The 144,179-nt window shown below is 36.3% G+C and overlaps 6 protein-coding genes, 2 long non-coding RNA genes and 1 pseudogene across 12 annotated transcripts; 5 read left to right on the top strand and 4 right to left on the bottom strand.

The window, feature by feature from the left end:
- The first annotated feature begins 49,492 nt into the window (after window positions 1-49,492).
- Window positions 49,493-96,482, top strand: LOC126369497 (uncharacterized). 2 transcript variants are annotated; one of them, XM_050013937.1, is made up of 7 exons: window positions 49,493-49,762; window positions 77,620-77,780; window positions 79,452-79,643; window positions 80,084-80,750; window positions 81,528-81,721; window positions 82,316-82,399; window positions 89,570-96,482. In XM_050013937.1, the coding sequence occupies exons 2-7, from the start codon at window positions 77,640-77,642 to the stop codon at window positions 90,737-90,739; spliced, it is 2,448 nt and encodes an 815-aa protein (XP_049869894.1). In that variant the 5' UTR covers window positions 49,493-49,762; window positions 77,620-77,639; the 3' UTR covers window positions 90,740-96,482. The 2 variants fall into 2 exon arrangements, with proteins under 2 accessions (XP_049869894.1, XP_049869895.1); XM_050013938.1 differs by having other exon boundaries at window positions 49,493-49,863.
- Window positions 96,483-96,562: 80 nt separating this feature from the next.
- Window positions 96,563-99,352, bottom strand: LOC126369538 (ribulose-phosphate 3-epimerase). Its single transcript, XM_050014023.1, has 4 exons — window positions 98,935-99,352; window positions 98,574-98,681; window positions 98,052-98,273; window positions 96,563-97,576 (listed from the first exon to the last, which is right to left on the bottom strand). Exons 1-4 carry the CDS (start codon window positions 99,169-99,171, stop codon window positions 97,466-97,468), a joined length of 678 nt encoding a protein of 225 aa, XP_049869980.1. The 5' UTR covers window positions 99,172-99,352; the 3' UTR covers window positions 96,563-97,465.
- A 624-nt stretch (window positions 99,353-99,976) lies between these two features.
- LOC126369487 (uncharacterized) lies at window positions 99,977-108,565 on the top strand. Of its 3 annotated transcripts, none has more exons than XR_007566720.1 (2): window positions 99,977-100,371; window positions 107,273-108,565. XR_007566720.1 is itself a non-coding variant. In XM_050013920.1 (2 exons), exon 1 carries the CDS (start codon window positions 100,990-100,992, stop codon window positions 106,462-106,464), a length of 5,475 nt encoding a protein of 1,824 aa, XP_049869877.1. In that variant the 5' UTR covers window positions 100,855-100,989; the 3' UTR covers window positions 106,465-107,057; window positions 107,273-108,565. The 3 variants fall into 3 exon arrangements, 1 of the variants encoding a protein (XP_049869877.1); XR_007566721.1 differs by lacking the exon at window positions 99,977-100,371 and adding an exon at window positions 100,393-100,821; XM_050013920.1 differs by lacking the exon at window positions 99,977-100,371 and adding an exon at window positions 100,855-107,057.
- A 3,887-nt stretch (window positions 108,566-112,452) lies between these two features.
- LOC126369558 (uncharacterized) lies at window positions 112,453-116,338 on the top strand. Its single transcript, XR_007566730.1, has 3 exons — window positions 112,453-113,534; window positions 113,628-113,758; window positions 116,149-116,338. It is a non-coding gene; the product is annotated as an uncharacterized LOC126369558 (long non-coding RNA).
- On the bottom strand, window positions 116,275-120,970 carry LOC126369556 (uridine 5'-monophosphate synthase-like; annotated as a pseudogene).
- Window positions 120,971-122,465: 1,495 nt separating this feature from the next.
- On the bottom strand, window positions 122,466-123,980 carry LOC126369562 (uncharacterized). Its single transcript, XR_007566735.1, has 3 exons — window positions 123,598-123,980; window positions 122,967-123,097; window positions 122,466-122,839 (listed from the first exon to the last, which is right to left on the bottom strand). It is a non-coding gene; the product is annotated as an uncharacterized LOC126369562 (long non-coding RNA).
- A 4,025-nt stretch (window positions 123,981-128,005) lies between these two features.
- Window positions 128,006-135,612, top strand: LOC126369502 (uncharacterized). Of its 2 annotated transcripts, XM_050013944.1 has the most exons (9): window positions 128,006-128,329; window positions 129,269-129,424; window positions 129,735-129,831; window positions 131,321-131,453; window positions 132,736-132,829; window positions 133,665-133,824; window positions 134,142-134,666; window positions 134,748-135,032; window positions 135,249-135,612. In XM_050013944.1, exons 1-9 carry the CDS (start codon window positions 128,201-128,203, stop codon window positions 135,599-135,601), a joined length of 1,932 nt encoding a protein of 643 aa, XP_049869901.1. In that variant the 5' UTR covers window positions 128,006-128,200; the 3' UTR covers window positions 135,602-135,612. The 2 variants fall into 2 exon arrangements, with proteins under 2 accessions (XP_049869901.1, XP_049869902.1); XM_050013945.1 differs by lacking the exon at window positions 134,748-135,032.
- An 82-nt stretch (window positions 135,613-135,694) lies between these two features.
- Window positions 135,695-142,413, bottom strand: LOC126369789 (uncharacterized). The gene is made up of 8 exons (XM_050014352.1): window positions 142,309-142,413; window positions 141,527-141,685; window positions 139,622-139,856; window positions 138,671-138,800; window positions 138,508-138,592; window positions 138,195-138,366; window positions 137,853-138,029; window positions 135,695-137,670 (listed from the first exon to the last, which is right to left on the bottom strand). Exons 1-8 carry the CDS (start codon window positions 142,411-142,413, stop codon window positions 135,695-135,697), a joined length of 3,039 nt encoding a protein of 1,012 aa, XP_049870309.1.
- A 120-nt stretch (window positions 142,414-142,533) lies between these two features.
- On the top strand, window positions 142,534-143,956 carry LOC126369786 (uncharacterized). The gene is made up of 2 exons (XM_050014351.1): window positions 142,534-142,552; window positions 142,749-143,956. Exons 1-2 carry the CDS (start codon window positions 142,534-142,536, stop codon window positions 143,954-143,956), a joined length of 1,227 nt encoding a protein of 408 aa, XP_049870308.1.
- The last annotated feature ends 223 nt before the right edge of the window (window positions 143,957-144,179 follow it).

Here is a 144,179-nt window from a genome sequence, read left to right as displayed (position 1 = left end):
ACCAGGTCGCCCGAAAGTAAGATGATCCGTGCTTTGGAAGGCAGGTTACTCTGTTGGTCCCGATTACTACATTTGACGGCTCAGTAATAACCCTGACGCCAGGGTTGTTGAGGTTGATAATCGACCTCACAGTTCACACGGTAGAAGAAGACACGGCTTTCACATTCACTATGACAGTCATTCTACTAACCATTAATTTTAGGCTACAACGTTACTTTTAATTAATGAAAAGATCCTAAGTATTTAACTTCTTTATCTTCATCTTAATTTACGATAAGCGATACAAAGTGATGTGCAGAAGCGGTATAAAAATCTATTAAAATAAAACAAATGCATCTCAAGCGCAGAAAGCGGGAGTGTTGATCACAGTGCGCGCACGCAGACCCGCCTAGCGGGCGGCGGCGGCGCGGGAGCAATTAAAAGATTTACGAGCTACCGCCTTACGCCGTGCCTCAACATGTTTCTCGCGCTTGAGATACCAGAAAAAATGGACAATCGATGTAGCAGTGTGGGCACAGTAAAAAGAAAACAGTAGGTAGGTGTTAATATTCCCCATAAAAGCAAGGTTCAGTACACAATAGGGATTATGGTGTATCTTTCTACCATGGTTTAACTGGTAATCAATTATAGAGTGGGGAAACTTAGGCTTCTAAATTGATTCGAACCAGAAAGAAAGAAGAAAAGAATATATTTATTATACGTAAAGGATGCCACACACAATAATACTATAAAAACAGCAGACTTAAAACTTGCACAAAATGACCTTAAATTTTAAACTTAAAAAAAAGCAATGATGTTCGTCGTACCAACCCAAAGAAGAGCAGGATGGTGGACTTTGTTTCTTCCTCCTTACTTTTCTGTTCGATGAGGAGGCTTGCAAAGAGTCGAATAGGCTGATTATATATTTTGTGAAAATAACACACTGTTCTCTTTTTACTATGGAGTGGGTGTGTTTGTGGTACTTTGTAATCTACTCTTGCCTATTGTATCGTATCGTGTAACATTGATTTCCTTCAATAAATAAGCTCAAAACTAAATTGATACGTTTTAACATAATGCACAAGTAGATACATAGATAGAGTATCTAAAATACGATTGTCCAGTGTTTCTATCTATTCAGAAAGGGATAAAACTTATGTTTGCTTAACGGCTCGGTTGTTATCTAGTATCGTGTGGCTTGTAAGGTCGCCGACCGCCTTCACCAAAGTTATTGAGCCGCAAGAGATCTCTGACATAACCGAGCTTTTTTTGGTTTCATTGTTATATTGTCAGGTGCGAATGGTACTTATTCTTGTACCCAGTTTAAGCGCCAGTCTCAAAAATTACAAGATCAACACTTATTACTGTTCTTTTCTTGCTTTAAGGTAAACTGTTTAGATTTTTAAAATGTATTTATAAATTTTATTAAATAATAATTTCCTTGATAAATTGTATATTTTTTGTATTAAGATTTGACTAAATAAAATAATTATGTGGCAGACTGTGAGTAATCATTTTTTTTTTTTGTTTTTGTTTTCCCCGAAGGGTAAGGCAAAGGGAACTATGCCCATACAGCCATGTCTGACGTATTTTTTTTAGTAGAAGTTCTTCAGAACTTGAGTTCGTATTGTATTTGTAAAGAAAAATATTGTTATGAAACCTTATACTCAAAAAGATTGCGGTAAAAGTAAGTACCCACCGACTTATATAACATTCACGACTTACTCTTACTTTTTGCTATTACTTCTAAAAAAAATTTAGACTTATAAAAAAACTGCGACAGTTCAGTTGCTACAAGGTTGTAGGTCTGTACAATCAAACTGTAGAGGGAAATCCTTAATATTCTTTTTCGCCCTGGGTTATTCTAGTTTTTATCTTTTTGACCTTTGATGGCTCAATAATAACTCTGGTAGGCTGCCGAACTTGTTTTTAATCTACAAAACCCACTTCACAACCCACGCGATAGAAGATCCCAGTTCTGCCTCTAATGACATTCTCATCGTGGCTGGATAATTCACTACTTGCCGAAACTACCAGCACGTATACCGAATTATTACGCAAAAGATGACAGGCAGTTCTGTATCGTGTTAACGTACAATCCACCTTCAGCAGACTTCAGGACCCCAACACCGATCCCGCCAGAATAGTCGATATTTTCCCTTATTCAGAGCCTATCGCTATCAGCTCGTTAGAGTCGATATTATCCTCTCAGACGACGCCCTGAACCGAGGTTCTCTGCTGTCTTATTTTTTTTCCTTCAGCGCTCTTGTCTGGCCAGGTAGACATCTGAGACAAACCCACAATAAGCCACGTCAAAAATAAAACTTAGAATTTCTTGTGCCTGTCTATAATAGACAAATTCCCACGCACACATACTAACTGAAGTGTCAGACATGCTAAGTATTACGAAGACAAGGTTGAATAATTCTAGGTATTTGTTTAACGCTTACGTTTCATTCGATTCCATTAAAAAACAAGCGGCCTTATTTTTATATTACAAGGCGGCATACCTGTAACTTCTCTCATTATTTCAACTAATACTCTGAACTGATCATTTCATATATTGTTTACGTACTTATATAATTACAATTATTATAATTAAGTATTATAAGCAGTAAATATTAGGCAGTGTGTGTAGACCACAGAATAGATAGGCCACAGAATAGAAAAAATAGGTGTCCCCTCGTCTGCAATCCCCTCTGGTCAAGTCTACCGCGTCAAATCTACATACAATTCAGTTACACCGAAAACACCAGAATTCCCAAAGACCACAGGATTTATGTATATGAGTGAGAGTACGTAAATGTCGAAGTATGTTGTTTACATTATTAGGTGTCGCAACACGTTGTGCGCGGGCGCAGGTGCGCAGTCACCCGAGCCCCGAACGCTGCGAGAATGCGCGCGCTCAGCGCGGCAATATCGCGAATCCAGTGTGAACACACCGTAACTTGTGACTCACGTGTGAACCGGATTTTCATACATGACACAGAAAATTAAGTTAATTAGTAATTGGTGTGGTCTTGTACAACGGCTTGTTTCTGAAACGGTGAGCGCCAGTTCGAACCCCGGTACCAGACTGGCACCAATGAGTAATTGATTTACGTGCAGTTTTCACCGACACAGTTGGTTCGACCATTATAAATGGCGATACGGTTCACCACACTAAGATAATATGAACTACCCACACCTCATACTCTTATGTGGGTACTTAGTTCATCTTACCTCTGACTACCCCAATATATAGGGTGTTACTAGTGACATCGTAACGAATACTGAGGGGGATGATTCAGACCATGATTCTGAGAGTCAAGTCGAATATTCCGTTGCAAGATTCATGTTTTTTTTTTAGTTTTTTATAATTATTTTCAATTCTATACTTTTGCGAAGTTTTCGTTACGATGTCACTAACATTATTAGACGTCTATCTAATGTATATATATACGTTTACAGGATTGTGTCCACTCAAATATGATATTTTATGGATTTGTCCAAAACAAAGACTCCTTTATAATAATTTACGCAGTCGGGAATAAAACCTATGATCTTTTTCATAGGCAACCGTATTCAAACAACTGGATCAATTACGCTTTTGGTTGGTATGAATTACTTAAGTACCTATTAAAAATGATTTGTACTTTCCCCACTTTTTCAGATTATTATTATATTATATGACTGAAGTAGATAACAGGGATGTCTACTAAAATCTCATCTAAGCATAATCTGCCTTATAACTCGGCAGACAGAATTCAGATATCGTGTATACCTACTATAATTTTATTAGTTTACGGCAATACATATCATAAATTAGAAAAAAAATATCAAGAGATACTTAATAAAATTATATTCTGTCTCTGTTTAGCTTTTATACTGCAGTCAGCGGTGTATTTAATTAATTATTTATTACTTATCGTGTTATTAGTAGTGTCCGACCGATCTTTCGTAAAATACGGGTGTCGATTTCGGTTGAAATCCGGCCGAATCTAAGGTAGAAACCGAAACTCAGTTCAAAGCGTAAATCACGTATTTGCAATTAGGAAGTAATAATATGTAGTGCTTAAGGATTACTTCAAATATTAAAAATTCAAATATTAATTCAAAATTCTTCAAATATTAGATTAAATAAAATTGTTTCTTATGTGACTTGTTAATAATAATTCGGCATGTAAGGGAAAAAAGTTACGCTAATTCTAAAACCATTTCGAGAATTCGGCTTAATCAGCCTTATTTCTCTGTACTTATTTAGGTTTCAAGTCAGTGGGATGGTGTTTCATTTTAGCAAATAATTTGACCTTCAAGTCACCTGTGAATATAGCCTGTTTACTCAAATTGAAAAAAAATAATACAATCTGTTTATTACTAGGGTAAGATATCCGAGTGTGCGGTGAACAAACTTAATGATACAACTCCAATAATAATGACCATCACAAATCCCCATCATGTTTGTTAGAGGCATAAACTATCCAAACTTAATTACAGATATTGTTTAATTAAAAAACTACAATATTATTATTTTATATCTGTCTTATTTTGGGCCTGTGAACTCTTAGGGACCGCCCACAGTTCGGGCATATTATCTTAAAAAAACGTCAATATTAACTAAGCAAAGGCAAGGTCATTAAGCCTACTGTAGAGGTCTTTTAAAAATAAAAAATAATCAAATTAGTCTTTTTAATAGCATAATCATTCATTTATTATTTTTATGCACGAAAACATGACCCTAAATGGAAGATTCGGTTTTGATTTCGGCCTAAACTAAGAGCGTGGCCGAAATTCGGTTTCGGTTTCGGTCCTTAAACTTAGTTTCGGTCAGACACTAGTATTAGCACTATGAAATCCTTGATACTGACCTTCAGAAGTGCAATAAAATTTTAATGCATAAATTATCTCCGGATAGAATAAGTTTATAAGACAAGGACTATCACGCGACACGTGTAAAAATATAAAGATAAACACGGAGATAAGAGGTAAAGAGCAGCGCGCGCGCCGGTAGCGAGACCCGTTCGTCCTAGCCACGTATGCAGTACCATTGTATGCAGATTCCCTTTCATAAAGGCGTTAACTTTACCACCTTTAAGCCAAGTATAAATTTTTCCCTACTTTACATGGACATTGGACACCCGTAATGATGCCGGTTATGATATTATATCCCAAGATAAGAATACTTTAACGAGATATTGTTTCGCCGGCGATCCTACATAACATACGGAACCTGTTTGGTAATGTATAATTACACCTTACACGCTGGACGGCGTGCGAAATATTGTTTAATATTTTTCATAGAAATTATTTCAATTTATCTCCAGGAGGTGTAAATATTTTTGGTCCCAAAATAAAAATGAGTGAATCGAGTATTGCGTGCTAGGCAGGTGGTCGAGGTCGTAACTGCAGTGGACAATCGATTGACCGTACCAATGCGGCATTATGCGACGTCGCTCAGCCAACGCATTGCTCATTCACGCCGCGGCGGTACCTCATCCATCGACAGGCCATCATAAATTTCATGTGACTGATTTCATATGTACAAGACGATGAATACGACCAGTGATGTGTCGTTATCGGGAATATTCCCTTTTTGGGAACGTAAAAGGGTGCTTTCAAGGCCAGAGTGAACAGGCACCTTCTGGGCGAGCGAGCTCCATTTTAGGCATCATCAATGCCTTCGGGCAAGTCTGGGGCCAAAAGCAAACCCATCATAGGTAAAAAAGGGGCGCAAAAGTTACGTAAAAAGAGCTTTGTTACCTAGCCTTTACGCACATAGGATCAGACTACAAGAAAGAACAATTAGAAGAAGAAAACCAGCCAGTGTCCTTATTATTAAAGAGTTTTTACAAAAGTAACATTTCCGCTTTGAAAACGGCACCTCACTGGATACGATGTGACTCGTCATGTACGATTGATTGCTAACTACATAATTACTTTTGCACAGTGAGTATTGATTCACGCGAGACCATTGTAACAATCGTGTACGCCAGCTGTGTAAGATCTAGATAGATCTAGTTTTAGTCACCAACCTAAGCAAAAATATTCAGTCGTGATTGACGAAGAAAATATGTACTTGCACGCTTGTAATCTTTACTAGACCTGTCGTTACAAGACAAAACTTTTTTAAATACTCTATTTTTATGGGTTATTTAATGTCATGTCAGCCTCATCGTTTCTGTATAAGTAGATGCGTTATGAATTAAACTGTAGCCCGCAATACTTGATTAGGTACAATTAGGGACCTTCCCCATGGCGCAATTCGATATCGCAAGCATAGTTATGCGATTTTACGGTAAGGTTGCCACTGTAACAAAAAGCTGGCGAATTTCGACCATTTTTTGAGGACGTCATAACTCATTACCTGTTTTAAACAAATTTCATTAAGTATAAAATATCTTATTATCTGCAACTGTGGAAGTCATTGTGCTTGCATCTCAAACGGGGAACGTCGGTTCAAACCCAGATACCGGACTAGCACCAATGAGTAATTAAATTATCCTAAGTGTAGTTTTCACTAACACATTGTAGACTGCGATACGCCTCTTCGCTTATCGCGTAGGTAAACAGAAAGCTCGGTGGAGGTGTGGATGGTTAGTTCATCTTGCGATGGATGTACCTCTGATTACCCCATTTAGGATAAAGTTGTGAGCTCATGTTATGTTGTGTTGTCTGCTCTATGCTCAAATCGTCACTTATTTTGATATAGCAAGAATTTCAACGTGCCGTGGGGACACTGGCTTAGCAACACTGATTAAGAATCGAATGGCATTGTTTATTAATATTGAAGTTTCGATACGGCCTGTCACCAGACCCTGAGCACAAGCTTCCATGAAGCCCACACCGCTTTCCAATACAGGAAGGTTTTATTTTTCATTCAGACATTTGTCGACGACGACTCAGGTTTCCCGGGTGTCAGTGACTACTAATTAGCTACATTGAGCTTTAGCGGATTCATTCATTACATATCTGTGTATTAGTATCGTATATTTTGTTCAATGAATGTAATATAATCGTATACCCAAGTGTTGTAATACTTGTAATTAATAGTTCTAATGGGGGAACAAAGTAACAAGCGCCTTTATCCCGAAGTTTTGAATCCTCGGTAGCGCCAAACGTAACTAAAATGTGGTGCTATAAAATAAAACATGCGTACGGTCACGAGTACTTATATCTATACACTTTAAAACCATGTCACATTAACTTTTTTGACAAATTAAACCGTAAGTCTCATTAAATGTCAAATATGATAGTGCGACAGGGTTCTAAAGTGGGTACATGATATTGTTCATGACTGTACGAAGATAAGTAAACATTACGAGAGAAGTTAATTTTGACGTATTTTTAATTTCTTAACATAATATAAAAACATATATATACGTCCCACTGCTGCACAGTCCCACACCTTCTCTCGATCAACTGAAGGGGATATGGAGGTCACCCACCACGCTGCTCCACTGCGGGTTGTTGGAGTTGTTTGGGCTAGTATCCGGAACCAACGGCTTAGCTTGCGCTCCTAAGCATAAAATTTTACTTTTTGTATCAGGTGTCTCTCTCTTTATTGAAGAGCTGCGCTCTTCATATTTCTTCTTTCTTCTTTTTCGTATCAGGTGTATCAGGATAAAATTTTACTTTTTATTCAAGCCTGCCATGCCATAGACGACCCGTGCTTCGGAAGGCACGTTAAGCCGTTGGTCCTGGTTACTACTTACTGATGTAGTCTTTATATGAGTCATGTCAGGGGCTTTTGGCGGCCCAATAGTAGACTTCTTCTTCTATCGTCAGGGCCGATAGAAGAAGAAGAAGCCTGCAATTACATAGGCAAACAAAGGGCAGTCTCACAAAGTGATTTCGGCAATGTCCCCATTGGAAGCGAACTTGGACCTCAAGAGCCCAACGCTTTAACCAATTAGACCACAGCTGCTGTAAGACGTCAAAGTTACTTATAAAGTTCAATTTTCCTTACTGGCTTCCGTTTAAAATGAGTCTCAGAGCTGATAATTTTCGCGTAATTCAGTGTTAAGTTCTTTCTGAGATATTAGCCTTGTTCTATCTCTTCCTTTCTTTCTTCCTTGATCTATTTTGAAATAGACTAGTAAGTAGCTTAAGTATATGGGATATGTTCCTTGCTGCGTTTGATATAGAAAGTAATGTCTGTGCCCAGTTGTAGGACATTAAAGGCCTACGTTATCTACGTATTTAAATTTTAGTGCAGGTTTACTAAGATAGGCACTGGGAGATTATTTAATGGGTCGTGAACTCCTGATTACTGCTCGTAAACTTCTATTATAAAATATTGGATTTAAATGAACTTTATATTTACGATATTATAACACCGAGTTGGAACGCAAAACGTCGTGTTACCGCACCTGTGTAAGTGAATGTCATCCTAGGTAAATCCATACACTCTATACTTCAATACTAATATCACAAAAACCGGCCAAAGAATGGCCTCCGTGGTCCAGTGGTTGAGCGTTGGGCTCACGATCCGGAGGTTCCAGGTTCGAATCCCGGTCGGGACATATCAAAAATCACTTTGTGATCCCTAATTTGGTTAGGACATTACAGGCTGATCACCTGATTGTCCGAAAGTAAGACAATCCGTGTTTCGGAAGGCACGTTAAGCCGTTGGTCCCGGTTACTACTTACTGATGTAAGTACGTAATCATTATATGAGTCATGTCAGGGGCCTTAGGCGGTTTAATAGTAACCCTGACACCAGACCTGACGGTAGAAAAAGTATATTACAAACATTGTGAAAGTAACTGTGTCTGTCCTTTAACTCTGTGTGACCTTTTCCTAAACCGCTGAACTGATTTATATTAAATTTGGTGTGGAGATAATTTGAGAATCAAGGAAGAACAAAGGATAGTTTTTATACCGGAAATCATAACTTAAGGATGTAAAATGGGGGTAAAAAACAAAGCTAGTCTACAGTACTTTACGTAGAAAAAACGTCTGTTGTTGATTGTCGCTACTCAACACACGAGTTGTAATTATAATTATAACAAGATAAGAGTAATAAAAATGGCAATTCACCTTTCTACTGCGAGACACGGTATGGAGGTATTTATTGCGCATCTTTCTAATATGATAGTATTATAAACATACACCGTGTACTCACGAACATGACTTGAGTGAATAGTTCCACAAGTCGTCAGAAAACAATTTGTTGCTATTCGTGTTACTTCTTTCTTGAGATAGATTTGGCACATTAAGTAATTATTAAAGGTTACGAGTTTACCTAAATACGTTTTTCAGCTTGAAGTAAAATGAACACAGAATATGGAGAGCGGGATTGTGTTTTTTCAATTTCAAAGATATCTTTATTCAGTAGGTAACATGGTTACAGTTTCAATGGTCATATTTTATTTACATAACCATTTCATCCGACTAATACTACTTAAGCTTCTCACACGCTGTATAGCCGAGGAAAAAATCTGCTAGAAAAACCTCGGCACAAGACCCAAGACGGTAGTGAAAAAACATAAAACATAAAAAAATTAGTTATCCCGTTTTTAACAGGATCCGCTTACCTAAAATGCAGCATGAGGAAGAATGCTACACCGACAAAAGCGTGGCTCTTAAATTTGTGATGATGAAGCTATACTATAATCGACTGCATTATGTACACCCCAAGGGGTGACCGATAGTCATTTACAAATAGAAATAAATGTTCGCATTCATTGCACTTTCAAAGAATGTAACTTATATGTTATATCGTTTTAATGCGTAACTGAACGGAAATGCTTTTATTATCATAATCTTTCACGTAAACATTACACATTAACAGCTCTAATTCTTTTAATTGCCCGTTATAAAAGTTAAGGGTAAGACGCATAATTGCAAATAGCGTTTAAAAAATACGACCTTTAGTCCACACACGTCCTTTATAATTGCGCCAGTGCGAATGTAGTATAGTCGGCAAATTGGAAAATTTAATTAGCATTAACGTTCTGAGGGTTTAAGGTTCTATATTAGTAATTATAACGCAATTAATTAAATACTCATTAGTTGGTAATAGACGCGTGACGACACATTTGTAGTCTGGAGTGTCGTTGTTGTACTTAATTGCCATCAACAAACATTAACTATTGAACAAAAAACACCAGGGCATAAATCGGCAGCCATATTGTTAAACAGCGATCCAGGGCTAACAGGCGCAACATGATAAAAAATTGTCACGGTCATTTTATCTATTCTGACGATATAATTATGACGTTTTGTCGATTGGTGCTAATATATGAATCCAATAAGTCATGTCGTTCTGTCGAAATACGAACAAAATCACGTAGCACGCATGTTAGGGAAAAAACAAACTTATCGATTTCGACAAAGTTTATTTAATCAATCAATAATTTTATAACCTTTTGGCGTAAATGAAAGAGGTTTCAATATTAAATAAGAATTTGAATTAAATATTCGAAGAAATTTTGAAAAAGTGGGGTAATGTGTATGTCTGTAGACATCGACATTCCTATAGGCACTATTACAGAATGTACGTTACTTTACACTACTGAGCTTTCAAGCTTACCTACGGATGCGTGATTAAGAATTACGGATTTACGTGAGATTTATAATATAAAATATTATATATATATAATATATACATATGCATATATATAATATTTGTATATTTCTTTAGTGTATTTTTTGCAAATATTACAAAATATTCAAACAAAAATCTCTACAAATATCCAACACACATTAACATAGCAAACCAAAGTACACAACGGAAACACGAATCAAGTGTTTTATGCACAGGTTGTAAGCAGTTGTAGGAAATAAACAAGTCTGGGCTAATTACGAAATTGTCATCGGGGACATACGTACTACAGTAAATTACGCTCCAATTTAGATGTAAAATGTCGCGACAGACGGACGAGCGATGTTTTTACAAACATTATTAGTTGCCATTGTGAACAAGACTTAGTTCCGTCTAATTGGTGCGTCGTGCTCTCTGCTGCAATAGAAAATCTATTATTTTGCCGAGTCCTCTATTACTAAGCTGTTACGGATAGTGAAGCATTTAATGGGTTATCTTTTATTTATTACAAATTGTAAAGCGGACGAACAGTGGTAAAATAAAATATAAGTATATAACGAATATAAATGCACCTGTACTTATACATATATAATGTGAAACACAAAATCAAATATATTTGTTAAAGATATAATAATAATAAAAAAAGTTTATTTAGGCAAAAGGATCCTCCGTGCTTCGGAAGGCACGTTAAGCCGTTGGTCCCGGCTGCATTAGCAGTCGTTAATTAATAACCATCAATCCGCACTGGGCCCGCGTGATGGTTTAAGGCCCGATCTCCCTATACATCCATAGGGAAGGCCCGTGCCCCAGCAGTGGGGACGTTAACGGGCTGGTGATGATGATGATTAAATAATAAAACAGGTAAAACATTTGGTATGCTTTGCGAAGAGATATGCAACTGTCATTATTAAATATACGAAACTAGCTTGTTGCATTCAGGTTTTGCCTTTCAGGAAAAGGTTTTATGTAATAGTGAAGAGAAATGACCAAGTACAAAAATATAGTAAAGTAAAAAGTAAAAGACACACACACTTACTTACTTACTTACTTTTATATGCGCAAATGTCAAATTGCAATATTTGCTTTTTTAGATGAATTGTCTCGATGTGGCCTTTTTAACCCCCTGTTTACTTGTTCATAATTAGAATGAGAATGGCGTAAGTAGATTAATTTGACTATAAGACAATCGATGTCGACTGGCAAGAAAGGGACTAGAATTTTAACTAAAATAAATTAACTTTAATCATATTCAAGAAAATTTTAATATACTTATTTAACCTGCCTAACGTTAAATATCCTTACCTACATTTTTATAAAATTAATATTATAGCTGTACCCTCAATGTGTTACTTTAATAAGGTATTTATATATGGACTGTCTGTTTTATAGCGTTTTTGATATTAACCTACTCTACTTATTTCCAATTTTCAAGATTTCCTAACATTACGCAATAAAGTTTGCCGTTTTGATTGTTAATCCCAGTGGCCCTTATTCCACGCAAAGCCAAATACTGTGCGATATTGGCAAAGGTTTTGTTGTTCGGAGTGCGCGGGAGTGCGCCTGCGCCGCGTGGTCGTGACGCGGTGTGACCTCAGAGTTATCTTCGCGCTCTCACGACTACGCAGCCACGACACCGAGTGTCTACTCTCCGTACTATCATAGCCAAATGAGACCAGCTGGTACACTCCAAAGACAGACAGACACAAGGATATACATATACACGCGTGCCGAGTAGCCCGAGCCTGTATCAGAAGCATAAGTCGCTGGAACACAATTTGATGTCATTCCTTATTTTGAAGTCCCAACGGACATGATTAATTGTAGAGTGACAGGTTGCCTGTCTGTGTTGGAATGGAGGTTACATAATCCCTTAGAAAGTTTTAACGACATGACCGGGACGATGAGAAGCTAGTTCACTATTTGTTAGTTTACTACCAGCAAAGAAAAACCAAAGAATGCGTCTAGCAGATATTATGTAAGTACACTATAATACAAACGCCTAGTTAACGCTTGACTATATTATTATATATAATGTCGAACACAATGTAAAAATTGTTAACGATTACATAAATAAATAAATAAATGACTACATAGGACATGCTCATAATATTTCAACCTTTTTATCGTGTGGACCAACTGTATTCCTTTAACTATGTCTTTACCCTATACAATACTAGTATCGGTGCGCGTGCAGCTTTCTTCAATGCGTATTATATATAGATTATTTTAGTACGAATTGTCCCATTGAAAGCAATCAACTTAGTTAATTTACGTTGGGATAGTTAGCGAAGGGGTATAATATAGTAGTAGTCATTATCTAGGAGGTCTTTATTGCTTGAAGCCGGTCAAGCAACAAATGCACTCCTGTAGCCTTATAATGGTGGGCAGAGTATGGATATTATGATGATATGTATGCTGATGTGTTTTCATGCCCTCACTGAAGTAGAAAGTTCATAATTTTAGACAGTCAGACTAAGGGATGTCTAGATATATTAAAAGGGGCTAATCAGAAACATGAACTATGTCAGGGGCCTTTGGCAGCTCAATAATAACCTTGACACCAGGGCTGCTGGGGTTAGTACTCCACCTCACAACCCACACGATAGAAGATCAGAAACATGAGAAAAAGTCGGTTAAGTGTAGGGGCCGGTCATCCTTTTTAAGCTCCAAAAGATGGGTATTACAATGGATCATTAATTCACGAAGAAGACGCATGGTGCATCATGATAGAGATGTGTAGGTGTTTGTTGGCATGACGGTCTTGTTTATATTGTTCTTGTTACTCGTAGTTGTTTGGTTATGAATTAATTAGTTGTGCGAGGTGCTCGCTGCTGATTGGACGCGATAATAAAAGTTTGGCAATTTAAACCGGTAGTCAGTTAGCTCATACGTCAGAGAAGGCCCTTTGCGAAGGTTCAGACATGTTGTCGTTAGCTTTTTTATCTTCCCAGTGACTTTAGCTCTCTTCATTGTCAGCCAAGTACAGATCAAATCCATTGATTTTTAGTACAATCAAAGAGCAAAAGCGAATTATTTGTAAACAGCGGGAATTTATGAACCATTAGTTGTCATAATTATAAAATTTATGTTTTTGTTGGTGTTTTTGGTCTATTACATAAACGACATGTAACCTAAGTTGTAACCTTGTTGTCTTAAGTGCAACCAGTTAATATGTTACTTTGCAAGAAACTAATTGGACTTTTGCACCTTATCGTACATTCATTTGTTTTGTTTTGGTGTTACGTCTGACATGTCAGTCAATAATTAATGACGATACATTCAAAGAAATCTCTCAGACGTACAGTCATGAGCAATATCGTGTACCTTAGAACCCTGTCGCACTATCATATTTGACATTTAATGAGGCTTATGGTATAATTTATCAGAAAAGTTAATGTGACATGGTTGCAAAGTGTATACATATTAGTACTTGTGACCGTACATATTTCAATTCTGTAACTTATGTAAAAGCTACTGAAATTTCATAATACATCCTCACGACTATATTCATCGCAAGTTGAACTGAGTAACGAGCTTTCTTTTAGACAAACATTATAGGTAGTGTAGGTGCAACAAACAGTGTAGGTAGTCGTACTTATCACCGTCTATTATCATCGAGCCAATACTGTGTTAGTGTAAATTGCATTTAAGATAAATTACAAACTCATTGCTACAAGTCCTATACCGGGGTTCGATTCGGCGCTCCTGAGATGCAAGTCGGTGACACACAAGATCCCAGTGATTGAAAAATTACATAGACCCTATTAACATTAAGTTGTTATAGAAGCTGACCAATTTAATTTCAACTCGTCCAAGATAGATAACCCGGCTATGCAAACAAATGGGAATATGACTTATTACCATAGCATAAGTGGAGTGAATTAAAAATGTTTTAATTTGAATAGCAGATGTCATCTCTGTAAGGGTCCGGACACACGCTCGCGACGTCGCTGTATCTCGCCATCTTGCCATTTGCATTCAGCCTCAAAAGCCACACTACAAACACTTTAAAGTCGCTGCGCTGAAACAGGGTATGTTTTGAAATTATCACATTCCTTCTTTCTTCAAACAGCGAATATATTTTTCTTCTAAAAGCATCTTTCAAGGAATTTTTCAATAACATATTGTTAGATAGAAAACAATCGCTCGACCTAATATCGACTGATACGTCACTATGCTAACGAACGTCACAACACTAGCTTACGTACTTTGACAGATCTAATTATTATCGCGCATTGAGACGATTATAAATTGTTCGTACAAAATGTGGTGCTATAAAGATATAGTAGTAAGTTATAGTACTTATCAACATGGACCCGGTAAGGGCACTGCAACTGTTGATTTTGTTGGATAATTCTTATCAACCAAATAAAAATTGTCATTTTTTCCAGAACCAGAATACAGAACGTACATCACTACGTCATATATTTTTATTTATGTTTTTGTATTGATGTAGCTAATCCTTATGTTGGTGCTGTACAGTCATGCGCAATATCATATACCCACTTTAGAACCCTGTCGTACTACATCTACATCTACATCATATTTGATGAGACCTTGAATGAGATTTAAGTACGGTTTAATTTGTCAAAAAGTTAATGTGACATGGTTTCAAAGTGTATACATATTACTACTCGTGACCGTACATTGTAATGTACATTCTGAACCAGAATAGGCTTTTGCATGCAAAATCAGGGACACTAGGGTTTGTCAGTATCGTGCGGGTTCCGTGCGTCGTGCACTTGGTAATGACAGGCCGCACGCGCGCGCCGCCTAATTGATAATGGGCGCGGACGTGCGGCGCGATCAACGTGCGGTGCAAGCAACGTGCACTACGGACAACGTGCGCCATGGGAACCGCGGCCTGCGCACCGGCGCACGCGCTCACAACCAGTCATATACGTATATGCCGTTCTCGGGAATGTTCCTAAAGTGGAAATGTATCTGTTGTGTTTTTTTTATAGTTAGGACACTGGTTGCTCCTTTTCTCTGATTTGTACTCTGTATTCTTATTTGTTCTTTTTTATACTTTAAGCCGATATGCCTAAAGGCTAATAAGGTTTAATGCTAATAAGTAATAAAGTTGGTTTTACGTAACATTTGCGTCTTTTTACTGCCGGGAATATTTCCAAAATGAGAACGGCACATTGCTGCACACAGCGGCTAACATACTCGCGCTAACTATGCGCCATTCTGCATCGCCAAAACGTGACGATGCAAAAGGCTTTTTTATACTAAGTTTCTAAGTTACCAGGCGAAATTCCATTCACCGGGAACTTAAGCAGCTATCGAGGCTGCTTATGTCAACGACTGTCCATCATGCTGGGCGTTCAATCAAGCAAGAGTTGTTCACTGTCTCTATTACCGATTGTTAAATGCGGGTATGTACCTAATGAGTTATTATTTACAATGTAAAAATCAAAGAGCATTCATAAGCAGCATAAATGACGCATTTGCTGTCTTATTATAGATAGATTTAAATCACTAGTCGCACGTAAATTATGATGGTTATTACACGAACAAGAATGATATTTCACGCGTATCTTTATGCCTGTCTTTCTTATTATAAAAATAATAATATAGATATTAATAACTATACTAGTCGTAAATAAAAGCTTGTTAATTATGAGCCGCTATCCGTTACTTCATGCACGTACGCTCTTCGTACATAAAACTAAATTACTTTTATTTTATGGCTTTTCTTCAACTATTTTTTTTATTAAATAATATTAGACACTTCATAAATAAACAATTAGAAATCTCAAGTAAACAGCGGATTGAACTCCAGTTGCGTAAAAAAATATTGATACGTCTGTTAATTTAAGCGTAGGAAAATTACGCTACGATTCCCTTATAAATATAAATATAGGAAAGTGAGTAGAAGGGACGAAATATTAATAAGAAAGTAAGAAAGAATAATATGGAAGGATAAATGAATGGGAATTTTGTTGGTTATGATATGAATTTAGAATGGTTAATGAATAGGACGGAAGGAAGTTTTTTGTTTAAAAATAAAAAGGGTTGTCTATGATGATTGACGTTGGAGTGCAAAGGTGCATTTGTTTTTTGTAAAAAAAGGAGTGAAGATAAATAAAATATCCCTTTTTATTGTATATCCCACATAAATTCTCAGTAGTAGTTTGATACATAAATAAATTAATTGAATTGAACGTAGGGCTATCTCTGGTACATACATTCATACACACATTCTTTTAGTTACTTATCGAGAAAATTAGATACATATAAAGTAAATGAATGAGTCAATGGGTTCAATAGGGTCGTTTCCAACTAGTCAAATCAGTTTACGCTTCACTAAACGTCAAAACACGAACGAAAAAAATGACTATGGAACTTGTATGAAAACGCAACCTGTGACGTCATAAAAAAACGTGACAAACTATTACACTTTTATTACACGTTTCTTTATGAAAATTACTGAATAAGTTCAATTGAAAAAGAAAACGTTTTTTTGTCACCTTTAGATCTGTCTTTATTTAGTAAACAGAATTTCATAATTTGTCTTTGACCTAGGAAATTACCCACTGAAACAGGAATTGTATCTTAGGAATTTTAGTGCTATTATGATATCTACCTCAACAACTTTGTAATTATGTTACATCTTTAGGTTTATACCATTCAACGTTCGAGCAATTGATATAAATGCTAAATTTCTTTGATATAGATAAATAAAACAATGCTCAGGTTTAAGTACTTATGTATAATTATTGAACTTTCCAACGACAAGAACAGTTATATTGCAAGCTCCTCTGAAATATCAACTTAATGTACAGTATTTAACTGGTACACTTGAAAAACAACACTCGTTTGAATGGAATTTAACTTAAGTACTTGCATTTTTTATGTTCTAATTAGATACCTAAATGGCTATGAGTTTTTATGATAGGTACAAGTAGAGACCACCGGCTGATGACTTTGTTTACGTACGGGGCTAATGTATTAAGTAGGCAATGTGAATGATAATAATATGAGTTTGAATCGAGACGCTTAATACAGTAGGCACCTCGCATCGTCTGAAATTTTAGGATTATGCAGAAAATAATCAATAGTACTTAGATTACAGTAGTTTTTTTTGACGTGACTTATTGATCAACTACTTGGCCGGACAAATGGCGAGCGCTAAGGGCTCTCACCCGGTACAAAATTTAAGACAACAGGCCTGAGGATGCCCAGTTGGGCGCGAACCTCGGCTCAGGGCGTCGTCTGAGAGGAAGAATATTTAAAAGAGTTAATCAACCCTAGTGGGTCGATAGCAATAAGCGCTGAATGAGGGAAATCGTCGACTACGCCGGCTTAGTAGATAAAGGCGTGAATATTTAGAGATATAAAAATATAAAAACGTTATTAGAGAATCCATGTTTGACCCGGTTGCAAGCTAAATGCAAGCATTAGTCACACGCAACGCCGCAGCCCGGTGCGTGCTGCTCCGTCCCTGTTCAGCATGCAAGCCTGCCACGACTACCATAAAAAATAAATGAAATACACAGTTTTCCACTAAACAAGTACCTAAACCCCTGTTTGAAAAATTATACGATAGACAAAATAAATACAGCGTTGCTGCACTTTGGACAACACAATGATTTATAATCTGATACGCTGCATACGTAACGCGGTAAATGTTAAACCAGCATGCTATATTTATGACTAGTACCACAATTAGGTACCTAATAAATTCGCATATAGATTCTGTGTATCCCGTCAGAAGACATATTCATAATATGTATATAAACTCACGTCAATTTCCCATTGGGGTAAGCACAGAATATGGACTCCCATTTGCTTCGATGACACACTTCTCTTGCTTCCTCCACATCATCAATCGTTTCAAACACGCACGGCGTTTATGTCAGAAGAAAACAGAGGATTTTCTCTTCTTATGAAACGAAGTTTTCAGACTTCGGAAGGTCGTTCGTCTCGGCTACTAGTCGTAAAACAACTTCACTAATCCCCCACCAGTAATTTGAGGGAAGGCCTGTGCCCAGATGTGTTGGAAGTATATGCAAAGGTTATATTTTTGTTATATTCATGAGATGACGATATAAAAATGTTACTTATAAGAGCACATACATAAACTTACACTCGTGACGTGATCGGTAAGGCCAAATCTCACTAGGACACCATGGGCGTGGTGGCGCCACCTCTGTCGCGCCACAAACAAAATGTATGCAGTTGACACCTAGAATCTTGTCGGTTACGCAACCAGCCATAATGTCCTAGGATAGAATGTTTAATGCAGCCCCTTTTGAAACAAAAGGCTATCATCGTAGGACTTAAAGTAATTTAGTGATTGACAAAAGCAATATATATACGTACGTATATATATATATATATATATATATACTTATTACCTTTGATGGATTTGCTCTTGGCCCCAGACTTGCCCTAATGCAAACAAACTATTTAATATTTGAAAATAACATTAAATACCAACCAGGTAATGTTTTATTTCTCCACTCCATCAAGCCATTGCTAATAAAACTCCATCAGACACAACACATTGTTAGATAATAAACCATCCTGATCAGGTGCTACTTACGAGTTGAGTGAAATTATTATCAATACAAAGATCCTTGGCGTCTTTTTATAACGATGAATGATGAAGACATACGACGGCTGGCCGTAGGTTCTCTTACTTTTTTATTTTATTACTTTTTATCATGTAACTGTGACACATAGGTAAATGTAGGTAGGTACAAGATTTTTTGACGTAACTATGCCGCATATGATATCAAATACATGGGCAGGTTTACTCACGGAATTTTCGTTCACAGCTGAGCACGTAATTATGTTTTATGATCTGATGACGACTTCGTTTTCTCATATGGGTGCCCCTTGAGGGACCATGTCAAAACTTTGAAGTTCTGAGTCCAGTTATGGCAGTTAGTAAAGTTCTCAATCGATTGTAAATCCATCAAATCTCATGGTACGACATGCAAAATAAAATTATCATCGACATTCCTGACCTACCTTCATCTAGTTTTTCATTGACACAACTTTGTTGTAACACTGGTAAATTATCCATTTATCTACTTTCTCTTTCTCCCTTGCATTATTCCCACATGGTGGTGTGTTCTGCTTTTCGTGTCTTTTCCATCCACTTCACCATATATCCATCATTGGATATTATCCATTTATCTACGTAGGTAGTAGAAAATTAATAAATTCAGCGCTCATTAGATTTTTAACCCCTTAGTTAATCCCATTATAAAATTATCAAACTAATTTACATTACCCTTTACAGAAAAGTGCGGCAATGAAATTATAATATATGAAATCTCGTTTTTCAACGCACAAAAAGTTAAGTGGCTATTATAGTTGGATGATTATTATTCAATACATATTGTGTTATCGGAGTTAACAACGAGGTCTAATTACTCAATTGAGTTGATGTTAATGAAAACATCCTTATCCTAGAGTACCTCCTTTGCATTCGTTTCTATCAGTTAGTTTATGCACATACTTCATGGCCGTAATGTCGGATTGGACAGAGCTTCAAGTCTTATCGATTCAGTCAAATAGTCTAGCAATCTAGGGAGACACAATTCTTCAGTCGACTTCCACGACACAACACACTTCGAGAATTGGTGGGCTTGTAGTAAAAGTAGGGCTTAGAAGTCAACTGTAGCATAAAACAACGATCATAGATTTTATTGACCGCTGTGATACAGTGCATGAAATAAAGCTTGCAAAAAACTCAACTTACAAAAAAAAACAAAAAAAAATGTAAAAAAAAGAATAACTTAGTAAAGGAAAAAAGGAAATGGTAATACCAGATTTTTATTTTCGCCGCAACTAGGCGACTGTGCGTATAGAGGTGTTTTTTTGCTTTTGCTATATATATTTTTGTATCTATAAAAGTATTCAAACTTCTTGATTTCCCTACTACAAATCACCCACGTTTTCCTTAGTTCCCACGGTGCTTGCATATAGTTAGCTAATGAAAATTTATTATAGTTTTAGATTCTAACGAAGTCAATTCTTACTACAAAAACTTTATTGACTATGCCGTAATTTACTAACTTTACAATATTGAATATGCATGTAAGTACCATTAGCCAAAGTCCGGCTTTTCACGGCTAATCGAAGGCGATAGGGATGTGTAAAGTCGGCGAAGCGTTTAGTTTTTAGATAATACTTTTAATATCACGCAAACTGAAGCTATAAAGCAATCGATGTTTTGTTATTTAGGCCTAACGGTTGAAATTACTGGTAAATTGTCATGCTTGGTTACGTTTCAATGAGGAGTGTGAATATTGTGTTACATTGAAATTAAATATAATTTACTTAGGCAGGCGCGCACTACGAGTTTTTCGCCGCGCGGCAGAAAAAAGCAGCGGCATAATGTCGCACTGTTTCTCTGTCTGATTGTTGAAATGTAGTTCTGTGCAATAAAGCAGATTTGATTTGTTGAACTTTTGGTGTAAAGGGAATAGCGTGAAATATATACTTATAATTAAGCTTGTAAACGTTACTCATTAGATTTTTTATAGTATTCTGTTGTCATTGGCATTAGTAGTCAAGTCACGCACTATGCGTGAGTTTTTATAATAACAGACGTTTGTGCATAACAAATGAGGTATTTAATAAAGACATGTTATATATAGAAGTGTCTAACGACGCTATTTGTACTAACACGTAAATAAACGGTCAAGATGGACTTTAGAATGGTCTATAACTATAAAAATATTGTATGCTTTGTCATTGTAATAATACAACACTTGTAGAAATAAAGTCCAAGTGTAAAGTTGTTTTGAGTGAAATCTGACGTCATCGATCACATAACAGTAGTCTAATATTGTGGATACCGTAAACCGACTTCGAAAAAGAACGTTATCAATTTGATCCATCTGTCCCCCTAGCATTATCCTGTTTCTCACAGGGCCCGCTTACCTAACCTGAAGATTTGACAGGTTCGGTTTGTTTACAGAAGCGACTGACTGTCTGACTTTCCAACCCGCAACGCGCATTTTCGGAGGTAGGTTAGGTTACATTCCCATATTCTCGGGAATATGGGTTTCCTCACGATGACACACAATAAAAAAAAAACACTACACAACATATACACAAAAAATACACAATAAAAACACAATAAAAATCATAATTAATAATTATTTATATTAATTATTATTTTATAATTTTTATACACAATAAAAATCTTCATTTTTATGTTTTCCTTCAACGCTGAGAACGTGATCCAAACATGAATTCAAAAAACAAATTCGACAATCATTGGTTTAGGCTGTGCTGGATTAGAACCTGCGACGTCAAAGCGAGATTCAAGCGTTCTGCCAATTGGGCTATCACAGCTGAATCAACCAATTTGATCCGTATCTATGTAATATTGTTGAAATTGCACAATATTTGTATATGGTAGTCTATGTGTGCTTCTAAACGCGTGTGACAAATGTTATAAGTGAATGTTTGTATGCATATTATTACATGAATTTCTCAGGAACAATATATATATATATATATATTTGTATTGCAATAATATTATAATTCTCCTTTTTTTGGATTGACTATCGTCCAACGTAGAGAATAGAGCAAGCTTAATCAAAATCGACTTGGAAGTTTTAAAGTTATCGCCAAAAAACATTATTATAAGAATAATAATAATAAAGTATTTGTTATGTTATGTTATGTTATGTTAATAATCTCGTTGATGTCTTTTGTATGAAGGAAGCCCTAATCACTCTTAGTGAGCAGAATGAAGTCATTACAGGGGGGTTAAAATGGCCACATCGAAGCAATTCATCAAAAAAATGTGCTATTTGACATTTGTTTGCACTGCGCACTTACTTTTATATGCGCCAATGTCAAATTGCAACATTGCTTTCTTAAATGAATTGCTTCGATGTGTCCATTTTAACCCCCCCAGTCATTTAATAGTATGTATTGCATTCATTCTTTTTTTAATGAATTATGTATCATTCATTTTCGACGTTGGTGCAAGTTTCATCGAAATCGATTTTATTGTCAAAAAACCGTGCATGCATTTTCATTGACCAATGAGGGACCTTCCAGCTTACGTTCTGTGGCGTATGACAAGGCTGAATGATGTTGTATCCAGTGCCAAAAAAATTCGACTCACGCTTGGCCATATGTCACACCGCTCGCCCCCGCACCTCACCTGTCTCTTGGGTGAAAGGCTTGCTAGGCGACAGGTGCACTTTTAACTCGCTCGGAGATTTTCATGTAATTTATTGTGATTGTGTTGTTATTCTGTCCTATCCGTGTATGTTGATGAACAATAGAAGATACCCATCATAGTTCGGACTTTTATTTATAAAAGGAGGCCCATCTCCTCCTCAGTTCTTTGAAAATCACATAGATGGCGTTGCGTTGTTGAGTTTAGGAAGTTGTATGGTTATAAACCATATCCTTTTTCGGTTATTGTATCCGTAGGACAGGCAAACGGAACCATGTCTTATTAAATTACTCAGAATTCTTTTTAAAGAACGTCTAGGGCCCTGTGCCGAGGTTTTTCTTGCAGCTTCTTTCCCCGGCTATTATAGGTTGTGAAAAGCTGCAGTAGTTTTAGGCGGATGAGATGTTCGTTATGTAAAAATTAATGATTCAAAGTATAACTATGTTACCTACTGAATAAAGATATTATTTGAATTTGAATAAAATGTCACATCCGAGTCTTTGCGTGTAGAAAAATCGATGTTCAAATATTGTAGCCAAGTCGTCAAAGAGTACAGTAGTACCGGAATTCAAATCTAGCAGCCATATCTTCGTTTAGAGAGGTAAACAGAGAAGTCCATTAAAAAAAATTATTCCAATTTGGATGTCAGCATTCTAAACTCAACAACGCCATCTTCATTTGGAAACTCCCTCATTAGATTTAGAAGTTCTGAATAAACATCCCCAAAACATTTAACAAATTTGCTCGTCGGCGTTCGGCTTATTAAAAAGGGCGATAGTTATAACCACCCTTTAATGGATTACCAACCAACCGACAGAAATATGAAACCATCTCACGTTCATTGACCAAATACGGCAACCGTCTCGCTATAGCTGTTGGCAGTAATTGAAACATTTCGAACAAAAGTATATATGCATTAAGACCGTTAATCGTCCATGCCTAGTCCAGTGGCCTTTGCTCGCATCTGCTCCTTATAAAAGAAAAAAAATATGACCATTCGATTGTCCCCTTACTGTGCAGAGAAATAACATTAATATTATTTATGATGTTGAATTCTATTGCACGTAAATAGCGGGGAACAATGGTTGTTCGCACTTTGGGTCATAGATGCTGTATATTGATTAGTTCCTTTTGAAGATTATGTCATGGGATGATTGATCGAAGTAATAATGTCTGTATAAGTGACGCTGAAATGTCTAAGTTACCTTTTCAATTCCTTGTTTCTGTTAGATCGCGCTAGATAAAGTTTGTTGCACATAGAGGCACCGTGACTATCACGGGTGGGATTTTTTGTAATGTACAATCAAGTCTATATGCACACGTATATAGAAATCTTCGTTTTCATATAAAATTTTGCTATGTGGCTCTCAACCATTGCAGTTCCGACTCTGTGTGTAAAAGTATGTAATCTTAGCTCTCCGTTCTATCCTGTTAAAAACAGAGACCCGTGTAGACGGTTTACGTAATGAATAAAAAAATATATTTTAACTACATTATGTGAAAGTTTCTTTTTTTTTAATACATGAATTAGCGTGATAATTTATTATAGTTACAATGTTAATAAAATATATAACATAGTCAAATTAAAAACCTACACTAAAATACGTCAAAATACACAAATATATTAAAAAAAATCATATCAGGCTTCGAAAAGCCCTCCGGAAAGCGAGCCCCGCCCGAACGTACCCATTATGCTACCATTATACATTACGTATAAGTACGTATGTCATCAATAAAATCGAAACACAAAATTTAAAACTTTATTTTAGGAACATTAACGTGTATTGGTACATAAGGATTAAAAATGTTAATAGCGACTCTAATGGCATTTATTTTTACACCTAATAAGTAAGTACTAGTATTCAACATTTTTCTGATAATTGTTACGATTTTTTTAAAGAGTTGTAAATAAATTCGTAAAGCCTGGATTTCCAAATATAATGATTTGAATTTTAAAAGGCATCTGGGTCTTACGACCATAATACTATGTACTTATTACGTTCTCATTAGTCGTATTTGCAGCAATGCGGCGGCATCGTTTTGTTATAAATTCATGCCTATTAGAATTTCCATACAGAAACCCAGACACCAGTTAATCAGGTGCGAACGAGTATTCAACACGAAGGTCACCACTGCATATATTTATAACACATCCCGTCAAAATAATACCCGACCTTGGAAATATTTATTTACCTTCTTACTTACAGCATTAGTTATGCAATACTTTGCACAAACTGTGCCTAGTATTCTAGCAATATTTTTGTTTGACTTATTGTAGATTTGTCGCAGATGGCATTAACTACTTGGCCGGACAAATGGCGAGCGCTGAAGGGTTTCACCCGGTACAACGTTTAAGACAACAGGCCTAAGGGTGGCCAGTTGGGCGCGAACCTCGGCACAGGGCGTCGTCTGAGAGGAAAAATATTTGAAAGAATTAATCGACCCTAGCGGGTCGATAGTGATAAGCGCTGATTGACAATTGTTAATTTTAAAATGAAGACAATGAATAAATAACCCGGGCGAATAAAATAGGCATCTCGCTGATATGCAACCCGTTTGACGTGTACTGTCAACTTTATTCTGTCGGGTTATTGGCCAATATGGCAGGGGTTTTTTAAATTCTGTTTAAAATTGCCGTGTGTTCCATAAATTTTATGCCTGCCGATTACCCGTTCTTTTCCTTTTCTGCGGATAAGAAAATGACAGGTACTTATAACTTAAAATAAAATTAGATCTGTACACACCGTACAGGAATTAGCACCATAATTGTCTAGTCATAATAAGTATCCTTAGTATTAAGGTTTTTTAATGTATAAGTACACTCCGTCTAAAACAAGCATAAGTACTATCATATTATACATCAAGTTTATTTTAGGATACATTAGGTAACTAAAAGTTGTGAATTAAAATTACATTACAAATTACATTCGTACATACTATGACTTTCTTGCACTATATCGTAGCGGACACAAACAAAACGAATTCATAATTTGATTCAAATTTTAAATTTTTAATATTATTGCAATAAATAAAATAAATGTTCACCTCTGATGCTTTTTTCTAATCTACCGTAGAATTATAATAGATTTTTAATAACTGTGCATTCTATCGTTTTAATTTGGCTAGTCGATAACAGGCTTTATTTGTTTTCAAATACAAGTTATCTCTAGCTTGAAGATGTAGACTGCATCTAATTTGCAAGTCAAATGTTACTTTTTTCTAGACTGTCTAGGAGGATGCTGAAAATACCTATATCTTATACTTATCATATCCACATATTTTGGTGCGATCAACTTTCTAGTTTAGTTCCCAGGATTATAAGTATGTAGTCGCTATATGAGCCATGTTAGGGGCCTATGGCGATACAAGAGTAACCCTGATACCAGGGTTGATGGACTCGGTCATTGATCTCACAACCCACATTAGAGAAGAAGATAAACTGCCCGTAAGGATAGTGACCAGTAAGCAGAAATTGCTGCTACGTAGGTAGTTGCACAATTTGGGGCCACTTTTGATACCAAATCTTAAGATGCCCATCATCGTGTTTATTTGATGAAACCATATGGTGACAGGTAGCTAATCAGCCTATCGCCATATATGTATATATATATCACAGCTAACTTACTACAGCGGATGCGGATAACTAGCTTATGTGCTACTGACGGAGTAGCATAAATACTGCAAGCAAATATTGACCAACACTTTGTTCTAATAGTTCATCAAGACAGTTTTTTTAGTATCAAATAGGATAAATCCATAAACAAGAAAATAGTGGAGAAATAACAGAACACTTACTTCAATTCAAATTCAAAAATATCTTTATTCGGTAGGTAACATAGTTACACTTTGAATCGTCAATTTTTACATAACGAACGTCTCAACTGCCTAAAATTACTGCAGCTTCTCACAACATGTATAGCCGGGCTTCGCAATACGGTTTTAAAGTTGATATTTATCAACAGGATGACTAAGCCGCGAGTTGGGGGGATTACGATGGAGTTCCGAGGCACTAGTACCTACTAAGTCTAAGAAGGTGGTCGATATAAATTTAATATCCGCGAAGGATTGTGCTGTTAGCCCCTGGCAGTGGCCGGTCGGGACAGTCGGTCGTGTAAACACAGCAGAGTTTAGTCGAGTCAGCTCGCTCGCGCGTCCGCCGCACTTCGAACCATCTTGTGGCCACTATAAGGAAGGGTTTTAATATTTGTTTAACGACAATTTTTGTTCACTTTTTTATTATTGATGGTAAGTAAGTAAATGGGTTTATTTTGGTTTATTTCATATGCACCGCACTCAAACCCCGACATTAAACAAAAGTTAAAAAAGAACATACAATATATTGCGTCATATAGAAAACTTTTCCACGCCTAGCTATTACAGTAGGTATTTATTTTTATTTTCTTAGAAATATGTGTACAAGTCAATAGCATAGTATTTTGGGTTAAAGTATATTTAGTAAGTAGGTACATAATTTACATAAATTAAAGAAAAACCGTTTTATTTTGTATTATTTTGAAAATGACTTACTATTTTTCTTACTATACCAGTTATATTTGACCCTCTTAGAGAATTTCCAAAGAAAGTATTTTACGTACTTATGACATGCGCATTTAGTGGCCCAATGCAAGGTATGAAGCGCGCGTGCACCGTTTTCAGTCAAAAACAACGCCACGACTGCGATAGAGTGTTGCCGCGGTTCGACCGCCGCGACTGCTCGCCAGCCTAGGGGAACCCATAGAGTCGCCATCCACGCACCCTCACCACAAACTACCATACTTTAAAACCCAGTTTCAGCACCAACAAATCACATTTCCAAACTTCTAATTAATAAGCCCCGTTTCATTGGTTGACCATTTTTTGCGCGTCTGTTAAATGTGAAAGTGGCTCCTTTCTGGTAAGTGAGTCCGGTGGATTCTCTGTGCCGGCGAGGTGGGGGCGTGGCGGGAAAAGTTGCGCATTATTTACGATCGCCACGAACCGATGCGGCGATAAGGCGCGTCGCAGAGTCCGCGTCACGATCTTCCCTATCTCCCGATGCCGATATTGAGCCTCTAATAATAGTATTAACCTAGGCTAGGGCTACGGTTCGAGAGCCAGCTTTGACTTATTAGCAATAGCAACGGTTAAGCAATCGTAAGCTTTGATTGTACTTCCTTCTGAGGAGTCTTGATTTGCGACATTTTAGGAACTTTGAGATCATTACGATTTATAAACGTTCTTATTCTTTCGAAGCAATATTTATAATAATAAAAAGTTTATTCTGGACTTATAAAAATACATCCATATTTGTTAGTAACATTACAAACTTAAATCTAGTATTAGTAACGAAGAAGTAATCGAGGCCGGTTGGACCCCTGATGGCGGCAGACTATATTTACTTGACTGCGTGCAGTCGTATTCATTTATTATGTAAAAAAATAATGTTTAAATAATTCAAACTGAAGATATTTTAATTCATAAATACAATATATAGCAGAAGCATATTAACTGAAGATATAATAGTAGTTATATGGAACCTTTTTTAAAGTTGATGTTTCAGTTTATCTAGAGGTGACAATAATGTCGTCTAGTGGTCGTCTACAACGAGCAAGCAACAGTCTTTTTTATCGAAAGTTTGTATTTAGTCATAAAATTTCGTATCTGATATGATAAAGTACGCCTTATATCAAAATAAAAGATTCTCAATTTTAATTATGTTATTGATTACAGTAAAAATATTGTTAAGAAAGTGAACAAGAATATTTACGTGCTGTTGCAGACCCTCAATAATGCTTATTGGAGTATGCTTAATAAACTTCCGGATAGTGCAGCGTAGTTATTGTATTAGTTATGGCTTTTTGATTTTATTTGATTTTGATTTGATTTTAAATAAAGCCTAGGTAGTATTTACTTATCATAAGAATATAAGTAGACATCAGTAGTATGACTTTCTTTTTCATAGAAGAGTTTTGTGTGCATAGACGTCTGCAACATTGTAATGTGTGTATTAACAGTCTGGCTAGACTAGACTAATATTTATCTAGAACTGCGATGGTTATTCTTGTGGAAATTATTCTTCCACGGTTGTGAGCTGGGTCTAGGGCAAGTTATTACTTAATTATGATACACATCGTGTTATTAATTGTAGCTTGTTATTAAAGATGCGATTGGCGAGCTTACACTGATAATGGCTGCCGGTTTCTAACGTCGCATTCTCGTCTTCACCAGTGTTCATTGAATTGTTTTTTATTTGTTCCATGCATGATCTGGCGTGAAAGGAAAACAAAGAAAAGTATAAAGTTTATTAGTTCAATTGGAATTGTAGTACCCATACAGAAGCTGTGCAGAAAGTTTAGCGTCTGATTCAATTCAATAGCATCAGATTGTTTGACAGATAGTTTTTGGTCTATCTGAGTTTGCATGTGTATTGCCACCATATAAGTACATTACACATTTAAAGTAGGTACTTATTATTACATTATATAAAATACTTTTCGAAACTCGAAATATACCAGAGGCTGTACTTAGGCACTGTTAAAGATGAATGACAGGTAAGCAAAAGTGAACCCAATTTTCAAATAATTTGATAAAACTTTGCCTGTCTCTCATTCTTCTTAAACAGTGTTTCAATTCTAAACATTGTTATGTGGTAGAACCTTAGAATAATACTACGTATATTGGTAGAGCCGCAGGTGTTAGACACAAAGAGTCAATAGGTGATTTTCGTGAGTATCGCATACTTACCAGAAATTATTTTTGTATTTACTGCAAGTACCTAATCAAAATAGTTATATTGTATAGATTCATGAAAACTATGCAATACGTTGTAGTTAGCTAAAATGATAATTAAAAATAGGTAATAGATATAATAAAAAAAGCGCCAGGTGATTGACATGGAGAGACAATAAGGTTTATGATTACTATCGCATACCAGAATGTGCTGTAATAAAATTAATAAATTTATAAGCATAGAAAAATAGAAAATATACAATCAAATAATTTATGTTTAAGCAGTGGACTATAATTAAGTATATAAAAAGTCTTCAAAGCTATAGTGAATAGGCATCTGCTAGGTAAGCGTGATCCACCCTAGACCGCATCGTCACTTACCATCAGGTGAGATTGTGGTCAAAAACGAGCCTGTATTATTAAAAAAATAAATGTTGAGAAGTAAAAATAAATAAAAAGGCGACAGACCTAAGTGAAGCGGGCTGGAAAAGTATGCAGTATACCCCCCTACTGGTTGAAGAGGGAGGCGTGAGCACGGCGACTCAGACGTAAACATATAGGACATTGCAAGAAGTATTAGGTATTTAATGCTTTAGAATTTTACCTTTTTCCGTATATTGTATGGTGGTATCCAAATCACGCTGGAATACCTAAGATTCGCATTTAGCTAGTTCAGCACTTTTAGTTGACATTTTTGTAATATCTGATGATACGGTGTGATAGGTGCTAGAGATGTTTTTTAAACGTCTAGGGACCTGTGCCGAGGTTTTTCTTGCAGTTTCTGTTCCCCGGTTATACAGGTTGTGAGAAGCTGCAGTATTTTAGGTGGCAGAGACGTTCAGTATGTAAAAGAAAATGATGATTTAAAGTGTAGCTATGTTACCTACTGCATAAAGATATTTTCGGAATTTGAGAGAATGAGTGAGAATGAGTTATTTGGAATTTGTGTTTTATGTCCGTTGTCGTACCGTCACTTGGACCACCCAAGACAACATGGTTGCGACACCAGAAGGAAGTTATTCGGGATTCGGTTGCCGGCAACAAATGCTTGCGCGACCACAGCTAGCCATAGACGCAGCCAATAGCCATAGAGGCTAATCAGCTCGCGACACCAAACACTTCAGGACCCCGATACTAACCCCGCAGGCGTGGTCGACGATTTCCCTCAATCAGCGCTTATCGCTATCGACCCACTAGGGTCGATTAATTCTTTCAAATATTTTTTCCTCTCAGATGGCGCCCTGAGCCGAGGTTCGCGCCCACCTGGGCACCCTCAGGCCTGTTGTCTTAAACGTTGTACCGGGTGAGCCTTCAGCGCTCCCCATTTGTCCGGCTAAGTAGTTAATGCCATCTACGGCAAATCTACAATAAGTCAAGTCAAAAAAAAAAAACAATTGCGCGACCAAATGAGGCATTTTATAACTGCGGACATTTTGTTGGTAGCGCAACCCTCGTGGCGCCACCATGGTGTCCAAGTGAGATAGGTACCTTGGTTTATCATGCGATGAATGTACCTCTGACCGCCCCCTAACATGCAGTTTCCAAGCAGGTTACAAGCCATAATTAATAATGAGTAATTAACTCGGTGTAATCTTGACATGAAGTAATCAGAGATGGCGGGCTCAGATATCCTTCTCACACCCTAAAACAAAATAATAATCCAATTACTAAGGGCATTTTGTATGAAAGCCGGATGAAAAAACATAAAGGTGTTGGGTATAAAAGTTTTGCCGTCTATTGCCTTCTGAAGTGTATTTACTTACTTGATATTGTTACTCCGTTTTTCTTGGTGCAATAAAGTATGTTTGTGCTTGGTAATTTCTTTGCAGAAGCTATGGAGTTATTGTATTAAATATAGTGTGTTCATAATATCCACCTTAGTATTTCATAGCAACATTGGCTGCAAGTTATTTTTGATTACTTGTGGATCTGCCCACTCCGTTGGTGATTATGTATGGATGTCAACTTTAACGCTTAGAAATACAGTCAGATTTACAAAAGACCCAGGAGTTTTAGGAGTTTCGTTTTTTTCAATAGCGGGATCTTTCGGGCTAAATAAGATAAAGCTTATTTTTGCAAGCCAAAATATTAATAAAAAATGTTAGTTCTTATCTACCGTGTAACAGTTATAAAAAACCTATGCATATGCAATTATTTCTTTTACGTTTTAATAGATATTCCTTAACTTCGTAAGGCCGAGATTTCCAGACACAATAGTTAAACAATGGGGTTTGGATTTTAAAAGAACATTCGGTCTTACGACTTTATACAACTCTACTTTCGCTTAGATTGATAAGCACTAAGTCATATCACTTTACTATGTATTTTTCGAGCTTTACTTCTCACCTTTGGGTCTAATTTTCACGATCTTTACCAAAATGATATAACACGCGTATGTTATGTTATGCTACCCTGGTTGTAGTTTAGTAGTAGGCTTTCACTAGTATACTCTAACCGGGGCAGTCATAGGCATATTCATCGCATGATGAACCAAATTATCTACGCTTCTCCGAGCTTTTTGTTAGACCAAATTAATACCCGTTATATTTACTTAGTTAGAAAGTACCTTTTTTAAAGACAAAAAATATAGGTATATAAATACCATAGCACTGAAGTATATGTACAATAAGAAACAAAAGCTGTAAGTAGATAAAGACAGTCGTAAGAGTCCATCAACAGCTAGTATAAAATAAAGGTTCATTTACACAATGCAAGTAACTGGAGCAAGTAAATAAGAACGCTTGAATGTGCTTCCTTTTTAAAAGAATGCAAATACAAGTAGTGTAATAGACTTTTACGTGTTACATTGCCAGAGCTACACCTAATTATTAAAATTATGATCTTATACGGAGTAACATGTTAGTTGCTTCTACATCCAACTTGATCAAGTAACTTGACAGGTGTAGAACCATTTCGATAGTCAGTCAGACAGTCGGTGACCTTTCAAAGGTGTACGCCAGTCCACGAGTATCTCTAACTATTATAGAGAGGAGGGATTCCCAAACCTATCTATGCGGAACCATCCACGTCGTTGGCGATAAAAAAACTGCTACCGAACATAACAAATAAAGTACTAATACATTTTTTGCTCCATTTTATGTGTTTTTCACGCTTCTAATAAAATGAACGTCGTTTCTACAGAATTGTAGTAAATTGCCATTACATTACTGCTCCAATTTGTATTTTAACATTTTATAATGTGGTTGAACATGTATAAAAGGGTTTTGTTGAGAAGAAAAGCATCAAGGAAATCATATTGGTCGTACTCGTAGGTGGTCAGATTTGAGATTTATTGCATATCCGCCAGTGATTTTGGCCCAGTAACAGTTTAGCCTAAGCTTAACGGTATTCCGTCTGGCATGGACTAATGTATTGTATTTCGTTATTTTTATCTCAAATTAAATTCATTTTTAATCTTAATGCTTTTGGGTGTTTTGAATAATTGCGTCTAGCAATAAAAAGATAATAACTCAGTACTTGCTTAGTATGTGAAAAGTAGTGTTTGCAACTGTCTTATTGGACAGTACGACTTGAATAAGTATCTTCATTGATGAACGGTTGTGGATCCAATCTGAACATTGCGAGCGTGACATCACCACGACATTTTTTGCGACTATCAAAAATAGGTGGTAACGGGGCCAATAAATTACGAGGTTTTCCTCATTTAACTAGATTTAGAATTTAGAGAACTAGATAGATGTAGACATCTATCTTTATATGACAGAAGGCTTATTTTCTATTGCTGTTATATTAGTGAAAGAGCTAACATTGTAATTAAGAAAATAGCACACGTGGGCAGCGGATGTAATGTCGTCGAGACAAGTTATCATTTCAATGACGTGGGACTTAGAAATGAAAGTAGGTTTAGCCTAGATAGTGGCGAGTCTAGGTCTAGACGTTCAGCGGCGGCGGGCGCGGCGGCTGAAATTTGTCCAGCGTCTGTTACGTAAGTGCAGCAGTGAGGCCGATTGATCAACCCTAAATTAGTGGGTGAGGGGGTGAGGTGGGGGGACGGGGACGGCAAACTAGGTTGGCCGCGGAAGCACACTAACCCCTAGAAAACTAGGGGTGCGAAACTCCACCCCCTTTTCTGGTCACGGGAGCACAGCGATTGGTCCGTTCGCTCCACCGCATGCCCCGCGCCCGATTACAATCGGTGGGGTGCGCTCATAGAAATAGTGCTATGTGCTTCTCTATGTACACTTATGTACTACATGTAAATAATGTATGGGTAGCCCCCAACTTGTGACATTGAACACGCATTTTACTATTGCTCTAGTGTCCCTAAGTATTGCTATGACACGTGTGAAAAGTTGTAAGTAAGGACACAGAAAACAACATATAAATAGTCGTGTAGTAGTGTAGTTTATTATGAATAAAGAATTGAATTGAATTGAGTCAACGATTTTTTTTCAAATATAATCAACTAATAATTCATATAAACGACCCAATGGTGTTGTCTTTCATTCAAAGATATGGAAACGTCAGTGTATGAATCCAAATAATATAAAGTATATTCGACATGCACTAAAGTCATAAATTAAGTCGTAAAGAAGGTACAGTTTATGAATAAGTTTCTAATCCGCATCCGCATATTTTTTGGACATAATTTATAATAATACCTATTTTCAATTTGAATACTTATCAGGGATAATTTTATACTAGTATTACCATAGATAAACTAATCTTGTCCAAGGTACCTAAATACCTAAAATAATCATAGGAACATGAAATGATGATTTTTGATCGTGGTGTTCTTTTTTTGTGTGGTTTCTGTCCTGTGTTGAATGTAATGTATCTGTCTGACTGTGTCTGTGGTGTCCGGGAGTAATAAATGTGGGATATAGAAATAACACAGGATATTTAAATATCTTTACTTACTCCTTATATTTTAACAAAATCCTCTATTCCGACCGACATCGCACCATCGACCCGACTGTTTCTTTTTAAAACTGCCTTACGTCCCATTCATTAACCATCCTCCATTCATACCATAAACAATCAAATTTCCATTCTTTATCCTTCCATAGTATTCTCACTTTCCTACATTAATGTCTCTTTCTTTCTTTCTTTGAAATGATTTACGTAATCCTAGATTGAGAGATCAAAGCCCCAGGTAATCAGAAGACAACTTGCAGCTAACTTTTATTATGAATTTATACTTAAGATAGTCGTAAGAAGCATCCTCGAGGAAAAGGGGACTTTTACTATACACATGTGGGGTAGTAGCACAAGCGCAGTGCATCGTAGAAGTAGTTGCAATAATTTGTTGCAGACATTATTAAACAGTGAGTTTAGTTGGCGAACTTTCAGTATCGCGATGTAGGAAACAAGTTGTTCTAGTATTTGGTTTATTAATTTATTTGTTTTGTGCGGTAAAAATACTTGGACACTAAGACAGAGAGAGTCCATCCATGCCTTAGAAGTGTGGTGGAGGAGGATAGAAAGAATAAGTTGGACATAAAGGGTTACTAATGAAGAAGTACTAGTAAGAATAAGGGAAAGGACACAACATTAAGAGTTATTGATGATAGAAGAGGCAAGATGATTAGACACTTAATAAGACGCGACTAAGTTATTAAAAACAACATAGGAGGGAAATAGAAGGAAAGAGAAGAAGGGGATAACCAAGAAGAGTTTACATGGAAGAAATTAAATAAATGGCGGACGTCGTGTCTTGTAGGGAAGTTAAAAATTGGCCTTTGATAGACAAGAATGGAGAATGTCACAACGACAAGACCGTGGCTCTTAAATTAAAGATAATAAATAAAAATAACGTCAAACACATCAAATGCGAATATCCGCAATGTTCTAACTACTGTCTTCCGTGTAAGTTTTAAAAGATGAGATAAGATAGTTTTATTCTCTCTTACTAGCTCTATTTTTGGCTGAAAACATTAGTTAGTTAACAGTAACCATGGTCATTTGGTTAGAGCGTTGAGCTCACGATCTGAAGGTCTGGGTTTGATTACCGATGGGGAGAATGTCGAGATCACTTTGTAAAACGGTCCTTTGTTTTGGGCATTGAAGGCTGATTCACCTGATTGTCCAAAAAAGTAAGATGATTTCGTGCTTCGGAGGGCACGTTAAATCCTTGGTCCCGACTGCTAGCCCTAACACCTCCGCCATAGTTAGGTTTATACAAAACGTAATTAATTAGTACATTTGGTCGGTCAAAACTAAAATACGAATCACAAAAAAAATACTTTTAACTAGCTCAACTGAGTTTTTCGCATTTTTTTTGTAAGAAAGTAGGTATGTTTCGAATAAGGAAGTCAGATCCAAAGAGAATTGCTTCCGACGTTGGTGTAGCTCCCAGCTCCAGCGAGCCAACTTGCTCTGAATGAAACTCGGAGACTTTCGTTTTCCATACGCGATCCACATGCTAGCAGCTTTGCATTTTGTTTTCAGCTTTTTCACTGTGACGTCATGCGAGTCATAACATATTGATGTAGTAGGTACTTACATAGGGTGCTTTTATGTTTTTAGTTTTTAAATATATTTTGTGTTTCGGTAGAAAATAAAGAAAACTTAATTTACATTTTTTTGTTATGTAAGTTATCGTTGAATAATGAAGAATTAAATATATATACTTATATATATTCTTCAGATTTTGGCACGCAGCTAATTCGTTACAGAAATACTTTATGATCGATTGTCGCCCTTCAAAATTAAAACTCCTTTGTTTTGTAATTTTGTATTTCACGTGTGTGTAATAAAGTATTTGTTATGCCATATTACATAGTTTTAAACATTCTTTATTCTCAAAAAAGACATACAGTCACTCACGTGAGAAGGAAACTTATAATTTAACTTAATAACTAACTTATGCAGTGTCGTACGCACCGCCATACTTAATAGGTATCGCTCACTATAAATAATGCCAGTAACCGTAGGTACATTTAAGAAGACAACTTCTTTGATGTGTCAGAGATTGAACTTGTATCAAGTGCGTTGTAGTTACGTTATAACTACCCTAATCTAACTTGAAGAAAAGCTGAAGCTTGATTTGGTAAGCAGACCTCGTGGAAACCGACATAACGCTAGAGAGATGTCACCTAATCTTGTAAGAGCCATCTTCAGGTTAACATTCACTTCTTAAAAAAACTTGTAAATAACTTTAGGTACTTTAGGCACTTATTTCGTCGTGTCTCCCCGACTCTATTATGTAAGTAAAGAAACCGGGAAGGTGTCAGTCGGACTCGCGGATAGAGGGTTCAGTGGACCTGAATTTCAAAAAGTCGAAATGATTTTGTGTTTTCACCGGCCAGGTATAGTTTCGGAATTGGCACGTATGTTTCTATTCAATATATGTTTTGGTATGTATAAACAAAGTTCTGTCATATTATATCCCGACTTGATCTATTAAAAAAAACTTTTCAGTATCTGGTGCAATAAAAGTACTTACTAAATTTCTAATAGATAGCATTAGTTCCTGAGATAATCAGCTGTGTCGACAGACGGAAGGGTTGAGTGGCACTATTTTGGTTATTTTTTGCCATGTTTTTACGGAATCCTTAAAAAGTGTATCATAACTCCTCTCTAACTCCGTTTTCCTGTACCCAAAGGTTGCCTGGAAGAAATTGCTGCATGAGCAATAAGGCCGCCTGTTGTGCTTTTCTGTATATGTTGTCCTTATCTCTGTATTTTGTGTCCATTGCGCTCAATAAAGTTTTTTATCTATCTATCATAACTGTACTCCTGATGGTTCCACAGTTCGGTAGTAGTGGTGGAACCCTTTACATAGATAAGATAGCAACGTCGTGATCGTTGGCAAGGACAAGGTGAGATCGGCGCGCGCGCAACAACGCGACGTGACTTCAGTGTGCAGGCGGACATTGATAACACATTACCTACACACACACATACACACACACACGTAAGTATAATATAGTTTAGGATTGTTTTCCTGTTGGGGTAAGCAGGTTTTAGTGTATATGTATTATAAACTTCCAAATTCTCTTGGCATCGGAGCCTTTAAGATAAAGTTTTCTTTTAAAAGTTTTTCTTTGCTTTTCGGTTTCTTTTAATTGGGAACAATATTCCTTCTGTAGTATTATCAGCCAAAACAAGATAGAAAGACGATTAGGATGCATTTGAAGGGGAGTGGTAAGACATCTGCCAGGATATGGAGTCCTTTGCTCAGCAGTGGGACACGATAGGCTAGAGAGAGAAAAAAGTACTCGTATAAAACTTCTTGTAATCTTCTGGAAGAGCAAACCTGCAAATCAACAGAAAATACCATTAGCGCTTATCGCTATCGACCCACTAGGGTCGATTAATTCTTTCAAATATTTTTCCTCTCAGACGACGCCCTGAGCCGAGGTTCGCGCCCAACTGGGCACCCTCAGGCCTGTTGTCTTAAACGTTGTACCGGGTGAGAGCCTTCAGCGCTCCCCATTTGTCCGGCCAAGTAGTTAATGCCATCTGCGGCAAATCTACAATAAGTCACGTCAAAAAAATATATATATATATATTGTTTGAATGTCTGGGATAACACTGGGTCATACGTTTTTTTTATCTGTCTCGAGCCATGCATGAAGCTAAATTTGTGTACCGAGTACTTATCAGAAAATACGTTCGGAAAGTCGCTGTCAACGCTACAATTCTTATCCATCTATAACGTTTATGTAACGTACGTAACGTTCTTTAGTGCCTGTGTCGTATCATATAACCCTTGGAGGAAACTTGGGATTGCAAATATATTAAGGGTAACTTATTTAAGTCCTCACATATGTCTGTTTTAGGTGAAAATCATGACTTTTGAGAATAAGCAAAATTTTTCCTTGTCGGCATTTGATTGCGGCAATTATCGTGGTTGAGTTTTTTAAGACATTTTCGCGAATGCAGGCATCACGTGCATCCTTATCACAGATAGACTATTTAACCCACGATAATATACACATATAATAATTTATGTGATACATAAATCACATAAATGATTGATTGATTGTGATTGTGAGGAATTGGCCTTTGATAGACTGGAATGGAAAATGCTACACCGACAAGAGCGTGGCTCTTAAATTGATGATGATGATACATACAACAGAATTGCGGGGCGGAAGGCAAGAGGGAAACCACAGGCCTATTTTTCCTAAAAAAGTAGCATGGAAAATGCTGCACCGACAAGAGCGTGGCTCTTAAATTGATGATGATGATACATACAACACAACATAACCTCACGGCTACATAGCAATTGGAGTGGTCAGAGGTACATCCATCGCAAGATGAACTAAGTACCCAAACCTTCACGTTTCACCGAGCTTTCTGTTAGACCAACGTGATAGGTAGTGAGCCGTATCACCGTCTATAATGGTCGAGCCAACTGTGTTAGTGAAAATGAAGACCTATTATACTATACCTGTGACAAACCCAGTAATGACGTCTATGCAGGCTTTGTGAACGGTTAGCAACAAAACAGTCACAATACCAAAAACTAGTCGAAGCGGTTTTGGAATTCACTTTAATGCGTCTGGCGGCCTATTTGAATACATTCGAGTTTTGCTTCATTTTTGTTTAATATTCTAAATTTAAAAGGCGTAAAAAAAGCTAGAGATATATCGTTATACAGTTAAGTAGTTTGTTTTTTTATATGAGTAATTTATTTCTGTGCAATGTTTATTTATAGAACGTTATAACACAACGACATAACATTAAGCCCTCGACTATTATTCCCAACCCATCGCCAGATGAACTAAGTACCTACGCTCCAGTCGTAAGTGTAGCATGTTGTCATTATATTAGTTTGAAAATATCTTAGGTATTTTTGTGAGAAATTGACTTTATAATATAGGCCTTACTTATTTCTTTCACAACTCACATGTCAATTTGAAAAATAAACATAATTATAAATTGTATTTACCACTCGTTAATGCGTTTACGAGTAGTCAATTTATACTCGTGCGTGTGTCTATGTAAAATAGTATAAAGAAGAATAAGATATACATTTTAAAATTCTTTAAGACTGAAATGAGTTGGTAGGTGTTTATAAATGAGAGTTCTCATTTACATGTTCTAACACCCACCGCCGCTTTGAAGGGAAAAGGCGAGGGAAAGGCTGTGAAAGCCCGACGTGCTTGTTGCAGGTTGTTTTTTACCCAAATGAGAGTTCGGCGGCGATGAGACATCGAATTGGGAGGTGAACGGCCGCTGAAGGCAAAGGCTGTCTGGCTCACGTCTACGCGGTCTGCCACACACATATACATAGATTCATATACATCATAGTCGCGCTACACAGACTTAATAATATTTACAGTTTTACACGGCCCAACGCCAAAGTTGAGGAAGTCAATTCCTAGAAACAAATTAAGGTTAGCGTAATCTTCTCTTGACTTTTTCAAGTACTACTTACTATATTCTATTCTACATTTTTTTTACTACTCCAGCCACTAAATGAAAAGCTTTATCATTGTTCATTGTAGAATAAAGTAGCGCGAAAGCATCAATTCGCTCCGCAGATTTTGTGCTCTTTTTTCGTCGGCTTCTGGGAGTTTTCCTCAATGTGTCATTGACACTGGTTTCCCTTATTAGCGACGTAGTTTACCTATGGACGGACAAATTTCAATCTACCTACAATAAAATGTTGATTATGTTTTAATCGGTTGATCGAGGAGAGGCCAGTTCCCAGCAGTACCTATGACGTATACTTATATAGGTAGACTATTTTATATAGGTAGGTAGGCTGTTTATGTTATGTTCATGTTTTATACTTAAGGCCTTGAAATTTTGTGCGAGGTCACTTGCCGATATTTCTAGAAGATTTTTTATAATGTAAGCCTGTTATTCAAATACTTCATTGTTCGTAGATTTTTTAAAAAACCTAATAATTTACAACACATAGCTTTTATAAACACGATCACGGTGATATCGTCAATACGCATATGAAATCTTACATTACTTGTACGTATCGAGAAGTTAATATGTAATACTTATTTTTCGTTAAGTACGAGCTATGCGTCTGTGCAGCCTATACAAAGTGTAGCTGAAAAAACATAATACATGTGCGCGGCATAGCTAATTTTAATGTCAGCCGAGGTCACGAGGCGACTGGCTAGTAAAAAACGATGTCTAACTCGCTTTTTAAGCGGTATTAAGTAGACGTGTGGCAAAAAATAGAATGCGTACCGGCGCGTCTCGGCCGCGGTGCACACTCGCAATCTACTCCTGTTATACCGAATTCCTCACCTACTTACACCTTGTGCGCTCACAATTATTCCCTCTCCTTCACATCTTCTTATCGTGTGGATTGTGAGGTGGAATAACAACCTCATCAACCCTGGTGTCAGAATTATTACTGAGCCGCCAAAGACCCCTGACATGGCTCGTGTAACGACTACATACTTACATCAGTGAGTAGTAACCGGGACCAACGGCTTAACGTGCCTTCCGAAGCGAATCATCTTCCTTTCGGACAATCGGGTGATCAGCCTGTAATGTCCTAGCCAAACTAGGGATCACAAAGTGATTTTTGTGATATGTCCCCACCGGGATTCGAACGCGGGGCCTCCGGATGGTGAGCCCAGCGCTCAACCACTGGACCACGGAGGCCGTTACCTTCACATTACGTCATCTACAGGTTACCTTTTCGTTCCTTCACATGTTCAATGCAGACGTTATTATACAGGCCACGATTCATTTATAACGATCCATAAAAGTGAGCCATCATCGTATAGTCTAGTGGTTGAATGTTGCACTTTGATCCTAAGTTGCACCCGTATTCCGTGTTCGAAACCCGCGTTGGACCGCATACTTTGTTTTGTTTTCAGCTAGGTATATTAGTAAGTGGGAGCTCGGTGGCGCAGCGGTAAACGCGCTCGGTCTGCGATTGTTGAAGTTATCAACTTTTGCAAAGGGCGGTCATAGGATGGGTGACCACAAAAAAAAGTTTTCATCTCGAGCTCCTCCGTGCATCGGAAGGCATGTTAAGCCGTTGGTCCCGGCTGCATTAGCAGTCGTTTATAACCATCAATCCGCACTGGGCCCGCGTGACGGTTTAAGGCCCGATCTCCCTATCCATCCATAGGGAAGGCCCGTGCCCCAGCAGTGGGGACGTTAGTGGGCTGATGATGATGATATTAGTAAATTTAAAATTTGCATTTATAAATATGTGTAGCGAGTGAAAATTCTTTCACAGAAACACTCTCGCCTTTGAGATATTGGAATCCTTCTCGAGAGAGAGAGGGAGTGATAGAATTTTCACACACATATCTTTTTTTTTCGAGTTCCTGTTGTTATATGTTGAACAGCATAATAGAGTGGTCCTTATCTCCTCTAGAGTGGAATCAAGGAAAAAGAGGGTTAGACAATACCTGTTTATATCAAGTATTCTATATAAATACTTACTTTCCACTCCAGCTGGAACCCTTTGTACGTCCATGGACTTTTCATCAAATCGCTTCTACAGTTTACGTGTGGAGATATGACAGACAGATTTGATTTGTTTTAGATTTTTTTTATTTCTTTTTGTATTGCACTAGCCCACGCTCCAATACGTAAAGTTCTTTCATCCTAAAGTTGCCTGGCAGAAATTGCTGTTTAGCAATAAGCCGCCTATTGTGCTTATAATATTAGTTTGAGCATGTCCATTACTTTTGTCTTTGTGCAATAAATAATTATTGATTGATTGACAGATTTACTTTCTCATGCATAATATTAGTATAGATTTGCCGTCTACGTTACGCCATTCAGTTGCATACTATACTTTCACGGACTAACTCCGCCGCGGATTTTTCGACGACGCCTGCGCAGGCAATAGGCTAGGCCTCGTAGCGCTAATTGGCTACGGTCACGCAAGTGTACCAACCTTGCGGCGGTAATGAGGTACTCTCCAGGCTACGTTCCCCAAAAACAATATAGATGGTGCTGGTCAGATTGATTGCGATAATTACTTATTTTCTTACTTACCGGGTCCGGCCGCCGTAAAAGCACCTCCACCGACCTGCAGTGGAGTAGCGTGGTGGAGTATGTTCCATATCCCCTCCGGTTGATTGAGGGATTTATGTTACGTATGTATGTTATTCGGTATAAAAATATAATGTAGTGACAGAGGCACGCGTGCGTGTATGAAGCGATTGATGAATGTGGAGGAAGCAAGAGAAGTGTGTCAGGATCGAAGCAAATAGAATTCTATAGTCTCTGCTTACCCCGGTGGGAAATAGGCGTGAGTTTATGAATGCATGTATGTATGACAGAGGCATAATATATTTGTTGCTTGAATTTTAGATCACATTATGTTTAGAAGTATATGTTGCTACCTATATTGCTTCTTTTTATTTTGATCAGAATAATGAAAGAAAAAGATGAGAGAAAGAAAATAAAAAAAAGAAAAAGAAAAATGTGTTGTGTTGTAAATGTGGTGAAAGATGTGTTGTACCTGGGTGTAATAAGAAGGGTCATGATTTTATTTTAAATAAATAAATAAATAAAAACAAAGACAAAAGGTACATATGTCTGTTATCTATGAATATTCATTCTAAAGATGATTAGATCAGTTCTCGTGAAGTTTATTGAGAAAAGAAATTAAATGTGTAGAATGTAGAGCTTTATTCTATCGCCCCAGTAATTGACCAAAAATAGGGACTTGGAACCTAGAACTTGATCTATGAGTGGTTACAAAAAGGTTGGTTGTTCACCAGGCCTCGAGGAAGACAGAAAAAACAGAAGGGAACTAATATCGAAAATCGTATGGTGCCGAGCTATTATGGATATTATGGACAGTCCTTAGTTGGAGAAGACTGTTCGCTTACTAGCTAGAATGCTTAAAATATATAAAAAAGTTTATAATAAACTTTATAATAAAGTTCTCAGTTATAGGTACTATTAATTTTGCCAGATAAGACTTTGGCCTTGTCTAGAGTTTGCACTAGACGAGTTTAGGCTGTTTGTAATTCTAAGGTCACCAACGATTTACCTGACGAGCGGTTTAAGTCAAGATCAACCAACTCAAATGTCGCCACAAATATCCCTTCCAAAATTATTTCTTAGGGAAACCCACAAAGGGAAAATTTAAATCATTTTTTTCTGACTAGGACGGGATTTGAACCCGTAGCTCTTGTCAAGCCTGAGCGAACGTCTTAACCAGTACACCACCGGGTCTTCCTGTCCATGCGAAATTCTTTCGATCTATATATATATCGTCATTAAGTCTTGTCGGTCTTAAGTAATATTAGTGCTCAATATCCCTTCCAAAATGCTAAACTATACTATACATACTGTCATTTGAGAGGAGTGATATCCACCTTGGAGAATTTTAGAGATTAGAGATGTAAGTCAAAGCATTAACTACGAAACAAGCATGCGCCCGCGCCACACAATATAAATACCCGCCTGGGAACTAATATTACAAATTACTGAAATTATATTCAATAAGTACTTTTAAGTTTACGTTTAGGGTTCGTCTAGTTTCTTGCAGCTACTTTTCGGTGGTTATACAGGTTGTGACTCGTGAGAAGTTACAGATATTTTAGGCGGATGAGACGTTCGAAAACAAACATTGATGAATGTGGAGGAAGCAAGAGAAGTATGTCAGGATCGAAGCAAATGGAATTCCATAGTCTCTGCTTACCCCGGTGGGAAAAAGGCGTGAGTTTATGTATGTATAGGAAGTTCGAAAAAAAAATTGTGAAAATTTACGATTCAAAGTGTAACTATGTTGATGAAATGAATATTTTTGAGTTAAAATTTTTGTTTGAAATGTTTTTTACGCAAAACATGTGTCCGCTTCCAATCCGAGCTTTCATTGTGTTCGCGGCCTCAAAGCCACGCAAACCATCGCAAGAGCACGACTTAAACCTATTAATGATCAAAATGTTCCACAAGTGACTGACATAAAAAAGGTTAAAAAAATATAATCTCTTTTATGGCGACTTACAAAAACCGCTAGGCTAGATTTCCAATGGGGCTTTCCAATGGATATTTTGTGCTAGGTCATGGTATTATTTGCTACTTAACGCTCTGATTAAGTGGTACGCCATGAAATTGGCCATCTATTCTCATTGTTTAACTACAAAGAAAGTGACGTCAAGCAGAAATAATTATAGGTAAAGAACTTCCTTCTTTTTTGAAGTCGGTTAAAATAAACCTTTTATTTTATGACTTACGCATCTTCGATTAAGTGAAACAAACTACAGGGTGATACAAAGTCGGTTGATATGGAAAGCTGTGGGAACCCCGTGGTTATTTCGCAAATATTCCCAATGAAATCATGCACACTGACTCATGATTTTCGGCTCTTGTCCAATGACGGCTCAACTGCTTGGTCTCTTATTCGACTTTACAAGTCATCCTCATATTCCGAACCGAAAAATATCAGCGTGTGAAAGGGAAGGAGCGGTAATAATTTCGAAAAAAGAACTTGTCATTTCAGCTTCTTCTATCGTGTGGGTTGTGAGGTGGATTACCAACTCCAACAACCCTGGCGTTAGGGTTACTATTGAACCGCCAAAGGCCCCTGACAAAGCTCACGTAACGACTACTAACTTACATCAGTAAGTAGTAACCGGGACCAACGGCTTAACGTGCCTTCCGAAGCACGGATCATCTTTCTTTCGGACAATCAGGTGATCAGCCTGTAATGTCCTATAACCAAACTAGGGATCACAAAGTGATTTTCGTGTTGTGTCCCCGCCGGAATTTGAACCTGGGACCTCCGGATCGTGAGCTCAACGCTCGAATCACTGGACCACGGAGGCCGTTCATCATTTCAGCAAGACTTACCTAGTTTAGATTTATTTTTTTACTTGAGGCGCTCTCCAATAATAGTTCAACTCAACCGTGAAGGTGATAGACCTTATATTGTCTACATTTTTGGTTTTTATTTGCTAATTCACCTGTTGAAATTATCTAATAAACTGTATTTTTTTCTACTTCACCCTTCTACTATAAAAAAAAATACATTATATTTTGGTACTTCTCTTTTGGTAAAGGAAATGTATGGGATAGATTCGACTGCTTATCATCCTTAAATGCCAACTAAAAGATTACTTAAAAATAGCATGACGCGTGCATCCCCTATTCATAATCCTACACATATGTGTATGGGCGATATAGTCTGGCAAGTCTGGCAACCTAGCATGGTCATTGAAACCGTGGTAGCCAAGTTGGTGGAACGCTTGCCTTTCACTTTGAGGTCGCAGCTTCGAATCCCCAGCATAAGTCTAAACCAATAATTGTCGAATAGTCAAAATGTTTAGATCATAAATGATTATCACGTGCTCAGCGGTGAAGAAAACCATCGTGAGGAAACCCACATTCCCGAGAAATGCATTTTCGAAGGTATCTGATCTAACCTGTATTGGGCTGGTTTTCTCTTCGCGGGTTGGAAGGTCAGACAGGCAGTCGCTACTGTAAAAAACCGGACCTGTCAAATCTTCAGGTTAGGTAAGCGGATCCTGTGGAAAACGGGATAATGCTAGGGAGATGATGATGAATCTAGCATGTCACCATAACGGTTCATCAAATAAATTTTACAAGTTGATCTTTGGTGAGACGCGGCTCTGTCAACTCCGTTAGGAATTGTAGGTGTAAGTTTTTGGTTCATACTTCAGCAAGACTTACCTAGTTTTAGACTTACTTTCATCATATCACTAATTTAAGTACCACGCTCTTGTCGGTGTTGCATTCTCTATGCTACTTTTTTAGGGAAAATAGGGTAGTAGCTTCCAGCTTGCCTTGCCTTGGTCGATGACAGATCTTATAACCCAATCGAAGAAAAGTTTTGGGTAAAAGAACTACATTTCTTTTATAAAACGATGGGAATGCTGACTGAGGCTCTCACGCTGCCGGCAGTTCTCGGAAGCCAGTGCTGACGAAGCAGCCACCTCGCCCGCACACTGCGACACGTCCATATAGGTCCTATGCATCTGCACAATTTATAACCACGTAAATATATTTTTAGTCTCCTGAATTTGGCATGTGAATTTTCTGCATAACAAGCTCTTTTTCATAAGGCATTCTCACATTAAGAAGTACTTACTAAAAAAATAAAGTACATAAAAATATTAAAATAAAAACATTGAGGTAAGTACATAAAAAAATAAAATTTAGGGCTTGGTTCACTACTTTCTAATGGTCTGAAAGCTACATCTAATATCCAGAGTAGTACTCTACTAGATATCAGACACTTATCTTGTAGATATTAGCCACTGATGAAGTCATCAGTATGTGGAAAAAATACCAAATGGAATATAAGTTCCAAGTTTAATTAATTAATTGTGTCGTGTATTTTAATTATTACCTAATATATTGTGTCTGGAATACTGGATTTTACCAGAAAACTTATTAGTAGTCCAAGATTCGTAAGTAAGTATTTTAAAGACATCAAAAATCTAATTAGTAATCAACCTATAAGTACATTGAAAAGGAAGTCTGTCCTATATACCTACTCGTACTTGTAAAATAAATGACATAAAAACTATATATATTTTTCTTCTATGTTGGACCGGAACGCGTTCAGTTGCTTGTCTTCTCGGGTATGTCATAAAATCTAACAGAGGGATTATATCTTTTGTGACAAGATGGTTAATTGTTTTGGGCGATAGGCTGATCCCTTATCACCATAAGGTTCATCATATCCATCTTAGGACTTCGTATAACAGTAGCTGCATGGTGTCTTTGATTTGTGGCTCTGCTTACGCGCGTGAGTTTGTATTTAAGTATGTTATTTTGCATGTCAAAACTATGCGAGGCGCAGCTGCGTGGAGTCCATAGTGTGTTATACTTTATAATGTGTTTCAAGAGGGCCCATAATTATGCCTGAATATTATTTTTATGGATCACATTTGTTAAACTGCGCTAAAGTTTTGAAGTAAAACATACCATATGTGGTGTTAAAATTTTGTCGTAAGTGATTTTAAAAGCACTTCACCTCATTTTATTACTAAGTAAGAACATAACACCGACCAACTGTTAGATATGTCGCAGTAACATTCTCAGAAATTCAAATATGCTTGTCTAATACTATTCAGTAGTTAGGCGTTCTTGCAGTAAACAACTAATTTTTGATCCACTGAGGCAAAAAAATGTGCATTAATGCTATGCTCCAGTTAAGGGTAAGATCATTTTTAATTTTATATGGTGTCACAAGAAATTAAATAGATTTTAGTAAAAATACATTAAGTCTCGCTCGTAAACCTTAATGGGCAGGACAGAGCCACAAGTAATCAAAGACAACCTGCGGCCGCTGTTGTAAAAACAGCAAAGGTAGAAAGATTTATTTTACTCGTATTATGGACCTAATCTATCAACAAGATCCATCATCAGCATCAATTTAAGAGCCACGCTCTTGTCGGTGTAGCGTTCTCCATTCTTGTCTACCAGGGCGCCAATTCTTTGACATCTTTATACGATACGACGTTTGCCTTCTCCTAAATCTCGTCTTCCCCTTCCTCTCCTTCTTTCTATCTTCTCTTCTATGATGTTCTTAATAAATTCGTCGTGTCTTATTAAGTGTCCAATCATCTTGCCTCTTCTGTCCTCAATAACTCTCAAAAACAAGAACTGATCAACAAGATTACCGAAGACCAAAAGTGGGCTCGCTCCTTATTACATGGGACTTTAGAACGTGAGTGAATATACCATAGACCTCTGTCTACCCTTTGTGGGATACAGGCGTAATATTGTTATGTTGTGATCCAAAAGTCTGACGCAAAGACACTCCATAACGGCAGGAGCGGATCTACGGCAGATTAGCCTTTGTGGTCGATAATCTTACTTTTAAACTTCTTTTATGCTAGCACCCGAACGATGTAATTCCTTTAAAGATGAATACCCTATTATACAGATTATCGCGTGCCTGACTTCCGGTGTAGAAAGGAAAATGCCTTTAGACACATTTAAGTTGATTTTTAATAATATCGAAAACAACCTTTCGCAAAATGATCTTTGATAATAAACTGCATCAAATATTATATTTTATTTTGAAAGCTATGAATACATCTTAGACTTTTTTTAAATCGCATTTGGCTGTTAAACCACTGAACCATTATCAAAATATTAGTAAGTAAGTAAGTATTCAAAAAAGACGAGTTGTCGTCAAAAAATTGTTACCTCAACATTTTTTCTTCATTTAAGTTGTACACAATCTCCTCTAAGTTTTACTAACAAGTGGTTCGAAGATAACATCAATAAATAGATAATTGGTGTTTTTGGTGTCTTAGTCACGCAATATACCTAATTCTAAAGGTTTCTATTTTGTCTGAAAATTTAATGAATTTAGCAACTTTTTTGTTTTGCTCTCATACTTTGTCCACGTCTCGTTTACGCTTTCAAAGGAGATTGCAGTTTTAATCGATTTTTTGCCAATTTGACCATGCAACATTCCAGTGGCTGATTAGCCTAAGACACTTTCACTTTGCTACTAAAAGTCTGCGCGAAACTTCATTGGCTCTTCGTTGCCAACTACTAGTATGGCTTTATAAACTTACTACTTCATATAATTACCTACAAAGAAAATGATAAGTAATATGCATTGTACTACGACAATTGCCCTTTGTTCAAAACTTGCAAAATTTTAGTAAGTTAGGTATTAAGTTTAATTTCATTTGTAAAATTAATTTAGTAAAATTGAGGAATTGTCTAAATTATTATTTTAAATTGATAATAAAAGTAGTATGAATAATAAGTAGCAATGGGGTTCCAAATAAGTAGGCATAGCTCGATATCAAGTTCTTTGAGAAAGTTGGTATACTACAACTACCTACTTTTCTATGCGATTTTAAAGACGTCGTCAAATTTTTGAAGAAAAAGCAAATCAGGGAGGAGGCGATTCAGATGACGTATTGCAGCGTGACCAAAAGATGGTAAGTTTTTAGCTATAGGCGGGCGAGTGAAAGGCTCGGAGGCGGCGGCGCTGCGCTTGACCGGCGCTGCCCGCGCCCGCTCCAGCGGCGCCGCCGTCGAGGAGGACGCAAGGGCGCCGTGCGTCTTGCCCAAATTATTCGGGGCTCGCTGCACAATCGATTTTTCCCGCCCGATGCGGAAAATTCTTCGGGGCGGTGCGGGTGTGCGGCGCGAGGAGCGGGCCGAATGTGGGGGGCAGCGGCAGGGGGGCAGGCGGTGCAGCGGGGCGGTGCAACGCGCGCCGTCCCAGCGCCGGCCGCAGACAGTAGGACGGCGACGGCACTGCGAGGCGGTGACCACGGCGCGAGGAGCGCGCTCGCCGCACCGTGACATGATCATAGCTCGGCGCCGCGCCGCAGCCCGCGACCCGCAGCCGGTGGCGGCGCGCCCGAGCGCCCGCCGTCCGGCCCACGACGCCCGCGCCGCTAGCAGCCCGCGCTAGCTTGCTCTCTACCCGCCCAGTGCTCCATACACCTGAAGCGAGCCCTTCAGCCCGTCTGAAACGACCCTCGTCGGATGGAACCCGGAGTGCGCCGATTCGCATCAAGGTTAGCCGAATATTTGAATGTGAGTGTAGTGCGCCGAGAGCCACGCCGCGCGCCCTAGCACCGTCGCCCCCAGTGTCGCGCGCACACCACACGCAGGACAGGTAAGTCCGAAACACGTGAAAGGGACTGTCAGACGGTGACTCATTTGAATTTCCGTATTACGTGTACGCTTTGGTTCATTACGTCTACTTTTCCCCTACATGATTTTACTTGTGTTTCTAGATTACGATAACAAAGAATTTGAAAAATTACCAAAACGTGGTTATGGAACCTAATTACACGTAGAGGTCCTTCTTTCGTATTTTTATGCAATTTGCATGTGTAGTACTCGTATACGTACACTTGCGTACCTAGTTGCTTCATTTTCATACAAAATGAAAATTCTTCATAATAGTAATGATTGCAGTAGAGTTGCAAGGTTGCGTTTTTGAAGAATTTTCTTATTTATGTAAGATTTATATAATATAGAAGTGTACCACTTCCTACCGATGATAAGTTGAAGTGCATTCGTGTTGGTAAAATGATTGACGAGGCGAGGGAGGGTGGCATCATCTCCGTAACCGCTGTCAAACTCCGCTCTACATATTACCATATACCTACTTACATGTAATATGACATCGCATTTAGATGCAGAATTTTGTATGGTTACAAGTGTTACAATTTGGGACTTTCCAGGCTACATTCCTCAAAACCAATATATATAGATGGCGCTGTAAAGATTTTCCTTCGTTTAACCTTCTAATTTCCTGGATAACAGACATATGCGTCTTTTATCTTTGTTTTTGGGTATAATTGGTGACCCTTGTTATTACACCCAGACACATTTACATCTTCCACCCATTATGATTCTGAGCAAAATAAACAGAAGTAGTAGTTATATGTAGTATCATAATGATATACATAATGTGATCTAAATAACAAGCAACAATTTTTATATATATAATTTCTCTGTCATTACATTATATTTTTGAATAATTATATACCTCGAGAAATGAGAAAATAGGTAATTATCACGTTAAATTTGGACAGTGCAAGCGATTGTTTTTGGGAAACGTAGCCTGGAAAATCATTATTGTTTATGCCTGTTAAGTTTGCCACTGTAGTAATTTTGTCCAATGCACCAGAGCATAATACAAATGCACTTACCCTTGCTTTCAGTAGTTTGTGCTATATTGCAATGTAACTCGTAACTTGTGTGTTTTACATCTGTATTTGTGTTTTACATAAGTATTTTTTTTATTTAAGAGCTGCATTTTATAATTATATAGGTCACCTCAGATAGATATAGAAGTTTACTTTGATGATGATACAAACGATAACGGTTTTTTTTTTACTTTATCTTTTGCATATATGTATAGTTTGGTTGAGCACGATATTTATGTGGTTTTCCCTAATAAGTAAATTACTAGTTGGATAAAACCATAAACTCCAGTAGTGGTTTCCACCAAGCGGGGCGTCGTATCGAATCATGATATGTCGTCTCCATACATAGATAAAATCTTATTATCTATTTAATTATACTTTATACCCTCCGGTTGATTGAGGGGAGGCCTGTGCCTAGCAGTGGGACACATTATAATATATGCTGTTTTGGCTGTTCTTATATAAATATTAGCGACCCGCCCCGACTTCGCTTGGGTGCAATGCTGAGGAAAAAATGAAATTATTTACGACATCACATTAAAAAAATTCTCCACTATTTAATGTATGTTATTATACATATAAATCTTCCTCTTGAATCACTCTATCTATTAAAAATCCGTTGCGTAGTTTTAAAGATTTAATCGTACATAGGGATATTGGACGGAAAAAGCGACTTTGTTTTATAATGTAGTGATAAAGAACTCTCTAATAAAAAAAAAATTAGAGAGTTCTTCATATTTAATTGTTACTCTGTCGACATAACTGCTTAAGTCTGTCAACTGATTGTAGTTTAACCAGGAAAAAAAATAGTCTTGAACTGTAAAAATAGGATTTCCATTTATTTTTAGGGATGTTTGTAATATAGTTACATATATACTGTAATCCCCATCAGGGTGGGTAAAGTCTCTATTCAAGTAATCAAAAGACAAATTTAGCAGTTAGCAAATTAATATTAATAAATAATGTATTACACTTGAATAAATACTTCCATACATATATATTAGGTACTTACATTTATTATTGACGTAATTTACGTATTATTTAAACAAAACGCATCCCGCCCAAATGTCCCCTAGTGGATTTGATGAACTGTATGATTATAGGTGATCAACCCGTTGCGTATATAATAGTCCTATATGTCAGAAAGCCCTTGTGGCCTTCCCCCTTTGTCGCTTTTTACACCACACCCGGGAAGTTAAACAGCTGACCGTGTTCTATGTTTTTTATGCGGTCCCACAGTCCAGCATAGAAACATTAATTGATTAAATTATCATGAAATAATTTGTTCAAGGTTACAAGTGTCGTATAATAATTAATAGAGTGCAGTAATTATCGACGTGCACGTCCTAAAGTATTGAGTCATTAAAATTAACAATTTAAATGCATCATTGTGAGACTTAAAATTAATAATCATGAGATACAGTGAAGTAGAAATAGTCAATAAGGTAAGAGCATCCCATTAACGATTGAGATGAAGCGCTATAAAGTTTTTTTTATTACCGCCAAATGTTATAGATTATATAAGATTTATATTATAATATCGTCACTGGAAAAGAAAAATTACCTGAGCGCCAAATTATCCTAAAATAGCAGTCCTAGTTATAATATGTACCGCTACACATGGAAAATAAAAAACATTGATATTACTCAAATTGAACAAATTGGTAAAAAGTTTTAATAAAAAAACGAAAAAGTTTTAAATAACTTTTTTTTAACGCTTATGTATTTTTTCCTTTACAGTGACGATATATTCATATATGTATATTGTTGTTAGTCCACATCATCCCATACTGGAACAAAGTGTCTCTTTCTTTTCTACACCTTGTAGTGCCCTGCTCTTGCGCTACGTGTTGCTCGTCTTGGCTGGAGCACTCTCGTGCCCCTAGATACATTATAAATCACCATAGGTTAAAATAATACTTAATATACTTAAAATAAGACAATGGTACTAATTCCTGTAAATACCATCTAATTTTATTTTAAGTTATATCTGTCATTTTCTTATCCGCCGAAAAGGAAAGGGACGGGTAATCGACAAGCATAAAATTTATGGAACACACGTCAATTTTAAGCACAAATCTAAACCAACCGTCTAAAAATTTTACATCCGTCAATAACCCGACACAGTTAAGTAGACAGCACGTCAAACGGATTGCATACCAGCGACGTACCTTTTGATTCGCCCGGGTTTTTCATTCATTTACTCATTCTTCCTAAAATTAAGAGCTGTGAATCATCCGTCCCTTTCCTTTTCGACGGATATGATAATGACGGATATAACTTAAAATAAAATTAGGCGGTGTCTGCAGGAATCGGGGCCAAAGACCGACTAAGTTGCTCAATATAGTATACACTTAGGCAAGGTGCAACTACCTTGAGGTTATTATAACAAGGTATGTAATATAATTATTATCATCATCTGTCACCGCCAAAGACAGTAATATTCAAGAATGCTGAATAGTAAAGTTTTAAATTAATTGGTATTCAAATAATTTAAAAAAATCGAGATGGGCCCTCAATAGGCACAAACATGAAGAAAAACGCTTTTTCGACGTATAATATTCAAGTGTTAAAATTAAATATGAACATTAATATACCTATTAATACAGTTGACTGTACGCCATGCTATCTTTATTAAACAATAATATTTTTACGTATTTAGAAGCTTAGGGAAAACTGATTTATAAAATGTTATTTGAATTGCTTGTTAAATGAAACAAATTATATTATATTATATAGCTACCTATAGCAAAGTAGCTAATGCAAACTAAGTTTTGAAATAAAATTCGCATGTAATTTCTACTTCTACGCGATTATGCCACAGGATAGTGAAGTCTGCCATCGTTATTTCTTGCTTTGACTACAATACAGTTATACAAAAACTCATTATTACACTTAAAATAAATATTAAAAAATAAACAATTATAATCAGTTAGGTAGTACAACAGACTACCTCTAAGGCCCTATCTCACTAGAACATCATTATTACGCGGGATATTATTCGGGATTCAGTGACTGGCAACAAATTTTACTGACTACATTGATATTTTGTCCATCTAATTGTCATTTTTTTCCTAAAATCTATCTATTTATCTATACCGCCTGAGTATCTTTACACTCCTGGGCTTAAAAAGTTAAAAGTTGTTCTTTTATGTTTTTCGACCATCGCTTAGCTACTATTCTATAACTGCCTTCTTCTTCTTCAAATGCCAAATCATCTCCAGGTCGGCCATGATTTGTCATTTCAGTCATGCTATTAGTTTATCTGTGCTGTCCACCTTCAACCAGCCTGAACTAACTGCCTTGGTCTGTCTAATATTAAGTACTCTTACTTTCCTATAATTATGTTCCTTGCACTATCCATACTATATACCTGGGTGCTACATAGTTTGCGAGCTCTGAGCCAAGTAGTATTAATCTCCCGCCACTTTCCATACGTTAATAAAATGTTACATAACACAAGTCTCAACTCGTGACCTACCTCACCAGACGCATTTTTGCGAAACTTTCCAAGTTGTCAAGAGATAAGTACGTTACCTACCGCGATAACTCATAGTTCACACTATTTTTGGAGATGCATACTGTAAGTATACAGATTAGAAATTGTAATGAAGTATTATATTTTTTGTCGTTATTTAGCATTATTATTGAAACGCGACGGTTTAATTTATTAGGTTTCACTTATATTAATGAGTAATTTTGAACTTTTTTTCCCATAGCCTTTATCGCGTCGTTTTTATTATTCGCTTACCTAATCCGAAGCTTGTCTATTGTGAGGTTTCGTTAATGATAAAGGCGACGATAAATGATGCTAAAGGATAAATAATTAGTTATAGATATTTGAATAGGTGCAGTGACTAGACAGACAGAACGCTACCTAGTCTGTATAGTGAAAAAAAAGTAAAAAAAATAGTGTAGTAGTAGTGTAGTGTACTGTGTGTGTGTGTGTGTGTGGTGTGTGTAGTGTGTCTGTGTAGTGTGTCTGTGTAGTGCGTGTGTGTAGTAGTGTAAATAGTGTGATAAAATTGTAGGAGTTCCTTTTTTACTATTTGGACACAAAGCCCTAAACACGAAATTCACGGAGGTGACGATTTTTACCCGACTACGACAAAGCATAATGGAGGGTTGCTCAACCCTCTGTCTGAAACACTTGAAAAGCTTTAAGTAGCTGTTTCATTTCTTTAGAGAAATAACAACATTGAAGTAACGACCTCACGTTTTCAGAATTCGTATAAATGTTTTATTGTTTCTTGCCCTTTTACTGTTTTCATAACTAAACACTTTTAAGCTTATAAACGAAAACAGGTATAGCGGCCACGTTGAGCCAATTTAATCTAAAAAAGCTTTATTGCTATTTGCCATTTGTTGACATTTATGGTTGACATTGGCCCCGATTCTTGCAGACACTTGCTAATTTTATTTTAAGCTATACCCGTCATTTTCTTAACCGCCGAAAAGAAAAGGGACGGATTAACGACTGTAAATTTTAAAATGAATGAGCGAATGAATAAATAATCCGGGTGAATAAAATAGGCATATTGCTGATATGCAACCGATTTGACAGCTGCTGTCAACTGAATTCTGTAACTTCATTGGCCAATACAAATAAAATGGCAGGGTTTTTTAATGGCCCCGATTTCTGCTGACACCTCCTAATTTTATTTTAAGTTATACCTCTCATCTCCTTATTCGCCGAAAAGGAAAGACACGGATGATTGACAGTCGTAAATTTCAGGAAGAATGAGTAAATTAATTATAATTTTGTCGGGTTATTAGCCACTTACCAACACAGTTGGCTTGACCATTATATAGACGGCGATACGGCTCACCACATATCACGTTGGTTTAACAGAAAGCTCGGTGAAACGTGAGCACTTAGTTCATCCTGCGATGGATGTACCTTTGACTACCCCAATTGGAAATATAGACATGAGCTTACGTGTTGAATTGAAACATTTTAATCATTTTAACCGCAATATAACCTGTTGGTAAGTGACGTGGAACACGCTTACCTACTTTAGCAAATTCCTTTCATGTTAAAAAATGTTCAGGGAGCACACATAGCGGTGGAAGTACAAAAAGCGAGACTCTACTCTGGTAATATTCGAATCTATACTATAAAATATTATCTTCCCTATATCTTCCCAACTTTGTCGCATCCCTAGCTGTATTGTTATTTGCTCTGATTTGAGATAGTGTGATCAGTGTAAGATTGCGTGTAAGGATTTTAACGAAATCCGAAACGATAAAAAGTCCGAATGGAAAGAAAACATAAACGCTCGTAATGTCTCTATGGGGGTAGACAGAGCCATGCAGCCACATATCGTATTAAAGGCCTGAGACGGATGTAACGAACGAGAAGAGTACATTGTCCATAAAGGCAGTCTGCAATGTATGTTTTTTATTATTTATTTATTATTATTAAGCCTTAAGTAGGTAACACTGGTATAAATGCAATGTCCTGCAAAATGGCATAAGCAATGTGACTGCAGGATCAGAGTCTCACTAAGACATGGTTAAATTACAAAAATTAAGAAATAGGTACCTGCTAAATTAAATCTAATAAATATTTTTTTAACTTATTTTTAAACATTTTGGCTCATTTTTAATGTTCTCAGGCAAATTTTTGAGTTTGAAGGGAAACCTCTCAATACCATTTGGTTGACTTGACTGATGACTGTTATATTATTGCTATTGTTAGGTCTACTTGAATTGATACAAGTATCTGTTGTTAGCAGACAGTTTCATACAGGCAGCTGATATGAACTGAATTTTTCAAGGTTATCAATAAAACACCTTACACGTTCATCAGATTACTCGATTATTAAGAAACATATTTTAAGAGTCGCAAATATAAAAAAAAGCGGTAAACAAGTATTTTAAAAGGTCCAATTGGGAAAATAACCGTTAGCTTATGACTGTGTTAAGACAATAACAAATTAAAGTCAATACAGATAGATAAATCTAGTTTTTTATGTCTAAGGTGTTAAGGTTACACGTTACGATAATCTCCTTTCTAAAATTATAGACCTATTTCATGTACTTCTTCTTCTATCGTGTGGGTTGTTAGGTGGATTACCAACCCCATCAACCTTGACACCAGAGTTGATGGGGTTAGGTTATGTTGATCATGTACTAATTAAGGACGATAACATCAAGAGTTGCTTCCAATTGATTTAAGTATGCAATGGGATATTATTACTAGTAATTTGTTATGTAACAGCAGGAGCATCTCACAGCAGGACCTAGATTTTCCTTTTACTTCTACATCGTTGTTATTATGATCACCCCTTTTCATCAAGTCACTTTATTTCGCCCACGAGAAGCATTGCAGTATTGTGAAGAAACAAAAATATAAATCAGTACAGGAAAGTTTAGTTTACATTTGTGATATTTTAAATAATGTCTAGTGAAAAGAAGCCAATGAGAGACTATGTTATATTTAAGTACTCGTGTAATTATTCTATTATTCTTAGCGTGGGTTACGTTGACTTTGACGCGGTGCAAAAAATGTATATACAATATATATATATATATATATATTTATATATATGAGGGGATAACCTATCAGGTCCGTTTTCTTTATATAGCTCATTAAATATTAAATATTTATTATCTACTTGTAATATTTAAATTACACGAGTGTAATATCGTGAGACAGGAAAGGTGCGAATGAAAACAAACACGCCATGGCAGCTCGCGTCCGCTAGAAATACCCTTATTTTGTACACAAATCGCTAATGTTGCATACAATAGTTTTAATAATATGTTATACGTAGTCTTTACTTAACATTACATAATATAGTTTCAAAGGACGCCACGCAGCATAAAGCACAATATCAAAGACACACAGAAAAACTAGGTGCAGATTTTGTTATACAACAAAAAGCAACAATTAAAATACATTAACTTACAAAGACGAATACGAATTTATATAAATAATTAGTCACCAATGCATATTAGGTCTCATTGTAAGAATTTAACTCGGTTCTTACAGCATAGAAGAAAGAAGTTAGAACGGCTAAGAGAGCGCGAAAACCGCGCCATACAAGTATGATCAAATAGTTCATACTTCAACTTTGCCTTCCACTCGTTCGCAAACTTTACGACACACGGAGCTCCGCGATATATTGTGCATCTTGTGCATTATAAGTAGCAGGACAAAAAAACAAATATCGATTATGATGCAAGATCACAGGAAAGCAAACATTCTTAGTATGATCATACTATCAAAAAATACTTTTGTATAGCTATTTTACGAAAAGTATATGTATATGTTAGTATATGTATGTGATAGACTGCAATTATATCATAACATATACATTGCCGGTAATGTGGCTATGGAATTTGAGAAGCAGTAGAATTATCGTAGTTATTTGTTTCCAGGAGTGGTAGTAAAAGAGAGTGGGGTTGAACCGGCGACAGCGGTTCTCATACAAAATGCGCGTAAAGGCATTTCCACCCTCTTTCTTCTATTCCGTGGTTCTTATGTTTGATCTTTGTTTTATAGTAAATAGCAATGTGACACATTAAGAACAAGTCACCATCACATACCTGACGTAACACACATCATATTATTCAAATTCAATAATATCTTTATTCAGTAGAAAACATAGTTAAACTTTGATTCGTCATTTTGTACATAACGAACGTCTCATCCGCCTAAAACTACTGCAGCTTCTCACAACCTGTATAGCCGGGGAAATGAAGCTGCAAGAAAAACCTCGGTACAGGGCCCTAGACGTTCTTCTTTTTTTAAATATTGTTATTCAATTTAGTAATTTGGCAGCCTAATAATGATAAGCAATATGGTAACTCTCTTAACTAAGCTTCTCAAGTCATCTCCTTAGCGTTATCCCGTTCTTCGCGGGGTAATTTGACCCGACTTGAAAATTTGACAGGTCTGGTTTTTTTACAGAAGTAATGGACTTGCAACCTCGCCATTAGAATTAAGCATTCTCCCAACTAAATTGCGGTTAAAAAATCGGATTCAATATATCAAACTAAATGATGGTTGTATGCGCTACCAAATTGTATTGACTGTTAATTAACGCGTATTTGACGTAAGTATTTACTACATAAAATATTACAGATACCTACTGTGTGGAGGTGGGGTAGGATTCTAGCAACCGGCGACAGTTGTTTGCGCTACGAAATGAAAAAAGCATATAAATAACTATCCCCCATGTACGTGTCCCCGATTAGGCACATAGAGACGACCCCTTCTGACTATAAGTAAAATAATCTAAATTGTAAGTAAAGTAAAGAAATCCAATCAAATATTCTTTATTGCACACAGATACACGAAACATTTTACAAGAAAGATTACGGCTCAATAAGCGTCCTTATTGCTCTACAGCAATTTCGTCAAGGCGACTTGAGACAGGAAGTAACGATATTGTATTTAAGTGAGAAAACTAGAATGAGTTGAAATGAGTTATAATAATAACTACATATACAGAGACATTAGGCATTTTTTTGTGAGCCGTCGTCGCCGCCGGGTCGTCGCGTAGTTAACAAGAAATTCATTCGCAGGCATACATCCACATATTTCGGGCATAGCAACTATATCTACTATCGAAAAAGTCAGCCGCCGACGCACGCACGCACTCATGCGCAATACACCAACACATGCACCCACCTCACAATAGTTATCTAGGTATTACGCTAGTGTACCTACCTCGCCTACACTCACACACAAAATATTCGCACGAGCATTCGCGTCCGGGCGCAGACTTTACCCTTGAGTGCATGCAGCCGCTAGATAATTCTACACGAATTTGTGCATTGATAAAAAACGTGATAACCTAATCAGAGGCTTTGGAAAATGTGATACGCATGCGCTTCAGCTGTCATTTGTGTAATGGATAACGCGGGGATAAGTGAGTACCCACGTATCCGTGCATATTCTAAATCCATTTTTTTACACTTGCTTTAATATGCAATTATTTTTATTGATCATTATGGTTATAATTTTGACAAATTATATTGAATATACATATTTTTTATAAACTATAAAAACACATTTTCCCCTTAAATAGTTAATTTTACTCATCGCCTGAAATAAAGTGCCATGTTCTACGGCACAATGGAAAAAATGAAAACAACATCTATTGTTTGTTTGGAAAAAAATATTTTTTTTCCTTTTATTATTTTAGTAGGTAAGTATAAGTATCCATTTACGAGAATAATACTCTATAATATAATAAGTAATATAACGTTTAAACCCTTACCTCGACGTTAAGCCGTAACCTCGCAAAATAAAAATAAATTTGTTACTTAATGTCGTCAAAATAAGGCTATTTTTAATATATAATCTTTTTACACGTACAAGTATAAATTAATTTGAAAAACAATGCGGTAGGTAGTAAATTACCTAATTGTACCTGAAATAGTTGGATTATTCAAGTGTCAAAAGTTCAAAGATTTTTTTAAACTTAAATTGACTTAATACTAACGCGACGGTAAAACTATACTATATGTATAGGTACCTACCTACATTTTTGTTGGGTATTTTTAAAGGTTAAGCGGTATTTATTTCCATTTATGGTTTTCTTTTTCAAATTCAATTTAATTTTTTTAGGTGAAATTTAAAATAAATTATATACCTACTTAGAAAAAAATATTTATTAATATAAATCTTTTTATTTGATAAACACCACGATTATCTTAATAAATTTGACATAATACTGGCAACGTATAGATCTTTCTATAGGATTATTCGAATATATTAAATATAACATAATATACACGTGTTAGGTAGGTATACTTCGTATGTGTGTGCAATGTATGTGTAGGTTTAAAAACGCTAGGCTTTTTTTATTGATTAAAAGTTTTTTATCACGTGCCGGTTTTTATAGCCAACATGCACTGATTATGACGTGTGATAAGGCATTAAAATGTGCCATATTATTTTGCGAAAATATCGCCCAGAAATGCATTTAGTAAATTAACGAAATTTCGTTTTAATTCGATGCGACTGCACGAATATGGATTTATTAACCAACTTTTTATAATTCAAAACAAAAAAATATATATTTATTGCTCTTTAAAGACTACAAAAGAACAATCGTAAATTGATAAAAGAAGCACAATCTGCGACCTTATTGCTAAACAGCAATTTTGTCGTTAGTGTGGAGGTCTTGAACGTAACTCACACAAGGAATATACACTGTCTACTCGAGAGTACTCGCCGCTTACTGCTAAATTCTATGGAACTGCTAAATAATGAAGATCGTAGATCATTTTTAGAGCCGTGATAGCCCAATTGAAAGAATGCATAAACTAAAAATTTTCGAATTTATTGGCGAAATCATGTTTAGATCTTAAAATAAGATAAGTTTTTTTTATTACATTTTTGAATGATTAGCATTTGCACAGCTGTGAAGAAAACTACATCCCCATAAATGTGTTTTCTGAGGCATGTGACCTAAAGGTAGTCTAGTTAGTTAGGTTTTTAGTTTAGCAAGGTTCTCGTTGGAAGGTCATCGGATATGCAGCCGCTTCTGTAAAAAGCGGGCCTGTTAAATCTTTAAGTTAGGTAGGCGGAAATTCTCACAAAACGGGATAGATAATTTTTAGTTTTTTTATTATGTTATAATGTCCTTTGGAATGTGACTGGCCATCATGCTAAAACGGTTCGCCGATCTGCGTGGGACGATTTTTATATATTGCTCAGGGTGCGCCAGACGTAACGGAAGAGAGAAATCGGTACCTATATGTTGTTAACTATTAATAGGTAATACGTAAGTATTTAAAATTTCAATTTTTTTTTCTTAATTATTTTTATTTATAAAAAGTAAAGTATTAAATCTAAAAACTAGATACTTACCTATAAGTATAGATTTTTTAAATTGATGTGTTTGCCGAGTATGATATATGCACATGCTACAAAGTATAGGTAACTACTAGACGCATTGACTTTTTGCATGTCCTATGTCAGGGACCACTAATTAGTTGCATTACAGGGTGTTAGTGACATCGTAACGAATACTAAGGGGGATGATTTGATTTAGACCATGATTCTGAGCTAATATCAAATAGAATTTTCCGTCGCAAAATTCATATATTTTTTTAAAATTATTTTCTATTCTTTACTTTTGCGATGGAGAATTCCACTTGATATTAACTCAGAATAATGAGCTGAATCATCCCTCTTAGTATTCGTTATGATGTCACTTACACCCCGTACAAATACGTACAGGTAGCCATATAAGTATGGGTGTTAGTAACTCAGACGAGACCATGATTCTGAGTTGATATCAAGTGGAATTTCCTATTAGAAAATTAATGAAAGTTTTAGTGCTTTTTTAAATATTTTCAGTTCCATACTTTTGCGACGGAAGATTTTATTTGATATCAACTCAGAATCATGGTCTGAAACATCCCTGAAAGTCACTAACACCCTGTATGATCATGGTCCTTGCGCTATTATTACCTATATTATTCGTATTCTAACAGAGAAATGAGATGGACATGAGATGTAAAGAAAGGCCAGGTCAAGAGTCTCTAAACCACATGTATAAAGATTTTGATGAAAGTGGAAGAAGCGCATGGTGTATCAGCATCGTAGTAAGTGGAATTCCGTGGTCTCTGCCTACCCTAATGGTAAATAGACTTGATCTTGTGTATGCATGTATGTGTTCTAAGAGGAAACACATAACATCATGTTGCTTACCATTCCGGGTATGTCAAACACGTATCTATAACACAAAGGTAACATAGCATGACGCCTGTATCCCGGTACTCTGTATCCATTCCTCGCCAGCTACGTTTAAGGTCGTAACGCTGACAGTCCTTTTAAAATTCAAACTCCATTGTTTTACTATTGTGTCTGGAAACCCCGGCTTTTCGAAGATAAGTCCCATGTAATAGGACTCGCACAAATTCTGGAAACTGAGTGATAACAATCTGATCCAAACATGAATTTAAATTCTGTCGTGATACGTCTATTATGGGCCGAAACTTTCAGTTTGGCTTTTTGTTTTCAATTCCTTACTTCCGTAACTATAGGTTGTCGGCTGACGACTTGTGTGGTTCTAACTAATCCAATGTGATTTACGAATATGATTTACTTACATAAACAGTCTTGCGGCTCTGTCAGCTCCGTTAGGGAATGCAGGCATAGGGGGGGTAATGGGGGTCATTTCCCCCTCCCCCCGGGCGACAGGTTGGGTCATGGGTAGCCACTGTAATTGTATCTAATTCTAGTCATAAATGCTGGATCCGCTCCTGAATGCAGGAGTTATATTTGTACGCGTCTAGAGGCAAATTCGCAAGTGCTTATAGTCAAGGGTATTAAGATAGAGCACATAATTTGTATAAGAAAAAAACATTAGGCGCGTCGACCCCACGCCATGTTTTTTTGTATCCAAACCGTTTCTGGGATTCCCAAAGTCTGAGTGGATAGTTGCCGAAAAAACGACGATGGTTAGCAGAATGCTTTTCGGAACTGTATCAGTCAGCGGTAACTAGCAATCTGGTAAGACTTTTAAATAATTCTATCTAGATCTAGCTAAATAGTAGGAAAAGTGGTCGTAGCTAGTAATAAGAATTAGTAGCATAGGCGGGAATGGCGGGAATACACATGCCAGTAGGGAGAAGCCTTCTTCTGTAGTGTGAGTTGTGAAACCAATGTCGGCTCTCAGGGTTACTATTGACCTGACCTGACTCGTGTAACGACTACATACTTACTAAGGTAAGCATGAGTAAGAATATAGTAGCGTCAGTAACTGGCACACTTGCATGCCAGTTCCTTCCACGTGCCAGCTACTTTCATGTCTATAAGTTAACTGGGATACCTTTACCTGGCATGTAACTAGATTGCATTACATTTGATTTTCGAACACACTGTTTACAAGCTTAACTTGTATTCACAGTGCGCAACGTGCCAGCAGCTGGCATGTTAGCTACAGCTCCATTTTACTGGCAAGTGTATTCCCGCCTTGTTACTGTACATACAAAATCTTAAAGTTATCGATTCTCCGATTTATGTCTAGCGTAAGCTGCCAATGTCTCTCTACTAATACCGAAATGTCAGAAGAAAACGTAAACGCTAGACATATATTTTTTTTCATGAAAAGTAACATGGCCAGTTTCGACGCTCCCACGTTGACAAACAGGAAGTTCAAATAACAGTTATGACTAATTTAAATCTTTCTACGCCAATCATAACTCAGGTATACTTACTCTTTTATAAATCTATCTAAAGTTTAAAAATAGAAAGGCAAAAAAAATCGAGTTAGGTAATTTAGACTTGCCTAATTCCGGCTAGGCAGACTGGTTTGACGCGCCAGACTAAAAAAACGAAAAAAAATCTCGGCCGAAACGTCTGCAGACTGTAGGTAGGTATAAATTAGAGTTTTTGCTAGACGTGCATTCCACGCGCTCAATACATGCGCTCGCGCCTATTATTACTTCTTCCTACTCAATTGACAGTTTCCAATAGTTTGGTTATGAAATTATTATTAATACTTAATAAAAAAAGTCTGGCATTATAAATATTTTGTCATTCGTTGTTAGGAGCCCGATGCGATTTTGAAACGCGTCCCGTTTTCGCCCATCGCTTCTCTGTAATGTAGACCTCCTTGTCGTTTTAAATCATCTTTTTGTCTTATAAGCTCTGTCTACTCGTATATATTTTCCGGCTAAGTAGTTAATGCCATCTGCGGCAAATCTACAATAAGTCACGTTAAAAATATCTAAAAATCGTATATATTTATATTTACTCGATAATAATGATAATACCAAGCACGTTTTAAATGTAGAATATTGTTAAAATAAAATTACTGATTAAATAAATATATATGTATATTTTTACAGATATTAGAATTATCGAGTGTTTCAGACGGTTAAGGTTTTTAAAATTTAATGTATGCAAGTCTCAGCTCTAAGTCGCCTATTAACTTGTCTCGGCGGTACCTATAATTTAAAAATGTAGATAGCAGAACTTTCACAGTGTAAATCCAGATTTTATGGCTGATATTTAATTCCAAATTGCTTGGAACGAGATTTCCTAGAAAAATGGCTAACGATTCTAAATTATTGTGTTACTCGAAAGTTTTAAAAGAAACTTCCACCGTTATCGGAACGTAACTTGACTGTAGACGTTGTGTGAACTCCACTAGCATGTTCCGTAGATATATCGACTGAAACCGACCTACTAGTAGTCATGTAATAGAGTGGACAAAGTATATTTTTATAGGTTTCTAAGCGATCTTGCGCTACGTGAATGAAATGTATCTTTGTTTGTGAGGGATCCAGCCATCTGCCGCATCTTGAGAGGAATTCACAAGCTACACTATTTTATACATACATAAGTTCACGACTGTATCCCCATTGGGGTAGTCACATCCATAACAAGATAAACTAAATACCGACACCTCACTGAGCTTTCTGTTAGATCAACGTGATAAGTGGTGAACCAACTGTGTTAGTGAAAACTGCACTTAAGATAAATTAATAACACATTAGTGCAAGTCCGGTACCTGGGCTCCCCGTTTGAGAAGCAAGTCGGTGAACCACAGGACAATAGTGACTGATTTTATAATAAGTACAGCAGCAGGCAGCAGGAGCAGGCAGTGCGCTGTATAATGGCAACACAGTATTCCTAATGTCGGTATTCGATAGGTGAACGTTGTGGTTGACAGGACGTCCACAGACAAAAATGAATCCAAGAGGATTGAAGATACCATACTCCACAAGAAGAATGTTGCCAACCGAGCATTCAACCACGTGAGTGATACTCGGTGTGCAACACTGTGTGGGTGCTGTAGGGCCCCGTTTCAATAAAAGAGGGGGTTGGAAAATCCACGTTGAAGCAATTCATAAAAATAAACAAAATAAGTGAATAATGTTAACAAATGTCAAATACCAATGTTGCTTTTTTAGATGATTGGCTTTAATGTGGCCTTTTTAGCCCCCCAGAACCCGTGTCGAATATTTTGACAACAAAATATTCCTAACTTGTGTTTTAAATTGGGAATTCGATAGACAGGCGAATTCGATAAACAGACAACAAGGGAATCCAAAGATCAAACAATAGTGGGGACCAATCATGTGATACCTGTGGTAATACTAAAGATATTAATTACATACATAGGACAGAGACAACGGCATTTTTTTTGTTTAATTATTTGTCTTCATTCATTTATTATTTAGTCAAATATCAGGAATAAAAATCTTAAATCAGGAACAAGAGTCTTAAGTCAGGGATAGGAGTCTTAAATCAGGAATAAGAGTCTGTAATCAGGAACAGGAGTCTTAAACGTCTTCAGTAGTTGTTATTAAATAATTATAAATTGGGAGAAAACATTCTCTTTTCTTTAAATGTTTCGTTTTAAAGTGGGAGCGCGAGATTTCTTCAGCAGTAGAGACAACGACAACAGGACGATTACAAGATAAATAGAGATCTTACGGGCTTTATTGCATTTGTACATTGTCTCTGAGTAGCTCTACGGCCATGCCGCAGTGTAAGTGGAGGTGTCTCCCGTCGTGGCGAGGTGGTGGCGATGGTGAAAACATAAACTCCTTTTTTGGAGAACACTGTTTTATTGAGTTTTATTATTAGTTTAGAAAATTACAATAATTATTATGCGTGTCTCGTCACTCTCCGGTCCGGGCAGTATTGCCATATAAAAATTTATGTGTTACCAGTTATTTCATTAGTAAGAATCTAATGCCAGTTAATAAATATTTTCATGTTTCCAACACCAGCTCAATTGTAAATAAGTCGTGAGCTTATGACATTTTCTTTTCATTTTCATTAACCGTACGTACATATTATTACGGGGAAGGTCCGTGCCCCAACAGTGGGGACGTTAATGGGCTGATGATGATGATGACATGTTATTAATAAACGCTTTTCTTTTTCTGTTCCCCGTTTCTACGGCCAAGTAGTTAATGCCGTTTGAGGTTAATCTACAATAAGTCTCGTAGAAAACGCTTTTATTGTGTAAGTATATATATTTATGTTTTTCATTTTCATACGTGCCAGTTACAAGAGCACAAACAGTCTTACCTAAGGTCCTACTTCACTGACTCAATTGTATGAATCAGAGCATACTACGAAGTAACATTGGTCGCAGTCGTAAATAACAGTATCTAGGTATCATGAGACGTTGTAAATTCACATATTACCAATATATGGTGGGATGCAAAATATTTCGCATATTAAATTGGATATTGGGTTCGGTAGCTTAATTTTTACGTACTTATTTTTTAAGGCAAGTCGTAGAAGTCGACTCCTTGGTCGATTACATCAAGTCTAATGTGATCATGGGCGGATTCTCGGGGGCAGGTTGGGTTTTAGGTGGCCACTGCAATTTTCTCTAATTCTCTATGGAGATAGGTTGTTTGCGACCTGGTGACCCCCCCGCCTTTGACATAAAAGTTGGAGCCACTCCTGGATGTGATAGACCTCAAAAGCCAAACACCGCCTGACACCAGGGTTGATGAGGCTGGTAATCCACCTCACAACCCACACGATAAGAATAAGAAAGCCAAAAATAATTAACAACAACTCAAAGAATTTAATTTACGGACTACTTTCTCCTCTACAAAATCGAAACAAATCGCAAAAACTATCATAAAAATATTCAATACAATAAAAAATAAATGTACTTTTTCATAAGTTTCCCTTTTTAATTGTTAAGGCCAATGTTCCAAATTCGTATTATATGTCTTAATATCGTGTTTTTATGAGAAGTATAATGTAACTATATTCTGTTTCTCATTTTGTTTGTAAACGTCCATTTAAAGAAAATGTTTAATTCCTAGCAAAAGAATATTCCTTTAGCGCCACAAAACTTAGTTCGACGACAGTTTTATAGCCCAGTATGACTGAGCACCTTACTCCAAAACAAATAGGTACATGTGTAATGCACGTACATAGCTTTGATGTGATCCGACATCGGTATGTCGTTATAATTGGCAATATTCGCCAGTTCTCAACACGGGACACGCCCTATATGTTCGCTAGAATTTGGATCAATCGATCTTATTGCACCAACCAATGGTGTACACATAAATCCGACGTTCGGATTGTCACGCGCTCTATGTGACATATCCCGAACTATAATGTTGGATTTATAGCGGCGGCCGCGAGCGATAGACGGTTCACGCAAAAATCTTACGTAGGCGCAACTCATGCCTCGCGCGCGCAAACGCTGGGTTTCGGTATTATACTGATATTGCATTTGTTTATGATTTTATGGTATTTGTATGGTACGTGTAACCAAAAAATGTATAGGTACTAATTTTAGGTTTTGTCTTGATAGCATTAACTTGTAAACTTCATTAAGTACCTATTATGAATTCGTTATTCTTCAATGTTATGTACAATGAGCCGGGTAACGATTACTGGTGATGGCGACTTATGATATTGCCTACCTACCCTGTTAGAGATAGTACGTGAGTCTTGTGGATATATGCAATCGTAATAAACGTTTTTTTTTTTTTAGGAAGAAATGGGTCACGGTCTGTAATCTTATCAAAGTACATTAGACGAAAATAACATTAACCATTTTGAATGTGTTTGCCGAAACCATTGCCTATCATAAGAATGTTTGTCTTTTAAACAACAATTAGGTTGACATGTAAGTAATAGTAAGAGAGAGACCACACGGGAATTGCCACTCCGATGCGTCGTCGCAATGAACCGTCTTTCAGTTTAAAGATATTTTTATTTCTTAATAACGACAGTTACAGTGTCTTTTACTTAAGAAACAAGCGGTAGGTAAATTAGATTTTTTAGTTCGCTTACACTATGAGTATGTAGGTATGCATTTGCGTTTGATAGCTAAGTACAATTTCTAGAAACATCTGTTATCACAGTAAATATCAATAAAAACAAAAACACATTAATAACTCGAACGCCGGAAAGCGGATCTCGACCAGACACAATGTAAAATCTATTGTGTCTGGTATCTCGGCATATGAGAGGTTAAACTCACTTTTCCAGAATATAACTAGCTAATTTCGCCTGAAATGACCCAAAAGACTCAATACTTTTTTAATATTAGCAGGTAGGTCTTTCGTAGTGAATACCACGACGTGTCGCTAGACATTACGTTTCGCGTGCCGCGTGACACGTCGTTGTGATTTATACATACCTATATGTAAAAAGACGACGGAGCGTTATCGCTACGAAGTCGCATCGGGTCCACAACGAATCGTGGGGCCTTACTCTTAAACTACTGACTAATCTCTATCCACTCTATATACCTAATTTGCAAAATCTTTGCTTTTACATTTAACAAACTTACAAGATAACCCGCTATCTGTCAATGTTACACGTGCAACATTATAACTATGTTTTTTATCGCGATAATTAGCAGTTATACACAAAACTGAACTGCATAATTTTAATTTAGCCACGTCTTATTACAGACACTAGGTAATATGACTGAAAAGAGTACATGTTGCCTAGGTGTCCTTGTTACCTCGTTGCAACTGACTACTTCCTACTAGATATCAAATTGATTATTTCAGTGCACTGTACACTTGCCATCGATAAGCAGGGGACTGTGTTACTAAAAATAACCATCATTGGGTACTTCATCATCATTTATTAGCGAAAATGATATGTACTTACTTAAATTAATTTATATGTAGGTATTTAATATGCAATATATACGAGACAGGTCCTAAAACCAATAAGGTTATCACTTATCACATATTTTTTTTAAAATAAGTATAAGTATATAAGTAAGTAAGTATGATCTATCAAATAATATTTATATTATTATTATACTACGTATGTGAAATAGTCGCGAAATTAAAGCAATAATGGAGAAAAGTCACTGTATGAAAATATTATAATCAAAGTAGCCATAAATTTTTCAAGCAATTATTTCAAATGAAAAAAGCTCCCATAATAACTATTGTAGTAATTTCAATTATTTTTTTAGTTTCATTACTAGTTTGTTGAGTTTAAAACCAAATAACCATTTCTGTTTTCAATTGCACTTCACATGTAGGACCAGTCAACAAGTCAGGTGTTAAATTGAGAAATTATAATTTTAGACTACAACCTTATCTATGACATTGAAACAGAGTTTGATACATTGGCTATCGTGAAATGTATTTATATATTTTTTTTACTTACGATAAGATTGCAACAGAAGAAACAGCTGATATTTGAGTTCCGTCTTAAAATGCATAAAAACTATTGCTATGTAACTTTTGCTATGGTTAAATAGATAAAGTTGTTAACGTTGTAAATTCCGGAGGAAGGCTTGATGTCCTATATTACAAGTTTACTTAGTTTAGGCATCAGCTATCCACAAGAAATAGCTTGTAGCTACTAGACAAGTAAGTTAAGTTTCTTTGTAATTTATTTTTTGTGGTTTGGATTTTTTTTACTATTATTATTATTATTATATTATAAAAAGCGTAGTACACTAATTCATTTAAGAAACATACGGTTTATCTCAGGAGATTATTTTTACTCTGTAAAAATTCTGGGTGAAGCTTTCTCGATCGGTCACTCTGGACTTAGATTAGTAAATCTATCGGTGATGCCTGGGACAGGCACAAACTTAAAATTAATTCTAGTTTGACAGCTCTAAAAATATTACTGTCCTTCACTTAAGATAAGTGCAAGTAAGTCACAAAGTTGTTATAAAACTATAAAATAAAATTACGTTTAAGTCTGTAAGTATCTATAGCACTATCCGAATTCTTCAGAGTCGCTGAAACCTAAAAGCCTGTGGAAGCACTGTTTAGTGTTTAGCACAAAACATGAGTTATTGCCTGTGCCGGATGTCCATCGGGCTTATTACGTAATTGCGGCAATCGGTAGGCAACTGTTCAAAGATATCGCGCCGTTCGCTGTACGTTTCGTACGCGTGTATGTGTTGTATGCTATAGGTACCAGTATATGCGTTATACTGTGACCTTGATCCCCACGCAGCACAGTGCGCATAGTCGCGCGTGTACGCTAAAGTGGCGGTCACATCGCGACTAAACTAGACCACAGGATAAACTTACCTGATCGACGACCTACATAAACGCTCATATGAATGAACGTATATAGAAGAATGATGATAGAAAGACGGACAGATTATGTGGTGTGCGGTGAAAGAAACCTAACCTGTATTGGGCTGGTTTTCCCTTCGCAGATTGGAAGGTCAGACAGTCAGTTGCTGTAAAAACCAGACTGTCAAATCTTCAGTAAGCGATGTGATGATATAAAGGTGGACAAATAAACAGACGCACAAATGTATGTATCTAAAATACATTAATGTCTATAATTAATCCCCTATGGGTGGGGCAGAGCTAGGAGTACTCAGAAGAAAATTTGCAGCCATACTGGTTATGAAGTCTTAGAATAGTCCTAGTACATAGAGCTACTAAAATAAATATTTCATGTGTCTACATGTATTATTTACGATACAACCAATGCAATAATCATATAGGGTACTATAATAGATACATTATCCGGTTTTTGTATTTTGTAGTGCTAGTTATCCGTCTATTACAAGAAGTACGTTCATCAAATTAGCCGTAGAGTGATCCCTAATTTGTTATTTTATCTGACTTATCCCTCTTGCCACAACCACTATTTTTCCATAAAAAGTAGCATGGAAAATGCTACACCGACAAGAGCGTGACTCTTAAATGAATGTTGATGATCTGATCAACTAGATACTTTTTTGACGTAACTTATTGTTGGTTTGCATTAACTACTTGGCCGAACAAATGGGGAGCACCTACGCCTACGCACTTACCGGGAGAGCCCGGTAATTAAGTAAGTAGGTTTTGAAGTCTGAAACTCGTTACCGATTGCCACAGTTTTTTTTTAACATGAAGTGCGTCACACATCCTCAATCTAAATAATAGTAAAATAAAGGTAAATATTAACACAAAAGAATTTAAGTTATCAGTCTTGTATTACATGGATAAAAATGAGCATTTTATGCATTCTAATCGGCAAAAATATTAAATCGGTCTTTAGGGAAATGCAAGTGAATTTAAATCTGTAACTTCTTAGTTAAACATTTTATGATATCTTTAATATACTTACCTATTACTTATTATATTTCAACTTTTAGTTACCCTAACGAATATTTGCCATTAAATACCATTAAAGTTGTGGTGGACGCGTTGAAGTCTTTTGTAAGAACATTTGATCATTCACAAGATGCTTTTATTTATAATTTGACTTTTCGTATTTGATGTTTCATCATCATCAGCCCACTAACGTCTCCACTGCTGGGGCACGGGCCTTCCCTATGGATGGATAGGGAGATCGGGCCTTAAACCATCACGCGGGCCCAGTGCGGATTGATGGTTATTAACGACTGCTAATGCCACCAAAGCCTTCCGAAGCACGGAGGAGCTTGAGATGAAAACCTTTTTTTTGTGGTCAGCATTTGATGTTTATTGAAACCTAAATGTGTTGGTAGGTCAGCGCTTAACAGTCTTTAGACCGAGAAACGTGGCGATCATTTATTTGAGCCTTGTAAACCCGGCCTCATGTCGCACTCGATTTGACTAAGTTCACCTCTACAGTTTGTTTACTTTTACTACCAACAGTGCGCCATGAAATATGCATCAGCTCTTCGGCTATATTTCACAAAAATAAGACAAAACAAAGGCAATTCGGCTGCACAGAATTTGCAATTCGACAATTGCCAATTCGTTCCAGTAGAAGGACACTCCTTGACGTTTTCATACAATGTTATATTATAATACGTAACGTTATTGCATCCGATGATATGTCCACTCCCTTACCGCAGTAGTGTGACTATTGTGCGCCGAAGGTCACATATGGTACGGTATCCAGCCACACACTCATGTTAAATATTTCATCTGAGAGCTAAGTGTTTTGAGAAAAACTGCCGGGAAATCGGATGAGAAAATTGTCTTCGTAACAAAGGAAATGGTGTCTTTCTTTGAACAAGTCATCCGATTAGAGATATTGTTGTCGTCTAACACATATTTAAAATTACTTAAAGGTTACGTATCTACTTATGTAGAGACTTAATTACGGGCCCTATACGGCGTAAAATAGTTTCCCACAACAACGGAAATTAGATGTTATTAGTAATCCTAGAAACATATTATAAGCAGAATATTCGGCATACATACGGTCAAAAAATTATAAATAGACTGTTCCGCGTCCGCGGCCTTTCTGTAGGCGGCGGTGGGGGGAGGGGAGGAGCGGGGCGTGCGTGATGCGCGGAGTGGGGGGCGGCAGACGACGATGACATCACACCGTTGCAGCGCTGCGGCTGCGGCCGCCAACTCTTGCGCAATCGCGCGCCCTTGATCTTGACTGCGTCGCGGTCGCACGCGTGTGCGCACACCACCTACATTTAAGTAGTATTAGTATACCCGCGACTATATTTATCTCCGCGCATGGAGGTGCGAAACGGTCGGTAATCAGGCAACGTGTAATATCCCGCAGTGTTTTGTGTTCGTTAGTGACTCTGACAGTTCCGCATGGGACATCATTTTACTTTGGTCTATCTTTCCAGATATTGTCTATGTTTTGTATATTCTTCCGTAGATAAAAATGTAAATCTATTTAACCGATTGGTACAAAAATAAGATGTATTTATTATTACTTCTGTAATTTAAATATAAAGAGCGGAATAGTCTTAAAATAGCCATATACCTAGGAGTCTCACGGTTTTAGCAATAGGGTAGTTTCCAACTAGTCAAATCTACTAAACGTCAAAACACATAGAATTTGTATGAAAAAGCAACCTGTGACGTCATAGAAAAACGTGACAAAATGTCGTACTTAGTTTTATTAAAATTCAATACATAAATAAGTTTAATAGAAAAAAAGAAAACGTTTTTGTCACTTTTAGAACTGCCTTTATTTAGTAATCAGAATTTTATAATTTATCTTTGACCTAGGAAACTACCTAATTATCTAATCAATGTGTGCGATTTCACTTTTTATGCTTAAATAAACGACACGATATTCAAAAAAAATGTTAAATCTTGAAAATGTCACTTTATGCAGATGTTACACGTTTCGGACGACATTTCATGTATAATTGTATATCTTATATACGCAGCAATTAGGTACTTACTGATAATTATAATCATCAACTGTTCCTTTCTGCGCATAAAATAGGCCTATGAATGATAACGAGGAATTAATCACATGCTTCTTATGACACACGCGGTATTAAATTATAAGTGCGCGAGTAAATAGGTAAGATTGTGAAAGATCGCTGTTATGTCAAATAAATATTTATTGGCGCGTCGATATATTATATTAAATAAGAATATGAAACGCCATCAAACCGACAACGATCCACCAGTCAGAGACTTCTCCTGCTGAGTGTGTGGTAGAGTTTGCTGCTCTAGGATTGGCTTGCACAGCCATGAAAGAAAGTGCATTTCTTCGAGGCAATGACGTCATAAGTCCTCTGAAACTGACGTATAAAGCCAATGAATGAATCTCATCATATCCACCTTAGGGCTTCGTATGAACAGTGGTTACAAGTTTCCCTCAATCAGCGCTTATCACTATCGACCTCCTAGGGTCGATTAATTCTTTTAAATATTTTTCCTCTCAGACGACGCGCTGAGCCGAGGTTCGCGCCCAACTGGGCACCCTCAGGCCTGTTGTCTTAAACGTTGTACCGGGTGAGAGCCTTCAGCGCTCCCCATTTTTCCTGTCAAGTAGTTAATGCCATCTAAGTAGTTAAAGTTACGTCAAAAAAAAGTGGTTACTTACAAGTTGTCTGTGATTACTTGTGGCTCTGCCCAGTCCTTTAGGGATTACGGCCGTGAGTTTATATAAGTATGTATGGAATAATGTCATCCGATAAAAGGTGACGGTTCGTCTAAGATTAACATACCTTAGTCTCATGACTGTGTAGTCGTGTGTCATGGGAGTGTTCCCAATGGGGTAGTCATAGGTACATCCATTGTAAGATGAAGGAACCAAGTCCCTACGCTTCACCGAGCTTTCTGTTAGAGCAACGTGATGAGAGGTGATGAGCCGTATCGCCGTCTATAACTAATGGTTGAGTCAACTGTGTTAGTGATAATTTAGTTAAGATAAATTAACGCACTGTTGCATGTCAAGTGCTGGGAATCGAACCGCCGCTCCCCATTTAAGAATCAAGCCAGTGGCACAGGACCACAGTGACCTGAGATTAAAAATGATCTAAGTTCGCAGGTGTTTGACGTGTATGACGTAAGTAGGACGTCAATCTCTCCACATTAGGTATTTTACATTTTTAGAGTGCCGAACTTAACGTAACGGGACCCTATTCCTTGCTAAGCTTACGCTACTGAATCCGTCCGACCGTCTATCCATCTGTCCGAACTTCAAAGGCTTGTATAAATGTATAAATCTTTTTGTATCTATTAAACCGTAATAGGCAGCTAATCGAGATTTTCAATGATTATACAAACACTGGAATACAGACATCGGTAAACCCGCAAAAGTTTGTCTCGATGCCTGCTCCTCGCACTAATAGATAGAACAAAAAGAAAAGTAAGTATTAAGAGGAGTCCCCATATATAAGATACGTGTTTTCCATATATATTTTTTAATTTGGTCTAAAGAAAAAACGGCAATACGTGAAATTTGGCTTGATTATATTATAGTGCAAAAAAGAAACATCATAAATATCAGCCAAGAGTGTGAGGCGGACAACATAATATTAAAACGAATAAAATATTTTTTAACATTTTGCTATTTTTTTTACAATTTTCAAATCATTCTGTCGATAGAGGGCTGTATCAGCTGTAAAGCGCTTAATTAACTGTGTGTTTTAATAACGACAACTGCAGCGTAATAAGTCAGTAACCAGAATCATTTATTCAACGTATTATCATGGATAAACTTGTTGAAGGGTGTTATGGCTGAGGAGAAGAAATGTCAAGAAACTGCAACAGCAACACATCTTTTAAAAACCAATGAGGGTATACATTACAAGTTATTTAATAACTAGAGGAACACAGTCAATACCAGACAATTTTATCATTTAGGTAGTCATTAATCTTATAAGCTTTTTACATAAAGTCAGCTTCACATGAGTCTTCTAAATATTTAATAATAACGCGTTGCGCTGCATTATTTGCCCCCATCGCTTGAATTCAACTTTTGTGTGCTTGTACGGAACCCGCTCGGTGCGCGACTTAATATGTACCTACTTACTTACAATCAAATAATCCTAAATTGTCAATACAATGTGACGCATAAAAATATAAAGGCTGTACCTACTGAATATCTTGACCTCTGCTAAGGTGTGTAAATTGTCTTTGCAAAAAAATCTATGAACGTGGCATATTACTTACCTACCTTTAGTACAAAATCGTAAAAGCATACCTACTGAATATGTTGTTGACTTTTTTATTTAGGCAACTGTTCGACGATGGATCGAGTCGATAATAAGAAATTTGGACAGAAAGACACTTTTTTAAACTTAGAGAAAATAAATAGTTGCGTCTAAAAAAACTTGTTAACGCGAAAATCGATTCTATTCACGCTTACAATTTTAACCTATCGGGGGATACCGCAAGTCACCACAAGAAAACTTATAGTTACAAGACTGATACTCCGTATAGTCCGACTTTTTGAAGTCGGTTAAGAGTGGTCGGTAAGTATAGGTACTTAGCAAAAACTCGATGTGCGTAAAATGACCCAACCAAAAGTATGACCAATCAACTGAGCGTTTTTTTAAGCTGTACATAATTATATTTACTTAATTGTATTTAAATCAGATTAACTACTTAAAATGAGACTGAATTGGTAATTTATTTTGAGTACGCAAGTACTCCTTGCACGGGCCACACCTCGCAAAGCGTAGCCAATAATAGGTACTTATTTACACTGAATAGCAAGGATGTCTCTTGACCAAAAATCATTTTAATCATTTATCTAACAATGCAACGCGTGCTTTAATAGAGCTATACCTAAGGCAAAAGTAGAGCGGAATAGTTCTTGATAATAACATCATCTATGATTGGTTGGAAATAGCGTAACTTTAATTAAGTTTTTAAACCCCGGTAACGTCATTTTATGCAGCTTTAACGGGATATACCTACCTACCCGTTTAAACTGAGGTCCGTTTATCCAATCCACAACAAATAATTTAACTCGGCGCCAAAAGCGACTGTCATCTGCCCTGCCAATGACAGGTTAGGTCACATGCTTCCCGAATTATCTGCCGTATGAATTTCCTCCTACATTAATGCAAAAAACAACTTTAAAAACTTCGTTGTGTAGATAATGCAAAACACGTGTTTTCCCACTGGATATAGAAATCGCATAGGTCACCAATTCCCATAACGGCCTCCGTGGACCAGTGGTTTGAGCGTTGGGCTCACGATCCGGAGATCCCAGGTTCAAATCCCGGTGGGGACATATCACAAAAATGATTTGGTGATCCCTAGTTTGGTTAGGACATTACAGGCTGATCATCTGATTGTCCGAAAGTAAGATGATCCGTGCTTCGGAAGGCACGTTAAGCTGTTGGTCCCGGTTACTACTTACTGATGTAAGTATGTAGTCGTAACATTAGCCATGTCGGGGGTCTTTGGCGGCTCAATGGTAACCCTGACACTAGGGTGGAGGAGCTTGGTAATCCACCTCACAACCTAGATGATAGAAGAAGACCATTTTCCATGTACCTTTAATACGCTTGTCTCTGTATAATTGCTTCTTTTTGATCCAATAAAGTATATATATTCTGTATTGTTTAAAACCATAAAATGTGTTTTTCTGTACTCCACAGCGGCGGGAGCTAGCTCAGACATGGGAAGTGAGCACTATTGCCTAAGGTGGAACAATCATCAGAGCAACCTGCTGGGAGTGTTCAGCCAGCTACTGCACGACGAGAGCCTGGTCGACGTCACGCTTGCTTGCTCCGAAGGTGCCTCCATAAGGGCTCATAAGGTCTGTATATTTTTATTCACCTTACATAAATAATTACCGAAAAAGCTTACAAGCGCGCCGAGGTGCGGAATTTTGTATGAAATCTCAAACACCGATTTTAAAAATACGTCCCATCTTAAACAAAAAAGAAAACCTTAAAAACGGATTACGGGCGCGAGTTTAATTAAAGTTTTACTAGTTGCGTATAAAACCGAGCAGATCCCAGAAAGGTCTAACCCCCTTGAGATCACATATTTCTTAATCGATAATTTCTTAGCTCTAGTTTCAAAAATGGAAATTGTTTGATCTCAAACAATTTGCTGCTCTATCTAAGAGGGTTTATTGGAATAAAGTAGTTCCTACTTATTTTCATGACCACGAAATCGAGCTTTGTTACTTCAGTGATACAATAACGTCCCGCGATTCGATTCAGAAAGCAGTGAACACGACAACGCGTAGTAGCTATCGTTTGGTTAGATATGCAGTATTGAAATGCAAACAAAACCTTGTCGCGGAAAAGCGTTGACGGTTATCGCCAGACTACGTGCGTAGCAACGGTAGCAACGCGATCGAAATCGCAGCGCACATATAACCGACACATGATTGAATCCGCGCGTCGAAGGTCGTTTCGTATGCAATAGCAGGCACACTGCAAAAAAAATCCAGCCAGACGTCTATTTACTTAAAGACCGACTCTAAATATATTATTTGCGTCTCTAAATATATACGTACTTACTTATTTATTATTAGCCATTACATCTTTTGTAGTCTATTGTTGCAGAATTAATATTTACGTGAATACGTATTTTACTAATATTGGATTTTATATCTAAGACCGTATCATCAGCTCTATCAAAATTCAGGTTATTATGAGGATACGTCTTTGGATTTATTTTTTTATGCACTTTTTCAGATGTTTTTCCATAATCTATTTAGTATAGGTAGATAAGTATAGTAAGTTACGAAAAGAAAATGTTTGGGTTTCCGTTGTTTTCAAAGCTGTAAAATATATAACCTACTAACACACATTATGTCGCATGAAGTAGGCAGGTAAGTATACAGGGTGCTAGTGACATCGTAACGAAAACGAGAGATGAATCATGAGCTGAATCATCTCCCTCAGTATTCGTTACGATGTCACTAACACAGGTCCCCAAAAAGTAAGGTAGAGTTTGAGTCAACCCGATTTCCGCTAAAACCTGAAACGAGAAAATTGTGCACGATCTTCTTTTGTCTTTTGTGTAAAATAGATCGATTTGAAGGATCGTCTTCACTGAGTCGTGTGACTCAATGAGGAAGAGAAAAGCTTACAATTCAAGAGACGTATGTGGGTACGTCAGAGAATAACTATAGACAGATGGAAAACGCTATAAGTACGGACAAAAGCGTGGTTATTAAGCTAATGAAGAATAATCGTATGACATGAACACACAATGATTTAAGTGTTAACATAACCTAAGCTATACCCAATTGGGGTAGTCAGAAGTACAATCGTATACCTAAGTTTCGGCTTTTTTGTTGTACCAATGTTCGATACCTAGTCAATTGTGATAGTGAAATTGCACCTATGAGAAATTAATATCTAATCAGTTCAAGTCCGGAATTGGGGATCGGGGAGCCCCCAGTTGGCTTTAGTGCGTAAATGTCGCATAACCTGCACATTAATCTAATTGTTAACTTGTGGTTTTCCAGGTTGTGCTTTCTGCGTGCTCCTCGTACTTCCGTTCGCTGTTCGTGGACCACCCGTCGCGCCACCCCATCGTCATCCTCAAGGACGTGGGCTTGGCCGAGTTGCGCACGTTGGTCGACTTCATGTACAAGGGCGAAGTCAACGTCCAGTACTGCCAACTGCCTGCTCTCCTCAAAACCGCTGAAAGTCTTCAGGTTGGTAGCTAAGTATTTTTTAAACGACTTTCAACGTTAAAAGTATTGCTAAATGGCTTTTAACCTCTCATATGCCGAGATACCAGACACAATAGGTAGATTTTACATTGTGTCTGGTCGAGATCCGCGTTCCGGCGTTCGAAAGATTAATTAAAACGTTTTCGCACAAGAACGTAGAGTCTAGTAATCATTTCTAACGTTAAACAATATTATGACAAATATTTTGGTGCGAACGACCTTTGTGTTTTGTGGTGCGTAAATAAATATCTACATAAATGTCTTTGTTGAAACTCACGAGTTCAAGTAATGTCTAATGGTAAACAGTGGCGGCGCCCTGTATGATTCGCCTCATTAGGATATGTACATAAATAAGACTCCTAAAATGTTATGCCTACTATGCCTATTTATTATAGTTACAAGCTAAATATTCTTCATTGTAGGTCAAAGGATTAGCTGAAATGACGACGTTAAGCGCAGCTGGTATCGATTCGCGAAACGTCCCGGAACCAATGGAGGAGTGCCAACCACTCGACGCGACTAAGGAGTGTCCAGAACACATGTCACACGAGAGATTAGAAGCTAGAGAATCGCGGGACAAAGATGAGAGGCAGGCGAAGGACCCACGCGACAGGGAAAACAGAGATAATCGTGACAGAGAAAGTCACAGTCACAGTCGAGAAACCCGTGAGACACGGGACTCGCATAGAGAACAAAAAGAACCCCGGGACTTAAGGTCACCCCGAGACTTTCGGGAAACTAGAGAATCGAGAGAGCATCGTGAGCTCAGAGAGCCTCGTGATCTGCGGGATCACCGGGACTCGCACTCGAGAGACATGCGGGAGACGCGCGAGCGAGACATTCGAGAAGCTCGCGGAGAGGCTCGAGAAAGTCGGGATCCGAGAGAGGTCCCAGAAGCCTCTCCCCCTAGAATGTCGCCGTTACTCTCAGTGCGGCGATTTAGAACTGAAACTAGCATGGAAACGCTAGCGCCCACGCATCCTCCTATCCCAAAAGACGAGCCGCCCGACGAGCCGATGCGGCCGTCGTCGCCTGAAGACGATGCCGTCTCAATAAGATCTAACGGGGCACAAAATGATAATAGCGTTGGTAAGACTATTTTAATCACTTTCCTATTAGCAAGTAAGTAGTGACTTTGTTTATGAAAGATTGGGAAGTTTGCCAAAATATAAATAATAGCTCACGATAGAGATAAGGAAATGAGAAGGCAGGTGTCGCCTATGCAGTGTTAGGTAGGTAAGTACTAATTAGTACTTGTACCTAGGTAGGACCTACTTACCTATTCTCGATTCAAACTAAGTAGGTACCTACCTATTAATAATGTAACACACCACCTACCTACATAATATATAGCAATATTTATTACACATTTTGAACATATTATCTATAACATTGTTTGAAGGATTTTGATTTTTAGTAATGTAAAGGACCGTACCTCAGGATTACATAATAGTTACCTACTAAGTACTAGTACCGTGTACTGGGGGCTTAACGAGCTCTTTGTGAATGAATTGCCAATTTCATTCATGTCAATTCATTCATTGGTTCCTTCTGTCAATGTCATTCATTCATGTCATTGTGTCACTGTCAGTGTCAAAAGCTTGGTTGTTTGTTGTTGTTGACTGTGGGTTCAAAATCCTTTAGTAAAGATGTGTGTTACTAGTTTTGTAGGATTACGGATACAATTTCTCAGTGTTAATGTAATGTCCAATCTCAGTTTTGTTACGTTTCAAATCTTAAAACATCGACGTTGGAAAGTAAGGTACATAACCTCAAAAGAGTAGTTACAACTTTAGTAGTTTATAGATTTGTAATTAAAGTACTTCTAAAGCCTCAGCTATAATAGGTTTCTTGTTTAAATTACAGGTATAAACATGACGATAAACAGCCACGGGGGGGTCCTCGGTCCGCCGTATTCACCAGTGGATCAGAGGCTGAGCGTCCTGAATGCCATGCCTCACCCAGCGTTAGTCCACCCGTCACATCCTGCGTTGTCAAGTCCAAGGAATGAGCCTATCGCCGGACCTTCTGGTCTTCCTCCAGTTCAACAAGTGCCCTTGGTATAATTTCTTTATTAGACACATAAAATCTTCTTGGTTTCTTGAGTATAACAGATTTTTGGCCATATTGAATAACAGATATTTTATGGAAGACATTTCTATTTAAAAAAGAAAGATTATTTTTAATTAATAAATGGCATTTGCAGATTTTATATTTTGCATTATCAGCCATTTTAAAATATTATATTTTTTTGAAAGTTGAATTTTTCAAAAAATTCATTGGAAGAAATGGAATGAAAATAAATACAAACAAAAATATAATAGAGAATTAAAATCGTCTTGTGCAATATTTGAATTTTAAATTCATTTGTGAATTTTAAATTTCATTTGTGTGTAACATGTACCTAGATACTAAATATAAAATTAGTTTTTAGTGCATAGGTACCACCTATACTGCTATTGCATAATTTGGGTAATTGTAAATTTCCCAGTCAACATTTAAACCCGAAAAGAGTTAGGTATTTAGTTTTTTATTTTTAAATTATGTTGTGAATCAATGACACCATAAACAATCATACCTGCATACTTTTTGTGTGCAGGTATGATTGTTTGTGTGTGTTCTCTTCTCAATGTGGTCAAATTGTCTAATTTCAGTCACTGAAGAAGGAAGTTGATTGGGAACGCAGTAATGAAGACAAGGGTGGTGAATCATCTTCAGATTACCGGCTTCATGAGTCTGTGAGTATGGAATGCTTTCTATTGGTGTAAATATCGGTGTTGTAGACTTGCTGTTTATAGTAATCACAATTTTCTTATTTTTCATTACTAATAATAATAATTGGTGCCAAAAATATTACTTTTTGTAATAATTTTACTCATGCTTCTTATTCTATTAAGTATGTAAAGTTGTGATTACTTGGACCATTTATGAATGCCAAAGTTTTCTTAAGTTGTCATTTACATACAAGTGATTAGAATATACTCAGCAAAATTATTGGGTGTTATTTCAATATAAGCTAGAATCTGGTTATAGTTTAATGTTACAAAGAGTGTACATATTTCGCCTGTATCATAAAATTCATGAATAAAATGAATGAATTGTGAATAAATTACTTTGACTTAGACACATGACTAAGAGTATATTAACAGAATTTTAAATACTTGAGTAGAAAAATATTTAACATTTATTTTAAATTTAAAACAAATTACGATGTAGTTTCATGATGTAAATAGATTTGATTAAATTTAAATTGACATCAAGTATATTTAGTTTAGCTTATCTTGATTACTATATGGATTGATGGCAGAGTTTTCTTGATTAGTATGTTGAGGATGTCTCCACTGTTTGGCTACTGTTGGTGTCTAGTCTATGTGTATGTACTGTGCATGCTTGTTTGATGTGCTGCGCTATTTTGAACATCGAGTACTATGCCTTGCTGTCAAGAAGTTGACCTTCATTTTTTTGGCCATCATTTTTTATATCCATTCATTTTGTTTGATATATATTTGAGCAGTATTTTATTTAAACTTTGGCCATATTGATGCGTACGTTATAGTGGAAGTCAGTGAAGTGCGCGCGCGTTGCTAAACAACAAGGCATTACGCGTAGCCGGCTCCCGGGTCACTCCTGCACATATTTCGGGCAAAAATGAGCGTCAACTTCTTATTTAGATAGTGGAAAATAAAAAAAAAACATAATGAGACTGCATCTCGATTTAGAAAGTAGTGGTAGAGTTAATGCACACAGTTTGGTCCGTATAGAACAAGAGAAAAAAGAAGTTGATGTTCTTTTTTGTCGTTGCAGGAGTACGAAGGGTCTGGTAGGGCGCGAGTTGAGGAGGGGGAGAGAGGCTACCCGTGCATACACTGCGGCGCCACGTTTCCGCACCAAAGCAAACTGACGCGGCATATACTGACTACCCATACTCTGGATACCCTGAAGTACAGGGACGCCATCCTGGGCCGGCCGATGGGACTGCCTATGATCAGCCAATTTAGCGAGCCGTCTTATATGGGCATGCCGGCCGAAGAACCGCCTATAGACTTGGATATCGGGCCTGTGGAGCCCGGGAACGTGGTGCTGTGTAAATTTTGCGGCAAGAGTTTTCCGGACGTGTCCTCACTAATCGCGCACCTGCCTGTGCACACGGGGGACCGACCGTTCAAATGTGAATTTTGTGGGAAGGCGTTTAAATTAAGGCATCATATGAAGGATCACTGTAGAGTTCACACAGGTACGTTCTTCCATTACTATTTCATATAATTTAAATAAATTCTTGAACACTCCGTGTTGACTTGTCTTAAAAAGTTATAGAGCAACATGGACCTCTAAAAAAGTAGATTAAAATTAACTTTCAACATATTACATAGTTTGTGATTTGTGAGTTGCAAGTGAAGCTAATAAAGGTGTGTTAAGGAGATGTTATGGTGTGAATTTTCAGGTGAGCGGCCGTTTCGGTGCGTGCTTTGCGGCAAGACGTTCTCGCGGTCGACAATCCTGAAGGCGCACGAGAAGACGCACTACCCCAAGTACGCGCGCAAGTTCCTCTCGCCCAGCCCCGTCGACACCGAGGAGGAGAGCCCACACCAATGAGCACCGAGTGCTTCTAGTGCACAATTAGCCTATGAATATTTTATTAGCCAATAATACACATTATTGGAAATAGTCAATGTTGAGCGAGAAGTGGTAGTCGAATGAACAAACGGAGGACAATATGTTGTAATTAGTTAAGAATGTGATTAAACGCCGCAACTGTGATCTGAATGATATGAATAATATTTGATATTTCACTAATAGATAATTGTCAAACAAAAGTTGTTAGTACTTCGATTATTTTGGGGATGAACTCTTTTTTTCTCCGTTTCGTTTGCTTGTTCCACGTAAATGATCAACTTTAGGTGCTTTCTTTACGCTTTAGATGGTAATACACAGCTCATGTGCGGATGAGTCCTTAGACGGCATAGCCAAAGTTTAGCTAAGGAAGTGAAACTTCTTTTTATCATTTCTTGTAGCTCCACTGGGAGAAACCACAGTTATTGCTTTCTGTTAAACTCCGTGTGAATAAATTGCTGTGTCTCATTATTTGCTCTCGTTGTGGTGGCCATTTCAAAGATTTTAAAAACACTAAATTAAGAAATTGTAAAATATCATTCGTTTAGAGCTGACATAATCGTTTAGAGTCTCGCATATTTATTGTAGTTCATCTCTCAGAGTTGATTTTTAAACCAAATTTAAAGATTAATGATGAGTGCTTTAATGACATATTATTAGAGACCATACAGAAATGCACTCAGAATAGTTGGTAATGATTAAAGAGTTAGGGATTTGAGATTTTTACTAATTTTATGTCTTTCGAAGTTAACGAAGCACGCTCCCCTGAGATAATACAAAAAGCAATATTACGACATATAATGTAAATAACATATAGTTTGATAACGTCGAGTTTTTAGAAAATGTATTAGAATTAACGCTTCATTAGCTCCGTATGGGTATCATGGGGAGAGTCGTGGAAGTGTGATCATGGGAATCAAAGCTTTAAGCAATATTTCACTTTTATCCGATCACTATGCCTCTGTCCCAAACCAGCACACTTTATATAAGTACGTTGTTTTACAATTGCAGAAATTTATGTATAATAGAACAAAACACTAGGTGATTATAATTAAATAGTTCAATAAGTAACATAATATATTATAATGTGTATATTATTTAATTTCGTCCTTGATGTTTGGGAACTAGAGGCATAGCAAAGTCTATAACATATACACGAACTTTTCTACCTATTTTCGTACTACAGATTGCTTTATGATTATTTGGATGTTTCAGATACTTTGTTCATGCTCGTCGTTCACTGTTGTCCGATCGGCATACGAAGCATTTGAAATGTCCTCACGATTGGTGTGTTCAACAATTAGTAAAATAATAATCCAACAGAGTCAAATACAGGGATATTTTATGGATGGTAATGCTAATTTTATAACGACACCGCAGTTTGTTTTCATACGCCTTCGACAATAGAAAGTGTTCCTTGTACTTATCTCCCGTCATACGTTCGTCTGCACTACAGCCGGGAAATATTAAAGCTTTGATTTGAACTGGATGTTGGCTCACTTTAGTATGTAATTTTCATTAATACTGTTTTAAAATATTTGACTTGATTTGCTGCCGATACTCACTGGACCGTACGTTTTATAGAGCTAGTTGGAAATATCGGTGTCGTCTGTATTGGGCATATATCATTTAAATTAGTCGATAGAAAAGCCTAATAATTTAATATTTTGGATAGTACATATCAATATTTGAATATCTAGAAATGTGATGTTGTTTTTACACCTATTTTATTATTATTGGTAAAGCATTTCGAAACATACTTAGTCAAAATTTATCATAATATATGTGGGGCTTAAGTTGAATGAACGTTACAATGGCTTTTAGATATTTAGTAATTATTTTTTGGATATATCTAAACAAAGTATTTTGATAGATTAGAAAAGATCTGTGATATAATGTAAAAAGTAAGGAACTATGTTGGGGTGTAAGAATTTCGATCTCAATTTGTGATTTGGATTACTTAGGATTTCTTAAACTTTGAAATTTTTGTCATTTGAATTAACATCTTAATAATACCTTGTCTTATGGCGTTAAGTAGGGTAAGTAACATTTTGGAAAGTATCTAACCTCATTGAATTGAGCAAAATTTGTATGTTAAGAAAAATATTGGAATAATATAAGTAAGTATTCAAAATATATTTACAGAGTAATTCGATCTCACGAATAAAAAATATTTAAGTTTTAGAATTAAGAATGCATTGCATTGTTCTGAAAACACTTCTAATTTACGACAAAAGTACAATTCTGGAATAACATTGGTAGCAATATTCTTGTTTAGTTTTATATTCATTTTGGGTTTATTAATACCTAACATTCCGAACTGATTTCTGCGGCGGCAGATCAATATCCTACTAATATCGCATAGATCGTTAATTATGTGCTTCTATAACTTATGCTAGTTAAATCATTGAAATTATTAAACTTATCAAAATTCTTCCTTTCTATTATGGTTTTGTACGGTGTCGGTGGGTGCTGCAGCATATCAATGTGTTTTGTTGGAAATTTAAGATTTGTGCTGTGTGTAGTATCCTTAGGAAGCTCTTCCAAGCACGTGGTAAGGTGTGTAGGTCGCGTTAGGCAAGTACCTACAGTACGTGTGAGACGGTCGTTTCAAATGTTATCATGCTGCATGCGTAGTGGATGAGAGCGCACCATGAAACTGCAAATAACACATTCCATATTAAATTGATGTTTAAATTTACTTAAAATATCTGTAAAATAAATAAATCTTATTTACCTACCGTTTTATGAAACTTGTTGTTTAAGTAAGTTTTTAATGTTCACAACCATATCTATCTGTATGATTTAAAATGGTTTTGTCTGAAATTTTATTTTTTGAAATAAGTATTAGTGAATTTATTGAGAATAAGAAATAAATGTTTTCACAATAAAGTCAGGCGTTGGTCTACATAGAACAGCGAGGCCTTGTACATGCATTTTAGAAGATAGATTGGTAGATGCGCTACTCCCCGGAGCTGAATGTTCGGACTGTTTGAAGATGTCAAAACATTATGTACTTACGTAATTTTAATATTCATAAGAGGTACAAAATGTTGTTATTTGAAAAGCTGCACTCTTTAAGTTTTGGAGTCGAACGTTACCAAACTTGATAGCAATATTGAAACCTTATTAATGTTCCTCTTCTTATTTTAAGAAAGATTGAATATTTACAATTTACAGAAATAAATAAAATATCAATAAATAAAGGGTTAAGAATAATGCGAATTAACAAATTTGTACGAGTTTTTAATCGAAATAGTTTTATAATAGAACAGAATGCAGTTTAAATATTTTGTTTCCTAACATTGAGAGGTAATATTTATTAATAGAAATATATTTGTATGTAATGTGTACATATAATATATATGCGCGAGTTGTTATTGATATGTAGTGCACAAGCAATAGATTATACGACCTCCAAGTGCAGTTATTCAAATTTTAACATTTGCAATTTGTTGTCACGTCCCTGCAGATTTTCACGCTGTTAGCACAAATAAAATAACTATATTATATTACAATAATTTCAAATTTATATAAAATATTTATTTCTTAAAATACCAAGCATGATAACCCTTAAGGAAACACTAGCACGAAATAATTTAGTGTTGACATAGATACAACGTAGAATCATTTTTATAACATAAATTGTGACCACAGTTTTGTATTTAGAGTGCCTCTTGCCTATATAAGACTTATATAAAGGCTGCAGATCACGGAATATACATAGATTATGTAGTGAACGATCTATAGGGAAAAACTTGTAATTTTATGGTGAAAATTGTAAGTTGCGTTATGATATGCGACTTGCGCATGATTTGTGTTCCCCTAGTTCGGTAATGACGTCACGTCCGTCACCGCAGCCAGCTGACGGTAGACGCAGTGATGGTCCGCCCCTCCGCAGCTAGCGCATTCCAATCTCGTAACGTAATCACCACCATCTATGTTACAAATAGTGCAAAATTATTTTTATGACAAATGTTACAACAAGTTCGTTCGGATAGTGTTAAGTAGTCGTTAGGTTGTGTCCACAACGCGAGGCAGTGACAGACGTTGGTTAATTATTGTACTCGTAATTAACTTACCATTTTTAAGTGGCATACCTATACATTATTATATGTAGAACTTACATTGCAAGTTTTCTAAGTTCCTGTAGTTGTATTAATTATTGTATATTGGTACAATTTGTTTTAATTGTAACGTGTTTATTATAAATTATTTAGATTTAAATTTTCTTGTTCGTTATTTGTATTGACATAATACGCGAGCGATGTCCGTGCGTTAAATTTACCGCTTTGTATATCGAGCCTGTTTCTGAATCAGTGCGGGCACGGCAATTCTACGTCTGGCTTCGTATTATGCTACTAAAAGTAACAGTTGCATTAAGCACAAGTTCAAATAATGTAGGTCCGTTTAATTTATAGAGCTATAGTTGTTTCTTCGTCGAGGAAGCAATTATTATTTTTCCTTAAGCTGTTTTATTTAACATTCGTTGTTGACATTTTAGATTAGCAAAAATCTGTTTTGCCTTAACATTATTAATATTTCATATTGTTATAACAAAGAGCAGTACAGTTTTGTTGAAAATAGTTACAGTAGTTATATCAAGCAGTTGAGAATTAAATCAGTATAATGTTTCGTCAATTGTGCAACAGTCTTAAACTGAGACCCGTCGCTGTTGATCATTGTAACTTTGAAACAAATATAAGCATATCATAGCTGTAAAAATACAATTTTGACAAATAAAAGCTCTACAATCATTACTCTTAGGGTTTTTGTAAAATTTTGAACCTTCTATGCATATAAGCAGGTATGTGTCGCCTTTAAAAAGCGTAATGAGCGACTTTCCAATCGATGTTCCCCAAACACCAGATAGATGGCGTTGTTCACTTTAACGTGATACTTACCTATTTTCTTGCTGGGGTACATAATTATTCAAAAATGTAATGTAATGGCAGAAGCATATATGAAACTAATTGTTGAACATCATTCTATACATAATCACAGTTATAATGTATAGAAAAATGTTGCTACCTATATTGCTTTTCTTTATTTTGATCAGAATAATAATAGGTAGAAGTTGTAATTGTACCTTGGTGTGATAAAAAGAGTCATCATTTATACCCAAAAACGAAGGTACAAGATGCATATGGCGGTTATCCATGAAATTAGAAGTACAAACGAAGAAGAAACTTAACAACGCCGTCTATCGTGTTTTTGGGGAGCACCGTTTGGAAAGTCCCTCATTTTCCGGACTTAGGTATGTATGTGGTATTGATGGTGTTGTGTTTGTGTTTCAGATGTGCCTGGACATGTCGTGCGGGGCGGGTGGGACGGGAGGCGCGGCCCTGGGCGCGGGGTTGGGGGCGCGGCCGGCGGCGCTGCCGCTGTGGTCGCCGCTGCTAGCGCTGCAAGCGTGCCGCCTGCGCCGCTACCTTAGCGACGATTGCATGGCCTACCAGAGCCGTCACATCCTGCACTCGGAGCGCCGCCGTTGCGGCGTCTGCCTCGCCTCCTTCCCGTCCACCTGGCTGCTGGAGCGCCACGCTGCGCTGCAGCACGCCTCGCAGGCCTCCTGCGACGACAAGCCCTTCGTCTGCGAGCAGTGCGGCCAGAGCTACCGGTACCGCTCAGCCTACGTGAAGCATCGCGAGCAGAACCACCGCGCGCGCCTTCCCGCCGACAAACTCTTCACCTGCGATGTTTGCGGCATGCAGTTCCGTTACCTCAAGTCTTTCAAGAAACATCGTCTCAATCACACGCTCGAGAGACTCCACACGAAGAACACGGACGCACCCGAGGGTGCCGACCAAGTTTCCAGCACTAACGAAGCTTTAATAGGTCAGTGCGGTGAAATGGACCTGTCAATGAAAAAGAAAAATCGAACTGAAGGGACTCCGCCCATTGAAGTGATCCACGACGCCGAGCAAGACAGCACCGTTGACTCGAACGGTGCCACGGACTCTATTGTTACGGTGGACGACTCCACCGACTGCAAAACGGTGAATTCAGGTGCCGAGAGCGAGAGGAGGGACGACGACATACCCGACGAGCGGAGACGCGTGCCCGTGTCTTTCGCAAGCGTCAGCTCTATGGCGGACAGCTCTGAGAGCGAATCGCGGGGCGACAGTAGCAAAAACGAGAGCTCCAGTTCGCAATCCGGCATTCTGGGATTTCTACAGAACGACGACAGGCAGCGGGACAGGGAGAGGAGATTCGCGTGCCCCTTCTGCGGGAAGTGCGTGAGGTCGAAGGAGAACCTGAAGCTGCACGTGAGGAAGCACACGGGCGAGCGGCCGTTCGTGTGCCTTTTCTGCGGGCGCGCGTTCGGCGGCAAGAGCGACTTGACGCGGCACCTGCGCATCCACACGGGCGAGCGGCCCTACCACTGCGAGGCGTGCGGCAAGTGCTTCGCACGCGCCGACTACCTCTCCAAGCACCTCACCACACACGTGCACAACGCGCGCTGATCTCCTAGGGCCCCCGCGGCTAACGACACCCTCGTATAATAACAGTAAATGGGAATATTTTTTAAAGTTTTTAAACTTTACAACATAAATATAAATAAGCAGGTTTTATTAAAATACAGGACTTTCTTTTTGGAGTGACTTTTGTGTAGTCGACGACATAATTTTCTACTATGAAAGTATTGACTATTTTGTTGTAAAGCAATAATATACATTCTTATTACGGTGATTTGAACAATATTTTATTATGTGGCAAGACTTGAGCTCGAAGGAATGTGACATGAAAAATGGTAATGGCAGCTACCTAGTTCCTTAAAAAAATATATCATTTGAGGGATATGGCACCCATTTTGGATCAGACTTAGATCCCTAACTCCCTCCCTCGACTTAGCCTTTCTTTATAAGTCTCCAAATGTAATGAGTAGGTAGCATGAACATCTCGCATAACATTGTCTGTCTGCCAAAGCGCTCTCTAAAGAGAGCTTGGCGTGCTGTTAACCTTATAACATTACTTATGTGCAGATCACATTTGATTACGCTCTAATTCTGCTTACATTGGTGCTCGTAACTATTTTTGAATCAACCGACACGTTAACTAGGTAGTAAGCGGTGTGCCAAACGGTTTTAACTTACCCGTATCGCAATAGTCCTCTGATAATGCCACTTTTACATCGAGTCCCGTATTTCTTGGTGCGAACAGATAAGGTGCTGAGATTCGCGCTTCGTTATCAAAAATTGCCGGGAAGTTCGTTTTGCCATATTTTTGTACGTTTAATATTTTTAAGAATCGAAAACTCATTCCATTGAAGAGAAACTAGATAATTGGTAGTCGTGACGATAGGTAAGTAGGAGAATGCAAAAAGCTGTGATTCGTACGATTAAGACCAGTCAACAAGTTTTAGAACATCGAAAAAATGTTTTATGTAATTTAATCTAAAGTAATATTAATATTTAGATATAATTTAATTGTAGGTTTAAGGAGTCTCTCTGTGCCAAAATATGTACCTCATAAAATAAACATTGAAGTAGATAAATTAATTAACAAAGGTTGTTTGTAAACATTTTGTTTTATATTTCATCGTTATGTAATGGTACACGTTTAATAGATAATAGCGGCACCATATAACTAGAGGTATTTCGTTAACTGAAAGGATAACTTTAGCTTTTGTTCATATCTTTATTTGTTTCTAAAGGACAACTTCAAAATGTTATTAACAATAAACGTGTACCTAATATTTAAATGGTATCTAACAAACCAACCATTTTTCTTATTTTATTACATTTTTACAGGAAAACAGAATTATACACTCAATCTAATTTGTCTACTTTACTATCTAATTATAGACCGAGGCGTCTATGAACAATTTTCTTAGAGGAAAAAAACATAAGATTCGAATATTTTTCTTTCTTAGAATAATTTTAAAAGGATGGCTCGACAGTTGACTTAGGTGAATTAATCCGCAAAATATTTCACCCTCCGACGGAAACGTCACCCTCTTCTAGTTGGTAGGAGACGAATTATCAATGATACTATTATCGGATGAGTCGATACCTAGGTCATACGGGTGTAGTATTCGGCTAAAATAAAAATTAAAAATGCTTTTAATTTGGAATTATTACGATAATGGACACTCACGGATGATTCGTCTCCTAACAATTTAAAGAGGGTGACGTATTATCCAAGCATGAAATGTTTTGCGGATGAATAGTTACCTAACTCTAATAGTTACCTATAAATGAATCTTGAAGATTTTAATGTCTTGAATACTGCCACTCAACGGTCTATTTTTGGTTTCATCCATAACATTGCAGATTTGTGAAATAAATTATTTATTTATATATACCATATAAAATACTTTATTATATATTTGAAAAAAAAAATACTTGTCCGCAACGGAAACGGTACTATTTTTCGATATGTAAGTTTTAATTTAACATACCTACCTAATTGTATAACAATACGTATTATTTATTGTTCATTTCATCACACGAACGCGTGTTTCTATTTTTTTAATCGGCCTGTATATAAAGAAGAATAGTTTAACAAATGGTCAGTAAATTATAAATTTTCTGCGTATTTTTAAGGTAATATTTAACTTGCGGGCCAGTATTTTTATTATATTTACAGTGACGTGAATACCAACATAAGATCCTTCTAATCATAACAAATAAAATAGTGATGCAACGAAACTAGCTACAGAATATTTCAATGGAAATTATTAAAAAATCTATTTTACATCTGAATAAGTTGTTAAATATTTATAACAGACCATTCTTGGGTAAGGATTTTAACCTTTGTTTTTATTTTATTTGTTGATTAATTGTTATACATAGGACAGATTAATATAAATGTATGATATTTTATAATAAATTATAATATGACTTTGCCAGAGGGATATAAGTGAATAGGTAGTCGAAAACTTTTAGTATAAACGACAAGCAATACTCTGATTTTTATTTTTTTCTATCGAAATACTCTTAAGGGCATTACAGCGTGGATGCAAAAACTAGACACAGACTCAGTGCGCTAGAGGTATTTTCCGTGTTGGTTTTCGAATCCCTGTACATCGGTAGTGAGTGTTCTCTGAAAGAGACTAGATTATTTTTTATAATCCGGTGGATAGTTTTTGTGTTCACCTGTTTATACAAACATACCATCGAAGTAAATGTGTATAATGTAGATATTTCGCCATTACGTCAAATTTATAATATAAATATTATTCAAAATTGATGTTGACTGTTTTTATAATTATATCAGCTGTAGTTACTTGATGTTGTGGTGTAAATTTAGTGTCTTATATAGATTTAAGGTCATAAACCACTCAAAGTCCTCAGAAGTCTGCCCTCTACCTATAGCGTAAGTGTTGACTTGTTATTAATTTCACAAAGAAACCCGTTTTCATATTTGGAATAAAAGGTAAATTAAGACAATCCGGCGGCTTTGGGTGGTTCATTATTTTGGATTCTCGTAGTGTTAAAATTGGTGTGGTATTCTTTAAATCCGTTCATATAACATTAACTTTAATATTACACAGGTTCATCAGATACATGAATGTTCAGAGCACAGCATTGGTTTGTAAATAAATACGCAAGTGCTAACTGGTCAAATGTGATAAAATTAGAGTTTAAGTGAACGACATATATGTATTATCGGTTCATTTCAACATTGTAAAAAAATACTGGCGACATTTTCAGTAATTATTACAGATTTCTTTAAAAGTCGAGAGCTAGAACATATCTTAGATTTTATTTTAATGTGGACACAGACATAGGTGGTTTCATAGAGGAGAACATGCAACGTACGAACAATAATTGTTTTAACGACAACTGTGAGCTTAGGGCATTATTGTAAACTTATTTTATTTATACTTCGGAGGACTTCCAAGCGAGAGAGTTTTCGGAGAGTTAGGTAGTGATTATACTCACCGGATTGCTAATAATGTTATAACAACGCACAATTTTACCACTTTACAAAGCGTTTATATCTCCGTCCAATAATGTTATGTATGTGTTATGGTGTTTCGGTTAACTTTACTGATGTTTCTGAAACTTTAGAACTTTCTGCTGCCGATTGTGTGTATTGGATCTTAGCACGATTGCAAGATGTAATATTGCTATGTTATGCAGCTGACGCGTCAATTATCACCTAATGTCCCTCACAGTTTGTAACATAGCAGTGATCTGGTAAGACCACGACATTATTTTGTGTGTTTACATATTCTATTTCATTATAATTATAAGCACACGAAGCAGATAAACAATTGTGAGCAATACGGAAACAACGTTTAGTGACGAAGTAATTAGATGGAAGTCATCGTTAGAGGCTGAAATTGTTAGAAGAATAGGCGAAAACTTAGTTTATTGAATGTAGGAAATATAAAATTTCTATGGTGATTGCAATGATTGTGATATTACTATAAGTCGGGCAATGAACGATGTAGTGAAGGCAAGGCGCGAACGTACGAAGTCTCTCCAGAACCTAGCCAACGACGAACGAACGTAGACTGATTTTCAGGTAGAATAACATAGACCACGAGTTGCGCAGTCCGTAATTAATAATATGCGTATAGTTGTTGATTTCATAAATTTTAAAAGCCAAAACACTGTCTCAATAGTTAAACAAATAAAACAATAAGAGAATTATTTAATTTTTAAACATAACTTATACAGAATTTTTTATATACCAATATTACCAATTTTAAATTATTTTTCAGATGTATTGATTTTTATACATCTCCATATACAACAATGAATATAGGTAAGCGTAGTTATCGTAGATGGGTCTATTAACCGCGTGGTGCTACAATGTGTAATGATATGTGATAGAAACTGTTCTTCAGAGACATTTTATTTATTGAAGCTTCCATAGATAAGAGTTAAAGTTACATTACACTATGATAATATACATACAAGTCAGCAATAATTGGTAGTAAGGAATAATTTTATCCATATGAATAAAAAAGTGGGTTGGTCCTAATGTGTCCATTACAATCACAAACCAAAGTACTACAATAATATTGGTGACGTTCGGGAAGCTTTGGTGGATAACTTTTTAATAAATTATTTTACAATCTGGTGTCAACCAGGATCGTCATTGGAATATAGGCCTGTCCTCTGGATAGTCACACTTTGAGGAGTCCTGATGATGTGAACCATGGTAATAACATGGAGACACTGTTAGATATGAAACTGAAAGTTTGAAATTTTAGGTTTCAACTTCAGATACTGTTTTCGCAAATTCAAATGCAATAAGTACTTAGTACGAATTTCAATCCATGGGTTATTGCATACGAATCTACTAATTTTGGTTTTTGAAAGTATCTCATACCTACCTATAAGATGTATTTTTGTGCGAAAACAGATATCTCGTGTTGAAAATAAATAATAATTGTACAGGTGATGTTATTTTGGCCTTATGTATTATACATTTTTGTAATAAATTGTACGTAAAAAGGTCATTAAAATGTCGTATCTAAGTTATTCAAAAGAACACGGTTCTACACATTTTACAGGGTTTTTGTTGAAAAATTTGTACTTGGTTTATGTATTTGCATCATTTTAACCAGAAGCTAGTTGATAGTACATACCTACTGTTACATAAATATATTTTTTTTACTTGTATATTTCAGATAATTATTATTGTTACAGAGATAGTCTGTTTTATATTTTTAACACATTAACTTAAACATACTGTGTATTTCACGACTTTCGTTTACAGCGTAATAAACTTGCCTCTGGTCCATTTATTTCAGATATCTTGTCCATTGTCCAAATTAACTTAGGCATAGTTCCATATTTTGGATGTATATTATACCATGATCTAAATTAAATGCTATTGTGTATATTATTTCATTTAATATCGATGTGCAAAATTATAGTAAATGTCTTGGATCTCTAAAAATAAAAAAAAGACAAAAATACTTTACGAAATTTCTAAATGTGCAATAAATATGTGTGTTGTAGTGTTACCATTAGGCGTAAAATTTTAGCTAGGAAAATATAGTTACCGACACCTGAGAACAATTAATATATTGTTCCCTTTAAATATTGTACGAATGTTTAATATTGCAATGATCTCATCATTATAAGCTATGGGTAACTATATTTTTAAAGCAATTAAATGAATATTTGGCACTTTAAAAAAGGCACATTTTCCTATTATAATTGAAACAATGGTTTGAAAACGTGTTGAAGAAATGGATTTGTTGGTAATTAATTTCGTAATGAAATATATTTGTTTCATGAATTGATGTCTTTTTATTTATTAAGTATTCCCAAGAGTTGATTTATTTTTGGAAAATTATAAGAATACAGGAAAAACGTCAGTTTTGAAAAATATATATATTTATTTTTCTTAAAAGTTTTAACACAAATTTATTGTCATAATTGTACTTCCATTCAATACAGCCAATGCACAATTAATGAAGTACACCTGATAAATGTTTGGCATTATAGCCAACTTTATAATAACACTTATGTATCCATAACAAATGCATAAAATATATATATCTAACAGGAATGTAGCACCTTTATTAAATTCATTGTTGTCAAAAAGATTACTAATTACAAAACTACCCCTAATTGTAAAAACATATTTTTTGTATGCAATTTAAACGCTTGAAAATATTTCCCTAAACATTTTTAACATTATAAAAATATTAATAGATAGGTTCTATTTAAAGCCATTATTATAGAACAATTTCACCACTGTACAGCCTTGTCTGTCCAGTTTTACTCTGGCCAAGTACTAAAAGCTTTATGATATGAGACAAACCTATTAGCAATAAGTAACAAATAATAAAGAAATAAAAATATAGAAGTACCTATAAGAAAAGTACAGTTTTGAAACCTTTTCCAATTAAGTATGTGTGTTTTCAATCATGAAAATATTTTTAATTTGTAGCTTATAGCTTATTAGTAAAAATCATTATGGTATTAATTGAATCACAGTAAAGTGTAAGGCCTATAAGAATATCAGTAAGTATTCTTGTAAATCGCTAAGATGATACCATCTTTGATTTCAAAAATGTAAGCCATTTAAGGCTTTTTTGATCAGAAAATAAATTATACTTTTGTACAGATCATTACTATTTAGTTATAGTATACTTATTTAGGAAATAAAGGGCTAGGAAACAATTGATAATAAGTGAGTACCTACCTACAAAGGTTGAAGAACTGTCAGCTTATTCTACACCAATGGATTGGGGTGTCTATGAGTGGAGCAAAGTGTTATTGTTTCTTAATTGATTGTTGCACTGTGTCACGCAGTAGCTTGATTGTGGCTGCCTGATCCTGAGATCCGATTACTGCTGTACCAGACACTATCATGTTGGCTCCAGCCTGAAAACATTAATTAGACAATTAAAAAGAAAGAATAAAAGGAACTTGTAATGGTTGGTTTTAGTGTTAGACCCCATTAAATGGTCCATGTTATGGGCGATAGGCTGATCCCTTATCACCATAAGGTTCATCATATCCATCTTTGGACTTCGTATCAACAGTGGCTGCAAGTTGTCTTTGATTACTTGTGGCTCTGCCCACCCCATTAGGGATTACGGGCGTGAGTTTATGTATGTATGTATGTACCCCATTAAAAAAGCTTGATTAGATTGGCAGCACGTCAGAGCGCAAAAAGAAGAAAATATACTTGACAGCTGTCAATACAGTACTATTTTCATATGGTACAGGGCCTACAAATGCACAATGATGAATACAAATACAGCCAAAAGACTTAAAGATGATCTGTTTAAGTTTTGGCATAGCTGGAAATTACACTAGTAGCTCCTCACAGTAGGTTGTTCTTTGCATTACTTACAGTAGCACAGCATCCAATAGTTGCTGGTCCGACTCCACCATCAACTTCAATATCCAGCAGAGGGTAATTCTCTCTCAAATATTTGACCTTTGCCATTTGATTCTCCATAAACTTCTGTCCACCAAATCCAGGCTCAACCGTCATAATAAGCACCATGTCTGCTACATTAATGTATTTTTCTACTTCAGTCACTGGAGTACCAGGTTTGATTGCAACTCCCGCCTGACAGAAAAAAATTTTGAAAACATTTGTTTCAATTTAAACTAATTTAATCATTATATTTTATTCTCTATTAAAATTTTAGTAAAACAACAGCATTTTTCAATTCAAGTATAAGATTTTAGAAATATCATGATCGTCTATTGCTTTTGAAACACTAAACAATAGATGATTTATACAGTCTCTAGGAAACATTTTTTTTTTTCGGTAAGGTAAGTATATAAGTATCACTAAATGTTCGGCAAACTTTTAATTACTCTTAGCTATTAAACTTTAATTACAAACATAATATGATGTAGTTACCTTCATCCCACTTTCTTTAATTTTCCTACAGACTTCTTCAACATTGGTGATTGGTTCAATATGGAATGTATATTGGTTCACACCTGCATCAGCCATAGGTACAATCCACTGGAAATTAATACATTTTTATCAACACAATGATATAGTAGAAATTGACAAACAGATCACATCCTACTAAAATGATAGCTTTATTAGGGCTAGTAAATTTATTTGTGCCTCTGCTGGCCCAACATCCTGTAAATTTGTGTATAACTTTATGACAAAAATAATAAAACTTTTTTTTTTTTTTTTTATTTATTCATTCATTACAAAAGATATTATAAAATTCTTACATTACGACACTGAAACCCATAATGCATACCTGTTCAGGCTTAGAAACCATCATGTGTGTCTCAAAAAAAGCACCCTTTATTTTAGAACGAAGGCATTTCACTATGGGGTGTCCGAAAGTCAAATTGGGCACAAAATGACCGTCCATCACATCTAAATGCAAGTAATCTGCACCATTATCAAGCAATTTTTGAGATTCTTCGTACAGTCTTGATAAGTCTGAGTTGAGGATCGAAGGTCCGATCATGGCTTTCAGGTTACGACTCATTGCTTTTCTTGTTACTAAGTATACTATTTATCTAAAATATTCCAGAACACACTGCGGTGCACTAAGAACAAGAAAACACGTCGGTTTTAACAGTTTTAAAAGTTTTGTTCGAGGTTATACGCACTTGCCGCTTATCAAACTATCAACAAAATAACAAAACGTTCCAGTTCCAAGTTACGTACGTTATATTGAGTCCGGTTAATGTACATCCACGTAATGTACGACCTGATAATCCGTGTACATAACAATGTACACGGAATACGTGCGTGTACAATCCATGGTCGGGAAATATTGGCTGCGAATTATCAGTCCGTACACGGATTGCCCATCCGTGTAATGTACATCCAAATAATTGGAAGCCAAGATGGCGGCCACCTATTCTATCAGCCAATCAGGGGTCAGTATCATAGACACAAAACTCCATTGCTATGCGTCGTTTTAATTAGTTAACCGTGTAGCTACATTAGGCAATTTTTTATTATCATAATGTTAGACAAGGACAAAATATAGGCCCAATAGTGCCCTCAGCTTTATTTGTTGAAACCGACCACATTATATGGCTTTTTGGCGGGAACGGAAACGGTACGGCTGCTTTCTTCATTGAATAATCTAAATAATTAATACGAAATGGTGTTTAATGGTCGCATTAAGTTAGTCGGAAAACATTGGCGATAGTTTTATTATATCTGAATATTTAATAAACGAAGTGTACCTACCTATTTTCGCTTCGTTCCATACTTATTAATTCGTTTCTTTAATTCGGACTTTTTTTTTTGTTTCTTTAATTAGTTTATGCGGACTTTTGAGTTAATTCGTTTGGGGTTCGGAGTAGGAGTCTACTCCGAGGGTGGGGGCTTAGGTTTCATCATCATCACCTTTCATCTTTACATTAATCATCAAGAAAAAAAATACGTAAGACATGGCTGTATGGGCATAGTTCCCTTTGCCTTACCCTTTGGGGAAAACCAAAACAAATAACAATAACTTCAACCCAAATTCTGTCGCATCTATAATAAAATACAATAATTAACTTAATTTTATTGAAAAAAAGCCCAAAACTGATAAATTCCTCACAAAGTAAACGGTCAAGAGATGTTGAGACAATCTAAACTTGTAACATAAAGAGGAATTTATTTATATATCCACTACTATTACTTTGAGATTATTTTGTTGAATACGAAATGAGTTGAGAGCATTTAGGTATGTAATGAGTATTATTATAATTGTTCCGTAATGGAACAGATTTTCCTACGAAAATATATTTCTGGAATCTGGATTGATTTTCTTTGCATTATTTGTATTTTTTACGAGTCATGATAGTTTGCATTTTTTCCGTTTCTCCGATGGCGCCACAATCAGCGCTAATTTCATTATGGACGATCTAATGAATGAAATCTTCTTGTCAATTGAAAAGTTGTTGACACATTGCTCTGAAGGCAGTTGCATATCGCATACACCAGTAACGTCTTCAAAATTATCTCGTCGTGTGTGATGTTATTCTTTTGTTACGGAAACAAGAGAAGTGTGAAGAAAATACTTGCTGGAGTGCAGCCCCGGGATAACTAAGATTGTGTTATATGAGTAGGCAAACCTTCTGAAGACATACGCCGGGCCCGGCAAACCCAGTGCGCACGGCATTCCAGGAGTTCGGTAAGTGCTTGCTATCAGACTCATTAACATAATTATTTTTGGTCCGTCGAGCCGGATTTTCAGATTCCAGAAAGTATTTTCTAGTTTCGTTTCCATTTTCTATTGCGTACATACGTACCTACCTAGTTTCTTTGTTCATTTTCGTGTTCGCCATCTTTGCCACGCATAATGTCGGACGATGAAATAGTGAAGGAATCTCGCGTATCAGAGAATATTCCTTTTTCCAAGAGTAATCTTTCATATCAACAAGATGTTTTCGAGCGAGAAGTAATCTTAGACGATTTGAAACGTACCCTGCAGTTCGCAACCACCGATGAACAAAAGTTTCGTTCGCGAACTATCGATATAAATTCTCATCAAAAAAAGTTTAGCAAATTGCAAACTAAAATTGAGAAATATTTGATGCTTAATAACTTGTTTAATAAGGAAGAGCAGATCAAAATTCGTAACGATTTCGATGACTATTATCATGCTATTATTACGCATTCTAATAAACTTAAAAGGGCAGACGAGCAGTGCAGACGCGCTAGTAGTTTACCTTTAATTCAATTAAAGAAATCGAATACCAATGCAAAATTGCCAAAATTGTCTTTACCCACTTTTTCTGGTAATTACGCTGACTGGAATTCATACCGGGATTTATATGATTCACTCGTACATTGCAATACTGACTACACTAATGTCGAAAAATTCCGTTACTTACTTCTTACATTAAAATACGAACCTTATAATCTAATTAAATCAATTTCTATTACGGAGGATAACTATCAAGGAGCTTATGATATTTTAATAAAACGGTACGACAATAAGAGAAAAATCGCAACCCATCATCTTGAAAAAATTTTAGATATCGAACCGTGTAATGATAAAAATATTAATTCTTTGCGTATTTTCCTAAATACTTATCACGAACATATTAAAGCCCTTGAAGCCTTAAATTTTGATTTTCAGAACAATTTAGAGTGGAGTTTTATCATAGTGACAATTTTATTGCGTAAAATACCTATTTCATTCCGTAGAGAGTTCGAACGAAAGTTACCATTGCATACGAGTATACCCGCGGTTGAAAGTTTAATTACCTTCCTTGAGCATGAATTGGCCGCATGCGAAATTTCTAATCCCAATTGTGGGCAGTTTACAAAAACTGCGTCGGACAATTTGAATTCCAAGCAGTTCCGTAGTGGAAGCGCTAGCAGTGGTGCCAACATGATGAACAAATCATTTGCGCACAAGCGAACATTCGCAGCTGGCTTCACGCCACAAAATATCGAGTCCGCGTATTCTGCAAGCAATATTGAATCTAATATACAAGGTGCGAAGGCGTATAGTTGTTTGTTGTGTGATGCTCAACATACGTTGACAAAATGTTCTAAGTTTCTTAACCTTACCCCTTCGGAAAGGTATTCTTTTATACAAGAAAAAAATGTGTGTTTTAATTGTTTGCATGTAGGTCATGACGTAAGACATTGCAAATCTAGTTTCGTTTGTCGTTCCTGCAAAAAACGTCATCATACTTTATTGCACTTTGAGAGTAACAAACAGTCCTTAAGCTGTATGAATGAACCCGGTTCACTCACGCAAGGTGGTTCTTTGAACGATAATAATTCTATTTCGCTTTCTCCCAACAAGAATGTTTATGCGTCCTCCTCGGACACTTCTATTATGAAAACCTCGGATAGTGGGCAAGTGGCGATGACTTCATCCGTGGTAGGGGATCGCTCGCGCGCAATTTCATCCAAGGCGCCTTTTGTTCGAACGGGTACCGTTCTACTGTCAACCGCACTCGTCGATGTATGTGTTAACAATACGAAGCGATCGACTGTGCGTTGTCTTATTGATACCGGTAGTCAAGTATCTTTTATTTCGGAGGCTTGTGTACAGCGTTTAAACATAGCTAAAAAACATGTAAACTTTCCACCTGTTTTCGGTATTAACGAAGATAAACCGGTACATCCTAAAGGTGCTGTTTTCTTTCAAGTTGCGCCGAGAAATAAATCAAGTCCGATTGTTAACATTAATGCGTTAGTTTTGCCAAAGTTAATGACAACAAATATGCCTGCGTGCCCACTCCCTTCTACAGGGTGGTCACATATTGAAAATTTGACCTTAGCTGACCCTGAATTTTATACTCCACAACCCGTGGAAGTTTTACTCGGTGCTGACGTACTCTCTGAGATTTTATTGTATAACACTATAACGGGTTTACCAGGGTCACCCATTGCTATGAATAGCATTTTTGGTTATCTTCTTTTGGGAAAGATAGATTTCGATTCAGTTTCGATTTCAACCCCTATTCATGCGTGTCACAGCTCCTTCTCCGAGGACTTTGACCTTAAGCGCTTTTGGGAACTGGAATCAGTTTCAGAACAAAAGTCTCTCACTCCTGACGAACTTTTGTGTGAGAAAATTTATAATGATACACACATACGTGATGATTCCGGACGGTACGTGGTGGCGCTGCCGTTTAAACCCGACGCACCGCCACTCGGCGAATCCCGGGATATTGCTGTTGCTAGGTTCCGTAAATTGGAGTGCAAACTCGAACGCAATCCGCAGCTCAAACGCGATTACCACGCTTGCCTCCAAGAGTATATTGATCTCGATCATATGGAGTCTGTGGATAGTCAAGCAGCTGTATCGAGCTCGTACTATATTCCGCACCACGCCGTGGTCAACCAATCGAGTGAAACCACAAAAACCAGAGTAGTCTATGATGCAAGTTGCAAGACTACCCAAGGAAATTCCTTGAATGATATTTTATTAGTCGGACAAAAGCTTCATTTAGACATTGTCGATGTCTTATTAAAGTTTCGCATTCATTCTATTGTTTTTACCGCGGACATCAAACAAATGTATCGCAACATTTTAATTCGGGAGCAAGACAGGGATTTCCAACGTATAGTATGGCGCTCATCTCCTCAAGATCCACTGCGTGATTACCGTCTTAAAACGGTAACGTTTGGTGTAAGCTCTTCACCGTACCTTGCACTACGCACCATGCAGCAGCTCGCCCAAGACGAGGCGGCTCGCTTCCCTCGCGCTGCGCGAGTGTTGCAGAGCGATGTTTTCGTTGACGATGTGGTTTCGGGCGACAACAGTGAGGCTGGTGCACTTACGTTGCAGAGAGAGCTAGTGGACATCTGCCGGACAGCAGGCTTCGAGCTTCATAAATGGCATAGCAATTCCGCGGCCATTCTGGCTGCAGCTAGGCCTGATTGTTCTGACGGTGAGCGGCGCGATAGCGTCCTATTCGCAGAGATGGAGAATGATAAAAAAATTAAAGTTTTGGGTCTCCAATGGCATCCTAAAAATGATGCTTTTGCCTTTAGTGTCAAAACAAACAGTGAAATTTGTACGAAGCGTTCGATTCTATCGGAAATTGCAAGAATTTACGACCCACTCGGGCTTTTATCCCCTGTCACTCTTTTTGCAAAACATTTAATACAACTTTTATGGATTGCACGCGTGGATTGGGATGAAACCCCACCACAAGAAATCGTTAATTCTTGGTCTACTTTTGTTAGTGAACTTCCACTTTTAACTCAAGTTTCTTTTCCGCGTCATGTGTTTTCTAAAAACCGCCTTATACAGCTTCACGGCTTTTCCGACGCATCTGAGCGGGCGTACGCCGCTTGTATCTACTTGCGCGTACAAAATGAGGAAGGAGAGGTAGATATTTCATTGTTACTAGCAAAAACACGAGTTGCTCCTACTAAACGTATTTCGATACCACGTTTAGAGCTGATGGCGGCATTATTATTAGCAAAAATTATGCAAAAGGTTTTACATACCTACGTTGAGCTTATTTCGCCTGATCAATTGTTTGCGTGGTCCGATTCCACAATCGTACTTTCATGGTTACGTGCCGCCCCTCATGAGTGGAAAACCTTCGTTTCCAATCGTATTACGGAAATATTACAAGCTGTACCTACGGTACACTGGCGCCACGTACCTTCCGCAGACAACCCTGCCGACGCGGCTTCGCGAGGCATGTTACCTGCTTCATTTTTAGAGCATGATTTGTGGTTTCACGGCCCACAGTGGCTACACGAGGAGGAGAGTGTCTGGCCTGTACTTCATGAGAAGATACATACTGAAGAAGAAAAACGTAGTGTTGTGATTGTATCCAATCCGTCTCTTTCTTCTACTCCGCCCGATGCAGTAGAAATTATTTCGCGTTTTTCTTCTCTCGGTAAACTAGTACGAGTTACGGCGTTAATATTTCGATTTATTGAAAAAATCAAAAATCCGAAAACTACATTTCCTTCGCATATTACAGTGCCAGAATACAATTTTACCCTAAATCGACTTATTTTTCTTGTACAACATTCTGTTTTTAGTGAAGACATTAAAAAATTATTAAACGGTAAAGAGGCTTCCGATAAAGTAAGGAGATTAAATCCTTTCGTTGATAAAAGTGAATTCCTTCGTGTAGGCGGACGTATTCATAAGTCACTTTTACCATTTGACTCGAAACATCAAGTCATTTTACCTAAGAACCATCCACTTACAATTTTAATTATTGATGACGCACACATATCTAACATGCATTCAGGTGCACAAAGCACGCTGCACCTATTATTACAGAGGTACTGGATATTATCTAGTCGGAACGTCGTTCGGTCTCGCATACATCGTTGTGTCCGTTGTTTCCGCGCGCGACCGCCGCGCTCACAGCCTTCGATGGCTACGCTCCCCGCGACACGATTACGTCCGGAACGTCCTTTCTTAAAAACCTCAGTGGACTTCGCCGGACCCTTTTATGTTCGCGCAAACAAAGTGCGTAATGCCAAGATAACTAAATGTTATGTGGCCGTGTTTGTTTGTATGTGTGTGAAGGCTATACACCTTGAACTAGTGTCGGAGCTTTCCACTGAGGCTTTTCTAGCTTCATTACGACGTTTTACATCGCGCCGAGGTTTATGTAAAGATATTTACTCGGACTGCGGTAGAAATTTTGTAGGTTGTGACAGATATTTACAGGAGTTATATAACTTTTTACGAACTGATAAGATTCAAAGTACGCTCAATAATAAAATACTTGAGCAAGGTATAACGTGGCATTTTCAGCCACCTTATGCGAGCCATTTTGGCGGACTTTTCGAAGCTGGTGTTAAAAGCTTCAAACACCACCTTCATCGAGTAATAGGTAATCGCACGTTAACTTACGATGAGATGCACACTTATTTATGCCAAATTGAGGCGATACTTAACTCTCGCCCGCTCTGTGTGTTGAGTGCCGATGCGAAGGATGCCCTTCCACTTACTCCATCTCATTTTCTTATCGGTGAGCCGCTGACGGCTATCCCTGACGTTTCATTAGAGGAAACGAATCCTAGTCGTCTCGTTCGGTGGCGTTTAATCCAACAGTCCATTCAGCATTTTTGGAGGCGATGGAGTCGTGAATATTTACACGAAATTCAACAACAGAACAAATGGTTTAAAGGCCGCGGGTCTCCTGTTAGTGTAGACAGTATTGTTGTAATTTGTGACGACAATTCGCCGCCTCTCCAGTGGAGACTGGCGCGTGTGCATGCTGTCCATCCTGGATCAGACGGGATAACGCGCGTTGTAACTTTACAAGTTGGTAGTAATTTTATTAAGCGACCAGTTGTAAAGATTTGTCCTCTTCCTATTTCTTAGAGAGTTTAAATACTAATAACTTAGTTTTAATTTCACGTATGTAAGCATGTTTCTTTTATTTATTTTAATTTCACGTAGATTAATGTAGGCATGTAGGTACCTAAAGTTCGTGGCTTCCGTTCATTCAATTTGTTAAAAGATCCTACGTACTTTTAAGGTGAGCGGCATGTTCCGTAATGGAACAGATTTTCCTACGAAAATATATTTCTGGAATCTGGATTGATTTTCTTTGCATTATTTGTATTTTTTACGAGTCATGATAGTTTGCATTTTTTCCGTTTCTCCGATGGCGCCACAATCAGCGCTAATTTCATTATGGACGATCTAATGAATGAAATCTTCTTGTCAATTGAAAAGTTGTTGACACATTGCTCTGAAGGCAGTTGCATATCGCATACACCAGTAACGTCTTCAAAATTATCTCGTCGTGTGTGATGTTATTCTTTTGTTACGGAAACAAGAGAAGTGTGAAGAAAATACTTGCTGGAGTGCAGCCCCGGGATAACTAAGATTGTGTTATATGAGTAGGCAAACCTTCTGAAGACATACGCCGGGCCCGGCAAACCCAGTGCGCACGGCATTCCAGGAGTTCGGTAAGTGCTTGCTATCAGACTCATTAACAATAATATAATGTTACAAGATAAGTGACATCTTCAAAATTAGCTCATATCATATAGGTACTAACCCTTTTTAGTAAATAGAAGAAACTACTGAACCATGTTGGCTATTTAAAAAGCCAGTTACTTGATAACGACATTTCAAATATGTGATGCAGATAATGTTATTCAAATTAACAATCTCTTTTCAGTTCTGACGATCAAGAAGGAATATCACACAGGATTCATCATCGTGCAAATGTTGAGGTTATGCTGCTCTACATCATACGTACTAAAGAAATAAATAAAAATAATTAACGAAAATAACATAAGTGTGAGAGTAGAATCTGTGACGCCAACTAAAGTAATACATGAACAGTGTCTTCAGCTATAATTAATAAATAATGTACTAGTGGAAATGAGACGTTGGTTTTTATAATTGGAAGTGGAATTTTATAATTATTTTCGATTCATCATCATCATCAGCCCATTAACGTTCCCACTGCTGGAGCACGGGCCTTCCCTACAGAGTGATAGGGAGATCGGGCAATAAACCATCACGCGGGGCCAGTGCAGATTGATGGTTATTATCAACTGCTAATGCAGCCGGGACCAATGGCTTAACATGCCTTCCGAAGCACAGAGGAGCTCGAGATGAAAACTCTTTTTTTTTTGTGGTTCGATTATGTTGAATAAATTAATCTTTAATCTCAAACATCTTTTTTAACTACTCTCCCAGTAATAATTTTTGGGTAGTGACAAGAATTGAGAAAAGTATGCTGCAATATATAATAGTTTAAACATATCAAAAGAATGAATGAATATCAACAGAGTTTTTAAACAAATGCCAAAAGTAAGTAGGCAAGTACATCAAACCATCTAAATCAGTGATCATATATGTTTGAGAAAGTTAAACAAATGTATCATAATAGAAAGTGGAATTCCATTGTCTCCGCTCACCTCAGTGGAAAGTTTAGCATTCAATTATTACTATCAATTATGGTTAGCCACACCTTTTTAAAGTAATATTATTGTCGCTATGCCCTCTCCCTAAATTAGAAAGAAAGAAAGAAACGTTTATTATAAAGGGACACCACAGTAACAAATACAAAATAAATAACAAATATATAATATAAAAACTAATAGCTAACATAATTAGCACTCCTAATTTGGTGAATATAAATCTATTTAAAAGAAAAATAATAGTAACTAGTACAAGCTTATAGTTATGTATAATTTATACCTCTTCGAGAGCATAGCAGAACAGATTAAGCAGATTAATACTGTGCTACTGCTAGTTTCATGGGACGGCACATGAAGTACAAAAATAAAGATATTTAATATTCAACATAATATAGGAAGTTATTTACTATATTTATTTTTAGTGTACAAACTACAAACAACCTGGGATAGATATTTGGAAATAGGTTACGCCGGTGAGGATATGGTTTGGACATGGTGATTTAAAACTGTCGGGATAGAATGGCACATGAAGTACAGAATACAGATACTTATTTTATTTTATTTATTTATAGATCACTTACAGCTATATACATTATAACATTTAGTTAGAACATAATTAAACAAAGTAAAACAGTACTTATGTGTAGTGTAAGTCTATTACTTATATTAGATATACTATGCGAAATTGTTTGATTAAAAGGTACAAAAAAACCACCATATGCTCCGTATGCTAAAACAATAATTATAATATTTCAATATGTAAATAAATATGTTTATTTTAGTGTTTGAGCATAATCGCACAGTCTAATGAGAATATAATACACTATGTGTTATTAGGTACTTGGAGTCATACTTCCAAGTATTGCAAGTATTGGATTGGAAACAAATTTACGAGTAGTTGGCATAGGATGGCACATAAGTACAGAATAGACAGGTTTTGACTTGATTTATTTGAAATAAATGACATATACACACAATTAAAATTGACCACATGATCAAATTATTCAAATAATAATATTAAGGAATGAAAAATAATGTTAAGTATTCAATAATAATTTGTCTATTTGCTATTTAATCTAAATCATCTGTGTGGGATTTTTTCAAAAGCGAACATTTAATTAATTATACAGCATTTTTGAAAATTTAAACATTGCATTGCAAATTTATCACATCATTAAAATAAAATAAAAAACCAACAGTTGAAACGAAAACTATCATACAAACTTTTGACTAATTAACTTATTTGCCTATCATTTTATTTAATCTTCTTATCGTGTGATTTGTGAAGTGAAATACCTACCAGCCTCATCAATCCTGGTGTCAGGGTTACGATTGAGCCGCCAAAAACCCTGACATGGCTCCTGTAACAATTACTCACTTACATCAGTAAATAGTAACCAACCAGGACTAACGGCTTAACGTGCTTTCCGAGTCACGGATCATCTTACTTTCGGACAATCAGGTGATCAGCCTGTAATGTCCTAACCAAACTAGGGATCGCAAAGTGTTTTTTTGGGTTTTGAACCCGGGGCTCCCAATCGTACGATAGAAGAAAATATCAGAATTCTGTACCGTCGGTGAAAAGTAATACAACTCGAGTTGTATCACTTTTGAGTTATTAGCACACACTTCATGTTCAAAAAAATCTCTTTCTTTCTGTCTAATTCTCGTAACTCTGTACCGTCGGTGAAAAGTAATACAACTCGAGTTGTATCACTTTTGAGTTATTAACACACACTTCATGTTCAAAAAATTCTCTTTCTTTCTGTCTAATTCTCGTAACTGTAGCTATTATAAATACGGAGATAATTTTTGTGTTTAGTGATATAAGTACTGTTTGTGAAGGATTCATGCTGTTATAACACGTGTAACATAATTCATCTTAACTTGCATTAAAGTGAAATGAAGATTTTCACTAAATATTTTGGTGTAAGTAAATGCAACTCAACATATATTAAAATACACGCAATCCTTGAATTCTCACAGTCCGTGTTTAATGATATAATTTTAGTTGTAACATCAAACACCAAATTTATATTTTCGTGAAAAGTAATATAAATTAATATATATCAAAATATTTCTGAAAATACGATCTTAGATATCAATTACGTGTCGTGTATAATGATACATACAAGTTCGATTCCATGCGCCACCAGTATGTATCCTAGGGTGACCTCCGCATAAACCTGTCTATGGGAAGACATTTTGTCTAGAGCCACAGCAAACCATATCTGATCCGCATTGCGAATGGGTATAGGTTAAGTTAGTACTTCAGACCAAACCGTGTTTTTTCTCTTTCTGCTATAGCCACCTTGTAGTACTTAATTACAGTACCTCAATAAGTTGTGGGTCCTGATCATGGCGTCGTTATCACCATGGCAGGGTTAGTCAAAAGGTATTTGAGATTTGTCATAACTGTCGTTAGTCTCCTTCCCTTAGCTCGAAGCATAGCTGTTTTACATAGTTTTCTTGATTACATGCAGGTTAAGCGGTGGCAGATTGAACGCTGCCTTCATTGCTAAGGAGGTTGTAGACGTGAAATAAATAATGGCTCCAAATATTATCGAGCTCCAATTAATATGCAAGCCATTCAATACACGCTGGTTAGATCTTTTATGCAAGCGCCGGTAGTGGTATTTTTGAACCTACACAGCCGTAGATGACAGCTCGGCATCGGGATCTGCCACATCTTCTCAAGAGAAGATTACCAGTTTCTCAAACACGTTGAATGGTGTAAATTTGTCGAGCTTCCTCATTTTTATAAAGAGAATAACTACTCTGAACTCTTGAGCACCACCAGTAATATTTTTTTTCTGTATTTTGATTACATAAGAGAGAATTACGCACAGGACTGTGAAAAATAGAAAGAGGAAGGGGAGGCCTTTGCCCAGCAGTGGGATCTTGTAGGATAGATTAGATTAGAATAAATAATTGGCAACACCATGGGCATAACCCCTTAATTAAACCAGGTCACAAAGTTTGTAAAAATCCCAGGAGGTATTTGAGCTTCTGAAAGGAGTTCGTTGGCTTACATAGTCAATAAAAGCACGCATAATGGACCACTTGCGTTTATGCGGAAAACTGAGCCCATTAAAATAACATTACATATGGGACATTCGAGTATTCATTGAGTCAAGTTAGGGGCCTATGGCGGCTCAGTTATAACCCTGACACCAGGGTTGATGGGGTTGGTAATTCACCTCACAATCCACACGATAGAAGATGAGACATTTGCCCATACATGTTGTGTCGACCCCACCTAGAGTGAGATAAGGGCAGGAGGATGATGATGATATAGTGGAAAGTTTGCCCACTACACAATAGTGGTCCATATGCGAGGATACGCGGAAAGTCCCCCACGTGTGCTTACGTGTAGAGTTTTGCGGAAACGAGCTCATTTAGCTTAACCATAACAGACCCCTACCCTAACCTACCCTGAGGATAGCCCTGTGTAACCTATAGGTTTGGAGGTGAACCAATGATCTTCATTTTCACTACCTATTCTTATCGTCGACATTGATTCGACTCCGTTTATCGTTTTGTCAATGTTGCGGGCTCCCATTAGACCGGGAATTTTGATAATTCGAAATATAGAATGTTACTTTACCTTAGGGGATTTTGATTGTGGAATGAGTTGTGATCTTTTAAATAGTTTCAGCAGGAAAGAAGTAACATTTACCGGTTTGTGTGATTTTGGTTTAAAAGTACGTAGGTACATCACCTTTATCTTCAGGCCATACTGCCAGGCTAGCCCGAAACATTCCTAATGACCAGTCTTAATATGATTCCTCTTACCTTCATTTGTTAGGAGTGGAAATATTATCATAATTGAATTTGTAAGATTTTGACTGCAAAAATGAACCAAAAGTGGTTTTGATTAGGGGCGTAGTGTAGTGGACAAAATGTGTTTGTAGTGAGCAGCAGTTGTGGTTTTGACTGGTTATTTATGAGTTTTGAGAGTTTTCATAACAAAAATATCTTATTATCGCCACCTTACACTATATATACGTGTACCATCTTTATATGTATTTATTACTAGAAATTCGTAAAAACATGTATCATTTTACACAATAAAACCGAAAAAATAAGTCATGTTAAACCACTTGACACAAATTCGTTATACTTTATCGTTTGTGTCAATTGATATAAGTTACGTTTCTTTACTTTTTAAAGAAAATAAATAGAATTTTGCCTTTCTACAACTTTATGAAATAAACTTTCTTTCAAGACATTTTGTTTTTTGTAGAATAAGACTGTAAAATTATTAATTGAAATATGATATATCAACGATGACTTTTGTATAGTTATGTGTGTAAAAAGGTATAACTAGACTTGTATCAATTTACACAGTATAAAAGTTGGTGTCAACTGATACATGTAATTTATTTTGATCCTCTACCATTTCTATTTAGGTTCTATATATTAGAAAAGAAACCTTCCATCATCACCTATCGACACATCTAACTTCTGTTCCATTATTCCTTATAAGTCGCGAGCTAGAATGTTTTTAACTTTAAACTCGATTTTCTCAAAACTTGAATTTTGGACTTGTATTACTTTTCACCGACGGTCAAAGACCTTGTATATTCTATACAAGGTCTTTGCCGACGGTACAGAATTTTCCTTTTATTCTACTCGCATAATAATTTAATAATATGGTGTATAGTAGTGTTGCCGCGATAGTGCTCTATCGATAGTTTTCGATCGAACTATCGATAGTTTTGTACGATCGATAGGGTCCTTAATTCCGATAGTATTGTAAAAAAAATCCCATCCACTCATTTAACAGTTTTTTTTTTAGTATCGATGCTATCGTTGCTTATCAATAGTATCGCCAAAAACGTGTTATCGATAGGCCTATCCGTTGGGTAGATGATTTATCAAAATAATAATATTAAATTAATATCCCTAACTTGAAATTTAATTCTAATTTAAAAAAAAGGTACCGCCTGTCTGACCTTCCAACCCCCGAAGGGAAAACCAGCACCAAAGACCAAGTATTAGAATCATTGAAATACTTGGTCCTTGGTTGCGAGAATTTCGATTAGTGTTGCCAATCGATAGACAACTATCCTATATATTAAGATATATGTAGAAGTGAGGATCGCGACCACAGGTTATGGTTTTCCACTTGGTACGGCTATATGCTGCGTGCACCGCCCTCTGTATGCTGCCGCCCACCGTCTTCTTCATGATGTCAGATCACCTCGTAGGCGCCCTTCCTCGCGCACGTTTGCCATCTATTTGCCCAAAGATGATCTGCTTCTCCAGACTGTGCTTCGGAGACCGCATAATATGTCCGAAGAAGCTTAGGGCACGATTCCGGCATATTGAGGAGAGCCGCGTCGTGATCTTGAGCTCTTTTAATATGGACTCATTCGTACACGTAAAAAGCCTTAAATTACCAAGTAGAGAAAGTCCGGCATGAGGTGAGCACGAAGTTTTGAAGACAGGAGTGATTGTATTAGATTTCCTCCTGAGCAGTTGCACTACAAATTTAGTGATGAAGAGGTGAGTGATCGAAAAAATATGTCATAGAAGAACTTGTAGACATCATATTAATCTGAGTTACTTGTATTAATCAGATTTTTTACTAATTTTCAGGCAATACTTGACAGAAACCTTAAGTGGGATGACATAATTATAAAGAAAATCAATAAGAGGATGAACTCTTTTAATGTTTATAAAACAATAGTATGGAAGAATTTTCATGCATCTTGGAGCAATGGCAACATGTAAGCATATTCCTAGTTAAAAATATATTTAAGTGAGTGTTGCTGGTTGTAAGTGGATTTCCTTTACGGCTGATTAGGCTCAGGCCTAGGACGGCCAGATATGAGGAACGGCTAATCCTGTTTTTTTCTCTAATGTGGTTTGTAAGATCAATGACCAACCTCATCAACCTGCTGCTGTGACTATTCGGGTGTCCCAGACTAAAGGCCCTTGACGTAGCTTACTTATCTAATGAAATGCCTATGTAGGTACTTAAGTAATTAGTAACGGAGTCAAGACTCTCTTTGTGAATTTGCCTGTTATGTATGAAACCGTTTATCATGCCAGTCATAGTAACTAAACACATAACGGCCTCCGTGGTCTAGTAGTTGAACGTTGTGCTCACAATCCAGAGGTCCCGGGTTCGAATCCTGGTGGAGAAAAATTTGCTTTGTATTCCTTGTTTTGCTAGGACATTACAGGCTGAACACCGTGTGCGTCAAGCTAGCGGCCTCAAAAAAAAAATGGGCACGAAAAAATAATTTGACCATACCAAAAAATAGTACTCTTATTGAAAAAAATAGTACCTGTTGTAAAAAAATTAGTACCATCACGGTTCTGGATTTATAGCCATGTTTTATTGCACTTGCTAGCTTGACGGTGAGCGAAATTTGGCGAGAGTTAACGACAAGGTCTTTCGCTTTGATTTAAACGCCAAAAAATAGTATCGAAATAGTACTCACCCCCTGCAAAATACCGAAAGTAGTACTTCAACGGTTCCAAAGTTATAAAGGTAGTTCTTTGATCCCGCTAGCTTGACGTTTTGAAAATACCTATTATCTGGGGAATGCTTGCATACTTCAGTTTGTAACTAATGTCAATAAACTCGTATGAAATAGTACTCCCTACCATCATAATTTGGACCTGATTCTCTTTGTAGAAATATGTCAAAAAGTCATTATAACCTATGTCATACATTTATCAAGACGAGTACAGTCGCGAACAAAATTATTACACATGGTCAAGAATGTTGTCAGATTTCAGTATTTTTCCCCATTTTTGGGTAAAAATTGGTGAAGTGCCAGGGTTGTTAGATGAAAGTAATATCATTGTTGAAACTCTTTGAGTTATTCTACAAATACTGCAAATTGTTTATTAACAAACACTTCGATCCGTAACAAATTCAACATGAAGGTATAAATTATAAAATAAAACAGCAGATTAAAAATGTATTATGATGTATTAAAATCACAGATTGTTTTCGATAAGAACTAGACCCATGCAGCCATTTTCTATTAAAATTAGTGCATATGGGTGTATGCAATAGGAATTTTTTGTAATAGCAGCACTGAAGTGCAAAGAAATGGTAGGGTAGACCTCCAAAATGGCAATACTTACGAATAAATTGTGAGGTTATGTAATTGTCTACGTGACTGTATCAACAACAAATGTATGGCATAGGTTATGATGATTTTTTAACATTTCTACAAAGAGAATCGGATCAAAATTATGATGGTAGGGAGTACTATTTCATACGAGATTATTGACATTAGTTACATACTGAAGTATGCAAGCGTTCCCCAGATAATAGGTATTTTCAAAACGTCAAGCTAGCGGGATCAAAGAACTGCCTTTATAACTTTGGAACCGTTGAAGTACTACTTTCGGTATTTTGCAGGGGGTGAGTACTATTTCGGTACTATTTTTTGACGTTTAAATCAAAGCGAAAGACCTTGTCGTTAACTCTCGCCAAATTTCGCTCACCGTCAAGCTAGCAAGTGCAATAAAACATGGCTATAAATCCAGAACCGTGATGGTACTAATTTTTTTACAACAGGTACTATTTTTTTCAATAAGAGTACTATTTTTTGGTATGGTCAAATTATTTTTTTGTGCCCATTTTTTTTTTGAGGCCGCTAGCTTGACGCACACTGAACACCTGATTGTCCAAATGTAAGATGATCAGTGCTTCAGAAGGCATGTTAAGCTGTTGGTCTTGGTTACTACTTACTAGGCGGACCCTTGGCGGCTCAATAATAACCCAGACACCAGGGTTGATGAGGTTGGTAATCCATCTCATAACTCACATGATAGAAGAAGAATAGTAACTAAGGAAGGGATCTTCTTCAGTATTATAATGGGCTAGGTAATGGACTCCAATGCGGGTTGGTGGAGGTGTTTTTACGGTGTTTTTCTTTTTTGGAGCAGCATGGTGGAGTATGCTCCATACCCCCTCTGGTTGATTGAGGGGAGGCCTGTGCCCAGCAGTGGGATGTATATAGGCTGTTTATGTATGTATGTAGGTAACGGACTGGTATCTATCTTAAAAAACTGACTGCATGTTGTCTTGATTTATTAAAGTTTAGAGAGATGGAAGTGTATACAGCATTTTTAATATTTGTTTTCTCTTCAGATTTGGGAGTTGTGAGTGACAACGAGCAGATTACATAACAATGGGAGGATAACAAGGGCCTTAACTGAAAAAACTGGTGAATGTTCCCAAATAAACCTCACAGATGTAGAAGAAACACAAAATAAATTTGTTTATTTATTTTATTTCTGTTCCCTACTAAACTAGTAATAAAACATACTTTTTACAAATACTTTTTGATTGTATTTTATTTATAACATCAAAACTTGCACAGAAAAAAGAAATATTTATATTTGTGATGGGTTGCTTATCTGTCACCACTCTGGTCATTATGTCCATCACAAGAGGCTGCAGTTGGTCTTCTTGGTAGTGCTTGGCTCAGTCCATCCTGGTATGGTGGTGTGACTATGTATGTATGTACAGCACCACAATGGTAGGTATGTATGTAAGTATTTTTTATACTCCTGGGTTCTTCTTTATTTATTCGTCACCATCTAAAACAAGTATAATGCTTAGATAATTATTCTAATAAGAAACAAACATAAATAGCCTATTTATTATGTCCCACTGCTGGGCATAGGCATCCCTTAAATCAACTGGAGGGGGTACGAAGCATACTATATGCTGCTCGACTGCAGATTAGTGACGGTGTTTGGCCTAAATAGCCCGGGAATAACTGCTTGACGTGCCTTCTGAAGCACAGAATCATCTGACTTCTTTAGACAATTGGATGATTCAAGCCTGCAATTTCCTATCCATACAAAGGACCTTGACAGCCTCAAAGTGATTTTGACTATGTCCCCATTGGGTATCAGACCCGGATCTCCAGATTGTGAGCTATGGTTAGAGAACCATTAGACCAAGGAGGCTGTTATATATATAACTCATAAGTAGACAGATTTGCATTCATATTTAATGTACTTACATACCTGAGAGAATATTAGGGATCCATGTCACAGACATCTTTTTTGTTATTGGTGGCTCATAATTACAATTCAGGATGCAGTGGCTATTAGGACTACTTGCAAACGTCAAAGAATAAAAAAGGATTATTTAGAATACATACATACATCAATTCATGCTTACATTTCCTAATGGGTTGGACAGAAACAAATATAATGATCAGAAGGATGTAAACAAAAAATGTGGGTTCCGTCACATTCCCAGTACATTTAGCATGCCATGATATTCGTGGAAACTGAGATAAAGCAGTAAAGAGCTTGTAAAAGAAGTTTTTTAGCCCACCTTTTGTTACTGCTAACTGGTGATTTTGTTTGGTTCACATCATAAAGTATTTTGAAATAATCTAAAGGAATAAACCAACAAGTAAGGTATCTACCCAGAGCGGGATCAAGTGTATTTTGCTTACATTTACAATTATTTTCTATTATACATAACATAATAATATGATACCTATAAACTTTGTAACAACTGCACACCAACTTTCAATACTCAAGATAATACAATTACATACTTGCAAGTAAAACACTAGGAAAATGCACAACTTAAACTGCAAAATAGTACTAATTATTCATATTATTTTAGTTCTAATAAACTTTGTACTCTTTTAGGAATGATACTGTGCAATCAATCTAATTCTACAAACTTTATAATAAAAGAATATCTAGCCAATTCTTTTATTCTATTTTGCCAGAAACTCTCTTCAAGTAACATTTCCAAAGAGCATCCTTATAGATGACGGCTTGAATTTCTGGGCTTTTAGCAGCGACTATTCCCCTCCCACCACCATAACGTCCCCCCCATTTTCCACAACTACCTTCTCAGGGGTATTGCAGATCTCTCCCAGGTCATCCTTAGAGCTCTCCAGCTGGACACCGGGAGTCAACTGGATCAAGCCAGGGTTGGAGGGTTGTATCCTTCTTTTGGCAAACAAACCCTGTGATCAAGTCTGGATACTTTTCAGCCATTTGACTGTAGCTACTGAGTACTCCGATGTAATTAGATTTCCCTGAAAAAGCATAAAATTTACATTAGACTACTCTTTTTCAAAGTTCATTATATCATAATTTTACATTGAAAACACAAATTGGTTCAACAAATCAGTTTAAATTACCTCACAACTCATTTCCGCCACCAAGAAAACACCTCTACTGACGCCATTACTAGATCCATTAAGAACCTTCAGAATACCCTCTCCAGGCAAGGAATGAACAGTCACACAGTCTGCCCACTCTCCAATCTTGTAAACACCCTTTAAATATTGCTGTAGAACAGTATTGCCAATATCAGCAAATTTACAGTCCTCCAGTATTAAAAAGTTAAGCCGTGCTACCAATTGTTTCAAACTGCTTATAAAATCCTCTGAAAAATCTTCTATAATATCCACATGGGTTTTCACTAAGCAGATATGTTCGCCAACTTTTTCTAACAGGTCAAGGATTTTCGCTGTGTGTTGTTGTTTTGTTGGTCAACGGACAAACATAAATTGGTTTTCTTAGAAGCCATTATGGTGAATAGCTGCTTCACAATGGGTGGCTAGCTCTGATCTATCTTCATATCTATGTAAAAGCCATTCGGTTTACTGGTTGTACTGCAAAAGAAAAAGCAAATAAAATTTATGTAAATACTGATACACAACACGAAGGCTATTAATGTTATCTAGGTATTAACATTATATAATCTCCACAAACATCACAAGAAATAAGCAAACATAATAAATTTCTTAGACAACTTGTTTAAATAAATTTAAATTGTGATAATTACCTGTTGAAGGAGCTTTAGTACCTTTCAGGTAATCATGGACTTTAGTGGCTATTTCTTGCTTGATCTATTTTTTTATTTGCCAACAATATCTCAATCAAACCAGACAAAGAAATAGAGATTTAACTTGGACATTATTTTCAAGATTCTCTTTCCGTCCCTGTTCTCTATCGAGAATCACAATTGCCTCATTGGATACTAAACCCTCATTATGCAGATCTTTTACAGTTTCCATCACACTGGAACCAGAAGTGATCACATCTTCAATGATAAGGCACTTTTGACCAACTCTATAATGGCCCTCTATTAATTTTTTGGTTCCGTAAGACTTGGCTTCTTTTCTCCTCATCAACATAGGCTTTGTGGCTTGAACGCTCAACAAGGTCGCGACCGGTAATGCAGTGTACGGCACTCCACACAGATGATCGCATTTACTGTCTTTTACAGCGAACTCATATAGATTGCTATATGTAGATATTAAGTCCTAGAAAGAGTAACCAATTTTAAACCGTATACATAATAGACTAGAATACCATCCACATGTAATCATAATGTACAAAATTGGGTATGATTTCTTACCATAACAGCCGGATAGCTGACTATAACCCTCAAGTCCAAGTAGGTACACCGGTGTCTTTATGCCGATCTTCGTCATAAATTCACCAAATTTCACAGCATCTATATTGAACAGCTTAAGCGCTAGTTCTTGAAGTTTATTATTGTATACCATTTTTATTATTATATCAATTTAAACTAAATTAAAATGGAATAGAAGAGGAACACGTGTGAACAGAATCCTCAGGTAGATTATGGTAGATGCACAGACCAAGTAGAGACGCTAGGATGCTACGCATCAGGCGGTAATGTTCCATTAAAAAAAACCTCTGTTGAAATTGCACTTATAGAACATGACAGCTCTTTTTTTTAAATTGATTTGCCTTGGAAGTTAGTAGCTTTGGGACTTTTTGGCGGGAAACGGGAACGGGACAGTTGCTTTCTTCATTGAATAATCTAAATAATTAATACGAAGTGGTGTTTTGTGGTTAATGATCGCATTAAGTTAGTCGGAAGACATTCGCGAGTGTTATTATATCGGAGTATTCAATAAACAAAGTGTATCTGCCTATTTTCGCTTCGTGGCAGGAAGCCGCTTCATAACTCGAAAGTTTATGCGGACTTTTGAGTTAATTCGTTTGGGGTTCGGAGTAGGAGTCTACTTCGAGGGTGGGGGCTTAGGTTTCATCATCATCACCTTTCATCATTTCATTAATCTATTTTTCAATTTGACATGGCTGTATGGGCATAGTTCCCTTTGCCTTACCCTTCGGGGAAAACCAAAATAAAAAAATAGTAGCTTTGTAGCAATTTTAGCCTTTTTCAGCCTAAATCGCCTCCCCTTTTCACCCTATAAAATTTATTTATTTTCAATTGGAAGGGGAATTTGAACATGATGAGTAGTGCTATTTATTATTTTATTTTTTAATGGATTGTTTTTTTGGATCTCATGTAATCAGAGTACATTCTTGCACAAATTGATGTCAGATTTTTTTCGTGACAATCACCCGCTTTCTTTATCTAGGGCGTCGAGGAATGGAGTAAATGGGTGCATCTGAAATAAGAAACACAAAATAAAAAAATAATAATAACCTCACAACAGCTCTAAATCGACAGAAACAAATAAACATCCTACAACGCCACACCCATACCTAGTCCATTCTGTTGAGGGAATTATTTTTTTTGTGTTCTATCTGTAGATAAATATGGAAAGTGAAACAACATCAAAATAATTGCCTAAAATAAAATAATAAATAGCACTACTCATCATATTCAAATTCCCCTTCCAATTGAAAATAAATAAATTTTATAGGGTGAAAAGGGGAGGCGATTTAGGCTGAAAAAGGCTAAAATTGCTACCAACCAAAGCTACTAACTTCCAAGGCATATAATTCAATTTAAAAAAAGAGCTGTCATGTTCTATAAGAGCAGTTTCCACAGAGCAATTTTTTTACTATGGAACATTACCGTCTAGTGCGTAGCATCTCTACTTGGTCTGTGGTATAAATATATAAATATGCTCTTATAAAAGTAATTATAAAATATTAAAATAAACTGTTTCAAATGTGTAAATTTAATTACCTACTGAAATGACTGGACTTTCATTTTATTTTGTATTATATTATATGGCCAGGTTTCAAGACTTAACCCATGTCATGTCAGACATAACCAATCCTTATTAGTCTTGTAAAAATAATTATAGAATATTTTCAGTTGCCAGCGAAATTGTGTTATTCCTGACTTTGGGTCATATGGACTGGGCAATTATGATTTTGGGTTCTTTCTGACAAAAAGAGTCTAGTATGAGGGAATGGTTTGTTAACCAATCCATTATCTACATAACCAATCCTTGTTAATCTACCGGTCAATTTATACAAAAATGTAGAATATCTTCAATTGCCTGTCTTCTCGGGTATTTTCCTGGCTTACGGATTGGGCAACCATATCTGACTTAAGATTTGTATCAAAAATTGTCTTATAACAAATGGTTCTAATTTAATTACCCCACAAAGGATTGTGCACGGGACTGAGTTTATGTATTATTGTAAACGTGAACAGCTGGTAAGCATGGCTCCTGTCCACAAACTTTAAGTCCTGACAAACATTTTGATAAAACAACTTTCAAACCTCCAGACTTTTTTTTATAAACTGTTTATTAGGATATACTAACATACTGTGATAAAAGTTAACGGCTCTTCGTTTGTTCGTACATTTATTTAAACGTATAAAAATAGAATAAAAAACAAACGAGGTTACCAACAAGCCTGTTTGACACCGTTTCTCTCGCTATATCTTAATAGAGTACATTCCTACTGCGTGTAAACGTAGCACAACCACAAATAATAGATTGATCAATTAACCAATAGGCGACGAGCGCGATCGACCAATAGGAGGAAGTGTACACGGAATATTTGGATGGGCTTTATCACCTTGTGTCGCTTTTGTCCAAGGTGTTAATTCGCAGCCACGGAATGTACGCGATGATAATCCGTGTACATATGGTCACGGAATATTTGGATGTACATTACTCGGTTGGGCTTTATCATGGTCGTGCATTACAGTTTCCCATATTTTACTTAGTGAAATCATAGACATATAAGAGTATGGACTGGAAATACCTACAAAAAAAACGTGCCACTTCGTCGGCTCGTCGCATAAAATGGCGGCCTTTACTAGGGCTGCAAGCTGTTTCAATACTAGGATTACCATACTCGTAGCTACTAGGTATAGCATCTTCTTCTTTGCGAGTCGATGGCGATCGATACTAAATTTTTGCTGACCAATAATAGGTATAGCATTATAATAATAAGTATTCATAAGAGAACAGAAAGGGAAGGTAAAGGGTAATTAGGTGGTGTACTGTATTTTTCGCAAATTTTTCGTGTATGTTTTGTGTAAAACTTGTTCTTTTTGGTATGTTGTGTGCAATAAAGTATATTTGTATTTGTAAAGGGTTTAGTCAAGATTTATCTAAGTAGTTTCCTTAACAACTCTATAACATTGATTACATTCTTTATTGCGCACAATTCGAATCCACCTGGAGTGTATAATGAAACATAAATTATAACGTAAATCTGTTTATTAGTAAGTATTAATTTCACACATTATTTATTATGTAACTACATTATATTTACAATAAATACAAATCTAAACAGTGTCAATTTGTTTAGAAATTGTCTTTGTGATACCCTGTCACATTGCATATATAATTATTATACGCTTTCGGAGAAAGAAAATGTAAAGTTAAAGCAAACTTTCTTATTTCTTGGGAATACTTCTATGGCAAAGGTAAACCTTGAAATTTGTTTACCTGCCTTTTCAAAAAGTCTTGCGGTCCTGCCAATTCTTCCATCAATACACTTTGCCCTTTATTATTTGATTTTTATTCTGCAGATCTTCCATAATATTCTTCAAATTGGCTATCTTTTAATTTTTTCATCGCGTCTTCTTCAACTGACTGAAATAAAGTTTAATAATAATGTTAAAACAGTGTATGTACTAAAATATATCTGATTTAAGTGCATTGTGTACCTGGTTGAATTATACTATATCATGTTAAAAATATAACATTATTCGATAAATACCTTTTCATGTACTGACTTATGAGACAGACGTACGGGCAATGGCAGCACAGACGACGTTGCAGCTGTGGATTAGTTTTCCAATATCACCTGTTTCAGTAAATCCAGTCGACAATTTTGGATTGAAAGATGGCCTGAAATGAAAGATAACATTCATTTATTTATATAAAATTTGTACAACTCATAATTGTTTCGACATATAATAGTTACAGACTAAGTATATTAAGTACATAATAATATGTAGTTGAATGATAGATAGTATAAACATGTTGTGATAACATGATACAAATATGTTATCTATCTAGCCAGTAGTGAGATGATGCAAGCTAGGCTGAAATTTAAATATAAATTTAAACACCAACAGCCTCTCTCTAACCATCGTCTTCTCAAGCTTTTATTTCATGGAAACCTGTTAACGTAAAAATAATAACTAGTATTCTTAGCCAGTATTATTGGCGCAACACTAATTTGACTATGACGAATAAAGATATTGGAAAACAAAGAAAAATACGGTTTGTAGTATGACAATTACTCAAAATATATAAAGGTTTAATACAAATTTATGGCTCAGTTGCGTTGTAACATCAAAATCTATAGGATTGTTTGTATTATTCAATGAATACGGGGTACTAACCTATGAAGTGACAAATACGGTTGATTTCTGTCCTTTCTGGCACCACACTGTACAATACAATACACGGACATGTTGAATAACACTTTTTTCAACTTCAACTTCGATTTAGCAAATCAAATCCTCGTAATTTATCCGCAAAACACAAAATACGATCTCATAAACAGCTACTTGACAGCAGAAGTACCACAAAACACAGCGCATAAAATGGCGAAAAATGGCACGCACCTACAGCTGTTGTGACGTCATCACAAAATGTTGCCATAACTAGAAATAACAAATATATATTTATCTCTTTTACCAAATGAAATTTTGTACTAGTAAAAAAGAGACAAAACGATTATTGACGACCTGTTTCATAAACTACTCATATTTGTATAAGATGATGTTTATATAGTAGAACAGGGCGCCTCCATATAATTTCCTATCTCTATGAGTGAAATACTAAAATATTTTGATTTTGAATATAATAAATGATGCCAAACTTAGTTTATAATGTAAACTTACTTTAACACATTTTTTTTTCGTTACTAATTACTAATAGAAAATCAAGCCACTACTATTGTAACATTTGTGATTTTGCGTAAAATGAAACGGTTTGACTTTTTTGACATTGGGTAGAGGAACGTTCGTTCATAAATAATTTAAACTCTTTGTGGCTTTTTGGCGGGAGGCGGGAACGGGACAGTTGCTTTCTTCATTGAATAATCTAAATAATTAATACGAAGTGGTGTTTTGTGGTTAATGATCGCATTAAGTTAGTCGGAAGACATTCGCGAGTGTTATTATATTGGAGTATTCAATAAACAAAGTGTATCTGCCTATTTTCGCTTCGTGTCAGGAAGCCGCTTCATAACTCAAAAGTTTATGCGGACTTTTGAGTTAATTCGTTTGGGGTTCGGAGTAGGAGTCTACTCCGAGGGTGGGGGCTTAGGTTTCATCATCATCACCTTTCATCATTTCATTAATCATCAAGAAAAAAAATACGTCAGACATGGCTGTATGGGCATAGTTCCCTTTGCCTTACCCTTCGGGGAAAACCCTCAGAACAATAACTAAAGCATAGAAGGAAGGCTAAAATAAGAATTCAGAAACTATAAACCGGCTCTCTTCTAGCTTACGACACAAACTATGAGTGAGAAAAGGACAAATGATTCGCTCTTTGCTTCATTTTTTCCGAGGTTGTCACAACATGAAATGTCATTTGGACCTATTGGACTCATTTTAACTCGGCCAAATACATAGTAACATACATAAGAAGATTTTACTTATATTTACCGAACTATTTGACACGGTCGCGTCAACTGTGTTTACGAGTGTCTTGTGTTCAGATTGTTTTAAGTGATAATTTAACAATATTTTTCCAAATAAATGGAAAGAAACTTTTATTTATATCAAATAATTGAGTGTCTCGACTGTGTGACATTATGTCTTGTGTGGTATGGGGCTGCAGCTCACATTCAGGAAGAAAAGAAAATAGCCAACAACTTCTGTCGTTTCATCGGTAAGTTTTTTGTAATTTTCTAGTGAAATGTGAACTGCTGAACAATTTTAGGAAAGTAATATGTTTTGCTGAATAGATTTGTAGCATAAAATATTTGAGATATCCATTATATTATACGTTTCATCGATGAATACGGAATTGATTTGAGGTTATGTTGATTGTCCATAGTGATGTACTAAAATTATCGATACTTTTAATTTTTAGATTTCCTGTAGACGATAACAAAGAGAAAGAATGGATAATTCGCATTAATAGACGAAATTGGATTCCAAATAAGTACAGCCGTATTTGCTCGAAACATTTTACTGCGGATTCATTTATGTGTGTTCCTAATTCAAAGTGGAGGCGTCTTCGAGACGATGCTATTCCTACATTGAACATTATAGATCAGACAGATGAAATGGTGTTTAAATTTAAATTTCAGCCTAGCCTGCATCATGTCACTGCTGGATAGATAGATAAGATATTTGTATCATGTTATCACAACACGTTTATACTATCTATCATTCAACTACATATTATTATGTACTTAATAAACTTAGTATATATACTAAGTCTGTAGTTGTTTTATGTCTAAACAATTATGAGTTGTACACGTTTTATATAAGTAAATTATTATTATCTTTGATTTCAGATATTAAATCCAAAAGTGTCGACTGGATTTACATGAAAAGGTATATCAAATAATTTTCTTTTTTTATATTTTTAACATGATATACATATATAGAGTGTATAATTCAACCAGCTGCACAATGCACTTAAATCAGATATATTTTACTTTTATTTTTATAGATTATTTTGTACATATACTATTTTAACATTATTATTAAACTTTATTTCAGTCAGTTCAAGAAGACGAGATGAAAAATTTAAAAGAAAAGCTGAACAAGTCCCGCCTCAAGATCAAACGACTTAATGAAAAAAAAAAAAAAACAATGTGACAGGGTGTCACAAAGACAGTTTCTAAGCAAATTGACACTGTTTAGAAATTAATAAATTTGTATTTATTGTAAATATAATGTACATAATTAATAACGTGTGAAATAAATACTTGCTAATGAACAGATTTACGATCTAATTTATATTTCATTTTACCTCCTTTTCTTATTTACTCCTACTCCAACACTCCAGGTTGATACGAACTGCGCCCAATAAAGAATGTAATGAATGTTATAGATTTGTGTAAGCGACTTAGATAAATCTTGACTAAACCTTCCTTTACAAATACAAATATACTTTATTGCACACAACATACAATACTTACAAGTTTTGCACGAAAGATACAGTACACCACCTACCTACCTTTTACTTTCCCTTTCTGTTCTCTTATGAATACTTGTATGCCGTATTTTTTTAAGTATAATGCTATATCTAGTACGTACGAGTATGGTAATCCTAGTATTGAAACAGCTTGTAGCCCTAGTAAAGACCGCCATTTTATGTTTACAGAGTGGCACGTTTTTTCTGTAGGTATTTCCAGTCCATACTCTTTTCTATGTCTATGGCGTGACCCCATCGGGCCTCTTACCGTCTGTGCGGCTTAGACCCGGCGGCGGCAGTTCCAATTTGCATGGCACGTCGATCGACACCAGTGCACGGCGGATGACATCATAAATAAATTCGAATATTACAAAATACTTACCGATGAAACGATAACAGTTGGCTATTTTCTTTCCTTCCTGAATGTGAGCTGCAGCTCCAAACTAATATAAACCAGACAATATAATCCAAAAATGGTTAGATACTTACCTATCAGAGACAGAGTCTCCTTTCATCAAGAAGAAGATAATTGCATCCTACAAAAAGAAATCTTGTAAAAAAAATTTATCGACATTAATTGTAAGTAAATTTAATTTTATCGACATATTACTAAAGTGAAACCCAACACTAGGCAATGAAAAACTTGTGACAACCTACGAAATTACGAAACAATTTTTGTATATGCGTCTTTGTCTAACATTACGCCGGTTCCGTAAGATAAAGTAGAGCAGAATTATAGAGTTCTGTTGCTATTTTAGCCTTCCTTCTATGCTTTAGTTATTGTTCTGAGGGAAAACCAAACCAAAAAAAAAAAAATTAAACTCTTTGTTTAAACTAAAGTCATGCACGCACGTCTCGTTAGTTACGTTTTATCGCATTTTATAGAAATGAATAAAGGATTTTGATTTTGGTTGGTTGGTTACCAACCTTAGTTTGTTTATTTGTTTAACAGATTTTTGAAAAAATCGTAAAACTAAAAACAATCTAAAACTTCTAACTTTCATCCCCCAAATAGGACAAATTTATCAATGCGGTCGAGCTGCATAGCAATTGTATTGAACGAAGTGAAGAGATGTCGCTGTATAAAACGGTGATGTCGAACCTTCTTTTGGTAAATTGCAGACTTACACGTCCAGGACGTTAAGAAGGTGGGCAGTTAGGCAAAATTGCCTGTTGCACGCTCGCATACTCCTTATGAGTTTAAGAGGGTACGCAGTCAAATTTTTGCTTGCTGACTAAAATGAAAGGAAAAATGCGAGCTTCCTAATATTTAGTGTACAATTTTCTTACTGAGTGAATATGGATTGAAAAATAGTTTCACTTCAAGTAGAGCTAGGGCCACGCCGTCATCGTGTGGTCATTACATCGTTCCTGCCTCTTTCAGTCTTTGACATTATGTATTTCATAAGACCGTATGAGGTTTAGCGCGTCGCCTATTGGCCAAAACCCTTGATAACGTTCGCGCTGCTGCACGCGGTTGTGACCACACCAAAAACATTTTCATGTAGAATACTTATAGCCAAGACTAGATCATATCGATTGCAAAATAAAAAAGTTATCAGATCTCATATGGAGCCATGCTTCTAACTCTAAACTATACAAACACTACACATTAGGCAAAATATATTGCTTGGCCGTTTCACATATTGATTACATGATCGTAAGGTGAATAAACTATTTTGCTAATGTGTAGAGTTTGTCAATTATATACCGGCGTGGTGGTACCTACGTACTTATATTTATAAATGGTTTCCCATTGTCATTGTCCGAAGCCATCGAGATTCTGTAAAGTAGGGAATACCATATTGTAGATAATAACTATACAATGTAATTTATTTACAAATGTTGGAGACAACAAAACTGTTATATTTTTTATTTTTGATAGTGTTTTTGTCTGAGTGTCAAGGGAAAAACTATTGCGGGCTCAATGTCTGTAATAATACTAAAGAGCATACTTTATGTAAATTCCAGGTAGGTACCTACGAGGATTTTATACCTAGTTTATTCGAGTTGTTGTTTAGGATATAAAACAAGGTTTTCCCCCGAACTACTATTTGCCGAACAGCTGTTACGCTGACCTTTTGGTGCCCTCACTTCTCAAACTTTAAATCATTTATTTATTACTAAATATAACTATTCCGAAATATTTCAAATTATTTCACATCTGTTATTGTCACAGTGCAGTTTATCATTTTCATTTTACTACGAGTATCAGGTGCAGCTACTGCCCAACTGGGCACCCACGAGGCCTGTTGTCTTAAATTTTGTACCGGGTGAGAGCCCTCAGCGCTCCTAATATGTCCGGGCAAGTCGTTAATGCCATTTGCGGCAAATCTACAATAAGTCACGTCAAAATAAAAGATGTAGCTACCAATGACCTGGTTCCCCAGGTCCCCTTGGTCCCCCTATACCTATACCTATTCATGCGTTTGTGATTCGTAGTAAGTTTCTTATTCATTTACAATATTGAAATGTCAGTTGATTTAACAATAGAAACTGTAGTCCCTAGAGGTAAAGCTTGCGAGTGTAGCACGTATCATTCAAATTCAAATTCAAAAATATCTTTATTCAGTAGGTATCATAGTTACACTTTGAATCGTCAATTTTTACATAACGAACATCTCATCCGCCTAAAACTACTGCAGCTTCTCACAACCTGTATAGCCGGGGAAAAGAAGCTGCAAGAAAAACCTCGGCACAGGGCCCTAGACGTTCTTTAAAAAAAAAACTTTAAATATTTTTAAACAATTGAGTAATTTACCTGCCTAAGTTAATCCCATGCCATCATAAAAATAATATCGCTATTTATCTACGTACTTATGGTAGGTACACTTATTATGGTAGGGATTATATTTCCCAATATGCTTCATTTTAATAATGAATACTTATACGCTGACTGTTTTTCTGTAGTCCGAAGATCCAGCTCGTCACTGCGTCGGGTTTGAGAAAACGATCAAAACTCAAAGAGAAAAGCAGGCTATTCTGGACAAGCTGAACAGTCGTCGAAATAAGGTGGCTGCAGGTGAAATACGGTCATTTCCTTCTGCTGAAAATATTATGAAATTGGTGAGATATTACTTTTTACATTTGGGTGACTTTTAGAAAGTGCCTGTATATAAGAGAAAGCATAGTTTCGGGAAAAAGCGATTTGTGAAAGTCCATAGTTAGTACGACATCTAATCTATAGGTAGAGTTGAGAACTGTGCTTTGTAGGTAAAGAGCCTAATTATTTTTCTATGTTGAACCAAAAATAATGTGATATTATGTTCTCACTAGTTCGTAGTTCGTAGAGAGAACATTGCTTGACACTTTCTATATCAAAACTTAAAACACCCATATTTTTGATTATCTATCATGTGCGACATATTCTTCGCAGGAATGGAGTGATGAACTGGAACTTTCAGCACAACGATGGGCGAACCAGTGCGTTAAACACAGCACCCCGGACATCCGCGACACATGTCGTGATTTAGGTTAGCAATATCCACACGATATCCATGTAATCTCCTCGGCTATTGCCGATCCCACCCTTCTGAGGAGTTTGATAGCGTACCGATAGCAAACTCGCCCATATTTTCGGCTTTCTTTATTTGGGCGTTAACGTTACACGTGTCGGTAGGTTTATCGTTGAGATCCTATATGTACTTAGCCACCTCTTAGACACTGTTAAACAAGTTACTTACACTCTTTGTTAGCTTCACGCGTGGTGTGGTAGTGTTTTGGTACCAAGGAAATAAGGATTCAGGTCTCTATGTGCTTGGTTAGGCAGCTAAGTGCCTAGCCAAAATACCAGCCTCCGTGGTCTAGTGGTTAGAGCGTTAGGCTCACGATCTGGAGGTCCGGGTTCGATTCTTGATGGGGACATTGTCGAAATTACTTTGTGAGACTGTCCGTTGTTTGGTAAGGTCTAAGGATTGCTTTGCTTTGTTTTGGTTTTGCTTTGCTTACAACATCATGCGGTATCTTGCAAATACCAGGATCCCGCGGGACCTAGGACCCTTAGTCCCGCAAATACCGGGATTGAAATTTGGTGCGGGATTGCATTCCCTAATTGCCATTAACTGGGCACAAATCCTGAGAACCATATTCAAACGTGAATTCAAAGTCGATTTCAGAGTTTTAGAGCTCGACCCCGTGACAATACGATTTTAATATTACTTATTAACTTAGCATCAATAATATTGTAGATATATAAAGTGGTAGATGTCAATGGGAAATCAGTTGTATCTCCGTGAATATTTTCAGTGCATTGATAATGACCTTACGCAGGTACACCTGTATCTTATATTCATAAAGATATATTTTTAATATCTATTGAGAATATTAAGCACAAAAAGAAGAAAATTTAATTTTGCAATATGGCCGCCGATTGTAATTAATTAATCCCATTTGAAATTGTCCCATTTATTGTGTTTTATGTGCAATAAAGGTTTTTGTATTGTACTGCGTGATAATGGCAAGCTACATAGAATTTCGAATCGCGGCTCGGTTATAAACCACTAATATAAATGCGACTTTATGAGTTCGAGTTCATATTTCGATCATAGACCATTGATATCACGTCGTTTCCAGGATTTGTGCCCGGTTAATGGCATTATACTCACGCTCTGTAGCTGGCCAGCAGAGTAGAATACCTCTTTCTACCCCTTTAGTGATACAGGCGCCATTCTATGTTATGTTATGTTTAGAAAAAGTGAAAGAGATGAGTCAGGATGACAGTAAGTGGAATACCGTGGAGTGCCTACTCTTAGACTCGGATGTAATTGTGTCCGTGAACTAACTTTGGTGTCGATTCGGGGAACCACCAACTTAATTTTGACATAATTTGATAGGACTAAGCCTAGCACCGTCTCTTTATTTCCATACTTATTGTAATTTAAGAGCTGTCAAACTAAAATTAGGTTAAGATTGTGTTCGCCCGAATAGGAATCAATAACTAACTAATTCATTGAACGATTAAAGGCAACGTGTTCGTGGGGCAGAACATTGCCACGATATATGGTGAGGCTCCAGGACTGACTCCTCTAGCGCTGGTCGATGTTTGGTATATGGAACTCCTCAACGCGAATGCTTCGGTGATATCAAGTTATCAACGGTAAGATTATTATGGTAAAGCTCTCGTCACATTAATGGGGCCCAAGTAAAGACGATTCTCGTAGTCCGGAAAAATGCTAATCTAGAAACAGAAGCAGATCTTATATATCGTATTTATAAATTTTAATCAAGAAGTAAGTAATAATAATTGTTACTATTAGGTAGTTTCCTATGTCATAGATAAATTATGAAATTCCGATTACTAAATAGAGACAGATTTAAAGATGACGATAACGTTTTATTTTTCTATTTAACTTATTTATTAATTTTAATAAAGAAAAATGTAATAATAAGTGCGACATTTTGTCACGTTTTTCTATGACGTCACATGCTGCTTTTGCTTGTTCATACAAATTCCATAGTTTTGAAACTTTGTAGAGACCGGGTGAGAGCTCTCAGCGCTCTTCATTTTTCCGGACAAGTAGTTAATGCCCTTTGCGGCAAATCTACTTTTGTAGATTGATTTATTAGTCACGTTAAAAAAATAAACTTTGTAGAAAGTATGTCATTTGGCTAGATTGTGAAAATTTTACTTCGTAGAAAGTATCTTTTTCGACTAGATAGTCATCTAGCCTAATAACCTAATAATATGAATGTGAGAAACACGATTCCACACGCTGTTATCATCATGCTCGACGCCCAGCATAGACCTGCTGGCATTGCGGCCTAAGCATAGCCGAGAATCAAATATCGGCTTCCAATTACAAACTCTCAAGTTGACTCAGTCTGTATCCCAAACGCTCTGGAGTCTTAAAAGCTATTGCACGAGTATTCGCTATTTACACGAGATCCATCTTTGAGAGTGTAAGTAATAATAATAAAAACGTAATAGTCACTGTGGTCCTGCTAGCTTCTCATTCGCTCATATTAATTTATCTTAAGTGCAGTTTTCACTAACACTGTTTGACATGACTTACTCATGCTAGCACTAATTAGTTTACTCGTATATAACTCAACTTGTGTGGTCAAACACTGATTTTCCAAGATACAGGCCTTTGTGCTTAGTTTGGATCAACAGAGTTTAACAATTGTGTACAATCTTTACCCACTGATGTTTCCTACGTGTTAACTAATTTAAACTTTTACAAATCTTGCACAATAAAGAATTATTATTATTATTATTTAGCTCGACCATCACAGACGGCGATAGGGCTCACCTATCACGTTGGTCTAACAGAAAGCTCGGTGAGGTGATGGGTACTTAGTTCATCTTGCGATGGATGTACCCCTGACTACCCCAATTGGGATTTAATCGTGAGCTTATGCTATGTTATACCTTCTAGGTCGTCTGATGCCGGGTACTCGCACTACGAATATTTCACACAGCTAATATGGGCTAAATCTAAGCAAGTCGGGTGCGGAGGTGTGAAATTCAAAGTAAGTGACTGATTGTTTAAATATCTATCTGTAATCGACTTCCATTCTTTTATTACTTATATACTTACGTAGATTAAAAGCAAACACGCCAAACGCTTTTTTCATAAATCAATATAAAGAAAAATAAATAATGAAGTTTATTTAACATCTCCTGAGCTCAGCGTTTATTCACTTTTTATTCACTGTTTTATTTTACCTAAATAAACTTTTTTTATTTTTTATTTTATTTATTTATTATGGGATCCCCTTATACTTAGTTATGCGTATACCTATACCTGTGCCTATACCTACATAATAATCATGGATGTATAATATTAAGTATGTTATTTATAATAGTAGACTGTCAGTAAAGTAGTATTTAGGTATCTAGGTACTTAACGTACCTTAGTCTATACGTATGATCTTTAATCATCACAAAGAGCATTTTTAAGGTAACATACATACACAAATTACATTGCAATGTGCCACCATCAATCTCCCATCTTCCTAACGATATCCTGTTTTTTCACAGAGTCCGCTTACATTGAAGATTTGACAGGTCCTGTTTTTTTAACGTAGCGACTGCCTATCTGACCTTCCAACGCGCGAAGGGAAAACGAGTCCATTACAGATTAGGTCATATACCTCCGAAAAGCATTTCTCGGGAATGTGGGTTTCCTCATGATGTTTTCCTTCACCGCTGAACACTTGATAAGAATTTATGATCCAAACATATATTAAGCAATGGACCACCAGAGAAAGTTAATAAAATGCTTTTGTAAGGTTGTTGATGAAGTTGTAAGGTTTCCTGTTTTCGTATTGGTATAAAACCACTCTTAATCTTCTATTCGAACAGGAAAATGTTCAAGGCAAGGAGAAGAAAAGGGACGTTTACCGGCTGGTGTGCAACTTCGCTCCGGGTGGCAACCTGCTAAACCAATCTGTATATGATGATGGAAAAATGTGTTCCAAGTGCCCCGAAGGCACATGTGACTCCGTTTTTACGGCCCTTTGCAGTTAGTATTGATAATGAGTGATATACTTAATTCTCTATCTATATACGTGTCTTTCTTTATATGTATAAAGACGTTTCAACTTGGGGCCGTGTACTTAATTAATGAACTGAGCAGCAATGATTTTATTAACATAGGCAAGCATGCAGGTTATTTAATTGTACTTCTAGTGTTATATTGTATTTTTCCTTTAAAGTATTTTATTTTGTATTGTAGGAAGTTGCTGAGCTTATATCATGTGTTTTCAGGGAAGGCGTGTTCCTGCTGTTTATGTTACATTTATGGTAATTAATAAATTATACTGTGTCTATTTGTTGTAGGTTTAAAATCACAATCAACAAAATATACTAAATCGGGAATCACGGAACATGAAAGTGCTACATCAACGAACGAAGTTACTAATTGGATCTCTAAGGGATTAAACACAAATTCAAAAACGAATATTAATTCAACGGTGATTGATTCACATAACTCTGGTACTTTGGGCAATGACAATATAGACATTTTAATTCCATTTGATTATGTACCACATGAATATATAAGACCAACAATATTGACAACTACCAAAACTACACCTTCTTGTAAAGATGTTATGGTGGTTGATGATTTCGTCGAACTATTGAAAAAAAAGCTAAGTACAGACCCCATGTTCAAAGAATTTCTAAAAACTACTACAGTAAGCACGGAACATTTTGAGAATGCTTATACTGATGCTTTTGCGTTAGTCAATCGAATTTATAGCAGCAATGAGAAGCTTTCCACTACAAATAAACCGCAAGAAAGAGATTCTGTTAACTCTACTCTTCTCGTGGATTTAGTGGAAGCGGTTATTTTTAGAAATAACGGTAAGTGTAAAATCAAGCGTTACATCGTTTGTAGATGACCAAAGTGATATTGTATTTATATTTTTATTCTGAATATTGCAGATAAAATTAAATCCACTCGGGAACCGATATTAGGGACACGGTTTGAGCCGGATGTAAGTCCTGTAAAAATTCAAGCTGAACTTGCGGAAGTGAGGCTCAATTCGGATTTTACAGGACATTTATTTTTTCCCGAGGATATTGAAAATGGAAACATTGACACAACAGAAGTTTATTACGATATGCCAAGTGTTTCTCTTGATGATTTCACAATTGGTGCTATAAAAAGAACCAAAGCAACAAAAGACTTTTTAGAGGAAATCCTTGAATCTGAATCTACTACCGAAAGTACGACAAAAACAATTATATTATCGCCAGATTACGTGAATTTATATAAAAGTGGTCAAAGTAGTATGAAAAAATTTTTGGAAGCGATTGGAGAGACGAGTCATAAGTCATATTAAGTGAGGAGTTCAGTAAAATTTAAGTACCTACTCAAGCTGAAAATCAGTGTACTACGAATTTATTAATTGGGTATAAGTATACGTTTTTGTTTAATTTCAGAGCAAGAAAGCAGCAATGAGATAACAAGAGAACGTCTGTTAAATAAAAATCTAAAGAAAAAATATGAATTTAATAGACGAAAACGAGGAGACAACTTTCAAACCGATTATAATAGTGGTAAAGATACAGATTATATTGTTGATCACATTGCGCCATTAGAAAATTTTAAGAAGAGTTTGAGGTCCGATTGCAGTTATCACAAGATAAAATATGTCGACTTACTTGACAAAATAGCGTCAGATCTAAAAGTACTGAAATTAAACAAGAGATTTCATTGTACACGTAATATATCTCAAAAGAATTCATTTATGGTAATTTTAATTTTCCTTGTTATTTTACAAATTATATTTTAATGAATAAACACTTGCTGGGATAAAAATATATAATTTATTATTTGTGTTATCAATGTAACGTCTAAGGTAAATTGAGATGAAATGTGTCTTAAGTTAGAACATGGTGTATAAAATAAACAGTACTAAGTACATACTACTAGGACATTCTCTTACAGAATTGTTACACGGACACCTTCCGGAATGACTTGTACATTTCTTATTTTCCCAGGACTTTACTAATTTATTAAGAACAGAATAATACAAGTCTCCGTAGGACATTAAAGGATTTTTATATTGTGGTTCTTTTCTTTGATCACAATTCTGATTACACGACAGATGCCGTAAGCAATTATTACGTTTTCTTAACTCTCTTTTTTTCCTGGAGCATCCATTATTACAGCTACAATCGTCAACATTTATTTCAGACGATATATTTCCTTTATTGTAATCAACTAATTCATTGTTTTGTGATACAGACTCGATTTCGTCCTCTTTATCAGAATCTCTTCTTCGAATGTCGAGGGATCTACGTTCACAGTAGTCTTCATCATTTTCAGCAGGCCCGTCGGTAGTTCCTTCCCGTGCGCCAGGAAGTTCTGTGTTTATGTGATCTTGTTTATTCCTTTCGAAGTAAATGCGTGTACAGGTTACGGTCCGAGTGCACCCCTTGACATAACCGAGAGGAGTTCTGAAGCCTCCACCGCTGCCACCGCTGCCTTTTCCGCCACTGCCTCCATCGCCTATAATATTTCCATCTTTATCTGTTTTTGGCATTTGAGTCCAAGTACACGTTACTTTTCGAGTGCAGTGACTTTCATTAATAAAAGGGGGCACTGTAGTATAGTTTTCTGCTTTACTTTCATCAGGTTTCGGTGCCTCAGTTTTTTTAGTTTCGGGAGGTTTTGTAGGTTTTGTAGTAGGTTTTGTAGTAGGTTTTGTAGGTTTTGTAGCGGGCTTGTTTGCTCTCATAATATCGTGCTCCTGGTTCTGATCCATTCGACGATAATTAGGTGTTTCAGCATTATTTTTTTTTAATCGCATCAATTCTTCGAATGATAAAAAAGTTTCAGTAGAATGCACACTGCGATCTCTCACACCATCTGGTTTTGTAAGACGAATAGTTATAGGTTCAGTTTTAATTTTGGATATGGAACGAGAAGATTTTATATTCCTTTTATTCGATAAAGTGGTAAATCGTCTCACTTTTTTTTGAAATGGATTATTTATTCTATCATCATAGCTGACTTGTAAATTAGATGGTCTGAAAGTAGATTGTTCCTCATTCCATCGTCGCTGTCTTTCATTTGAATCAAAAGTGTCATATGAATAATCGTATTTATTTTGTCGATTATCGAAACCATTAGTGTTCTGTCTATCACTTCCTTCAAAATAATTTGTCTTGATCGGTATTATTATATCTTTATCTTTATTACCTGCTTTGTTCACTAACTTTCTTAGCATTTGTGGTCTTTTATTTGAAAATAAGTTTCGTTTTTTAGGTAATCTCTCAATTGGAGTGTCGCCACTACGCATGGCACGATTAGGAAAGAGGTCGTAATAATGTAAGTCTGATTTTTTTGTTTCGTGTTTTGGATCGTCTTGTCTCCTGGCAATTTCAGGATGGCAGGTAGTAGAAAGCGAACAGGGGCAACACTCAAGATCACAACAGTGATAGCGGCTGGTGGTGAGTTGGCAATTGATCTCAGTGCTACATGGACATTCACTGTGGGGATCTGTATTAGGGATTTGTGAACTAGGAAGGCACAATGGTGTCCCACAACCTTGTACTCTAGTACATTGATTCGATTCGCACGGTAAAACTGAACAGGGGTTTCCATTTGTTGAAAAATCCCGAGAACACGGATTATATTGATTAGTCTTTCTTTGAACATCACTTGTAATTGAAGTAGCTGTAGCTAGTTCATTCGTAAAATCATATCGTATTAAATCTTGTATGTTACTTGCTGTGGCGTGCACAAAGTTTTTTCTATGATTGTGACCATGGTAGACTCTAGAATGTCCTCTTTCGTGGATATAATTTCTGGAGCTATTCCAAGGTGATGGATGTGGTATAAAAGGTGTTATGCCAGCTGGAAATAGAAAACAATATTTTTGATTTGTCATTGGCAACGGAAACTTAACAGTACCTACAACAGGTGCTGAGTCGCTTCGCTCTGATCCAAAAGGACAAAATAGTGCTGTCCTTCGCGTACGAGGGCTGAAATAACGTAAACAATTTCAAAATCAGAATCATTTTTAACGTGAAACTTACGAAAAACATTTTGAGGAACATGTCTTATTTTCTGTCGCCGGCGGTCGTTACTTGCATCAGCCTTTTTGAAGAAATTATTTCTTGTAGGATCTAAATCATGCTCCACAGAATTGTTGGACAAATTCAAAATTTTTAATAAACTTCGAAAGGGTGTGTTTCTCAGTGTAATTTCTTTTTCTGCAATATTGAAATATTATTACTTATATTAAACATTACTTAAGCATCCAATACAGCTAGATATTTGAATACATAACTTAATAAAGACAATATTTTGATATAAGGTATTTGATGAAAGTATATCTAAGCATGAAGGTAATAATAATCTAGGATTGAATGAATAACCATTTCTCCGAATTTGTTTTCTACACAGTCCTGTGTATTGTTCATCTGGTTCATAGCTCGGGGGACATTGTGTTGCAGCAAAGCCTATTGCATAAACCGGTTTTCCATGTATGTTTCCCTTTATAGCAAAGTTGCAAACTAATCTTTCAACTACAGTGTTCCTGTATTGTAACTGAAAGAAGTAAAATAACTTAGATAAGTGATCATATTTTATACATATTATAATTTACAATTACAAACTGACATAAGACTGACATAAGTAATAAAAAGTTAAGTTAAATAAATTAAGTAAGTAACTATACTTATTACTTACATAGAATTTGGCTTTGCCGCATCCGACGGCATCTGTATCAGCCCATATTAGTTGGGTGAAAAAAATTGTTTTTCGGTCTCGAGATCTGAAATAGAATATTATTGGTGTGTCAGAAATACTCATGCATATTTCAGTGTTCACTTATTTGTTTTTAGTAACGTACCCGTTGTAAAAAGATACACTTCCTGAGTATTCTAAGCTGTCCATAAACCAGATGTCTACGAAACTCTTCACGTTCAATCCTGGCGCAGCCCCAAATATAGTGGCTATATTCTGACCAACATCCATATCCTCTGCAAATATTTAATCTCTTGAGCCTTTGTACTCGTGTCTATACACATAATACAAATAAATGTAAAGACTTCAATACTCTCTTATTTCATAGAAAACCATTTTCCCTCGGTTTATCGGTTTATCATGATCCTATAGCTTTACGCCGAAAGATATGAGGGAGATCACTACCCAACCAAATATTGGCATAATTTCGTTTCCCAACTAGTTCACTTGCCGAAATCATAAATAAGTACGCGTAATCTCGCCAGGCAGGTTATTTTCATTACGCAAATCATAAACTTAATTGTTTAATAGGCATGCGAATTTTTGGTTTGTTGATGATGGTGGAAATCATGATTAATATAATGTGATAGAATTCGTATCTGAACTTCGCTGGCAGATGCCGCGGCACGCTAGTTTGCTGTGCGCTGTTGTTATTAGTATACTAACCAAACCCATTTCGCAACAAAGTTAAACTAACTTACTTTACGTTTTTTGCGTTATGTAGGTACTTAATTAAACGAGTTCTAAATGTCAAACTAGCATACTAAAACCACGCGTACTTATTATATGGTAGTTAATTTTCTTTGGAAATGAAACAGATGGTAAATATTTTTACGCGAAACGTTGGATGGCAATGTAACCTTTTCTTTAACTATTGTTTTTTTATTGTATAAATAAGTATGCTTAACTTTCAATTAATCAAATCACTTTTTTTTCTCTTTATTTTTAGGAACTTTTGTTAAATCACTTATTGCAATTTTAATTTCTTTGTATCAAAAGTGGCTGCAATTTGTCTTCTGATTTCTGAGTTTATGTATGTACCTATGTGCCTTCTTACCTAAATTTCTGCAATAATCAAGTCTATCGGGGTGAACTGAAGGATCGCATTGGTCTACCCATCGTTGCGCAGACCACGCAAGATCTTCGGACCAACTCTGTGAAAAATAGAAATATTGAGTAAAAATATTGACTTTTAAAACGGCGTAACACAAAAAAATAAATAAGTGAGGAAAAATAAACAAAATTAAGATGCACATTGCATGTCGTATATGGTTGACGTCACGATGACAATACTACAGGGAGAAGGTATCCAACTAATTAAAAATATGTATTTAGGTGATTTATACGTTTATACGTGTGTAATAATTTGAAATGTTTTAATTATTCGTAATTTTAAGTGACAAATTGTATTTCTAATGCTATAAATAAATAAAATTTAAAATAATTTATACGTTTATGGTTCTAGAGCGTGATAGCCCAATTGGAAAAACTGTTGACTCGTAATGTGAGGTCGCAGGTTCGAATCCAGGACGAGCCCAAATGATTTTGTTGTTTGCATGTTTGGATTATAAATGAATATTATTACGTGGCCAGTGGTAAGGAAAACATCGAAGACAACCCTCATTTCCGAAAAATGAGTTTCGGAGTTCACCTACCTTGTATTGGACTTGTTTTCTCTTTGCGAGTTGAAAGGCGAAACTGGCAGACGCTTCTGTAAAAAACCTGTCAAATCTTTTGGTGAGGTAAGCGGACCCCGTGAAAACGGCATAACGCTAGGGATATGATGATTTTGTACTTATATGGTTAAGAAGATACTTTTCACGGGGGTAATGGAGGTTTCTCCTAGTAAACTAATGGAGTCATTTTGACAGATTCGAATGTTGCTTGCGGTTCAGCTGACCTTTTTATTCAGAAAAAAAGCGTCTTTTTATTCAGAAATTTGAGTTTCATTTAATTTGTGCATTAAAATAAAAGCATTGTTCATTTCGTAAATAAGTTAACAGAAGTGTTCTATTATTCCGGAAACCCGTTTTTTATCGTAAGGAAGTAAAAAAAGTAATTCTATTTATATATTGTCTCACAGCTGGGCTAAGGCCTCGCCTGGTTATGTGTTATTCCGTGTTTTGTTTTTTATCTGTTCTGTGGTGTCCCTTTATAATAAGCGTTTCTTTCTTTCTTTCCTTGGCTTAAACTTTTCACAATAAATAAACCAAATAAAAAATAATTAAAACATGAAAAACTTATTTATTTTCAGTATTAGCAAATATATTCTCCGTCATAAATATTATAATATATCATACATAATATAATTAATTATAGTAATAAGCAACAACAAAGTCCAATAATAAAAATAAATCTAAACGCCACACGCAAAGAACTTTAGTTCCGCTACTCGATAAGAGATGGCGCCACATGTACTGCTGTGATATCATTGAATACGGATTTTGATTAAATATTCTCTATTTAGGTATGGCAAATTGTAATATACATTGTCTTAGACACGAGACTTTCGTTGTACCGTGGAATTCTATTTCATTAAATATGATTAAAATAAATAAAAAAATAAATTAAATGAAACTTTATTTCGGACTTTTGTACATCCATAATGGTTACTAAGGGACTTATACTATGTTAGTAAGCACATATTAAATAAATAAATAATAATTATTATTGATTAAGTATACCCTCAAACAAGATACCAGAAGTGAGATAAAGCTCGATACACATATTAGTTTCTGTCGTGACTTACTTATTAACTAACTACCTTTGGCCGGACAAAAAGTGAACACAGAGGTGGCGTTAGGGGCGTTCTGGATAGCGAATATATTGTAATGTTCGAGTTGACAGGAATTTGTCGCGGTGCGGTGCATTTTGATACAAAGCCGTGCTCCGTGACTAGTATGTGGCGTCCGTCGTGGAACAGACTCTATCAGTGGGAAGTTTCATGGTGATCACGACTTACAATCATCCTCATATTTGCTGCCTGCGGAAGGTACTTGAGGAGACCAAGCGCTACAAAGTTCCTTCGATCGTTTATCCTGTTAACTATACTCTCCACATCGTCTGTTGTCAGTAGTGCTGCGTTGTCGTAGCTCACACAGGATGGACCGGGACCTGGTAACTGAAGAATAATAATTACAAGCATACATAGGTATAAACTCACGTCTGTAATTTCTAAAGGGGTGGGCAGAAACACATGTAATAACTTTTGAGCCGAAGTTCTAAGATGAATATGATAAACCTTATGAGGACAGGCGATCAGTCCAATACAAATATAATGGTCCATCATGTTAAAAAGGACTATATTCCTCTGGTCTGTTTTTAATTCTTGTCTGGGAAAATTAGCTGCTGGTCGCGTCCTATGGTCTAAGTTCCCTGGAACCATAGTCATCATAGAAGCATTATGATTTGGAGACACAAAACCCTCTATAACTCCCAATACTATCTACAGGAATTACTTATGATATTCTACGAAGGTATTGACTTATTCACAATTTAAATCTGATTAGTAAAGAGCTTTAAAACCTTTAAATAGACTTAATCGGGATCGAAAACCTAGCCAGAGACCCTTACCCGTATTAGGCGACGGTCATAAAACCTCTATTATATAAAATGTATATAAAAGTGCGTAGCGAAATATAAGTACATCGCTTTAGTTAATCAGCTTTGCTGCGTCTAACATCCTTTAGTTCAACATCAATCGTGATATTAAGTTTATAATTTAATGCAAATGTTAAAGCTTACAGGGTACTTGCAAAGGGTGTGATTTGCACATATTTCACAATATTCTGAATAACAGGGATTGATAGCGGTGAAAAGTAACAAAACAAATAATTTCACAATTATCATACTAAATTATTATAAAATTTAATCAAAATGACATAGAAAATCAATTCCAAAGATATCATGACTCAATAGATTGTTGTTTATTAGAAACATTTTCAGTTTGTCACCATAGTGTTCGGTAAAATGGACTTCAAAGTTATTGGTTATGTTTTTTGTATTTGTGCTTATGATTTTACATTTTGTAAGTGTAAATAGTTTTTCGTTGGAAAGAAAAATTCATCGTGATGGAGACAAATTGACGGGAAATGAGCAATATTTGAAATTTAAAGGTAAATTATATCTTGAACTCTAAGTGAACCGTAATTGAGAGTTAATTTGATTAATTATATTCATTCCAGATGGTGCCCGCGCCAACGCCTCCTCGTTCTCGACATACAAACCGTTTTTTGGAATTCTGCAGAACATTAATAATACAACAACGCAAAATTTAAAATCTAACGAGTTTGATAAAATGCTGTCAGAAGAGATGCTTGCAATAAAACAACTTATATATGAGAAAGAGAAGACAATTGCACCAACTCCAACCCTGCTAGTTAAGGAAAGATGGCAAGTAATGGATTTGATGTCCAAATTAAATAAAATTGGATTTTCAGATGAAGACGATTCTGAGCTACATTCTTCTGCAGTCAATACTAATGCTACGATTAACGACATTTTTGACCATAGTAATTTAAGCAAATCACTACAAGATCTTGTTGACGATAATGGCAATGAGGAACCAGATTTAGACCTTGCAAAAACTGAAAATGTACCAAAAGAAAAAGTAATAGGTCTCAGAAGTTTATACAATGACAATGACCCTCAAGATCCGTATAAAAAATGTGGTTGCAAGAAAAAAAGTCCAAAAATTGAATGTACGAAATCTTCTAGTACTGAATGCACAAAAACTACAACAGAATATACTACAACAACCTGTCCTTTTCACACCAATACTTTAACTGATGAACCTTCTGAAGAACCACCTTCTACTCCCTCATATATAACGACTTATACGTACACAACATGTTATCCTTTATACCCCTCCGGCAATCCAAATATATATTATTCACCTTATTATGTACCGTATCCACTCTATATTGAACAACCAGAAGAAGAACCACCTCGAAGGGAAAAGAAAATTAAAAAGAACCGTACTAAACAACCAAGATATCAAACAGCCAAACGCCATAAGAATTATGATTATTACATAGAAACCACGACAGAAAATACGGATGATTATTTAGTAAATAATTATGAAGTCATGCCGAAAGAAAAGCTTGAGAACAATATTAAGGGTAATCATATACAATTGAACAATAATGCTGATAAAGATGTAAACTCTCTTGAGGTATTACTCGCAGCAGACAATTGCAACGATGGCGGGTGCACTAGAGGCTTGTATGAGAAGGAAAGAGAAATTTTCGTAAATAGAATTGTGAATGATTTGAAAAATAACTATGGTGAAGCTGCTATAAAGCCATGTTTTTGTGACGCTAGAAGAAACACTGCACACTCAATTCATTCTGGTTTTGTAATGATTCCATGTTTATTTTATTTACTTGTTTAGAAAGTTAATAATCGATATTTTTTTATTTCTTGTCAATAAATTGTTTTGACAGTTTGATTGCCATTTTCATTTTGTCATTCAACTTACTTATCTAAAAAGGCAGTAAAAATCTCACGTGTGTGATTACAGCAGCCGATTTAAAAATATTTAGGTAATTATGTAATAGGTAAGTAATAAAAGTATGCATTCAGCTGGTAGATATTATGTTGTTCCAATAACGTTT

Source organism: Pectinophora gossypiella, chromosome 9 (assembly GCF_024362695.1).
Source record: "Pectinophora gossypiella chromosome 9, ilPecGoss1.1, whole genome shotgun sequence".
In the NCBI taxonomy this organism is placed as follows: domain Eukaryota; kingdom Metazoa; phylum Arthropoda; class Insecta; order Lepidoptera; family Gelechiidae; genus Pectinophora; species Pectinophora gossypiella.
The sequence above is the reverse complement of the archived record's forward strand: the minus strand, read 5'-3'. Positions and strand labels throughout refer to the sequence as shown.

Coding starts and splice junctions, on each gene's coding strand:
- LOC126369497 (XM_050013937.1), top strand. CDS start 77,640: ATGGGAAGTGAGCACTATTGCCTAAGGTGGAACAATCATCAGAGCAAC. Junction 77,781..79,451: donor CCTCCATAAGGGCTCATAAG/GTCTGTATATTT, acceptor GTGGTTTTCCAG/GTTGTGCTTTCTGCGTGCTC. Junction 79,644..80,083: donor AAACCGCTGAAAGTCTTCAG/GTTGGTAGCTAA, acceptor TCTTCATTGTAG/GTCAAAGGATTAGCTGAAAT.
- LOC126369538 (XM_050014023.1), bottom strand. CDS start 99,171: ATGAGTCGTAACCTGAAAGCCATGATCGGACCTTCGATCCTCAACTCA. Junction 98,274..98,573: donor TTAAAGAAAGTGGGATGAAG/GTAACTACATCA, acceptor TTTTTCTGTCAG/GCGGGAGTTGCAATCAAACC. Junction 97,577..98,051: donor CTATTGGATGCTGTGCTACT/GTAAGTAATGCA, acceptor TAATGTTTTCAG/GCTGGAGCCAACATGATAGT.
- LOC126369487 (XM_050013920.1), top strand. CDS start 100,990: ATGTCGGACGATGAAATAGTGAAGGAATCTCGCGTATCAGAGAATATT.
- LOC126369502 (XM_050013944.1), top strand. CDS start 128,201: ATGTTGGAGACAACAAAACTGTTATATTTTTTATTTTTGATAGTGTTT. Junction 128,330..129,268: donor ATACTTTATGTAAATTCCAG/GTAGGTACCTAC, acceptor GTTTTTCTGTAG/TCCGAAGATCCAGCTCGTCA. Junction 135,033..135,248: donor ATCTGAATCTACTACCGAAA/GTACGACAAAAA, acceptor GTTTAATTTCAG/AGCAAGAAAGCAGCAATGAG.
- LOC126369789 (XM_050014352.1), bottom strand. CDS start 142,413: ATGATAATTGTGAAATTATTTGTTTTGTTACTTTTCACCGCTATCAAT. Junction 138,367..138,507: donor GCGGCAAAGCCAAATTCTAT/GTAAGTAATAAG, acceptor TACTTCTTTCAG/TTACAATACAGGAACACTGT. Junction 138,030..138,194: donor AAAACAAATTCGGAGAAATG/GTTATTCATTCA, acceptor TCAATATTGCAG/AAAAAGAAATTACACTGAGA.